At 39.8% G+C, this 144,179-nt stretch overlaps 1 protein-coding gene across 1 annotated transcript; it reads right to left on the bottom strand.

The window, feature by feature from the left end:
• Positions 1-6,825: 6,825 nt before the first annotated feature.
• Positions 6,826-75,693, bottom strand: Gprin3 (GPRIN family member 3). The gene is made up of 2 exons (XM_004665393.2): positions 75,550-75,693; positions 6,826-10,104 (listed from the first exon to the last, which is right to left on the bottom strand). Exon 2 carries the CDS (start codon positions 9,991-9,993, stop codon positions 7,768-7,770), a length of 2,226 nt encoding a protein of 741 aa, XP_004665450.2. The 5' UTR covers positions 9,994-10,104; positions 75,550-75,693; the 3' UTR covers positions 6,826-7,767.
• Between the last annotated feature and the right edge of the window lie 68,486 nt (positions 75,694-144,179).

A 144,179-nucleotide genomic window follows, 5' to 3' on the forward strand; every position in this document is an offset into this window, starting at 1 on the left:
GGAATCAGGGCCAAATTGTAGCAGGTGTTAGGAAGTAGGTCAGACATTTTTTGATCTTTTAGTAGAACATTTCCTATGAGAAGAAATGAGAGAAATTGGAATGATTCTGTGATAACAGCTGTGGTAGGCTGAGAAATCCGTCCAGTGTTGCCATGTATGGGCGAAATTGGAATGATTCTGTGATTACAGTTCTGCTAAGTTGAAAAACTTTTCCAGTGTTTGCACTTATTGGTTAGTAACATTGACATTGGTATTGATTCCACACACAATCACTTGTTATCAATAATAGTAATTTATTCTATGAATCCCAATTGCACAAACTGTGTTCTATAAACATCATCTGTAATTTATTTTTCATTTCAATTTTTGACTTCTGTTTGGGGGTAAAAATTGTTTGGCTGATATCAGGAGAAGGTCTGCAGCTGTTGTCTACATTGAGTGATCAGGGACATTTTGGAAACTACAAATCCTTCTCAAGGAAAAAAAAAATAGCTTTGTATCAGAGTGCAAATAAACATTGGCAAATGTTATGTTTGGTCTCTAAAATGTAAGTGGTAATCCCCAGTATGTGGGTGATGTGTATTAGTTCCAGATTAAAAAATGGGGGCTTGTAAATAGCATTAATACTTTGAAGCTGTCCAGGTATCAGACTGAGTAAGATGCTAAGTAGATTTTTGTAGCAGAGTGGGGCTGAACTTTCGTAAACATAAAATCTGCTACCAGCATGTAGTAACACTTAAGATGAAGCATTGAACCCAATACCAATAGATGCAAACTGCCAAAGTCCCAGAAAGTTGTAGCTATAAATTTGTTTTATTTTTCAGTTTTTTCAAATATATCAATCTGAATATGATGCATTTATGTGTGCACATTTATATGTATAAGGTACTTAAGTAGGTTATGTATACATTTTTATGTGTAGAAAGTGAAAATATTGATTAGCTCTTTTGAGGCTTTTGAGTAGTTGTTTCTTCTTCTTTCCATTTTCCTGCAAGTGCTTTGAGTATTTAGATAATTCATACAAGGTATGTACATGATCACACCCATAGTATGTACACCCTATTCACACATGTAACACAGAGAAGATGTGTGAGGAATGTGAGTCAACCCAGTGGTCAAAGAACTGACCTTACCTGTGACTATGGTGTGTATATTAGCCCTGGCAATCTCAGTAACATGCCAGTGCACTGATTACTGTATTCAGTCAGCATTTATGGTAACTATGTTATCTATACTCATAGATGATAATGAAACAAAAGAGGAACCATCCTTTCAAAAATGATAAGTTCCATTACTGAATAAATATGCACATTTTTGTTGGTTTTATTCACTTCCATACATGTACATGTACCTACCTGATGATAAGAATTAGCCTCTGAATGAGATACAGTATGTTATTTTCTACACATAACAGTAACAAACTAATCATTCACAAACTGTACACACTTACAGAACGTACTGACATGTCACAACCAGTTACGCTGTTATGAACAACATATTTTTCACACATTAGTACAGTATAGATAAATGCATGTGGAAATTTATCAATTGCTATTATAAATTTTTTCTTGAGATTCCAGTTGTCTTTTCTCAACTTCAATAACAGGTGTATCTAGATACCTTTAAAGTAAGAATTAGTTTCTCCTCTCCTATATGGATAGGGGAGTAGGATTATAATACTGCAAACTCCCAATTTTACCACCGTCATTTTAAGAAATTATAGAAAATGATTTTTCAATTGCTAATTAATCTATAAACAAGGATGCCAAATAACAGGTGGAAGCCCCTTTTATGAATCCAGTGTTCTTTGATCTACAAATCACCTTTGTGAAATGTTGTAAAAAACAATATGAGTCAGAAACTGTTTCATGATTAAAAGGTTTCCTAAAGAAAACACAAATTAATTGTAAAAGTAACAAAGGGTAATGCTAGCAGCAATGGAAAAAAAAAAAGGCAAGCTATATTTACCTCCACAGAAATAAACTGATGGCATTTTTACAGTGAAGAGATCTAGAAAGAAGTCTGTATTTCTTTCCTGATTACTTCTTCCTCACACACTTAAGTCATGATCCTATCTCATGAGAATAATCACCTTCTGGCTGATCATGCATGTCATTGCCTGAAGTATAATATATGTGATTCTCATTCCTACTACTTTTCAGCCAATTAATTTTGAGCTCAAACCCAGAAAGATGTTTGATGAAAAACTGGCATTTAGTTATGATGGTCTGGAACATCATTCTCTGTAAGGCATTACTTAAAGTCCCTTTTGATATAAGTACTCATGTTTAAGCAATTTTATACCTGGGAGCCTACTTTCCATACATAGACCAGCAATCTGGTACACAGAGTTAACTGAATTGCTTTTTGACATGCTAGTGTCTGGGAAGAGTAATTATTAATTCCTTTATTTGGCGAAGTTTCTGGTTGGAGCAGACATGAGTTTGAAGCCAGTAAGCCTTTGGCGGCTCTTCTTCTGTCTCCGTGAGCATAGACATGGTTCACATCTGAAGCTTTGCTCATGCTCATTAGTGCCAGGCCTACTTATGGTGCTCCTAACCAGTTTTCCCAAGAAGAAAGCAGAAATTGTACCTTCACTTATGTTGTCCTTTGGGTTACAGTCAGTCATCACAGAGTAAACCATAATTATATAATGGTGTGCCCATTATCGATACATTTGCTGGTATAACTGCCTCCTTTTGGCACATTATTGCTTGGCTTTAATTTCATATTCAGCTGTCTTTATTCTCTTATTGGTCTCTGAGAAATCTGGGTCTTGGGGAAAAAACTTGTAAATAGTATCTTGTTGCACTGTTCTGGCTGCACAGTCATCTCACCAAACCCTGTAGTTGATTGCATGTCCTTTATAATTAACATTTCCTTGATTTTCCTAACAGCACAAAGTGATTTCAGAATTGTCTGTTGTTTCACACACACAGTTACAGATGTCTTGAATTTACTTTGAGAGAGGTTATTTGGTTGTGGAAAGTGAGTAGTTTAGCTGGTGAGTGTTCACAGTTAAAAGTAGCCAATTTGAGACAGAATTTTTCCACCCCAATTCATCTTCTTTATGTTTTTGGTTATTGAAAACCAAGCTTACTTGACTTCTGTGGTCAAGGAAAACTTTTTGTTCCAAGAGTAAGACAAAGTTGATAGAAATCTGTTTCAGTATTTACATGACTATTTTGCAAAACTTTTCAAAATTGTGTAGTTATTCTTAGACCCATGTGTCTGCACAGAAGACATTTAAAATTACTCATCTAATTGTAGAGTTTCATTATGGAGAATGCAGTTACAAGGAAGGGCAGGAGGTTCACAAATCACCTGAATGCATTTGGAGAGGGGGAACCCAAGGGACCATACATCATCAAAGAACATTGCTCACAGTAAACAAAATGCTCAGATATAAACATAAAACAGCAAACTCTTGAGTAGACAGAGATAAAACTTCCAGCTTATCATGTAGACAGAGCAATGGTCATGACAATGTGGTCAGCTCACTGATGCAAGACGCTGCTGAGTTCACTATGCTATTATCACAGAAGTTCACAAGCTCTGATTCTCAAATACCACAAAGGAGGGAGGGGGAAAAGAGGGGGGGGAGGGAGGGAGGGAGGGAGGGAGAATAGCCTGTCTCCTTGGCAGTACTATAGACAATTAGTAAATCAGTCAGGTAGAGGTCTATACAGGCTATAATTGGCCAATTTTCAGTAAACACACACACACACACACACACACACACACACACATATATATATATGCAAACCTTATCCTAATGTATAGGATATATCTTTATACTGATTCTGGAAAAGTTGACAAGGGAATTATGTGGTACTAGAAGTGGACTTTTGTAGAAAAAAGAAAACACTTTCAATGAAGGAGGAAAAGAAAACAATGACTTCTCACATTCTGGCAGCAAACAGTAATACCGTGAATACAATAAGGCCAGACAATTTACCTTAACAGCATACTCTTATATAACTGTGTAAATAAAATTTAAAGATACATGGTATTCTATTCTTGGTGTGGTATATACAGCTATTCCCAGGATGACTAGGGTTCACCAAAATGAGTAGAATAACATTGTTCCAAACTACAAACAGTAAAAACCTCAATTTTCTCAGATATAATCAAATGATGTTGTCCTCTTCTGCTATTTTAAGATAGCAAGCTCACATTACTGAATTGATTTTAAAATCCAGCCTGTAGGGTACACGCAGTCCACAATATCCAGTTTTCGTGTCTAATTTATAATAGGGAATAATCATATCCAAAATAATGAGCATCAGATGGTTCTCAAGATTAAAAAAATTATCTAAGATCAAATTACATTCAGTATAGCTACAGCTTATTAAAGAAGGAAAACGTATTAATGTATTTTATAACTATTTCCCTTTAGATATTTATACAGACATGACTTAACAAAATATTGAACTCATGCTGCTGGTCTAAAACACAAAGACAATTCAGGATTTTACTGTATGCAATGTAGTGCATCTGTGCCATGAAAACCCAGTAATTAAAAAAAAAACATAAATAAAACAGCATTCAAAGTAAATAAATAAGAGCTGAAAGTCTGAGTCTGATGTTGTTCATATTATGGTCATAAGAATAAAACAATTAATATTTAAATTAAAAATTGGTATTCACTTGGCGAGATGTTCACATTGTAAATGCTGAATGATCATCCAGACATTGAGTTCTAACTCACTTCTTGTATTATTGGTGAAAGAATTTCTTTTTTATTTCTTGAGATAATAAAACATTTCCGGGCTGGAGAAATGGCTTAGTGGTTAAGGTATTTGCCTGTGAAGCCAAAGGACTCAGGTTTGACTTCCCAGGACCCACGTAACCCAGATGCACAAGAGGGCACATGCATCTGGAGTTCGTTGGCAGTGGCTAGGGGCCCTGGCATGCCCATTCTATTTCTGTCTGTCTGTCTCTCTTCTCTCTCTCTCTGCTTGCAAATAAATAAATTAATTAATTAAAATAAAAACATTTTCTACCTATAGTTTAAAAGCTAAGATGTACTAGAAAGGTTAAAATCACATGTGAAAGAAATCAAGGACAGACAAAAACCCCTCTCAAATCAATATGTCATATAGGGTACTATGGAATAGCTGAGCAAATTCAATCCATCTATTTATTACCTTGCAAGTTCCCTGCTGAATGAACTTAAGGAGTGCCAAGTGATGCCATGGAATGATGTGAAGGAATAAGTTTTATCATGATAGTAATTTAGGACAAGTATTATTATGTAAAAATATCACCTTAAATAGGCTTCTAGCAAAATTTCCCCATCTCATGATGTATTTCTTAATTTAAGAAATCAATAATCAACATAGCAAAAAAAAGACTGCTCTATTTCTGATAGTTTTTAGTGATGTAGATGAATTTAGTTCTAGCATCAAACTCTAGCCCAGGCTGACCTGGAATTCACTATGTAGTCTCAGGGTGGCCTTGAACTCATAGAGATCCTCCTACCTCTGCCTCCCAAGTGCTGGGATTAAAGGCGTGCACCACCACACCTGGCTCTTTCTTAAGATTTTGATTTTGAGAGCACAGCTACCATACCAAATTGAACAATTTTAATTTCCTGAATGTGGGACAAATACATACAACTCAGACCTAAACCTAATTTATCTACCTGTAAATCACTTTCCTCTCTCCTAAGTTAATACAGAAACACCATTTTGTCACTTCCTAGCAGAGGATTATTGGAACCCACCATCTGGAGTGTACCCTATGGACAGCTGCTCCTGTGTATACATTGATATATCTGTGTATACACATCATGTTGCTGATATGTGATGGAGACCCTAGTGTATGTGAGATAGGAGACAGATTTCATCATGGCAAAGGCATCTGAGACAAATGGGTACTTGTGCCAAAAGAGAAAAATTTTGATTTTTAATTGTTAATGGCAATTTGATTGTTAATTTGACAGTAATTTTTACTTTACAAAGCATTATTACTAGAGGCCAATTAGTAGGAAACTGAAAAAAAGTGCCTTATTAAAAATCATTATAAGTTCTAAGTATAACAACTGTAATTACCATTCTCAGAGCCTGTCACTGTGGTCTACTTATGCAGGCTGCATATATAGTTAAATTGCTTTCACAGAAATCAAGTGCTTTTTAGTAACTTATACTGTTCTCAGGTAGGGTTCTTTTTCCTTTGTTTAGAATCTGCAAAGTAAAGATAAATGGAAAAAAGCAAAGATAGATATATATTGTGTGTACCAATGATATTTGAGTCACTGAAGAAAGAATACATGGTCTGATACTGTTTTCTGGGTCATCAGAGGAATGAGTGAAGGCAACTGATGCTCTTCCAGATCTAAGTTTGATTTTCTCAGTGCAAGATGGACACAGCTCATTTCCAACAACCACCGTACAGGAAAGAGAGCCTCTCCACGATCTGAGCTTGTTCACCATTTCCACATTACCCAACATGTAAGCTGCTGCTGGCCACTCAGGTGCCTTGGAGGATGCTCCAGTGTGTCACGAGCAGCCTTCTCTAGGGATGAATGGAGGCTGAGCTCTACTGGTGTGGACGTTCTCAAGGGATCTGGCCCACCTTGGGCTCAAAGCACAATTTCATGAAAGCCTCTTGGGCTGGGTCTGAAATCTGAGATATGATGTTATATATCTTACAACTAATTAACCTACAGAAATTACCTTTTTACTCCAGACCATAGACTTAAGCAATTAGAGGGAGTCTTCAGGTGAAAAAGCTTATGTCCCAAGTGACACTGACTGCACTTGCTGTTAAAAGCTACTAAACCAAACTAAAAAAAAAAAAAAAAAAAAAAAAACCCACAAATTTCATGCTGCTAACCAGAGTCCAGACTAAACATACTATTGTTACTCATGAGGCCTTTCTTTCATCAACACAGAACAAAAGCAATGTTTGGCAGTATGCTATTTTTAATTCCTTACCCAAACCTAAATATCTTCAGAATGTTACTGGAGAACACCTCCGCAATATAAAATTTTCTAGCATCGCTAATTTGATGACTCCAGTTCCAAGTACTTCCTCCAGGGTATGAAAATATGAATATGGTTAGGATCACAGAAATGTACTTTGTCTTTAGTGATAAAATGTATATTTATATAAAAAAAGTATTCATATTTGGAGGCTTAGCTAATTTTCCTCATGTAATCTTCTCATATTATAAAAAAGGGTTACCTGAAATGTTTATAAATACTAACTCATATTTGGAATTATTTACTTTTGATTATTTTCATTTAATGTTATCTGTCCAAAGAACGGGTAAAGTTTATTTCAATTTTTACATTAAAGTTCTTTTCAACTACTTAACATTTTGTGATAATACCATTCTTATTTCCAAAGGAATGGAAATTATGTGTTTTTGCTATTTTTAATACAGAGAAGAGACTATAGTAGGAATACTATAATGTTATGGACTGAGGTGATAATACAAACCGACTCATGTATAATGATAAAGTTATTATATGTATAGTAAACATATTTAAACATCAAGTGATTATTTCCTCTTAATTGACGTTGCAAATTTCCAATGAACCTTGGTTTTCTTCCCTGTTGTTCTTTCTTTCAAATTGAAATAGCCTTTTACTTACGAAGCTCTTACAATAACCCAACAACTTTTAACACTCGTTTCCCATAGTTAATCCTTGCTTGTTCTTCCTGGTCTCTCAGATAAAAGCTAAGTAAGTTTTGATATAGTTGGATATATAGGAATATAAAACAGATACACGGAACCCCCATCCACATTTGTCCTTTTCAATCTAAAACAGAAGAAGGCGCAGGCCGGACACAGCAAGTGGGGCGTCGAAAGTTCTGGAGCATCGACTGGAGCAAGCTGTGCTGCCTTCCTTTGAGCTTCTTATTTGAGGAAGTGTCTGAGGAAATGGATTGTCGGCTCTGGCCACTTTGTGTTTTTACTAATTTCTCATGCTCCCTAATTTGTCTTTGTAAATGGTTCTGGATTGCAATCCCCAGAGACTCTGGGTCCAAGGAAGCCCCATACACTTCCCAGGTCATGCCCTGCTCATCCCACACCACGTCCCGGACCCGCTTGGACTGCTTCAGCTGCAGCTTGGAGTCTGCACCCAGCTGCTTCTTCTTCTCCCCGGGTGTGAGTCCCACCTGGGCCACGGCCGTAACGTTGAGCTCCTTGAGGAACTCGCTGACCCGGCTGGCCCGGCGCGGGCTGGCCTTGACCGAGCGCGAAGGGGTCCTCTTGCCCGAGCCTGGGCTGGAGTCACCCATGGCATCGGATGGCAGGCTCAGGCTTGTGGCTGTCTTGGACTGTCTGTTTTCTTCCAAGGTGCTCTCCTGGTTCTTTCTCATGGCGGGGCTGGCCTCTGGCCCTGGGCCTCCATTTTCCTGGGATTCAGGCTTGATCACCAGAGGCTTGGCATCCAGCACATCGGTGCCAGAAGACTCTTGCTCTTTGAAGCTCTGAGATTTGGGCTTCACTTCCTTGGCACCTCCTTTGTCAATGAGGTTTGAGCTCCCTGGTTGGTCACTTGTGCTGAGAGGGCCACAGGTATTGGGCAGAGTGCTGTCTGGCTTTGTTCTGTGGTCCTTTGTGGTTTGCACTATACATTCCAGTGAGTCTGGACTTTCTTTGGCTCCACTTCCTGCTTTCTGGGAGCCAGCATTAGTACCTGCAGGCTGTCTAGAGGTTGGCTCTTTCCTGGTTGGAGTTACACCTGCTGACCCCCCATCTTTGCAGGTATACTGGTTATGACTGCAGGCCATGCTGACTGATGGGCCTGGCAGGCTAGCTGTTTTGCATTCCCCTTTGGGAGCTGTAGAAACAGCAGCAGCTCCTTGAATGTGCACCTGAGGCACAATGCTCAGGCACCACTTTGACTCCTGAGGGTCCAGCATGTTGTCAGAGAGCTCCAACATGTGGCTCCCATTGCCACCACTGTGGCAAATGACACAAAGCTTCTCTTGTTCTGAATGCTTAGGGACAGTGATTTCCTTCAGGAATGCAGTGAGGATGCTTGGGCTGGTGGAAACTGACCTGCTTTCCATGCTGGCCACTGCCTGTACCTCAGCATCTTGCAGAGCTCTGCCAGGGACTTCATTTACCTCACTTTCAGCTCGGGTGGTCATCGTGCTGACTTCCTTGAACCTTGATACCTCATGTTCTGGAAGCACCTTCTCTGAAACCCGAGGGTATGTGCAACCTCTGCTAGGTAGGTGGGACAGTGGAGGTGTCTCAGATATCATACCTTCCATGTCCAAGACAGTGGTTGAGGGTGGCTTGTTATCTGAACATCCTCTTGCTGTAGTCTCACAGGACCTCATCTTGGGGTCACAGATGGCTTGCTGCCCTTCCCCATCAGGTTCATCAGCAGAAGATGAATGACTGAACACCTCAGCTGCTAAGTTTGGAGACTGTACCAGTCCCTGGGGATTTTCTTGAGAGGGAAAATTCAAGGTCACTTGATCACTGCAGCTGCCACTGGTGACCCCTGCAGGACAACCTCCCTTCTCTGGCTGTTTGCTATCAGAGGGCCTTTGTGATTTCACTGAGGAATCTTCATGTACTGGAAAGGTACTAGGATGAGGCTGGCTACCTGGGGCAGCCTGGTCAGTGTGCTGACTGGCTGGCATTACAAGTGGTTCATGTGCAAGTTCCTTTCCTGCAGTAGGACTTGGGGTTGGTGTTGCGGACTGCTTGCTTCCTGGAAGCTGGGGGTCACCAGAAGTGTTGTGTGTGGGTGACACTCTCTCCACTGCACTGAGGACACCAGAAGATGACATGTCTGGCTGGGTGGTCTCATGCTCAAAAGTTTGCATCAGGGCCTCAACAGCTGCCCTGGGCCTGAGGCTTGGTTCTGCAGGGTTGCCTGCAAGGCCATTGGCATTCTTACTTGGATGAGATGGCTGGTGCAGAGGTGACACAGCCTGCAGCTCTCCTTGAGCCTCGTCTTTCCCAGAACCTAGGGAAGTTTTTGTCACTCTCAGAGGGGCAGGTACAGTCCCCATGGGGTTTTTCTCCAAGAACACACCAGAGCTGTCCCTCTGTGGTTCCCACTGGGAAGCAGTCAGAGCTCGGTGAGAAGACACAGTTAGAGATGAGTCCTTTGAAGAACCAGCCTGAGGAACCAAGGAAACAGTACCATTAATACAGCATGTCATTTCTGAAAGATAGTCCTCAAGAAACAGGTCTTAGTGAAAACAGTCTAAGACAAAAGAACTATTTCAATTTAGTGGCAAAAAAGGGTTATTAAACAAAAAAAGTTAAAAACTAGAAGAAAATAAAGCTGGATTTTTTTTTCTTTTGGTTTTTCGAGGTAGGCTCTCACACTATTCAAGGCTGACCTGGAATTCATTCTGTCCTCTCAGGGTGGCCTTGAACTCACAGTGACCCTCCTACCTTTGCCTCCCGAGTGCTGAGATTAAAGGCATGCGCCACCACGCCCGGGTAAAGCTAGATTTTTATCTTATACTAATTTTAAAAATAAGTTCCAGCCAGGTGTGCTGGTGCATGCCTTTAATCCCAGCACCTGGGAGGCAGAGCTAGGAGGTTCACTGTGAGTTCAAGGCCACCCTGAGAATACAGAGGGAATTCCAGATCAGCCTGAGCTAGAGTGAGATCCTACCTCAAAAAAAAAAAAAAAAGAAAAAAAAAAGTTCCAGATGGAATAAAGAGTTAAAACGTAAAGTAAATAAATAAATAAAAATGAAGTAAGGAAAGAAAATCCAGGAACCATCTGTATTAAATCATCTAGAGGCAGAAGTAATCAGCTTTTATTATTTTGACAAGGCACAAATTTAATTTACTTTTTGGCTTATTTTTATTTATTTATTTGAAAGTGACAGAGAAAGAGGCAGATAGATAGATAGATAGAGAATGGGTGTGCCAGGGCCTCCAGCCACTGCAAACGAACTCCAGACATGTGCGACCCCTTGTGCATCTGGCTAACGTGGGTCCTGGGGAATCCAGCTGTGAACCAGGGTTCGTAGGCTTCACAGGCAAATGCTTAACCACTAAGCCATCTCTCCAGCCCACAGATTTAAAAATGTAAGAAAGATACCCATATAAAATTTAAAACTTACGTGACAAAAGATACCAGAGAATATATGATTACAGATTTGACAAAAAATGTTTGCAAAATTGGAAGACAGGTCAAATTATCTATAAGGTACCAGCAGCTCTAAAACATTAAAGGGGAATCAATTCATCTATTGGAAAAAAAATTGGGTAAAAGAATATGAAAGAACAGCATATAAGAAATCAAAATAACCAGTAAGTTTAAGAAATGATTATCTAATTAATTTGTAGTAACAAATGCAAATAAATTGACAATGAGATTTTACTGTCTACCAACTGGACTTGCAAAGGCTTATAAAGAAAGACTTAAAACACTATGGCCTTGGGAAATCTAGCAATAGAAAGTAAATTATTAACTGTAAGTGCAAATGTATATAGCTATAGCTTTCTTAGGGAAGCGGTTTAGTTCTTAAAGCTACACACATTCTTGATCCAATGACACCAACTACACGAGTAGAAACAAAAGCACCAACATGTATAGAGATACGGCATATTCACTGAAATATTATTTGTGGAAACAAGATGATTTCCATGAATAAAGGGAAGGAAGAGTAGGGACATATCACAGTATAGCTCTACTATACTATGGTTCTCCATCCTCCCTCCAGGAGGGATATTTCAGTTCAGAGGGAAGAGCTGTAAAACAGAAATTTTTAAATCATAAGAGAAGAGAGGGCTTGAGAGATGGCTTGGTGGTCAAGGTGCTTGCCTCCAAAACCTAAGGACCCACATAAGTCAGACGCACAAGGGGAAGTATGCATCTGGAGTTCATTTGCAGTGGCCGAGGCCACTAAATAATAAAGCAGCCATTCAAGAAAAGGAGTAAGTAAGCTCCAGCTTCTCACTTGACAAGGATTTCCTATGACTGAATGGGAAAAAGGGTACATACATTTTCATTTTTTTAAAAAAGAATAGCTACATATGCAGGTTTGCATGGGATATACAAATTCAAAAATATTCACAATGAGAAATATTAATTTAAAAGAGGAGAGTCCTGTGTAATTGTGATGTTCATGGACCACTTTGTACGACTTTTCTTTGTAGAAATGTCTCATTTTCTCACAAATATTGAAAGTCCCAGGGAGACAGGGAGAAACTGATTTGTTTTCTGTTCACTCCACAGGACACAAGGTAGGGACTTTTGAATAAAAGAAGTTGTCAATTTATCCTGTTTCCCTTCAAAATGGACACTATTAAAGCCTTGTGGAACTCCAAACCAAAGAAAACTTTAATCCATGACATGAGATATTTATGACAACATAAACAGTGTTGTTTGGGGAAGTAATAAAATCAAAGTGCATTATTTATTAAACTTTGTGTATATATAGTCCCCATTTAGACAATTAAAGCCAAGAACACTGGACATATGATATGGAAAGCTGGTAGGTTTCATAAAGCCAGGAGAACAGCTTGTCTCCTGTGGTATATGGTTTGAAGTCAAGAAATCCAGTTTGGAAAACAGAACTGTAAAGCAAAAGCAGCTAAAAATTTAGCAACTAAAGTTCAAAAAATGAAGATGATTTTATATAATTCTCAAAAGTCAGTGTGTTTACTTCCATTTCCTACACACAGCTGAGTGTGTTAGTTTAACTGTGAAGGGGGATTTTTCCTTCATTTACTTTGTTAATAGAAGTTAAGTCAATGTAAGAACCAAGAATAGTCCAGTTTGTTTGGCTAACACCTGTTTGCTTGAAACCTCTTGATTTAGTAGTAGACAAGAAAACACTGGTCTCAAACATATCTGCTAATGGGATCATTGAAGCATCTTCGTGGGTCCAGGGTAGACTCCCCAAGCTCTGAAATAGCTGTCCCTCTTCTTCCTTCTCCCCCACCAAATGGTGGAAATCCAATCTTGATTGGGTCAGAAAAATATAATGGTTTAAAAGTGCAAATACTTGGTGGTTTAGAGTGAGGAGGATATGTCTTTATTATCAACTAGAGCCTGTGGTGATAAGATTTAGCAACTTCTAAAACTGAGGTTGCAAACCTGTAGGAGGTAGAAGGATTGTGAGTTTGAGGCCAGTCTTAAGTTTCAGGACAGAACAAGACAATGACATATACCCCTCCCCACCAAAAGAGATAGCTCACAGACCAATCTCTTCTGAAAGGTGTGTATGTATTCTGTGGCTTTCCGTTCCCTCTTCTCATCTCTTTCTGTGATAGTTTGGATATGGAATGTCCCCTATGGATTCATATGTGTGAATATTTGATCCCTAGTTAGTAACATTGTTTGGGAAGTTTGTGGAGCCTTTAGGAGGTGAAGCATTGCTGGAGGAAGTCTGTTACTGGGGGCCAAATTTAGCTACCTAGCCTTTTCTACTTCCTCCCTGCCTTGATGAAGTGACACCCGCTGTCTGATCCTGCTCGACTTTTTCCACCATGACAGAAACTTCCCTTCAAAACTGTTAGCTAAAATATACTCTTTCTTTTCCATAAGCTGCTTTTGGTCAGATGTTTTGTCCCAGCAATTAGAAAAGTAACTGTTACACTTCCTCTCCCTGTCCATCATTTTCTTTCTTTCTTTTTTTTTTTTTAACTATTTATTTATTTATTTGAGAGCGACAGACACAGAGAGAAAGACAGATAGAGGGAGAGAGAGAGAGAGAATGGGCGCGCCAGGGCTTCCAGCCTCTGCAAACGAACTCCAGACGCGTGCGCCCCCTTGTGCATCTGGCTAACGTGGGACCTGGGGAACCGAGCCTCGAACCGGGGTCCTTAGGCTTCACAGGCAAGCGCTTAACCGCTAAGCCATCTCTCCAGCCCCATCATTTTCTTTCTTATAATGTTTCTCTTTGCTTAAAATTTTTTATTTTATTTTATTTATCTGAAAGAGAGAGAGAGAGAGAGAATGAGCACATGTGCCAGGGCCTTGGCCACTGCAAATGAACTCCAGATGCATACGTCCCCTTGTGCGTCTGACTTATGTGGGTCCTTAGGCTTTGGAGGCAAGCACCTTGACCGCCAAGCCATCTCTCAAGCCCTCTCTTCTCTTATGATTTAAAAATTTCTGTTTTACAGCTCTTCCCTCTGAACTGAAATATCCCTCCTGGAGGGAGGGTGGAGAACCATAGGAAACTAAATGAAATGTTGAAGTCTCAGGAAAGTTCAGTAAATGTTGAAGATTCAGGAAACTCAGAAGGTTATAAGATTCATAAAGCTCCCCCCCCTCCCCCCCCCCCCCCCGCCGAGGTTATATAAGCAGGGGACAATTGCTAGAGAGGAGATGCTCCAGCGGAACTGTCTGCAAGGTGGGCAGGAACTCCAGGGACACAGCTTTTGCCATTTGTCACCTGCACTGAAGTAGGCTTTTTGGTGACATAGCTGCCTTTAAGTCACAATGATTTCCATAAGTAACACTTTACCCATGCGCCTATCAGTACCCAAACAAAGTATTTCTCCAAACTAGATGAGTGAAATTGTTTCTTTAATCTGTGCTAGGTGTCCTATCTAGAATGAGTAGACTTTTGTTCATGTCTCCTCAGGAAAACATGTCATAAAAATCCAAGTTTCTACCTTGCTTTTACTCAAAATCAGAAGTTTCTATTTCCAAGTGACAATTACTAGGTGGCATTAAGGACTGTCCCTCTTCGTAGCTTAGGCCTCAGTGCCATGCCTGATTTGATACTAGGAGGGACCTGTTGAGTAGTGGAATCTAACAGCCTTGCTCTGAGTACTGACAAAATGTTACCTAATTTCTAGTCTTCTGAGGGTACTTTGTCTTTGCGTTCAAGAACATGGATCTGGGCCATCCTCTCTCGAACAGAAAACCACCAGTTCCACTACTCAGTTCTTTGTGTGCGCTTGGGCAGGCAGCAAGCACTCAGGACTCTCATTACAGCATTTAGAGCAAACAGTAGCTTGGTATATACTAACTACTATCTAAGTACCATTTTCTAAAGTATTAAAACTTTGATAAGTACTTATTATGGCAACTGTTACAATACTAAGAAAGAGTAGATTCATGACTTTTGTGATAGGTGTCAAAATTGGGAGAAAATGGGTACAAGTTGTTATGTTCTTAGGAATATGTAGCAATTTACAGCCAAAGAACAGGTTGAGGAGGGTCATTAGATGGAAAATCACTATCAAGAGGCTTCAGGGTATGGGGTATTTTGACTAAGCCATATCATGAGATTACTGTTGTAGGCAGGCCTGGTGGGTCAGATATCAAGAGTGGGGATTTCTCTCTATTCTGGTTTAGGGTTGGCCTGAAGCTCAAAGCCAAGGCTTAATTAAGAATAGGCCCAGAGGAACATGATTAAATTTTGTGGAGTTTTTGTCACCTGTAACTGCAAATAAAAGACCTTCTTGTAAAACTGTGTAGCTGTATGAATTCTCTCTGAATTGGGCATATGTCATTAACTCAAAGGCATCTCTAAGTGAGTCTGTCTCTGAGAATCATGGGCACAGACCTCTGGCAGCATAACCTTACTCCTCCTGTACTTACAATCATGAAAGCCCGTGGCAGTGCAACATGATTACAGGGAAAGAAACTGAGGCCCAGAGATTAAAGAGCTATCTCACTGCTGAGTTCCTATAATTCTCTGTGAACCCAGAAAGAAGCTACCCCTGGGTTAACATTCAGGGCTGACTAGAACATCAGTGATTGTGGTGTGCTAGGCTATGGTTATTCATAGTTGGCTCCAGAATGAACTATGTCTTATTCCCTTAGAGGTGAGGTGTGTGTGTGTATGTGTGTGTGTGTGTGTGTGGTGGGGGGGTGTTAATTGTTTATTTTTTGCATTATCATCTTGCTTAACTGAGTTCTAAAGAATACTCATAATTGGGCCCTTTCTTTTTTTCTAAATCTCTAGCTAAAAAAGATGGGAAGAAAGAAAATACAATAACAACGTGCCTAGGAGGAAACTTTCCCTTTGCAAAAGTGGTTCACGATACCAATGTAGTCTAGATGGCATTATCATTGACTATAATCTCACTCATAACTGATCACTTTATGAAAACATGGCTCTCAAACACCTATGTATGCATCTGTTCATTCTGAAAACAGTAGGTTCCACAACTATAACACACTCCCTTCTTTCAAAACAGACACCCACACCAATAAGACAAACAGCATGGAATCAGCCTTTGGTGATTTTTTTTCCAATGGCTGCAATGGTGGTAAGAACAAAGAGAGTCTGGGTGCATTTACTCTCAGCATGCTCTGGACTGCAGTGCAGGGCCATGAGATTGTGGGCAACAATTACTGTTTTTCATCTCACAACTGCTACATTGCTAGATGGGAATTTAGTACGGTTTCATGTCTCTTTAGTGATATTAGGTCAGTGTTTCAGTGACCTCATGAAGCACCTTTGCCTCCATTCCTAAGGAATAAGTGCTAAGGAATAAGGCAAGAAGTGAGGGACCAGAAACCTTAAGAGAAAAGTCAAGAAATTCAGTTGGAATCCTGCTCCTTTTAACTCAGAACCATTGTCTCCATTGTTTGCATCAGGAGCCCAGTAGATTGTGCCTATGCATAGCCATTGGCTGGGAAAAGAAATTCCCTGTGTCTTTTTATAAGGCACCGACAGCTCCCAAAATGTACTCTACAAAGACCTCAGCCCAAAAGTGAAGTCTTTCCTTCAACATGCAGCTAAAGCAAATGGGAAGGGCTGAAGAGGCAAGGTCTGGTTGAGAGCCACGAACAGTGTCGATGTGCTTTCAATTAAAACACTGCTTGTAAAGGCTCACAGGAGAGATCTCTGTTCTTTCTATCCAGATCTTTTGTTAGATGCTTTCTAGGAAAAAAAAAAAAATCAAATAATGGGCTCATGTCTCACTGAATTCCACTGTAAGCAGAACTTACAGGCTTGAAAAGACAGAAGGTTAAAACAGGACTTTAAGTAGTACAAAGAGCCCAAATATCCTTTCTTCTGTCAAGCATAATTTGAACAGATAAATTCTAAACCCCCAACACAGAATCATTTGGTGCGGTGCAGCAAGTATTTATTTGTCGCTTGCTCTACTATAAACACTAACTTTAGTCCCCAGAAAACAGGCCATATCTACATTGAGGAGTCTACAAGGTTGACTCTCTGATCATAATTTTGTGATTGCAGGGTATGGGAATGTCACCAATCCAGAGCCAAAATGATCTTGAGCAATTTTTAATTCTCCTTAATAGATATTCATTGCCCATCTCTGTATCTGACCTAACATCCTTTGACTGTCAGGTCAAACCTTTAGAATACATTCTTAGCAAAAAGGTAGTTGCTACCCATTCCCAAACTAGGAATGTTATGTGATAGCATCTAAAATATGTAGCTGAGATTTCCTTACTTCACTGTCATCTGCCTACCTACTGTCCCCACCAATGCATTTCAAGAGGTAGTTGGCTAAGGGACTCCTCAACCTCACCTCAAAAGTTTCCACTTTCATTAAAAGAGAATGCTAAAGCTACAAAGATCCTCTCCCCAGTGGGGAGATCCTGACTGGAAGAAGGTATAGCTCCTCTAAGCAGTGGTTAATCAGTCTCTCCCTTTCAAGTCATGGCAGGAATTATGGTGATTAACAAATGAGAAGAAAACTGGACCAAGACCCCTCACTACTCACCACTGGAGGAAGGCAGCCCAGGGAGGGTTTTCCACATTCCTCCTTGATCTGTTGGTGGTGCCACCCCCTGCTCCCCACAAAAAGTTCTGAAACTCCCACAAGAGTGCAAACTTAAGCCTTAAAAGATCCTCTTGGCAATGGAGTTGGCCTTGAACCTGACTGGTTGGCTTTCTTGGGACTGGATGCCTGGTGTGATTCTGATAACCTTTGGGTTTTGGGCTTTCTTGGGTTTGGCAGCAGGTTTCACCTGCCTTTTTGACTGGGGTGGCTTTGAGTTTCTTGCTTGGGGCTTGGGAAGCTACCTGCTTGGCCTAGCCTTTGACCTCCTTCTTGGTTTTCTTAAAAAAAAACATTAGCTCCTCACCCTTGGCTCACTGGAAAGACTTTGAAGCACCCACCCCTTTGGTTTACTTAAGGACATCAGTGGTCACTGGACTCTTGATGTACATCTTGATCTGGGCGTCGGTGTTCTGGGTGGTTGTCAGGCACTGCCACGCACAGGCTGGAGCCTTCAGGAGAGGGGTCTGAGCAGCCAGGTGGCTAAGGATCCCCAGGCTACAGGAGGCCACACCCTCTCCAAGCCCAGCACACCTGAACTTAGCCTTCGCCCATAGCCCTGTAACCTTTGGCCAGTTGCCTAAGAAACTCCTTATCAGCCTTCACACAGCCCATCCCCCTGTGACCCTAGATCACCTGATCCCCCTCCCCCATTGCCTATGTGCTAGAATGAATGTCCCCATATGCTAATTGGGCATCAGGCATTGGTATGCCCAATCCCCTCAGGGTCTTCCCCTCCACCCTCAGATGCTTATAAATCCATTTTCCCTGACAATAAACTGAGAGAGCTGTTCACGAGACTCCTCCCTAAAGTCTTTTATTTTTGCATGTGCTCACCCACCCCAGTTGCCTAGGTGCCTTTGGTGGGGTGGGAGACCATGGCCCACACTGGGAGCAAGAACCCAGGAACCCACAGGTAGTTTGGCATGAGGGGCCAGCACAATTCTTCTTGTCTGTACGGCAGCCATGATCATGCTTGAATACTTGGGGTGGTTTGGGGACTTCTTGGAGGTTTTGGCCTGCTTGGGTTTTCCAACAGGATTGGATGTGGAATTCTTAAGTCAAGATGATCTGTCGGAGGCTGCTATTGAAGGAGAATTCCTATGTACCAGCTCTTGTTGGAGGCTGAGTAGAACCTGACTCTGGAGCTGCTCTCTCACCAACTTCCAGACCAGGCTGGAGTGCAGCTGTCTGAGATGTGAGAAATCATAGCCTCTACTCCCTGCAGAGGGTAGTGGGAGAATTTTCAGGGCAGGTCTGCATGACCCCAGCCCCCACTTGCCTGTTGCTCTGCTGGCTCTGTCTTGGGCACCTGGCCCTGCCACCCCCTCCTTGTCCTCCTCTTTCCTAGGTCCACATCTTAGGTGCAATATTTTAAAAGTGTATTATATGTTCTCTCAAGCTCCAGCCTCAAGATTATCACTTCAACAAGTAACATTCAGCTACCTTGAAAATTAACACAACAAGGAAATTTATCATTTTTTGGATGAGGTGCAAATGTAAACATTTGGGACTTTTCCAGCAAAATCAAAGACTCTGATTTTGAGGGAGAAATAGTCAGGTGAAAGGATAAAAGTTGCCATATTTCTGCTGCTCTGTTTTCTAGCTGCTTTGCTAACTTGCCTTTTTAAGCTTCTGTAATATGGCTTGCTTGCTACTGCACTGAATCACAGAACTGCCATTTTGCAACTGCCTCCATTTTGTAAAAAGTATGCAACTACCTCCATTTTGTAAAAAGTATACCATAAGGACCTGGCCCTTTGTACGCCCTACCCAATCAGAGGGACCCTCACGAGCCCGCCTCGTGGGCCCCACCCAATCAGGGGAACCCACAGCTGAAAAGCCCCTATGACTCTGCATACCTATAGTTTTCAGCCTTTATAAGCTGACCAAACACGTGGCTAGGGGCTCTTCACCTTTCCTCCTGCGAGAGGAATCTGTGTTGAGCCCCGATGCATCGGAATCAATAAACCTCGTGCGGTTTGCATTGAGAGCGTCCTGCGTGAGTGTTCTTGGGGTCCCGTAGACAGCCCTGAGCGGGGACCCCTCCGGGGAACCCCACATTTGGGGCTACTCCTGTGTCCCTAAAGTCTCTTTGGAGAGCCATTAATGACCTCCAAAATTAATCCTTAATTAACTTTTGGCTATCTACAAGGTCTTAAACACTCAGAGAGAAATGTATAACCAAAGATTAAAAAAAAAATAGCTCTTTATTATTAAGATTAAATGTTATGTATATGTTTGTGATAACTCTGCTAGCATCTCATCTGTTTTACAAGCCATGTTAAATACTACTGTGCCATTTAATGAACAGTTCTGAAAGAAGATCTCAGCCAGCTCATCCTCAGATGGTCCTGAGATGATCCAAGCCTGTCTACCTGGATTCCCTCGACCTGCAAAAAGACCAGTTTGCTGTGTGTTCACTTCTCAGTAACTCCTTACTTTTATTCTTTCCAAAGTTATCTTTCAAGATTATCTTCCTACACTCTGGGGTACATTAAAATAGTTCCCCTCTCTAGGAGAGATTCTCTAACTGCAACAAGTCTCCACTTCGTGTCCCGTTCAGCAGGAAGTAGTAAATGATCTGATGTCTTCGACCCAGTCCCCTAAAGCAGTTAGAGTGTCTTCTCATGAGAGGGAGAAATAAAAGGGAAATAGACTGTCTATACCATACGTTCCTGTTGTCATAGATAAAGTTTACTTAAAATAAGTTTATTTAAAGTTCCTCAAATAAAATTATAGAGCTTGGTTGAAATGCCATACAGATTAGGACCTCCCTTTTATGAGGGAATTGCCATCCTTACATCTCCTATGTCTACTAACAGTGCAGAGGGATTATTCTGGCACTCTGCCCCAGAGGGGGGTATTACTCTTGCATCCATTTCCGGCCTCGGACTGTGTCTATTAGGCCCTGATATGCTCCCTCCTCTGACTCTTGAACCGGTATGCAACCAAACTGCTATTATCAATGACTCCTTTATATATACTAAAGCCCCTAGTAACTCCTATCTTGCTTGTTCCATGGGGCTGACTCCCTTTATTGTCAACAAGGACTTTTTACAGACTAAGGACTATTGTGTTGTAGTTATAGTTTTGCCACGATTTTTCATTCATGATTCTGAAAGTTTTACATCTACTATAGATTAAGGCATTGCCATTAAACCAAATAGAGAGCCTTTAACTGCCCTCACCCTGACTGTGCTCCTGGGACTTGGTGTTATGGGAGCAAGAACAGGCATTGCCTCGCTGGTAACCTCCCAACAGCATTTTTCACAACTCAGTGCCTTAGTGGACAGAGATCTTAACCTCATACATGAGGGGATACAAGATCTCAAAGATTCTTTGGCCTCGCTCTCTGAGGTTGTACTTCAAAACCGGAGAGGGCTAGATTTGGTATTCTTAAAGGAAGGGGGACTCTGTGTAGCCCTCAAAGAAGAATGTTGTTTTACTTAGATAAGACTGGGCTAATACAAAATAGCCTTGATAAAGTTAAAAAAAAAAAATCTAGAGGAAAAATTGGTTTTCCACATCTCCCTGGCTAACTACTTTGCTTCCCAGTCTTTTATGCCCTTTTGTTGGATTCCTTTTGCTTATCTCCTTTGGCCCCTGGGACTTCAGATGACTAACCAGTTTCATTAAGAGTCAGGTAGATTCTGCAATCAAGCTGGTTACTACCATCGCCTCGCACAGAAGAAACATCTGCCACTGACCTGCCAAAAGAACAAGACAACCCCCCATCTCGACCCTTAATGATGGGGTTGGGTGTTGCAGGAGCAGGCACTGGCATAGCTTCCCTTGTCACCTCCAACCACTCAGCTTAGCAATAGACAAGGATCTACAAGAGTTACAGTCAGGAGTGCAGAACCTAAAGGACTCGGTTTCTTCACTTTCAGAGGTTGTGTTACAGAATAGAAGAGGCCTAGATTTATTATTTTTACAACAGGGGGGACTCTGTGCAGCTCTAAAAGAAGAGTGCTGCTTCTATGCAGACAAGACTGGATTAGTAGAAAACAGCTTGCAGAAAGTACGAGGAAGCCTAGAACAACGCAAACGGGAGAGACAACAGAACCAGTCTTGGTATGAATCTTGGTTCACCAGGTCCCCCTGGATGACTACTTTGATCTCCACCTTGCTAGGGCCACTTATCATCTTAATTCTCCTCTTCACCTTTGGTCCATGAATAATAAATAGATTAGTTACCTTTATTAGAGAAAGGATCAGCACTGTCCAAGCCATGATACTTAAACAACAGTACCAGTCTCTTGCAGAAACTGAAATTCCATGATTGGAATTATGACAAAGAAAAGGGGGAAATGAAAGGATAAAAGTTGCCATATTTCTGCTGCTCTGTTTTCTAGCTGCTTTGCTAACTTGCCTTTTTAAGCTTCTGTAATATGGCTTGCTTGCTACTGCACTGAATCACAGAACTGCCATTTTGCAACTGCCTCCATTTTGTAAAAAGTATGCAACTACCTCCATTTTGTAAAAAGTATACCATAAGGACCTGGCCCTTTGTACGCCCTACCCAATCAGAGGGACCCTCACGAGCCCGCCTCGTGGGCCCCACCCAATCAGGGGAACCCACGGCTGAAAAGCCCCTATGACTCTGCATACCTATAGTTTTCAGCCTTTATAAGCTGATCAAACACGTGGCTAGGGGCTCTTCACCTTTCCTCCTGCGAGAGGAATCTGTGTTGAGCCCCGATGCATCGGAATCAATAAACCTCGTGCGGTTTGCATTGAGAGCGTCCTGCGTGAGTGTTCTTGGGGTCCCGTAGACAGCCCTGAGCGGGGACCCCTCCGGGGAACCCCACATTAAGATGAGAACTCTGCCACACACAAATAATTACTGCCCCTCTGATATGGGATTGGAATTCCATAATGGTGTGGGAGAGTGACTGTGTTCTGTGTGAGCTTAGGGCTTCCAGACCAATGACTTTCAAGTCTCAAGTTCTTGTTTATCAAAGAACTAAAAAAATGCAGACATAGAGAAGGGTAAATTATGAACGATTTATTTTAGGGAGAGTTGATAATAAGAGAGAAAAAAGTAGGAACGCTCCTAAGACAAAAGGACTTCCTTTTGCCTTCCAAGCCAGGCTAAACAGGAAAGAAAAACCAAGAAATCTCACATGGAATCTTGGATCAAGTCCTTTTATAAACTAGGTATCCAAATAGGATGAGCCTCATTGCCTAGTTCAAATGTATATGATGGACTTGGATTGGTTGCTGGGCCCAGGAGCATTGATTAAGGAAGGCCCCACCACAGGTGCCAACCCAGGTAAAGTTCAAGAAGAGTCAGGAAACTGTTCTTTATCTCCATCTTGGATCAGCCTAGAGCTCTAGTTTCACCAGGGCAAGCAGCATCCATGTTCCTTGGGGCCTGTGTCCCTAGCCAACTACCTGTAGAACAAAAGCTATCTTGCTCCTAGTCGGTACCACTTTGATCATTGTCATTACATCTTACAAAACTAGGATTTCCCCAATATAATCTGTGTGCTGAATAAAATGAGGAGTCCACTTCAGTGGTTACACTAAGGGATTTTTCCTTTTCTTTTGTAGAACCTCAATTCTTTTTAATAATTTAGAGGACTCATAAGCCCCCCAAACATTAATATGTCTACCTTATATGTAGATTTGTGTCATAATTCTGTGGCACAAAGAAGTCCCTTGGCTTAATAACTGAATGAATGAAGTAACAGTATTGCCTTATGGTCTTTGTGTGACTTGCAAGATAACTTTCCTTTAAACAAAGACCATTCCTTTTTTATTTTTTATTTTTTCACCCGTACTTGCTTCTGTTTTCTCACAGTTTCCAATGTCCATTTTTCTTTAAAATTATACAGGCAATTATTTCCTAGGCCACAAAATAGTTGTACCAAGAGCTGCCAATTGAATTAGAAATACTGGCCTTTTCCTTGATTTGAACATTTATAAAGTGTAGTTTATACTACAACACCAGTATACTTAATTACATACTATTGTGCTCACTCCTTTTAGCTCCTGATTGAATTGTCTTACCTCCTCGAGTGAATTAAGAGCTCATTAATAGGCAAAAAAAGGAAACCTCTTATGCACTTCTAATGCCCAACTATAAAGCAGGAGACAGACATGTTCTAGGAGACAGACATTCTATAGATCTCTCTTCCCTCTCCCTTCTCTCTCATCACAATTCACAGACCAAACTCCAAAGATCCTAACTCTAGCAAAGTAACTTACTCCCAGAAGCACAGCACGCACCCCAGATTCTCTCAGCCATGAACAGCAATGGACAGGAGAGCAGCAGAATAAGCTGAAGGCTCAAGTGGACACCGTAGAATCTTGGTTTACTCTGGTCCCGTCTCTCCCAGCAGAAGAGCCCCAATGCAGCAGCTCCATACAGAGCTCCATTTCACATATTTCACATAGATTTCTGTCACCATAAATATTGCCAGTGGACACTTTCCAGTCATTCGGTGTTATTAAAGACCCAAGTATGGGAGCCAGGGGAGACACCCCTCCCTGTCGCTTGGCATGATCTCAGAGCAGAAAGCATCAGTAAGCTTTTGGTGAGGCTGTGGGCAGTGAGGGCAGTTCTGTGCCAAGCTCACCTTTGGACTTGGAAGAAGCTTTCACCAGATGGAAGGCAGGTGGGGTTGGAGACTTGGTTTTAAGTAAAACTTGGATAGTTGGTGATGCGGGTCCTAGGATGGCCTGGGTGGCAGGATCAGCAAGGTTAGGATGGAACAAAACCAGGATAAAACTCTTTGTTCATAAGCCAGAGCCGTGTGGGACTGGTGCTAAATATATCTTGCAGAAAGTGGATGCAGAGCTGTTTGCTTATACCTAAAGCTTGATTTTAAGATGCAAATGTAAAAATATGCAAATACAGAAGTGCTAAGTTGACTTCTATTAGCTTACTTAACCATCATTTAGCCCTGAGATTCTGTTGCATGGTCCTTGCAATTTAAATAATCTTGCAATTAAAGTACTCCAGAGCCTAGTTGCAAAAGAAAAGAAAAACATTCAGATATGAGTGTCTGCCAGACAAATCAAGTACATGAGAAGAGCCAGTTTGATTATATTAGGTAAAAATAACAAAGCCTCAATGTTTTAACTATCTCTTCTCAAAATTAATTTCAAATTAAACACACATACACTTGGAGGCCTTTAAAAAAAAGATTGATTTTTATATTTAAACATGGATTATCTCCACAAGTGGGAAATTGAAGGGTTAATTTTTAAAGTTACTCAAATTGAAATGGGGCTTTGGAGGTCAGGAAAAGGTTACAAACCCCACTTTTGGGTTTCTGCATATTAGAAGAAAGGAAGGAAGGAAGAGGAGAGAAGGAAGGAAGGAAAGAAAGAGAGAGAGAGAGAGAAAGAGACTTAGAGGGATAGATTATAAATCATTACATTTATTTAAAAGAATGAATCCACAGCCAGAATGGGGATATACACTCATGTGGAATCAGGATCTGGGAACTGGTGTGGGAAGCTGAGAATAGGAATGGAGGAAAAATGTTAAGGGGGTTTTCCAGGGAGATTAAAAAATGTGCAAGGACTTAAAAATAATGCTAATTAAAGAGTAACAAAGAAAAAAGAAAATAACCTTCCCCTCCCTGAAATGGGGGTTGGGAATTTTTGCTAATATAGTGACTCCCAAGGTTCAAGCAAGGTGAAATAAGCAGCCAAAAATGAGGGCTTACCCACATGCAGAGCGCCTCTTATAGCTTCTTGGATTGGGCTGTACCCTCAAGCTCAGGTGAGATTGAGAGAGAAAGGGAAAGAGCTGATTGGTTTGGTCTCAGGAGGCTGACCCTAAAAGAGACCAACATACCTGAGTAGAAGGCTCTGTTTCAGAGGGATAAGACTGGATTATACTGGATGCTGAGTTTTCTTTGGGTCTTCCACTAGCTCACTACCTAAAAATAAAACTACCTGTAAAAGGATAAAAGTTGCCATATTTCTGCTGCTCTGTTTTCTAGCTGCTTTGCTAACTTGCCTTTTTAAGCTTCTGTAATATGGCTTGCTTGCTACTGCACTGAATCACAGAACTGCCATTTTGCAACTGCCTCCATTTTGTAAAAAGTATGCAACTACCTCCATTTTGTAAAAAGTATACCATAAGGACCTGGCCCTTTGTACGCCCTACCCAATCAGAGGGACCCTCATGAGCCCGCCTCGTGGGCCCCACCCAATCAGGGGAACCCACGGCTGAAAAGCCCCTATGACTCTGCATACCTATAGTTTTCAGCCTTTATAAGCTGACCAAACACGTGGCTAGGGGCTCTTCACCTTTCCTCCTGCGAGAGGAATCTGTGTTGAGCCCCGATGCATCGGAATCAATAAACCTCGTGCGGTTTGCATTGAGAGCGTCCTGCGTGAGTGTTCTTGGGGTCCCGTAGACAGCCCTGAGCGGGGACCCCTCCGGGGAACCCCACATTTGGCGAGCCAGGCAGGAGTCTCTACAGGACCCCAGACCTCATCTAGGACCCCTCAGAGGTAAGAGGTGCCTCCCGTCTTGTCTGTGTATGTCTGTACTTTTATATCTGTCCTCTGGAAAAATTCTCGATTTCAACCGGTTTCAGTATCTGGATGCCTTCCCTTTGGGTGCTCTGAGTTGGGGCTGACGGGCCTGAGAACCACCACCCAGCAATCTGGAGGACGCTCCTGATTGCCCCCAGGAGACAGGTTTTTCTGTCTCCTATCTGAAGAACTCGGATCGAGTTCGCCTCTGTCGGGAAGCATCATCTGGGTCCCGCTCGCCGCCATCTGCTTCAGTTTCGTTTTTACTCGAGCAGCGATCGGGCCGCCTTTGTCTCTTTGTTCTCGGTGTTCTCCAGATCCTTTTGTTCTCCTATCTCTTTTATTCCCCTTCCAACATGGGACAGACTATCTCAACCCCTTTGGACTTGACTTTAGCTCACTGGACTGACGTTAAGAGCTGAGCTCATAATTTATCTGTTGAAATAAAGAAAGGAAAATGGCAAACTCTATGTGAGGGAGAAGGGACTATGTTTAATGTTGGATGGCCCCGAGGAGGGACCTTTAACCCAGATCTTACCAGGGGATGATCCAACTCAGAGACCTCTGCCACCCCTACAATATTGGCCTTTCTCCTCCGCAGACCTTTATAATTGGAAGGCCAACCACCCTCCCTTCTCGGAGGACCCCTCAAAATTAACTGCACTCATGGAATCCCTAGTTTTCTCCCACCAGCCCACATGGGACGATTGCCAGCAGTTACTCCAGACCCTCTTCACGACCGAGGAGAGGGAACGTATCCTGTTGGAAGCCAGAAAGAACGTCCCTGGTGACGACGGGCGCCCAACGTGGCGGCTCGAGGCATGGACCCCTGCTGGACGGAAAGCCCCCAGCACATGAGCTCCGGGGTCACCGCTTCTCCGCCCAAGAAGACGGCAAGACCTGGTAAGTTTTCCCTCTTCATTCCGTCCCATCAAGATGGGCCATTCATTGTCTAAAGAGGCTTCTTTCATAAAGCATTTAAAAGCCTCTCTCAGAGAGCGAGGAATACGGGTAAAGAAAAAGGATCTTATACAGTTTTTTATTTTTGTTGATAAGACATGTCCATGGTTTATGATTGATGGACCTAACATTCATCCCAAGAAATGACAAAGGGTTAGTAAAGAATTAAATCAAAAACTTACTACTGAAAAAAATGGCAAAGAGTCAACACCTCTGTCTCCTGTGTGAGATATGTGTCGACCCCAGAGCTCTGGTTTCCTGAATAAAGCCTCATGCTTTTGCAGCAAGTTGGGTCTCCTGTGTGTCTTTGGGTGCATGCTATCTCGAGACTTGAGTGAAGGTCTCCCTCTGGGGGTCTTTCAATTGAGGACTCGTCCAGGGATTTGCACGTCCACCCAGGACTCCGGAGACCCCCTTGGAGGTAAACAATGTAAATGTCTGCAGCGCTGCTTGTCTGAGTGTTTGTCTGAGTGTTCTTGGGGTCCCGTAGACAGCCCTGAGCGGGGACCCCTCCGGGGAACCCCACATTAGCACTACAGACATTCTACAGCAGCTGATTCTTTGTGGGGAGAAAAGAGGGCACCGTCCTATGACTTAGGAGGCTGAGTATCCCAGCCTCTACTCATGAGCCTATGGATGTGATCTACATGGAGACATTGACAAATATGTCTTGGGGGCAAAGGTCAGAACACTCACCTTTGCGGAAGGAAGTATCTTCAGACTGAATACCTGCAAAATGGTATAAGAGATTTGCCCTCAAGTTACTCTTGATACTCTACCTATGGGAAGGCAAATTAGAACAGCCCCTGTGGAAAGTGATGCGGCAACCTGTATAAAAATATCAAGCCAGGTATACTTTAGGTCAGCAATTCCACTTTAGGTACTAACTTTATAGAAATTTGCTAATGGATAAATGCACTACACTATTCAGTGCATGTAATAACAAAAAAATAGAAGCAATCTAAATTTCCACAAATTGGAGATTCATTATATAAATTATTAACTTCTTATCAGTGGAATACTAAGTAGCCTTTTTAATAAGAATCTTTATGAATTAATATGGAATAATATTTGAAGTAAATTTTTAAGTAAAATGATAACTAAAACAGAAAAAAAAAAAAACCTAACAAAAGGGGTTGGAGAGATGGTTAAGTGGTTAAGATGCTTGCCTGCAAAGCCCAACAACCCAAGTTTGTCTCCCCAGTACCTGCAAAGTTAAGATTTACAAAGTGGCACATGTTCATTTGTAGTGGCTAGAGGCCCTGAAGTGCCCATATTTTTTTTTTTTCTCTCTCCCCCTTGCCCTTTACAGAGCATGGTGGCACATACCTTTAATCCCAGAACTCAGGAGGCCTAGGCAGGAAGATTGCTATGAGACTAAGTCTAGACTGAGGTGCTAGAATGAGACCCTATCTCGAAAAACCCTAATAATAAAAATAAAACAGAGTATTTTATAATGCAACCATTTGTATTCCAAGTGAAAAATGAAAAATGAGTGTTTTTGCTTGTATAGGCATACAACATTTTTTGCAAGGATAAATAAGAAATTGCAATGAGAGAAGGGAATAGATATTATGAAATAGGATGGGGAAAGACTATATTTTATTCCACAAATTTTGAATTTTAAACTATTTAGATAGATATATTCCTCATTTAAAAACAACAAGAAATTTCAAAGCTGGTGTGGCTTACTTATGCAAAACTGAATATACATGTACCAGGAAGCTTTTCTATCAGTGATGATGAATTTGGGCTGCTCTAATATTCAACACACTTTCCATTTTCTTCTTGCTGTGTAAGAAGGTCAGCCTGACCATGCAACCACTTAAAAGAAGCCATAATTTCTTTATCCATTTTGGTTACCTACAAGCTCCATGCAGGGCAATGTAAGTAATTTTCAAAGTAAGAAAAAAAATGCTGTTTAAAGTGATGTCCTCTGAGGCTACAAAACAAAGGCTTACTTCAGTTACTTTTCCCAGACTGTCTGACTCTTGTTTATAGTTAATTCCCCATTCCTGTTAGTTCTAGCAGTTGATTTCACACCATAAATTCCTCATGCAGTAATTGCAAAGATGACCTAAAATTAAACTCTATGATAAACAGTAATGGAAGTGATTAAGAATAATGCATTTATTTTGTATTCTTCTTTCCATGTTTTGAGGATTAATTAGATGTGTAATGATAAAAGGTTAAGAAAATATATTTTAATTGGTAGTTATTGAATATAGCTGGTATTCCATTACCTGTCATCAGCATCACACTAGTACATCTCACTTGGTTGATTCTGAAAACTTATCCTGCTTTCTTCGTATTCTTCAATATTAATTTTCTAAAATGAGCATACAAACAATGCCATTTTTGTGTAAAAAGATTCAAGGTTCCCTATAAAATAAGATACATAGCTCTGTTTATTAGGACATCATGTGTTAGTATATGAAATAACTTACTCACTCTGAGCCCATTTCCTTGTCTCAAGGCTAACTGCAAGTGCCCCATGTCATTTCTGAAGCCAGGTTGTGCTTCCTCTGTGTTTTAGTCTGCATCACATTACATGCTAAAATACCAAAACTGTTATCTACTGGGGATGAGTCTTTTAGGTCGACTGTTTTTTCCTGCTGTAATGCAGGCTCCACGTAACATTTTTGTTTTGTGTTCATTAATCTACCCCATATGCCTTTTTCTTGCCTTCACATGTCTGTAATTTTCACTTGACTGAGGGGGCCTGTGACTCCAGGAGCCTGTCAGCTACCGGACCATCTTTGAAATACTTGCCCAGTTCTGCATATATCACTAAGGTTGTATGAAGACCATGAGCCAACTTTGTTATGCCAACTCATTCTAGTTACTATATAATTTGGCTATGATTATTTTGTATTCAAAGATGGGCCATGAATACAAAAAAAATTTTAATTATTGAAACGTTTGGAAAAACTTGGCAAAGGTAGGTTGCTAAAGTTGGCAAAGGTAGGTTGCTAAAGTGGTTGCTGTCAAATTAATGGTGCAAGTGATAGTTACAGAGATGGGAAAATAACTGTAAATAATGAACATTCCTCTATTTTAAAATTTTAAAAAATATTTTATTTTTGTTTATTTTTGAGAGGGAGAGAATGAACTGGCACACCAGGGCCTCCAGCCACAAACTCTAGATGCATGTGTTACAATGGGCATCTGGCTTACATGGGTACTAAGGGAATCAAACCTGGGTCCTTAGGCTCTGTAGACAAGTGCCTTAATCACTAAGCCACTTTCTTATGTTTTATTAGGATGCACTGCTTCACTGTATCAAAGACAGAATTAAAAATACTGAGGTCCCCTATGAATTTATGTAAGAAAATTGTTATAAAGCACAAAGCAGTAGGTCCATTCTCAAAGAAAACATGAGATCCTGTTCCAAAAGTTAGTGAATAATACAAAGTCAAATTTTTAAGCTGAAAGAACAATTTTAGAAATCTATGCATTACATTTAAGATTCTTAATTTTGTGATACATTGTATCAATGAAGTTGTGATGGTATGGGATGCAAGAAACATATATCTCACATAATACACACAGAACATACAAATGTAGTAGAGACATGAGAAGGGGATATACTAAAATATTCATGATGTGCCTATGGGGGACTTCATAAAACTTTATTCTTTTGTATTTAAATCTTTGAAAATACAGTTTTATGTTAATTCTGTGAGAAGTAGCAAAAATGTAAGAGAATAAGAATGGAAAACCAAGTTTCCTACCAAATCAAACCCCATCACCCGAAGTTTCCCATCATATAACCTTTGTGAACTCTGTGTTCTCATTGCTCATTCATGTTAACTTCTCTGAACTGTACTCTGACATCTTGTTTAGTCTCAGTGCACCTTCTAGGTTTTCTGATGCTACAGTAGCTCTTTGCTTTGCTAAACCAATTCTGCACATGCCTGTCAAATATATGAGACTCTGCTAGATAAATGGGAAGGATCTGGGTCAAACCTGCCCAGCAGAGGCAGTCTAATCCACTGCTGCTTCACAGGGTGCAGCCTGTCTCGGCAGATGTCCTGATCCTCTGCCATGGAGATACATGATGGCCTTGAGTTGACAGCATCTAGATCTGTTTTGCAGGACCACTTGTCACTGTCCCTCACTGCTCATTGCCATTCCTCACCACTTTCCACAACTGGTCCCTGGTATCTTATCTTTTTAATAAGTAGAAACTTTGTATGGACAAATCATGTGTTGGTACCACAATTTCTCTCCTCCATGCCCCATTACATGGAGGGCCCTCCTCAGTAGGATTGCTGGTATTCGCCATGGGGTCATGGGTTATGAGTTGTGAGAACAGCAGTCTGTAATTGTTGGGGGAGCAATGCATCTGAATAGTCCACTCTGTGGCTCTTCCAATCTTTCTGCCCCCTCTTCCACAAAATTCCCTGAGCCATAGTAGTGAATTTGAAGTCTAGTTTAGTGGAAGGGTATGTGTAATGGGAAGGTTGGAGGAGATATACACAAAACTAAACCAAGAATGAATGGGTACCACATAAATCTTCCTCCTGCATAGTGGACTAAAAATGCAACACTTACTAGGAATACGGGAAGGTGAGGAATCAACCGGTAAGAAGGGCCCTCGAGAGGGTGGGATGAAGCCTAAACCTAAAACATTTGGGTCTGGCTTTTTACTCCCAGTATCAGAAGTCAGTTACAATTCACATTGTAGGTCCCCTGGCATCTGTTCTAATCTGGTCCCCAATCAGTATTTGGCTTCTGGCTTAAGCCACAAAATTGTCATAGGTGCTTCTCTTTTACTTACTGTTGCTGTTACCTTCCCTTGCTGGGACAAAGCACTTGACCAAAAGCAGCTGACTGGAGGAAAAATTTTATTCTGGCATAGAGTCTTAATGGGAAGCTCAGTGACAGCAGGGGAAAGCACAGCATGAGCAGAGGCTGAACATCATCTCTGCCACAGCAGCTGGAAGACAGCAGCAGGAGAGTGTGCTAAACTCTACCAAAGGAGAGCTGGCTATATCACCCCCAAGCCAAGCCTGCCCCTAACAACACACCCTTCTGGCAAGGCTCTACTTCCCACAGTATCATAATCTGGAGACCTAGAATTCAAAACACATAAGTTGATGGGGGACATCTGACTTAAGCCACCACACTTCTGTTTTCAGAAAATACCTCTTATTTCTGTTGTTTACTCTTTTTAGGTGTTTACATGCATTTGAGCTGGACCTTGAATTATAGGAAAGATGCCACCAGTAGAGGTGGAGGACCTCAAAGGAACCAGTATAGAGAAAGCTAAAGATGTGGAGAGATATACCATTTATTCTTGGAATGGTGGGTTGTCTTATAAGTAAGGTATCATTAAAAGTATTTATCACCTAGAACATGCCTGGATGTGCCAGACTTACCATACTGTATGCTATTTGTAAAATCAGACATTGGTTTGAGGTTAGACTGAGAGAGATGGAAAAGCTTTACTGCTTTGTCCACAGATTTGGACTTAGTGGTTCATTTCCTGTCTACTCCACTGTCAGTGACATCAGGAAAGTAGATTAAAATTGGCTATAGTGGGGATATTTACACCACAGAAACAGGCAGACTCTCTAAGATACAGTCAGGTATTTTTCCCCAGAGAACCACTTGCTAAGTAGTCACATCTTAGTAGGTCAATTGGCTATGAAAGCAAGAAAAATGGTGAGGTTTTACAGATACCTTCGAATGACTATAAAGTTTGGGATGATCAGTTAGGAGAAAGGGAGCAGCCGATAGGTTTTCAGGTTTGTTAGATATACCTGCTTGTCAAGGCTCACAGAAAGTGGGATTCATTTCACCCAGAAGAGTTGTAGGCTCTCTGGTTTTGGAGGTAATTCATTTTATTTTTTAAAATAACGTTTAATATTCTAGTACAAATAATGTTTTGCAATGTTGACATTGAACATAGTTCTTACTTAATATTCTCCCTGTTGGAATGGTCCTGCTGGATTTTCTTTATAAATTAGATGAATACATCATTCTAACAATAATGTATTTTTTAAAGGCTAACAGTACATCACTAAGCTCATTTAGAGTGCCTGGATGGAACAAGTCTGTGTTCCTGCATCCACCCATCTCCATCCCATCAGTTCTGGTTTTCTCTTGCCTCCTCAAAAAGGCAGATGGATTTTATCTTCACTGTTTTCACAAACATTTCTTTCTATTTTTTCATGTGCAACTATATGTATGAGTGGGATGTATAGACTCACACATAATGTCTTGTACATGAAAAGATACATGCATTCTGTGTGCATGTATGTGGAGGCCAGAAGAGAATATCAGATATCCTCTTCTATTGCTGATCTCTGTATTTCCGTGAGATGGAGTCTTTCTGAACTAGGAGCTGCTTTTCACAAGCCTTAGTCATTCTCAGGTCTCCACTCCACAAAGGACTGGGTTACAAGCAAGTATAGTCATGCCCAACCATTTACATAGGTGCTAGGGAATCAACCTCAGGGTGAATCTGGCCCTTTTAGGCCTTCATGCCTATGCTATAGGAGTTTGAGAGTGTGTCAGGATCTCTTGGCCCAATGGGCTGGACTTGAGTGGCTAAGTCGTTCAAGTTCATGTCACAAGCCAAAGAAGAAATAAGGAAAGTGGACAAGTTGGTGAAGAGGGTGAAAATTAAGGATAGGGGGCTGGAGAGATGGCTTAGTGGTTAAGCGCTTGCCTGAGAAGCCTAAGGACCCTGGTTCGAGGCTCAATTCCCCAGGACCCATGTTAGTCAGATGCACAAGGGGGCACACGTGTCTGGAGTTTGTTTGCAGTGGCTGGAGGCCCTGGTGCGCCCATTCTCTCTATCTATCTGCTTCTTTCTATCTCTGTCTGTTGCTCTCAAATAAATAAATAAATAAAAGAAAATTAAGGATAGTATAGAAAAAGACTTCTGGGACTGAGAGTATTTACCATAAGAAAGAATAGGGGGATCAGAGGCTTGCAGCTGGGAACAGAAAGGTGGCACAGTAATGTTATGGATATAACCTGTCAATAGAAAGTGAACTGAGGAGTACACACCCTATCCCACATGCTTACCTGAATTGTGACATGGAGACATCTTATTGAGTACATACCATGCTACAACTACCCTTATATTCTAAAGATTTCATATGCTTATCTTATTAAAGGATTAAACCTTGGCTGAATTAAGTGATACCACAGGACTCTGAACACCTTCAATATTTTTTCAGAGTTGATTGATGCATCGAATTTACAATTGTCAATGCTGATAATACCACTTCACATAAATACACAGGACAAATTGGCAGAAGCAGGGTTATGGTTATTTCAGAAATTGCTGGAAATTCTGTCTCAATCCCAAGCCAAGACACATTGAATCCTCTTTTATAAAACTCTAGTCAGTAACTCAAATAGCAACTTTTAAAATCAAACATTCTAACATAATGCAATCCAAAGATATACTAATTTTATACTTAGATTCTAAGGAATGACAGGACATAATGTCTTTGTTTTCTATAATTAAACTATTATGTTTCTACAGAAGCAGAAAAACTTTCTATTTGCAATGAAATCACTTCAATTCATAACATACAATGGTCTGAAATCTGAACTGCAGTGCTTCAGGTAGCATCCGCTGGTACTGTGTGGCACAACAGCAGTCACCGTGCTAAGTGCACATGTTGTTTAGAGTCAAGGCCACAGTGCAATGGATGGGATACAGAAAACCCTGCCAGAATTATCTTGGAGTCATTATGCAACATGATTTTGAATTAATTTTTGATTGTTTTGCATACAGAAACCCATTACTGTAACCAAATTTTCTTGACCCCCCACATTCAGTTCTGTGCCTCAGGATGGGTTATACCCGAAGTATAAGCTGAGCTGTACTAAGCTACACATTTCTTCTGACCCCATAAAAATTTACTCTTGACATTTCATGGTCAGTCATACCAATGTGTCAGTCACGATTATCACAGTACTTCTTGGCTTAGAATTTATAAACATAGCATTTCCTTTTTACATTCTCAATTGCTCTTGAGTGCTCAACTCAAACTTCCATTTTCCTAGTTTTGTTTTGTACTTTTCTGATTGCATGTTTCTAATTGCTTAAATTACTATAGTTTAATGAAACTTCAGCTTCAATAGAATATTTGTCATCTTTGTGACACAAACTAGTTTCAAAAAATTATGTCACAATCAAGTATACACATTTATATTCAACTACTTATCTGCTTCACCAAAATCCAATGTTGATGTATGCAATACTCTTCTTCTATTTTCTATTAAATTATTTTTAAATTTGTTGCCTAAGATTCACCAAACTGATACCCATAGTGACTTGAAGCTTAACTTCACATGACAGGTGAGTTGGTGTCATGTATTCAGCTTGCACGCCAGCACCTAGAGAAGAATCTAGTATATGGAGAGCTTTAGAACAAACAAAACAAGTGAATGAGTCATTTCTTTTAGGCAGACCATCTGTTCTTCTTAAGATTGAATGAATTTATTACATGGCAATTTCACCTAGTTTGTGCCACATGAAAATCTAGTTACCATGTTCCCAAGTCTAAAATTAAAGTTAACTGATACTCTTAGTTGTAGTAATAATTAAATGATCACTAAACACTGAGAGTTAAATCTCTTAAAGGTCATATTGTGTTAAAATCTGAATATACCTTGATTGTGAGACGTTTAAGAAGCTGGAAGAAACACAGAAAATTTACTATAAAATTAAAGTAGAGTAACAGAGCCTCATCACTAGACCCTATTTTTTTTAAGTTTTCTTTAAAAAAATATTTAGTTATGAGATAAAGAGAGACTGAGAAAGAGAATGGGCAAAGCAGGGCCTCTAGCCACTGCAAACAAACTCCAGACACATGCAACACCATGTGTGTCTAGTTTAAATGAGTTCTGAGGAGTTGAACCTGGGTCCTTAGGCTTCATAGGCAAGCACCTTAACTGCTAAGCCATCTCTTCAGCCCACTAGACCCTATTTTTAATTGCTAGAACCTACACTGACTTTGAAAATTTTGTCCATTGATTATGAAAATACCTTTTTACAGACTAATTCTAGCAGGCAAATTTATATTCATTTGACTTGTGTATTCCACATCCAGGACTTTGTATCCTCCTCCTTGCTATTCCTGGTTTCAATGTCTAATGAAATGCCCATCATTTACTGAGGTCAGTGTAGAGGACACATAGTGAATAAGCAAGGCCTCTGGAGATGTCTAAACACATGGTAATTACAGAATGGCAAGAGTAGACAATGCAGGGAATTCTCAGTTATTTATGTATTTATTTTATTTTCAAGTGAGAGGATGAGACAAATAGGAGCAGGGGAAGGTCTGAGGAGGACAGAGAAAGACCCTGCCTACGAAGCAGTGCTGCTTTCCTCTCATCATAAAGAATCTAGAATACACAGCATGAACAGATGGTGAGAAAGCAGCAAAGTGCTCTTTAAATATTTATTTTTTAAAAGATATTTTATTTGTTTATTTGAGAGAGAGAAAGAGGGAGAGAATTGAACATTTGGAGCCTCTGTATCTTTATCTGGGAAACAAATGGGTAGGTCTGAAGGAATGGGTTTTAATACAGGTGTTCAGTTTGAAACCAAAGGGAAAGACCAGGTGCCTGTTTTCCTACCCTGGAAATGGGGTTTACTGCCAGCTATGGAATTTTTTGGGTCTGGTGGAGGAAGGAGGGGGTTGCTTTTGCCTGGCTAGCAGATCATTCCTCCTATCAGAAGGATGTCCCATGTGCAGAGCAGACCCCTCTGAAAATCACTTTGGCTCCATATGTTGTAAGTTATGTAATTCAGGGCTGCAACAGTATAATCTTGAGAAGCAATTTAATCAGGTATTACCACTTCCTAAAGACACAATCTCAGTAAAGCACACAGGAAGCCTAGAGCTTGAAGTACTGTGGCCATCTGGTGAATGAACACAGTGCATATAACTTAGTGAGTTGGTTTCCTGTGTCAGTCTTCTCAGGAGCATATTCACTAGGCTTGTTCTTCCTCCTATGGCCTAGCGGTGCCTGGGAACTTTCTTAACCCCCAGCTGCTCACTCTAGTCTCTTACCACTGGGCAGTTGGCAGTGGGTGAGTGTAAGGGACTGGGGTGGACAGAATATTGTGAGGAATCAAGGTCAGGAACTTATGGGACCTTGTAGAGACTGCATCCTAGGATAATGCTGTGGGTGGAGAACCAAGAAAGAGCCACACATGTCACTATCACTTCCTTCCTAGTCCTTGTCTTCACAGTGCTTTCTACTTTCCAGATCAGCTTTCCGAGTTAATTAGATCAGCATGAGATTGGCAGGAAAGACCAGGTGGCTGCTGTCCTAGCCTGGAAATAGTCAATAATGACAAGATAAACATGTGAATGGCTGATGTTTGATACAGAATATGAATATTGAGGTAGGTCAAGCACAGGCGTTACCAATGGAGCTCCAGACATTTCAACAGCTACCAATGTAGCTACAGAAACTTCAACCTCTTTGGATGATACCCTTTCCTAGTGAGGAAAATATTCTCTCCCCCTCCTTCTCCCTCTTCCCTCCTCCTCTTTTCCTCTGTACTTTCACCTCTCTTTGTGTCTGTCTTTTTTCCATTTCTTTCTCTCTCATGTATATGAGTATGTTGTGTGGTTTTTTGCTCATGTGGAGGGGAGGGGTGGGAAGATGTTAGCCTAAGAACAAAATAATACTTGCCTTGGAGAAGACAGTTACATTGCAAGACAACTTAGGTTCTATGATTTGAGTAACACTACAAGTACTGGGTATGTAATTTTGAGTTTTTGATGGTGATGTCTATATTTTGTCTGTCATGATATTTAGCAAATATTAAAATAACTGTAACCCTGCCTAGACCAAGCAGGCACTGGATGGAGTTAACACATTCTTTGACCTTGGATTGTGTATATCTTGTAATCAGAAGAAAAATGGAATAAAAATAAATACAAGGCAGAAGGACAGCTTTGCTCTTGCTTCTTGAGGACAATGCCAGGACAGGTGGGTAAGATTTGCTCTGGTGGTTCTGTGCCCTGCTAACACAACACCAGCTGTACCTACTCTAGGAAGTGATGCACAATGCAGCCCTCCTTCCACTCCATTGACTCTTAGCCTTGCAAAGAGCTCCACTCCTCTCCTCAATTATTTCTTCCTTCCCTTAATGAAGCAATCCTTTTGTCCATGTCACCAGAAATGGTGAACTGTGATGCTGTCACTAAAATGCAGTCAGGAATCTTGATCAGATGGGTTCATATTTGTTGACACACTTTATAAAGAAAATGAAAACTAAACCCTCTATCTACCTACCTGATTTTAATGGGGGAGCAGTTTTTGATGTCGCTCTCAGATCTATAATAATAATGATTACAATCTAAAGGTAAGCCAGGATCTTAATTGCAATTTCAAAGATTCTGTGAGCATTAGTTATCTGCCTCAAGGGAATTGGAGCCCAGGAAATTCTTGGTTTAATTAGTAGATCATGGATAAACAGTAAGATGATTCAGGTCATTGCTTCTGACACACAGCAAATACACTGTATTTTTTGATACTAACAATGAATATCTGAAATAATCCTTTAAAATCACTTATTGATGGACTGGGGAGATGGCACAGTAGATAAACTTCTTGCCCTCACATGCAGGAACTTATGAGATGGATTCAAAGAACCCAAGCTAAAAAGAAAGAAGGCTGGGTATGGTGACACATGCTTGTAATCCCAGTGTTGAGGAGGCAGAGATAGGTGGATACTTGTGCTTGAATAAAACTTAGACTTCTAGCCACTTGGCTGGAAGAGGTGTCACTGGAGGCAGATCTTGGAGTCCAACCCTAAGGTATGTTTGAGGGAAGATTTGATTCCAGGCCAAAGGTATGCAGAGCAGTCTGATATCTGCCAAGGACCCTGTTGTTTTGCTGTCCATCTGTGCTCACATGTGGTGCTGGGTGTATGATGGTGCCTCTCTTCTTGGATCTGTGAAAAGGAGCCAGTTTCTTTCACTATTATGGAACTTGCTCTGGATCTGTAAACTTGAAATAAATCCTGTTCCTCCCATAAAATTTCTGTTTGGAAGTTCATCCCAGCAATGTGGAGCTGACTACAGAAAACGTCTACCCTAAAGAGGTGAGTTCCAGGACAGTGAGAGATGCTGTCCCACGAACAGGTGAAGAATGACACCCAAGGCTGTCCTCTGGCCTCCACTTGCACATGTATGTACACAAGCAGGCACATGCACACGCACACATACATTACTTATTGAGCTGTACTATATACTATCATGTGTGAATTTATTCCATACATTTATTTCATATATTCTAGACTGTGTACTAATCTTTAATTCTTTTAGAAAATTTTAATGATTATTATAGCATTTCCTGATGATATCCTAATTCACTTTAGAGTAATATTTCTTAATTATAGATCCCTTTCATTAACTACTATTGCAGTAATTACTTATATTACTACCTACAATTTTGATTTTTGCATCTGTTATTTATATGTATAACAGAGTACCAATTAGTTTCCTTTGAAAAATTAGATCTGTCTCATTTGCTTCTCTACAGAAAGAATGGGTTATCTATTTCATGTGAAGTATAGTGTTGTATTTACCTTCATGTTCCTGGGATAAAACATCCAAAAGCAGATGATGAGAGGAAAAGGTTTATTTTGGTTTATAGTCTTGAGGAAAAACTTCATGTTGGGAGGGGAAAGTATGGCACGAGAAGAGAAATGGCTTGACATCACAGTCTTGTCACAGCAGGTGGAAAACAGAGAGAGTGAGCTGATCTCTGGCAAGGGGGAGCTGGTTAAAACAGTCCAAAGTCTGCTCCAGGCCATATACCTCCTCCAGCAAGGCTCAACCTCCAAGTCTTTGCAAGTATTTTTAACTGCTTTAAAAATATCTACTTATTATTATTTACTCGAGATCAACAGAGTGAGAATGACAACAGCCTCCTGCAGTTGTAAAAGAACTCCAGACACATTCACTACTCTATGCATCTGGCTCTATGTGAATACTTGGGAATCAAATCCAAGTTGTCAGCTTTGAAAGCAAGTGCTTTTTACCACTAAGCCTTCTCCCAGCCTTTACTTTTTCACAATGTCAGACTACCTTTAAAGGTTTTGTGTTTATGCCCATAGGTTACTGCTTTGGTTAGCTTCAGTAGAGCAAGACATGACTAGCAATGGGAGGGGTACTACAGAAACCAATGCTCAACCAAGCTCCTGAGGCAAAGCAACCAATACTAAGTCATAGCTAGATGAAGATGAGATAATGTCTATATCAGCCCCTCTGAGGCTCAGGGACCATTGTGAAGGAGGAAGCAGAAAGAATGTAGGAGCATGAGGAAGGGGTGCGGTGTTGTGTGAGGTTACGCCCCGAATAAACACTGTTTTGATCAGAAGTAGCTGTGACTACTCTGGAGACACACTCAAGATTGGGCCTGTTGGTCTGGTGCTCCTCTAAGCAGTTATGGGGGTATGCTGTCATTATCCATGCTGAAAATGAGATGTTTCAATGCTAGTGCTGCTTTGGGATATCCACATTTGCTGTATTTACCTTCTTGGTTGCCGGGATAAAGTACCTGACATAAAAAGCTGATGAGCGAAAAGTTTATATTTTGGCTTACAGTCTTGAAGTCAAGCTACGTAATGGCAGTGGAAAGCATGGCATGAGAAGAGGTGGGACATGACTTTTGTCACAGCAGGTGGAAAACAGCAGCAAGAGAATGGGCTGTTCTCTGACAAGGGGAGCTGACTATAACACCCCTAAGTCTGCCCCCAACAACACACCTCCAGCAAGGCTCCATCTCCCAAATTAACAAAACCTGGGAACCAAGCATTCAGAATATGAATTTATGGGGCCATCTGATTCAAACCACCACAGAATTCTTACAAGTGTCCCTTAACCATGCTTTGTACAGAACTCCAATAAGTGTGTTGGTTTGCCAGGTTGAGCAGGCCTTTGGTCTGTTGGAGGTGCTTTGCCTGGGGAAGAAAGGGCTTGTTGACTTCTTCCTAGAAGCGTTCATGTTACACTAGATAATTTAAATAGTCCTGCTGTACTTCTATCATGATGTGACATAAGGTGTCCTTTTTCAGAGCTGATACTGTGCTGTTTAGCTTCTCAGCCTCTGTGAGCTAAATAGACCTCTTAAAAAATAATAACAAAGTGCTAGCTTCAGGTACTTGGCTATAACAATGGAAAATGGACTAACACAAGAAGACACACTGATGCATTAGAAGGTATTTGAGGTGGCTGGGAACCATTAAAGTTGGGATGTGTTGTTAACTTCAGGAAAAAGTCATGCTCCATTGCAGTAGATTCTGGGGTCATGGCTAGGTTTTCAAAACCATCTAGGCATTTTACATTCAGGACTTAATTGTGATCAGTGTGGCCAGCAGTACTTTTCTGGGGAGATAAAAGCACAGGAGAAGTGGGTAAACTGTGCCTAGGTGGGAGGCAAAACCATCCCAGGGGAAGGCATGAGCAGTGTGTAGGAGCAGAATTCATTTCCAAGGGGCACTCTGCACTTCACAGACCGGGCATGCACAGAGGGACCTGGCTCTGTCAGGAGCACAGGCTGAGTCGTTTCTGCTTCAGAACTGCTTAAGCTGTCTGTGCTGACCCAGAGGCCAGCTGACCACCCACCTCACCAGATCTTTATCTTGGTTTTGCTCCCTCTGTCTCAGGACATGGGAGTCAGACAATGCTGACCTTGAGATTAGTTCTCTGCAACAAGGCAATGACCAATCTGCCTTGTCCACTGACTGGATACTGGCTGGGTCACTCCTTTCCCCTTCAGGTATTTGGTAGCTGAGAAATCTGAACCCATGATCTTACCACAGTTGCCCACTAAATGAACTCTAAAGCCATTCTTGAGCATAGGTTCTACCCAATGCCCCACTACATACCTTGATTTGTATAGATTCAAAATATTTTGTTGCCTTGTCTCAGTTAACCTCTTAGCAACATGTACATTGTTCCTCTTTAAGATATGTAGGTTTCTTACCCTCTCTAACCCACAATTCAGTAATTTTCTTCTGTATTTCTGCCCAATATTTCTTAGTTAGCTCATTCTCAGCTCTAAAGACCAGAATTTGTCACACTTATTCCTTGGCCTTTTCCACTAGCCCTTTAAATCTCCGAGTAATCTTTTCAAATCCCATAATTAAAAAAAAAATAGTTTAATTTATTTATTGTGGGGGGGAGAGCATGTGTCACCTTGCGCATCTAGCTTTATGTGGGTCCTAGGTAATTCAACTTGGGTCCTTTGGTTTTGCAGGCAAGCACTTAACTGCTAAGTCATCCCTCTAGTTCCCCAAACCCATAATTTTAAAAGTCACTGTTATGACCTACTTTCTGTTGCTCTAACAAAATGGCCAGACCTGGGAACTTTACAAAGAAGAGATTAATTTTGGTAACAGTGTTCGAGGCTATATGTTCAAGATTACAGGGCTTCATCTGTTTGGTCTCTGGTAAAGGCTTCATGGTAAATAATATAACAATGGCCAAACACAATGCAGGAAAGATCTCAGGTGTGACTGGCAGCCAGAGAGATTCAAGGGGCAGGTTTGCTCCTTCTATAATCTCCTGTTCTCACAGCAATTTACCAGGGTCCTTACAGATTACATCAAGCCCTTCTAACTGCCTTTCCCTGGGCCCCACCTTTCAAAGGTTCTGCTGCCTCCCCAAACCATCATACTTGGGACCATACTTCCAACACAGGAACATTAAGGGACACAAACAGTACCCAAACCATAGCATGCTGGTGCAGTCCTGTTGGGAAACTACTCTGAAACTGAGTATCAGATGTCAATGAGCAATTTTCAAGTGGGGAAACTGAGGATTACTGGGAAATATTAATTTCTAAATGACACAAGTAACTTGAATCTACAAATCTGATTCCTGGGCCACTAAATTTTCCAGTGTATTACCAACTTATAAAAGAAGGATTGTCATATCTGTCTCATTTCTATCAACAGCCAATATGAAAATACTACATTTCTAAATAACTTTTAAAATTATTTTTGTTGGCATATATACATTGTACATAATGATGAACTTTATAGACACTTTCTTTCAAATGTATCGCTCCTCAAAATAATTTTTAAAACTCTAGAATATTTTTGTTCCCTACAATTCTACATATTTACATCTTAAATGAGAGCTTTCATGCATTTGCTATAACTACAATGGAATATTCAACTTCTCCTCTTCCCAAACTGTCCTAAATAATCTCTATGAAATTAATTTTGTCTATATTTGTGAACTGAGGACAATTTTGTACTATGGAATAAAGGAGGTGTCCATTATGATTCTTTGCAGGAACACAGCAGCAAAGGGTCCTTCCTATCTTGTAGGGAAGAGGAAATATTGGAATGACAAGAACAAACTCTTATAGCCCTCACTTTGATTAGGCACTATTCTAACTATTAGATTCATTAATTCCTAGAACACATAATGTGGTAGATTCTATTTTAGTACTATGTCACAGATGAGAAAACAAAGCATAAAAAATTAAAAAAAAAAAACAAAAACTTTTTTCAAGTTGCTTAGTTGAGTCCAGACCTGGATTTGAACCTATACTATCTGGTTCTGGAGCTTTAGATACCACACCCTTCCTAAGTATTCAGAAGAAACATAGTATTGAAAGGACATCTAAAAGGATAGTAGCCAGGGTATAATAGAGAACCATCACTGGGATAAACTCTAATGACAGCACTACCCAATTCCTTGTATCAGTTTAAAGGCTCTAGATTCAGAGTTCTAGGTGTTCATGAGGCCCAACTGGCCCTTGAAAGGAGGGACCAGGGCACCCTGACTGATAGCTCCATTAATTGCTGAACACAGAGCAGAACAATTGATTCCCTCAAAGGCTACAGGGGTGCTATAGAGGAAAAGAAGAGATTTGGAAAGGTTGAGTAAAATCAATGCTCATTATATGGAACAAGAAGGAAAGGTTTTTATTTGCTACAGATGGAGGCCTTCATGATCCCACAACAAACACTAATAACCTCACTGAGGAGAGCCCTCAGGGAGATGGGAGTAGAGAAGAGAGGATAAATTGTATAATATTTTATCAAAATAAAAAAAGTTCACGGTGAAGCCTGACATATTGATGCACGCCTTTAATCCCAGCATTTAGGAGGCAGAGGTAGGAGGATAGCTGTGAGTTTGAGGCAAGCCTGTGACTAGTGAGTGAGTTCTAGGTTAGCCTGGGCTACAATGAGACCCTACCTTGAACAAAACAAAACAAACAAAAAACAAAAGTTCACAATGATAGTGCAGCAGAATTTTTCCCCCTGGGAAGATGCAAACACATGTCTCTTCCTGCAGATAGGGCATAGACAACACAACTACACAACTTCATCAGAACCAGTGTGGTGAACCAGTGAGTCTAATGGAGTTTTTACAGAGCAGGGTAAGGGGTTTCTGACTCAAATTAACAGCATGGCTGCAAATCTCACCCCAACATAAGTGAGGACTTATGGAAGCTACATTTCTGGAGCATACTGCACAGCCTGCAGGCAGCTCTCCTGGTCAGAGTCTCCTGCACAACACCTGACCCGCAGGCAGCTCAATTAAAAAGCCTCATGTCCAAGCAGTTGTATGCCCTTCATAGAGACTTCGAGGGTCATGTAACTTTTTCTTCCAGATTTTTTGACCTCTTGACTCCCTGCTCCCTTAAGGAGGGAATGCTTCCATTCAAAGAGAATTGCTACACAACACTGGTTAAAATCTTCCCCTCAACAGTTGTTTACTACTCCTATTGCCCTGGTGAGTGGTCTTGTGACCTTTTAAGTTTCAGTTCTCCCAGACAGGCTGACTTCTTGACTCCCTTCAGGAGGTAATATTTCAATTTAGAGGAAGTTGCTATCCACCCTAGCTGTCTGGATAATATGTCCCCACTGGATTCTTTCATTTAGAACAAATTACTCTTTACTGCCCCCACCTGCAAGGCTACTCTACAGAGTACCCATTTCAACATCTGAGTGGATCATATCATACTCAGATCTTAAACAGTAGGGACCCATGTAGTTAAATGTTTCCTATGAAGCTCTGTTTTCATCACAATTTGACTTCTAAAAGAGTCTACAACCCCTTCACACCATTCCTGTCTTCCTTGATCATTCCTAGTTCCATTGAAACTGCCCCTGCTAAAGTCACCAATGACTAGCCTTCACCACAACAAATGCACTCTTTTATTTCCTTATCTTTCCCACTTCCCTGGAACTCTGCTACTTTGACCACTCTGCTCTGGAAGCTCCTGTAGCTGTGGTATACTCTTCCTTTTTCTTCTCTTCTCTATGGAAGATTCCTTACTGTCATTCTTTAGCTCCTTTTTTCCCAGTTCATCTCCTAAATATTAGTATTTCTCAAACCTTCTGTTCTTCTCATTCTACCCGGTCAACTTGACCTCCCAACTACTTTATGGTCATAAAGCTCTAATCTATCCCCATTCCATTTAGAAGTCTTATTTCTATTTCAAATTAAAGATCGAAATACATCCATTTATATTGTAAACATATTCTTCCTTTTAAAAAATAAACTTTAAAAATTTATATATTTGCATGTGTGTGTGTGTCTGGGGGGGGGGGGGTCATGACAAGGCTCCTTGCTGCTGGCTTATGTGGGTGACTTGGGAATTGAGCCTGGTCCAGCAGGCTTTTGTAAGCAAGCACCTTTATCTACTAAGCCATCTTTCCAGCTTAGCATTTATACTGGATACACATTCTCTCTTCCTTTCTTTCTTTTTTTTTTTTTGTATTTTTTGTTCTGTTTATTTATTTGAGAGTGGCAGACAGAGAGACATGGATAGATAGAGAATGGGCATGCCAGGGCCTCCAGCCACTGCAAACAAACTCCAGATGCATGCACTACCACCTTGTGCATCTGGCTTACGTGGGTCCTGGAGGACTCAAGCCTTGAACCGGGGTCCTTAGTATTCACAGGCAAGCACTTAACCACTAAGCCATATCTCTGGCCCACACATTCTTCCTTTTAAAAAAATATTTATTATTATTATTATTTATTTGAGAGAGAGAGAGAGAGAATGGGTGTGCCAGGGCCTCTAGCCATTGCAAACAAACTCCAGACGCAGGCACCACCTTGTGTATCTGGCTAATGTGGATCCTAGGAATCGAACATAGGTCCTTTGGCTGTGCAGGCAAACACCTTAACCACTAAGCTCTCTCTCCAGCCCCACACTCTTCCTTTTTTAATGATCTCAATGAATGACACCTTTATCTCCTTATTCCGGCCAGAAACTTTAAATTCATTCTTACCTTGCTCTTACTATTCTGTACATCTAACCACCAAGTCTCATGTATTCTTTCTTCATAATACTTCCTGTATCTATCTGCCTCCTTTCTAGTCTCTCTCCTGATATAATATTGACTTTTATCTTTCTTGCCAGAATTATTTAAAGAACTTCCTAAATAATCTCTGTGCTTCCAATCTGTACCTTCTTCAATTCTCTATACTGCTGCCAGAGAGGTTTTTCTAAAATTCAAATTTGATCATGTAACTCCAGAATTTAAATCTCCCAGTGATGGAATCCAAATTCCTAAGTTTAGCATACAAATCTGCAATGAGACTTCTTTTATCCCCAAGACTCATGTCTCTTATTAGGGCCCCCAAAGTCTTTCAACACAGCCATTTGAGAAAGATCACAAACTGCCCAAGTATAGAAAGGATTTTCTCCTTTACCCATGCTGCTTTCTGTTTCTTAAATGCCATCTGTGCTGGTTAAATATTGTCCCTGTGACTTCAAGTTGGCCTGGAACCTGTGAATTTGATCTTATTTGGAAATAAGTTCTTCATATATATAAAATTAAATTTGGGTAAGAACATTCTGGTTTGGAATAAGTTTTCAATTCAATATGTCCTCATAAGAGGAGGAAAATCTGGCCTTAGACACAAACACGGGGGTAAAAGTCTTGTCAAGAATGAGACAGATAGGAGAATTTGCCTATGATCCAAAGAAAGCCAAGGACCATTGGCAAGCACTGGAAGCTATCACAGTGTGTGAAGCAGATTCCCCCAACCCCCACATGATTATGGCAGAAGAGATCCTGGCTGTTTGAAACTGCCCAGGTGTGTCATTTTGTCAGAGCATCTCTAAGAAACCAAACTATTTGGCCTACACTAGAGTCCACTTCTAATCTCAAGTTAACTCACATGCCCTATTCTGGAAAAACTTTTCCTCCCAAGCCTGTCTCAACCCCAAATTTAGATATCTTTGTTCTTCACTGAATCTATGCATAGCTTTCTTAGGATGCACTGCCATGCCAGCACCTGTTTTGGTCTTTTAATGATAAGATTCAGGACAGTAGAGAGTGACTTGCCAAGGATCCTCCAGCATCTTGCCCAGCATTGGCAAGGAATAAAAACAAAGAAGTCCAGTTGATGTTTGTGAATGTCAGTATGCCTCAAAAGAGTATGATTTTATTTTCTTCAAATGAAGTATTAAAAATCATTAAGTAGAGTGGATGTAATGGGAAAAATAAGAGCTCACATAAGGCCAACAATGTGTAATGCTCCAGCAACAAAATTAGTTTCATATACAATAATAGCTGTGTCTATTACTGGTGTTCATTTTATTCACTAGTATTGATGAGAATTATGTTGACAATATCTCAAAGTATAATTGGAAGTTTTTTCTGCCTTGAATAGTAGTTTGTAACAAAACTGAACAAACTATGAGTATTTAAATAATAGACATATTCTTCACAAACAATTAAGATAAATAAAAAAAAATCAGTAATGTTTACAACATGCATTATTACCCTTACAACATGCCTTATTGAGAAGTTCCCAACTTCTCATTTGCGCTAGGGTTGTGCCTCTTTTATTGGGATAAGCCTTCAGGTTTATAAGAGCTTTTTTTTTTTTTTTTTTTTTTTTTTTCATGGAGTGACCCAAAGTAGCTTGAGAAATTGCTTATCAGAAGTATAGGTAAGCCGAGCGTGGTGGCGCACGCCTTTAATCCCAGCACTTGGGAGGCAGAGGTAGGAGGATCACAGAGAGTTCGAGGGCACCCTGAGACTACATAGTTAATTCCAGGTCAGCCTGGACCAGAATGAGACCCTACCTCGAAAAATAAAAAAAATCAAAAATAAAAAATTTAAAAAAAAGAAGTATAGGTACTTTGCTAAAAATTACCTCTTTGTGGACACAGTGAGCTTTCTTGACTGCGCTATTATGGAACTTACGAATCTCAGTCTTAGAATTTATACTGCAGATCTCACCAATTTGGAGAAATTCTGATTAAGACAGAAATTTATTTATTTTCAGAATTAATTAATTTTAATATTTGCCATGAATGGAATTACACTGCCCTCAAATGGTAATGGAGAGCATTATTTTCTAAAAGAAATAAAAATATTGTTATCCATGTATGCTTGGGCCAAAGATGACCAGTTATAGTGAAGAGATTGATACAAGGGCTTTAGTATTCTGCTTATAAAATCTCTTGATTAAATGAAGGTTAACACAGGAACAGAGTAAGGGGCACATTCTGGCTTTTATAGTCAGAGAAGGCTATCTGGGGAGCCAGTGGAGATCACCGGCAAAGCCTTCAGAGCTAAGTACCAGTGGCATCATAGTATTCAACAGGGCACAGTACACAAAAGTGGCCTAAAATCACTAGGTCTCCCCTCCAGAATCACTGGAGGAAAATGCTAGGAGCCCTGGAAAGGGTCAGCCGAGCATTCTGTTGTTACTAAGTCGAGGACAGGGGCCAGCCTGAGTGCAGCTGACAGCGAGGCTGCCTTAAACCTGGAGCCCGAGTTTTCCCCAGAGAGGAGAGGGCATTTCAGGTGCACATGAACAACACGTGAATAGATATACAGAAGGCCAGCTGGCTGGGAGGTGTGGGTGAGGCTGGGGTGGAGCTGGAACAAAGAGTAGTTGGTTGTTGCTTGAACTCCAGATGCTCAGAAGCCATCTGTTAAGGGCTGGGGCCAAAGGGAGCAAGAAGACAAGGCAGCAGTTGACCCAGATCACAGAGGTCCCCTCCCACAGGGTGAGGCATGCAGGCACTTGGAGACTGGAAGCCCTTTCCGAAGGCAACTACAGAGGTTCTGTAAGTGCTAGTGACAGGATTTGGGAGGAAGGAATGGATTTACAATTCCCATGAAGGAGGTCAGTTCAGCTGTGCCCCGAAATGTGAGAAGAGGCAGGAAATCCAAGGTTGTAAGATGAGCAGAAATGTAACAAAGGGGGTAAATGCAGGGACATATGATTCCCACACACTTCCCACCTTACCTCTGTAAGGCAAGGGACCCAGCCAACCCCAAGGAGGGTCCTGGGGAAAGGTTTTCCAATGAAATCTGATCTGAAGGTGAGGTATTGGGTGAGGAAAAGGTGGGAGGGAAGGTGGCCACCAAGGTCCAGGAAGCAGCATGAGCAGAGGCGTGAGGTGAAATGTCATGTGGCTGACACATGGGGAAACTGCTGGCTGTGCAGACTTCCTGTGGCTCCCCGGGAGAAGCCGTATTAGCTGCTTCTGGGAGTGGGTGTGCAGGACTGGTCTACTTAGCTTTACACTAGCTTGCCCTTTCCTAGCTGCATGGCCTTAGGTGCTCGGTTCACAGGAAATGAAAACACTCACTTCATACAGTTTTGTCAGCTCTTAGAAGAGAGCTTAACAGATATCAGTGAGGCTGTGGGGGCCACCATAGCATTCATGATAACACTAGTACAATTACCTGGTCTCGCTTACAAATACAAAAATAGATCAGCTTCTGCTTTCCACTGCCCATTCCCAACCTCTTTTTTCTCACCCCATCTATTCCATTCTTGGAGTAACCAAAAGATCACAGTCTAGGACTTGGCATTTTAATTGTAAAAATGTACTGGAAACTTCATGTGGTACTGTATAAATCTCAATTCCTGGTTCTGTCATCTAATGCACAATTTACTTCTCTCAAATGAGTACATGTATCTCCTTTCTCCATAATCATTCCTAAAGGAAATCACTTAATATTTGCCAGAATACAACAGAAATGGACAATGATCAGAAAAGGGCAATAAAGAAAATCACTCTGCCCCAAAACCACTGAAATTGAGATGAATCCAACATATTGATCATGAGGCTTACCTATGTAAAAGGCATTATGCTAATTTCTGTGTGTACTATATGAAGATAGATATATAAAATATGATGCTGCCCTTCAACACTGGAAAATTTATCTATAAAACAAGACTTTCACTAGATAGACATAGTTAAGAAAGTGTTATGGTAGTACAGGAAGCAACTGCTCTAATTAACAGTAGGGTGAGCATAAAAACCTTTGAAAGGTACTCATAAAGATATTTAAACATCTATACTAATAGAAGCTGGGGATGTACTCAGAGGTAAAACACTTGCCTAGCATGCAGGAGGTTCTAAGTTTGCTACTCAGCACTGTAAAAAAAATCATCTATCTATATATATATATAGAGAGATATCTATATCTATATCTATATCTATATCTATATCTATATCTATCTATATCTATATCTATATCTATATCTATATCTATATCTATATATCTATATATATACACATATATACATATATACAGATATATCTATATAGATATCTCTATAGATATATATGCATATCACTACTTTTAGATCCTTAAGCCATTGAGTGATTAAGGTTTCATAATGTAGAAGTTAGCTTCCTGTGGTTAATATGCCTAATTTTTCAAATTGGATTGTGTTGGGTTTTAAAAGCTAAGCTTGTGTGCAGAGAGACAGACAAGCAAAGATTGAAGATAAAGCTATAGATTTACTGTGTTTTTGGCCTACAATTGACAGAGCATATAAAGGAACAGAGTTGGGTGAAGAATAAATAGGGTGTGGTTCAGATATAGACTTTTAAATCTTGCTCTTGGCCTAGATCTATTATGGTTAGATTTCAATACCAGGCTAAAAACAGGACTTCATTCCAGATAGTTCAAAGCTCTACTCTTTGAATTGAGTGGAAAATGAATGGCTCCCTAAATAAAAGATGGAAGGAAACAGACAAAAAGGAATGCCGGAAGTATTAAGAAGTGTTCTAACATATCAGAAAAGCCATAATAAGTCCCAAGGATAAGATGCTGACAGGCTGATTCCAGCAGATTTTCACTGATTTCTGCAAATACAGCAGAAAATTTGCTTTGGTCTCAGTGTCAGGCAAAGTTGTATACATCAATATTCTTGGGCGTGCCCATCATTTTCTGATGACTCACTTCACATTACATGTTTGAATGTTCCACCAAAGATGAGTCCTTAAAGACCAGAGTACCCTATTTCTTGAACTAGTCTGTTTCCCTGGTAACTGCAGATGACCCCTAGCTTTCTGTTTTCTTTTCTGCTTTCTCACTGTGACTTCTCAGTTGCTACATTTTTCAAGTGGCCAATTTGGGAAAGGCAGAATAAGTGATCATGAAAAGAGGTGTTTTCTAAATTTTTTCTTTGCAAAGCAAATTGGCTTTGGTTTGCAACAAAGCAGAGGTGACCAGGCATTGTAGATCAAAATTAAGGAATAATGAAAATGATGCAAATAGACTGAAGATGGTCACTCATGCATCATTCGGTGTTCTGTTGAATGTTTTCCTCTTCATCAACAATTCTGAGACAATTCTGTTTTTCTAACTGCATCTCACTGCTACCTATATAAGTGAGCTTTAGTATCTGCCACATGAGGGCAGAGGGGGACTGCTGAGCAGGCTGTTCCTCTCCTGTGTACCTTTATGGGATTCAGCTTCTGCCTAAATGAGGGAAATTTGTTTTTCTACACAGGACAATCTCATGAGAGCTGGAAAAAAAAAAAAAGTGCTCTTGTCAGAACAGTCCACAGCTCTTCTAAACTGGGGATGAACTACATTTTACCCTTTAAAGGTCAGGAGATGTTATTATGCAGCAAATTTAGCCATGATTTATTTTTTTAAGGCAACATCACATATAACCCTCACAAGGTCGGGTTACATTTTTTTTTAATCCCCAAAGGATGGTAAAATGAGAATTCATTTTCAATAACAATACTAATAATAGCCTACTTTTATGCCTACTGTTTCTTATTTCTCTCCACAGCTATGTAATTCCCCATATCAGTTGGTAGGATAGCATCCCGCGGTTGCTCAGCACTGCCACCTCTCCCCGAGCTTTACCTTTGTCAACCAGGAGCAGCCAGACAGCTGAGCTCCAGGTAATCAGAGTCCGAAATGCAGCACCCACTGCTGGATTTGCCATCATTCTGCCAAGATAAATTTTCCCTCTTGGCATCTCTTTCTCTTAATGACACCGATGTTCCTGCCATCAAATTTTCTATCATTTGACACCCATGGAGCCCTTGTCCCCTCTAGTCAGAGTCAGCAGTTCCTGTCACACCTCTGCTGGAAATATTTACATTTCTTTCCACGAGCTGAGGCTCAAGAATACCTGTTATAGTTATGTAGCCCTTTAAAATATACAAAGCTTTCACAGATACTATTTATTATAATTTCCTTACTAACTTCATAGACACCAAAAGCAAAATCCTCAGACACTTCTAAGATTTGCAGCACAATTTAAAAGCCAAGTTATGAGCTTCATCCCAGCTCTTCCAAGCGACTCTTGCTCATGCTTGAGGTAGTTGCCTCAGAAGTGCTTTCTACTTTGCTCCAATGCAACTTATATAATCATTCATAGTCATAGACTAATAATTATTGTCAAATGATAGTTTTAAAACAGATCTGACTACCATGATTTTGGATCAAAATGCTTCAGTGGCTCCTAATAGAAAAAAAATAAATAGCTTCAAGTTAAGTACCTGGTACTCTCTAGTTTGTTTCCAACACAACTTTGGAACTTTACTTACTATAAGTTCTCTATATTCACTCAAAATAAACAACTTCCAGTTTTTTAAATTTTATATTTATATCTTTATGAAAGAGAGAGAGTGGGAAGAAGAAAGGGAGAGAGATAATGGATATACCAGGGTGTCTAGCAACTCCAAATGCATGTGCCACCATGTGCAAATGGCTTACATAGGTACTAGGGAATCGAACCTGGGTCCTTAGGCTTCACAGGCAACTGCCCTAACCACTACAACCCAACTGCTAGTTTTTTAAATGTAGTTGAAATTTAACCTGTACTCCTGGGCTTAGATATCTCAAATGTGTTCACCTTTGAACAAGTTGTTTATCTTCCCTTTCACCCTCTTTCCTTAAGCACTGATGTATCAATAGTATAAAACTAGTGAATATGACAGAAAGAATCTGCCCCTCAGGGCTTTGAATCTAATGGAATATATAAAGGAATCACTATGAAATAGTCCCCTTGTGATAAAACTGACTGGAAATAATGACTTCCCTCTCTAAATAGTCTTAGTAAAGTGAGAAAACCTCAACTATAGGAATTTTTCAACAATCTTCTTGAATTATAAAAAAATAGAGACAAATGTCTTTTTCTCACATTACTTGCCTCCAGTGCACCTCAGGTACACTACTTTGATTTCGTTGGGGTCGAACTTAGGTGGCATGGAAGAGGCAGCTGGTGTTGGATGAACCCGCATTCGGGCAACCTTAGCTTCCTCTGAGCCAAAAGACAGGAGGCTCCCACTTTTTATAGGGGCCCTAAGCAGCTCAATATTTAGCCTTCACAGCATGTAGTTCATTACTTCCCATACATAAAAATGTCAATAAGCAATATGGGAATAAATACTTCTCAGGAGTCTGTGAGGTTAAGTGTGTTGACAAGTGACATGCCCCAACCACACACAAACAGTAGAGGACACCCGCATATGCTACTCATACATGTGCAAACCATCTACTTCCTCCGATACTATCATAGGCAACAAAGCAATTAGCTAACAGCAAAGCCCTGTAACATTTGTCTCCATCTATTTATACATGAAACATGATAAGCATTTCTTCATCAGAGCTTACATTTCTAATCTTAGAACAAAGAAGGTACTACATTCTGACTATAATTCTAAGCTGTAATTTGTTTTTAATACTTTAAACAAGGACTATAAAGGTGGCTGAGTAGTTAAAGCACTTGCCTGAGAAGTCTAAGGACCCATGTTGGACTGCCCAAGTCTCATGTAAACCAGATGCACAAAGTGATACAAGTGCAAGGTTTCACATGCACACAAGGTGGCATGCATGTCTTGATTTCTATTGCAGTGGCTGGAGGCCCTGGTTTTCCAATTCTCTCTCTCTCTTACTCCCTGTCTCTCCCTCCCTCTCTCTCTCTCTGTCTCATAAAAAGGAATTTAAACAATTCACATACAGCTATATTTACTCTTTTTAGAGTGGTACAGCTCTATGAATTTTGATGGATAGTTGAAGCATAACCATCACCACAGTCAAGATATAGAATACAGGTAAGTCCTTAATTTAATTTTGTTTTTACTTGGTTGATGGTCTGAAAGCAACACAAATTCAGTAGAAATCACGTTTGAAACTCTGGATTTGGATCTTTTCCCAGGCTAATGTTATGTAATGCTGAGTTGTCTCAAGATGGGGGTCAGCAGTGGGGAGCCACAGCCTCATTTAGTTATGCAGTCATGAGGGTGAATGAATGGTGTGGTTCACTGTGTTGCTAAGCTGAAACCAGTGGTATAATAGGTACACTAACTGCATTTCAACCAGATGAAATCTCAGGTTACAATGGGTCTGTGAGCACATAACCCATGCAAGTTTAGATGCATCCTTAGCTCTCTACTTTTATAGCTCCACTGGCAGCAGAGGAGACTCCCTGTTATTTCACACCCTTCTTACACTTGGCGTTCATATTGACTACTATCTTGTTGCTGGGACAAAACACCTAACCAGAAGCAGCTTAAGGAAGAAAAGGGTTGATTTCAGCATACAATTTCAAGGGAAAGGAAGGCAGAAGCAAGAAACTGACAGCATATTATCACATCTGCAGGAAGGAAGTAATGACAGGAAGCAGGCTGGGCTATATTAATGTGACACTTCAAGGCCTGCCAACAGTAACACACTTTCCCCAGCAACGTTCTACCTCTTAAAGCTTCCACAATCTTCCCAAACAGTGCAACAATTGAGAATTAAGTATTCAAACACATGAGGCTATGTGGGACATTTCATAGTCAAACTACAACACTGTTGTTAGTTTTTTGGGTTTTTTTTTATTTTTTCATTTTGTCTGTACCAGTCTAAGCATTTAGTGTAGGATTAAATTTTAAAAATTCACCTTTTTAGAACCATAATATTTCTATTTCCATATTAAACCCACACAGTACTCCCTCTTCCCCCAATACTTCACTATTTGTATTCTCTCCTACTATACTACATATTCTTTTGTGGGTAAGTAATAAGTCTTAGTCATCATTGTATACTTAATTCTATGCATCCCTACCCTACTTGCAGGGATTTTCAACAACAGGCAAATAACACAGGATACTTCAATGCTTCTCTATGATCAAATTAGACCCAAACATGCACAAAACAAAATTAAGGATGCTGCCAGGCGTGGTGGTGCATGCTTTGAATCCCAGCAATCGGGAGGCAGAGGTAGGAGGATCACCATGAGTTCAAGGCCACCCTGAGACTATGTAGTGAATTCCAGGTCAGCCTGGGCTAGAGTGAGACCCTACCTCGAAAAACCAAAAATAAATAAAATTAATTAAAAAAATAATAAGTTAAAGACTAGTATTACCTAATTTTTCTGAATTTTGGAATATCAAAGGCATTTTAATGAAACTATGTACTTTCTTTTCCATAGATTTTTCTATTTTAAATAGCTTTCATAGGTGTCCATTTATATAACAGATTTTTGTTTTCTTTTTTAGCAAAGGGTGAATAGAATAAAATAATTGGGCTCTTGAAATATTTGACTGATGAATTTACTGTGCTTATTAAAATATACCTTTTTAAACTTATCTATTCTATACATTAAGTTATTTGCATTCCAATGTGCTTCTTAGGTGAGAGAGAAAACAAAATTTTAGAATTACAGAGGCATTTGCCATATAAACATCTTTTATTAGGTGCCTTGGGCAAAAAAATGTTGAGAATCATGGATGAAAACTCCAAAAATCTTGAAAATGCAAGGATTCTGGAAGACCCACAGGCCAGCCTTCCTTCAGCTTCATGAATCCTGACTATGCATCTGGTTGAATACTTCTATCCGTAGTAAGCACTGTCTCTTTATATAGCAGTAGTACATTCATCCTGAAAAGCAAACATCTCAAAACCAAACAAAAAATAAAGTAAATCCTTGTAAGATGCTTCTAAATAAGAATTTTGGTATGAGCCTTATATATAACTTATTGAAATCTAAAACTGATCTTTGGAGTCCATTGTGGCAGAAAATATGTTCCTTTCTACATCTCTCAACAAGTTGCTGAGTTAACCTCATACATAGTGCAGGGTGATACATAGTCTAAAGAGATCATTAATCTTGGAGCACCACTGTAGCTGCTCCTTCTGAAACAAGTCTTTGAATGGAAGTAAACCAACATTGTGTAGTTGTACATAGAGAAAGGTGGTACGAGTCTGTACAAGTCTATAGAAGAAAGCTTAAACCCAAGTAGAATGGATCATGAATCTGAAGGTTGGGGTAGTGCAAAGGTTGCCCATTCACTGACCTCCCAGTTCACTGTGTCAATGTACGGCTGTGGTCAGGCTGCTGGACATTTTGGTCCTGACAGATTTCTTTTGCAGGCCAGGTGTATGAACAGGTAAGAAGTGAAGAGTACCAGACACGACATTTCTCTGGGTCCCTGAGGTTGGCATGAGTTAAACAGAGTCTGGTTTGTCTGTATGTGTTCCAGTTTGCCCTGGTTTGGCTCCAATTCAAATCCAGCTCTGTCTGCAGGCTCTTCTAACCTATGATGCCACTGGGCTCAACACTACAGGCAAAGCAAACAGAGAGCCCCCACCTTGGGTAAGCTGTAAAATGTACAATAAATTCATTATAGCGTGTCATCATAGTTGTTCTGTTTCTCTAATTGCTAATGGCTTCCATTAGGTCTTTCTTTTTATTCAGATTATGTAGTTGTTTACAACTACATTAAAATTACTAATTTATTGAATTTAAGTACATAATTTCATTTCACCTTGTTTTTAAGAAAAGGCTTGGAAAATGCTCTTTTTGCCCAATTTTTACATGGGCTGTGGAAGTGGGAATATGGTCCATGCTTAGAGAACAGAGGAAAATTACCAATGTAATTTGAAATTTGGCACAATAACTAAACTTAGAAACTAACTGTGGCAAGATGTAGTGATGCAGGCCTATAAATCCAGCGCTTATGAGCCTGAGGCAGGTGGAACATATTAAGTTCAGGACCAGACTAGCTGCATGATGTGTTCAAGACCGTCCTGGGTTACACAGTGAGACCCTGCCTCAAAAAAGCCACTAACAACTGGCTAACCATATAACCAACCAAACAAAACCTACCTGAACTCTTCTTTAAAATATGCCTTAGTGTTATGATCCTTATGAAAGTCATGTCTATCTGTGATAAAATACAATATGAGAAATTTGAAAACAATTCTAGGTTATCAACTTTTATTACCATGTATATGAACCTAAGGTATATAAATACTGCCATGAGAGTTTCAATAGCTTTGTTTATAGTCTTATTATTTTGCTTCATTTGTTAAGATTTTTATGGTCTTTAAAGGCAGGGATTTTCTTTTCATCTTATACTCTCCTATACTGGGACACAGATAAGTCCTTATTGAAAATCACTTGAACTAAGAAACAAAAAAATTTGACTTCCTGTTTTTCACAAATGTGAAAAAAACAAGTGTGTGAGCAAACAGCCACAATCAACTGCATCCTTTCATGATTTTCTCACTATTATATAGAAACTGCAGCAGGAAACCACAAATATGTCCTTGTCATCAATGCAAATCTCACAAATTACACTCAAGCTAAAAACAGCTATATTGACATAACATAGACAACATTGAAAATTTAATGCTTACTGCACTTAAGTGCTTTAAAACTGTTATCAATTCTTATGGAAAAAGTCATAATAGCAGTTACATTATAACTAATTTTAGGGAAATGAATTGTGTGAAAAAAGCAGTTCCTTACTATTGAGACCTGAGTGCTCTCTCAATGTAACTGATTTTTAAAAATCTAATCCAAAGAGCTACATACTATTGGAGTTTGTTTGCAGTGGCTAGAGGCCCTGGTGCACCCATTCTCATTCTCTCTCTCTCTCTCTCTGCTAATCTCTCTCTACTTATGAATAAATTAATTTAAAATATCCCAATAACTAACAAGTGTTAAAAATTAACTCACACTTATCAAAAGTTTTGAAGTGACCAACAAAGTATTGTTCTGTACCTGCAAATCAGTGCTAATTCCCTCCTTTTGTATTCAAAATGGCCTCTGAATTAGATGATTCTAGCTATGAAAAATGGAAACCCCTTTGTCCATTTTCAATTTGTTAACATGAGCCTTTATACTGTATTTTTCAGTGAAAGAACTTTCTGCTGAAAATCTCAGCATCCAAGAAGGACAAAGAAAAGACTGTCATAGAGGGCCAGGCATTCAAGGGCTTGGGTGCAATGTGACATACCAGGAGAGTATGGGCATCTTCGACATGGAAGATGAAAGTGTCTCCTTAGACATGAGGTCTCCAGAGTGCATTTGCTTAACAAATTCACCCATAAATGAATGAAAGCATGCATGCTTAGTGGTGATGGGAGGGAGTATTGATAAGAAAGGTCTAAGATGGAAAGAAGGATGAAGAGACTCAAATTCATAAAACAGGCTCAAGACTAAAGAAAAACAATGCAAAACTGAATAAAATGGGGATGAGTTATTGGAGATAAAATTACTTTTAGGAATTTTTGGGTACTATCTTACTTGGACATGGAACCTAAGGTGGGCAGTAACATGATGGGTGCCACTTTCACAGAATATGACATGTCTATACAATTTTCATAAGTTTCTCTCTATATATGTCTTATCTAAATTATTTTTATTATTATCCATTTGTGTGTGTGCACGCGTGCTCACGTACATGCATGTGGGAGCACATGGAAGTGCATTCATGTCAGTGCAAGTATGCTCACGCCACAATGTGCCTATGGAGATCAGAGAACAACTTTCGGGTTGGTCCTTGCCTGTCCACCTCATTTGAAGTAGGGTTTCTTGTCCTACATTTTTTGCTGTACTCACCATGAGTTTCCAGAAAATTCTGTCTCTGTTTCCCATCTCACTGTCACTACCAGCATGCTGGGACTATATAAACCCACAATAGCTTCTGGCTTTTTATGTGGGATCTAGTACTCAGGTACTCCAGCTTCAGCATGTAGTGCTTATCCATTGAGTCATCTCCCCAACCCTTCTAAATTATTTTTTATTGAATGTTTCTTTTTATTTTTTTAACTAAATATGTTTTAGCTGGTGCACTACTTAAACATATTAGCCTCCCACTAAGATATAATAACTATGAATCACAAATTTGAGATGCCAGCGAGAGAGAGAGAGAGAGAGAGGAGGAAAGAAGGAAGGGAGGGAAGAAGGGGAGAGGGAGGGAGGGAAAGAATGAGTGTACCATGGCCTCTAACCACTGCAAGTGAACTCCAGACACATGTACTACTTTGCACATCTTGCTAACATGGGACCTGGGGAATCAAACTTGGGTCCTTTGGCCTTGCAGGCAAGTGCCTTAGCCACTAAGCAATCTCTCCAGCCCAGAAAATTTTTTAAATGTACTTTTAGATTTACTCTGAGCATATTTCCATAGTAAAACAAATCATTAAAACAGCAAGTAAATCTGTACTGTCATTGCCAGATATCTCCTGCTATGTCACTAAGTGGAACAAAAAGTTTTAAAATACTTATTTATGAGAGAGAATATGAATGCTGTAGTCAGCTTCTTGTTGCTGAGATAAACATTCAACCAGACATAGTTAATGGGAGGAGGGGGCTTTGTTTTAGGTTTACTAAGTCTGGGGGAGCACCATCAATTGCAGAATAAGCTGGCTCGCTTTTATAGATCCAAGCAGAGTGAAACAGCAGCAGCAGGCAAACACTAATGCAGCCAGCACCAACCACCCAACTCCCACTGCTCTCGGTACACCGCCGAGGGCTGAACTGAAGATCCACCCCAAACACAGCTGGGAGCTTAACTTCAGGATCTGCTCCCAGTGTCATACCCCCTGTAGTAGGGATCTGCCTGCTAGAGGTTCACATTTCAAGCTCAATTTTAATTAAACACCTGAGACTATGGGGCCATATATTTAAACTACCTCAATGAATATGGGCCTACCGGGGACACTTGTGACTGCAACCCATATGCATCACCTTGTGCATCTGGCTTTATGGGGATACTGAGGAATGAAACCCAGGCCAGCAGGCTTTGCAAGCAAGTGATTTTAACCACTTATCCACCTCCCTATCTTCAAAGAGGATTCTGGAATGATGCAGGGTGGTAAAGACATTCCAAAATGGTAATGAAGGACTTAGTAGTAGGACTAATGCCTTCAGAGAATTCCATCAAACTTCTCTTTTCTTTTTTAAAATTTATTTTTATTTATGTGCAAGGAAATGGAGAGCGAGAGAATATAAATGAACGAAAATGTGTGTGTCAGGGCCTCTTGCCGCTCCACGCTCTGGACACATGCACCATCTTATGCATCTGGCTTTATGTGGGGTGGGTACTAGGGAATCAAATCCAGGCCATCAGGCTTTTCAAGCAAGTGCCTTATTTGCTGAACTATATCTCCAGCCACAACCAGCAAGTATTTTAACAAGAAAAAAAAGTAATGTCTTTTAAAATGTGAATTTTTGTCCTCAAAATTGACATAGATAGCAATATTTATGATCTAATCAGGTACCAGTAATATATTAGATCTATAGTTTAGAGCTGTGGTATAGCTCAGTGATAGAGTTCTTGCCTAGCATGGGAGAGACCCTGAGTTTGATAGAGAGCTGCAAAAGAACAATAATTAAAGAACTTTAATGCTTACCTCAAACTGTAGTTTCAAGATAGAATTGACCTCAAGCATAGATTACCTTTTTTTCTATCTACAGCTTTCACCAGGAACACTCAGCCATAAGCTACTATAAGAATTGTTTAATGTTTCTGAGTAAATGAATGTCTATGATAAAAGCATCAATCATGGAAAAATGGTTCTATACATAGTATCTAAGTACAAAGTCCATGGAGAGAGTTAGACAAAGACTCATGCTTGGTTTTTTTTTTTTTTCCTTGCTGTGCATGTGAGTGTGTGCACGTGTTTATGCACATGTGTGCTCGATTGTGACCCCTCCCTAAGGTTGTAAAGGGTAAACTGCTTGGAGAGGAGACTCTCTCACCTACCCTGCCTCAGCCTACAAGTCATATAGTGTGCTGGAGACTCTCTAACCAGATGAGCTGCCTGCAAATTGTCATCTATACTGAGGTGGGATTTTCAATGATGTCACTGTCTCTCAGTAGGCAACCCCTCACCTTGCTCTGTAAAGCCAACCCTAATAAACTCATTGGTTCATCAAAACTGTTTCTGTCTGAACCCTTTCTGGGTGTGTACATACCTCTCCTGAAAAAGAAAAAAAGAAACTTTCCAAGATACCTTTGATGTATCCTTTACACATTTTTAAAAGAATGTAACAGAACCCCTTTATATCGTAGAGCGAACAGGACAAAGTGACTGTGTGGTTTCTTTTAGTTGCCTACTCCATCTCCTTCTTCACTTCATTTTACACCTTAGTCCCTGCCCTGTGGTGGTTTGATTCAGGTGTCCCCATAACTTAGATATTCTAAATGCTAGGTTCCCGGCAGATGGAGTTTTGGGAATTAACTCCTCCTGGACGCAGAGTATTGTTGGGGCCAGGCTTATGGATGTTATAGCCAGTTTTCCCTTGCCAATGCTTGGCACACCCTCCTATTGTTATTGTCCATCTAATGTGAGCCAGGAAGCGATGTCCACCCTCTGCTCAGGCATTGTTTTCCCCTGCCATCATGGAGCTTCCCCTCAAATCTGTAGGTCAAAATAAACCCTTTTCCCACATGCTGCTCTTGGTCGGGTGATTTCTTCCAGTAATGCAAAACCTGTCTGCAACAGTCCCCATGGGTTTGGGTGGTCTTTCATTACCACTGGGGTGCTCTGCCCTGACCTTTTTTCTCCTAAGCTCCTGCCTTTTGGAAGACAAGGCAAAAAGGACCTCTTCCCAGTTGCGGTAAAACCACAAGGATGGAATCACTTGTAGAACCTTCCAGTATCATGCATCATCATTTGAACTTCCAGGGTTGTGGCTCTGGAGAGGAGGCCACAGAAGAGCAATGAACAGCACTTGAGTATGAGGAAAAAAGATACAAGAGGGTCTGGGATATTTCATGGAGCTGTTATGGAAACAGTTGGGCATTTTCAGCCTCTTAGAATGACCATATGCCCTAGTAATAAGGACCCAAGAGTGGAGGTAGTCCCCAACAGACAGAGTAATTACCTAAATCACTGGCTACAAAACAATCTGAAAATACAGTGGGCAATTATGGACCAAAACACTTATTAAGAGAATAATGAGTTTTCTCTCAGGTCAGTTATAGTAATCCTGGTAACAAAATTATTTCTGCAATAATGTCACTTTTGCTATCTCATTTGTTGATATTTTCTTGAATTGGGAAAAAGTTGAGGGGGATGAAGTTTCACTAAGGTTGTAAATACTTATGGGGAAGAAATTTTCTGTTTGTGGATTAGCTGCCAATATAAACTTACTTTTAAGAAAATAATCTTATATCTGCTTCATCTCTGTCACTTTGTTTAATCTGTTTTGTAGTTGTTTTCAACAGCACACATTTGAACATACAAGGGTCGGTGTTTTTACTTCCTGTAGTATTAAGACTAGTCTGGGAATGACTAGTCTTCCTGTTGGTCTGGTGGGAAAGAAAAGAGCCCAGATGTAGCAAGCAAGTGGTGGGGTTGTGAGAGAAACAGTAGCATGAATTACTTGTGCCTGTGGGGAGGAAGCGTGTAGGGAGCGCTTGGCGGGGACAGAGCAGGAAGGCTTGTTATAGGCTACAGGAGTAATTGACCTGAGAAACAGCCCATTCTAACTTTGTAGAGTCATAATTACTAATGACTCTTCCAGTACTCTAGGAGATGTTTAGACTATTTCATTCAATTTTGAATCCCTAGCACCTAACACCAGGTTTAACATACATGCCAAGCACTCTAATAGAGATGGACTAATGATCCAACAAATCCACTGTAGTTAAATTAAGTCCTTCTACTAGCCACATGTCACATTTTATACCTCATATCCTGAGCAGATTATTTACAGCTTAAAGGAATGTTTTTCTTCAATTTGTAAGGCAGAAGGAATAAACACCCTCAATTCAGTCGGGCTCACGTTATTAACTTCTCCAAAACTTCTTAGCATTCTCCACTTATAGACCACAACCCATAAGGTATGATAGTCTTTTTCATTACAGTTTCAAACAGCAAAAGAAATAAATCACCAGGGGAACTGGAGATTAGTTTCTTCATAAAAGTATACATGTTTCAGTGTTACTAAATTGTATTATTTAAAATCTCTATAAAAAATGATTTTATCCCTAAAGAATTTTAACACCCATGGATATCAAATATTGCCAGTACATCTCAGGGGACATGACACCTTAAAGTTAGACCCTTCGTATCTTATAAGGAAATGTCACTCTCCAGAGAAAGCCTGGAGTTGATGTAGCACCATGTCCTCTGTTCGCTCCAGTTGATACTATTCTCAGCACTGTCTTCTTGGTGAGAAGCTGCTGAGCACCAGAACTTTAGGATTAATAATTAGCTGAGACAGTGTTTTTAGAAGTGAGGTGGGAGGCATGATGTGGGGGTGGCATGCAGCGAAGTGTGCAGAGGAAGGAAAGTTGAGAAAGAATGAGACACTTCAGAGAGCTGTCAAGACAGCTTTTTCTACTGAAGATTGACCTGAGTTTTTCATTTTGTCTCAAAGGAGTATTTGTCCTTGTTTGTAACACAGTCACCTCAGTTTTATCCATTGTCACTGTTCTGCAATCAAGCGGCCAGACTGTGTTAGTAGGGCCTGGCTTTTCAGAAGGGCTGTACACACAACCAATCATGATCATTAGATGAACATTTCTCAAGTGCTGAGAAACATTCACAGATGGGGACACAAATTCATACTACTCCTAGTGATTTACTTCAAGTACCACTGCTTGAAAAACTGAGATTGCTCTGAGCTTCTAGCACGCTATGCAGATTTGGTATAGATTAATAAATTGTATGTAAAGTTATGATGCATTTAAAATTAGGTAAGCAATTCATCATCAATTTTGGCCACGGATTTTTCAGCTTAAGAAAAAAATAAATTGCTGTTAATTACAATTTCTGAGCTGGAACTTATACTCCCAAACTCAAGGCCCAGATAGTGAAGGTCTCTTAGATGCTTGCTGCAAAAACCTTTTGTTCTGAGAGTCTTTGACTGTAGATAAGAAATCACCCCTATGTAATGATTTTAATCTTAGAACAGTTTAAAGCAAACAAGAAAACAAACCAATGATAAAAATTCCACTCTTGTGACTAACAAACCAGGTCAACTCAATTTGCTTTCATCAAACTTTAAAATTTATATATATATATATATATATATATATATATATATATATATATATATATTTTTTTTTTTTTTTTTTTTTTTTTTTTTCCTGAGGTAGGATCTTGCTCTAGTCCAGGCTTACCTGTAATTCACTATGTAATCTCAGGTAGGCTGGCCTTGAACTCACAGTGATCCTTGTACCTCTACCTCCTAACTGCTGGGATTAAAGGCATGCACCACCATGTCTAGCAAATCTACATATTTTAATGATTGAAACTTTTTTGGCTCAGTAAAGATTTTAGGAGTTAGCTATATTCAGCACAATTCTCTTTCTGATTTATAGGGACACAACAATTTCAAGAATTTAGTCAACAGAATTGTAGAACTCTATGGTACTTAAGAGTATGCCTAGTGCAGGTGTTACAAACTCAGTACTTAAAGGGTAATAAGTAAGTAACACTTACTAAGCAGGGAAAGATAGGGACCACAGTGAAGCTACAGTATGTAGTAATACACTGCTGTCTAGCTCTAGCCAAAAATGTAGGCCAGGGCTTCATTTTTTATAACAGACTTTTAAATTTTTAAATATTTGCTTAATAAAAACAAAAACTTGCAGGCCAAAGTGTTGTCACTGGCCCAATGACTGCTGGTTTTCAGTCTCTTGGCTGCATCTGCATATTCAAATCCAAGGCCTAGTCAATGAAGGTATCTCAGCTGCTTGTGGCAAAGCTCTCTTCTGTTCTAAGAATCTTTGTACATAGGCAAGATATCATCCGTATGTGAATGGGGATTGCAGAGACACTTTGTACGTTTGATCAGAGCTCAGACTTCAACCCCCAACATGGGCAGATTTCTGATTTTCAGAACATGTTCAACATGAAAACAGGTACATCTTCCACACACATTTTTCAAGGAGAAATAATCTATATAAGAAGTTAAAAGAAAGGCATGATAAAGCCTGAGGAGATATTTTAGTGGGTAAAGTGCTTGTTCTATAAGCATGAAGACATGACATAAAAGCTGGACATATCATATGCCTATAATCCCAGTACTGTAGAGTTGGAGACAGGAAGATCTTGGGGCTTGCTGGCCACTCCTCTAGCTTCTAGGTTCAGTGAGAGGTTCAAAAACTAAGGTGGAAAGCAGCTGAAGAAGATACTTGGAGCCACCCTCTGCTTTCCAAATGTACACAAACACACATACAAACATGTAAACACATATGCACATGTACCATGTATATATGTAAAAAAAAGTCATGCTTTAAAAAAATATACTTGGTTATCTAGCTGAGGTAAAAGGAAAGGCCTTATTGCTGAAGACACCACATGTTGCTAACACAGAACACCAAGAGATCCAGCTGGTATGTGGAAGAAAGCCAGTTCCCAGATAGCCTGTCCATATAGTGCTGGAAAGTGGTACATGAGCTGCTGGGGGAAAATGGCCTACAATGTTGTGTACTAGCAGGGAACACTGCTAGACAAAAGCAACCAGCCTGACAAGATGTACACACCTGTGCAACAGTGGCATATAGCCTAGGTAAGTAGCCAGTGACTCTCTGATTGGCTAAGAGATCTGCTCAGTGGAAAGGAACCCATAGCTACAAGTAGGAACCACTTCAGAATCCTATGGAGACTAAGATCATGGACTCCAATGAGAAACTCCCAGTAGTCTTTGGCCAAAAGAGAGGCTACACCCACCAAAATTTTCTCTTAATTAACAATGTTTATCCCATGTACTATGCTGACTTCATTCTCCATTACAGAATCTGCTTTTCTTTTTCAGAAGACAGTGATAACCAAGAGGATAAACTACCTCTCACACATCAGCCAGGGCCCAGGTGAAACCACAGAGGAGGTGGTGAGATAAGCAAGAATGTTGCTTCATTGGCGAGCCTGACAATGAGTGCCTGGGTGATGGATACAGCCACTGAGGATACTCAAACGTACCAAAGCAGAAATCCAGAAACAGCTGAGAGCAAAACACTAACGTAGACTTAAAACATACTCACAATGGCTCAGGGAATTTTGAAAAAGAGATGGTGGAAATGTAAGAGCCACAGAGTGGAAAAGAATGTCCAAAGGCATTGCTCCCCTCCCCCAAAATGACTGACTATTGCTCTCACATCTCATAACCCACAACCCCACGGTGGATACCAGCAGCCCCACTGAGGAAGGCCCTCAGCAAAATGGGGGCAGGGAGGATAGAAATGATGGTAATAATACATGATGTGTTATTACAAAGTTTCTACTTAATAAAAATAACAATAATACCCTAAGCATATATAAAAAAAAACCCATGCTATGTATTAAGAACACAGGGTTTACTCAAATGATGGAGTTTTAAGTCTTGTTTCCAGTGGATAAAGAAACTAATTTAGGAGCTATAGGGATGGCTTGGAGCTTAAGGTGCTTGCCTGCAAAGCCAATGGACCCAGGTTTGGTAAGCCAGATGCACAAGGTGGCACATGCATCTGGAATTCACTTGCAGTGGTTGGAGGCCCTGGCACACCCATTATCTCTGTCTCTCTCATAAATAAATAAATATTTTTTTAAAAGAAACTGATTTAGAAGGAACTGACATTTCAAAATGACAGCATGGCAAAAGCAAACACCAGACTTGAACAACGAACCATATATCTTAAGCATTTTTAAACAGTTATAGAAAGACTAACATGGAAAACACATTTACATCATAGACTAAAATGCAAGAAAAATAACTAAAAACTATCCCATGTATTTTATTTACTGATCCTCTCCTACAAAGCCATGATTCAGAATAAGTAAGGAAGCAATTCAAAATTCTGGACCAATGTAGTATATTGTACTTACTAAGGCGAACAGAAGTTCACACCTATTACTTTTTCGAAAAAAGATTGTCAACAAGAATCAAAACAAACAAAAATCTTTTGATTAGTCAGAAAATGTAATTAATGTAAACACTTTACACCCTCTAATATTACATTTAACAAAAGTTGTACTGACACAATAATCTATTTTTTTTAATTTTTAGACTATTTAGAAATAAATATCCTTGAAAAATAATCAAGAACCCATCAACATTAAGCACTTGGTTATCCTCTATGAATGAGATCTCTTACTTTCATACTTTTTTGTAGTTCTTGCTTAAAAATTCTCTGGGGCTAGAGAGACTGCTCAGTGGTTACGGTTCTTGCTGCAAAGCTTAACAACCTGGGTTCAATTTCCCAGTATCCAAGGAAAGGCAGATGTACAAAGTGGTGCATGCATCTGGAGTTCCTCTGCAGCAGCTGGAGGCCCTGGTGTGCCCATTCTTTCTGTGTGTCTCTCTTCTATCTCTTTCTGCTTACAAATAATAAAAATATCCTCTGCAACTTTTTCCTTCAGAAAATTGCTATATGCAAATATAATTTATTTTAAGGAGTCTTGAAAACCTCTGTCCAGCTGCCCATTTCTTTATCACCAGCAGTAGTGCAGTAGTCCCCTGAGATGTCCAGAGTTGGTAGGATTTTATTCTTGGCAGGTTTTTATTTTATTGTCCTCCAGGGTTTTCTTCTTCCTCTTCTCTCTTTTTGGAAGGGTTTTCATAGTTCTGCAAATGTTACAGGCTATAAATTCTGACTAAACCAGCCTTCCTAGCAGTAGCTTAGGTATGCACTGTGTTTAAGCTCCAAGAATTAAAAGTTTTAAATGGAACTTGGTGTGTGAATCTAATAATGATAATAACAGCAATAACAATAATAACAATGGTCTTGCTTCACATCACCCAGCTGGTCCTCACATTTTTTTCTGCCACTCTGAACCTTTGGGAGAGAGATGGAGATCATTCTATTATCATTTGGAAGAGGGTTACTCCACTGAGTAGCTATTTTGCATGAAAAAGTACATAAGTAACTGGAGTCTTCTCTTCCTCCATGGATCTGACTATAACAGTGTCTTGTAGCTCTGTCTTCCCTTCCTCGTGGGAGAATAAGAGAATCAGCATGAGAAGTGCTTGATTTTGGCCTTGCTGTAAATATGACTCAGGATAAGTTCTTAATTTTCAAGATCTCATCTATAACCATTTGATTTCCTTGTACATAAAGGCATGAACTACATAATGCTATTAATTCTGGCTATCAGAATCCTTTGAAGACCTTGAAAAAGTAAAGATTTCTAATCTCTACCTCCAAATTTACGACTGGGATTCAAGAGGTGATGGGTCAGTTATTACTGCCTGATAATAATAATTTGGGCCTCAAATTATGTTGCTGACTTCAAAATAAAGCAAACAATGTGAAAACTGACATACTCACAGGCATTTAAGATATAGTAATTAAACAATATATGTATACATATGTATAATTTATTGAATGTCTTAGGAATATATGTATATATAATATGCATCAATAAATATCTTTTCAACTCTTAAGGTTTTAATTTCTAAAAATGCATACAAACATATTTGAGCATGTAACTGAGATGACAGATAAGTCATACAACACTGAAAGAGCCCAGGTAGTTATAGCCACCTGATATTCGATAAAAATGCCAAAAATACTCATTGGAGAAAAGACAGCTTCTTCAGCAAATGGTGTTTTGAAAACTGGATATATATCTGCAGAAGGACGAAAATAGATTCTTGTCTCTCGCCATGCACAAGACTTTAAGTCCAAATGGATTAAAGACCTTAACATCAGACCTGAAACTCTGAAACTGCTAGAGGAAAAAGTAGGGGAATCCCTTCAACATATTGGTCTTGGCAAAGACTTTCTCAATACAACCCCAGTTGCTCAGGCAATAAAACCACAGATTAATCACTGGGACCTCATGAAATTACAAAGATTTTGCACTGCAAAGGACACAGTAAAAAAGCAAAGAGGCAACCTACAGAATGGGAAAAAGTCTTCGCCAGCTATATATCTGATAGAGGATTAATATCTAGGATATACAAAGAACTCAAAAAGTTAAATAATAAGGAATCAAACAAGCCAATCAAAAAATGGGCTATGGAGCTAAATAGAGAGTTCTCAAAGGAAGAAATATGAATGGCATATAAGCATCTTAAAAAATGTTCTACGTCACTAGTCATCAGGGAAATGCAGATTAAAACTACATTGAGATTCCATCTCACTCCTGTCAGATTGGCCACCATCATGAAAACAAATGATCATAAATGTTGGCGGGGATGTGGAAAAAAAGGAACCCTTCTATACTGCTGGTGGGAATGCAATCTGGTCCAGCCATTGTGGAAAACAGTGTGGAGGTTCCTAAAGCAGCTAGAGATTGATCTACCATATGACCCAGCTATAGCACTCCTCGGCATATATCCAAAGGACTCATCTCATTTCCTTAGAAGTACATGCTCAACCATGTTTATTGCTGCTCAATTTATATCTGGCAAATGGAACCAGCCTAGATGTCCTTCAACTGATGAGTGGATAATGAAAATATGACACATTTATGCAATGGAGTTCTACTCAGCAGTAAAGAAAAATGAAGTTATGAAATTTGCAGAAAAATGGATGGATCTGGAAAGGATTATACTAAGTGAGGTAACCCAGGCCCAGAAAGCCAAGCGCCACATGTTCTCTCTCATATGTGGATCCTAGTTACAGATGACTGGGCTTCTGCGTGAGAATGAAAATACTTAGTAGCAGAGGCCAGTAAGGTAAAAAGGAGACATAAAGGGTAGAGAAAGGAAGGGAGGAGGATACTTAATAGGTTGATATTTTATATATGTAATTACAATGATTGTAATGGAGAGGTAATATGATGGAGAATGGAATTTCAAAGGGGAAAGTGTGGGGGGTAAGGAGGGAGGGAATTACCATGGGATATATTTTATAATCATGGAAAATGTTAATAAAAAGTTTTAAAAATTAAAAATAAAAAGAAAAATGCATACAAACGTATTTGAGCATGTAACTCAGATGACAGATAAGTCATACAACACTGAACGAGGAAAATATGGCAGACATGCTGTGTCCTGCTGGGAATCATGGTTGCCAAATGTTGTGTTTCATTTCCAGGGCATGGTTGGTGCCTCACCTGGGATTATTTTCAGAGAGGTTCTCTTGTTAAAGTAAACAGGTTTTGTTGAATTTATGACAGTCACCTGATCAACCTGACCCATTTGTGCCACTGATTGTCATCAGGTTTTGAAAAGTGGGATAGTTGCACTACATTTTGATGTTGCTTATCAATAGTTAATATTTAATCATCATATTCAACAGAATCAGGGCTCAACTAGGAAATAATTTCAAAGAAAAAAATGGCAGGAAATGACATATTTATGATGCTATGACAATTATGGCTAACTTTTCTTAAAGTACCAATATGAAAATAAATCAGATAAAAATAATTAACAACTTAAAATAAGGCTACATATGCAGAAATACAGAATAAAGCAGGATTTTAGGGGAATGAGGAGGAAAAGGGAAGATATAACTCACCGGATATAAATAAGAGATGTGTGAATGAGCAAGTCTAAACATCTAGTGCACAGCATGAGGACCATGTTAGTATCCAGAGATTTGCTGAACAAGCAACACTGCTGGTGCAGAAGGAGGGCAGCATGGGGACAGAGCCCGAGGGGTGAGACGGATGTGTTGGCTTTTTTTTTTTTTTTTGTAAACATATGTATCAGGTTATAAGCCTATTGTGATTTGAATGTGAAAAGTAAAATATTGCCCATAAACTCATGTATTTGAGAACTTGTTTCCCAGCAGATGGTGCTGATTGGGAAGGTCTTGGAACCTTTAGGAGGTGGAGGCTCAGTGAAGGAAGTGCTTCAGTGCATGTGAGTCTTGAGATTTTACAGCATGGCCCACTTTCTATTTCCTCTCTGCTTTCTGACTGTAATATGCATTGTGCCAAGCCACATGCCCACTTCTGCTGCCATGTCTTCCTCTCTATAATGGATTGCACACCTTGAACCTATAAGCTGAAATTGATCGATGTCTTGTCAGGTACTTGGGCATAGCAAGTGAAGTAACTAATACAATGCCTAAAATATACAGAGTCTAAGTGGAAATTTTGCTAAAAAAGTTTCCCTAACTAACATATTTTTTTTCTTTTATAAATGATTCTTAAAATATGCCCATTACCTAATTCATTCTTTGCTTCATTTTATCTCACATCCACCCAAATCCAGTTATCATTCATAAACTAGCTCAAGCTCCAACTTCTTCCTGAAGTTTTCCAGATAAGTTTGGTCCTTAAATGTCTTACTCTATGACTTCATTGCCATGCATTTGTAAATCACAGGCTTATCTTTCCCTGTGAGGTAATTATACCACTCAGAATACTGCATAAATGCTTGTGTATGAGAATGCTTAATTCAACTGCTGGCATCATGTGAACTTGCAGCCCCCCTTATTTGTATCACGAGTACCATTGGGACATTTTCAATGTGATTCCTATAGTAGAAGGTGCATTTGACATCATAGTGCATTTTATACCTACATATAAATGCATAATTTAAAAGTTCCAGGAACAGCATTTATCCTATGTTAAACCTACTCCATTGTTAGTTGGGACCTGGGGTTCGAAAACTCCAGTTCTGGATGGGTACTAATTGATCTCTGTGGGACTGATGTATTTCTCTCACTTAAAAAATTATCTCAAAATTGTGTGGGTCCTTTAGGCTCTTCTTTGGTCCATATTTCAGAGTTGTTTGTTCAGGTTTTCATATGATCATGCATTTGTCTTTTGAAGTCATCTGGGACATTTAAATGCATGGTATATTCACTATTATTCTATTATTTTTATCCCTAAGCATTTTCATAAGCTAGGTTTGGTGGTACATTCCTATAATATCAGCACTTGAATGGTTGAGGCAGGAAGATCACAAGTTTGAGGCCAGCTTGCCGTACAGAGTGAACCCTTCTTTCAAGATAAAAATTCTTAGATGATTTATATTACAAGATGATTTGGGGGATAGGCCAGTGGGTAAAGTGCTTGCTATGAAAACATAAGGACCTTGAGTTAAGATCCCCAGCACCTGAACAAATGTCAGGTGTAGTGTTATGTACTTGTAATTCCAGTGACGAGGAGGCACAAGTCAGTAACCTCCAGATTCACTAAGAGACTGACTCTGTATCAAAATAAGCTGGACAGCAATTCAGGAAGACAAGTGACATTGACCTCGGCCTTCAAATGCACACAGACACATGTGCACCCACATGCATACATAAACTTGATACAAAATAAATAAATAAGTAAAGAAAAATGAAAAAGAAAATGACTCCTTGCATTTCTATAACTTATTTCTATAAAACTCAAGTTTCCCCACTATCATTCTTTCTTTCCCTTTTACAACATGAAGAGTACTGGTCATAGACCTCTAGTAAGTGAAGTAATTGAGGGTGAGAATTATGACTTACATCAAGATTTCACTCCTCTGAGAAGACAATTTAAAATTAAACTAAAGAGAGTTTGTACATATCTGATGAATATGAATTTTGGACAGCATAATCAACAGCCTTCCTATAATCATAGTCACCTTACTTCACCAAAACAAGTGGTTTCCTGACAGATGAGGCAGCATCCTCTGGACTTTAGATTGTGGCTGTATTCTGCTTCCCTTTCTATCCTCATCTTCTTACCTTGGGAATCCACCGGATTATTCTCCTGGATTTCTGCATATTTAAGAACCTTTCCTCTCCTCTTCACCAGGTCAGTTCTCTCATCGTTCAGGTCCCTGGGAAATTTGCCTGGCTCTTTTCACCACCTTCAACCTGGGTTCAAAAGGGACCTTCCCACAGAACTCTGGCTGTTACTGTTGATCTCTTTGTTAAGTGTTGTAGGCTCAGACTGTGTCTCTTTCATTCTTTTATCCCACATTTGAGGACCATGTCTCATTCAAAAAAAATACACGTTGGCTGCATGAATGAGCAAGCGACTGGTGGCCTGAGTGGATGAGTGCACAAGGGCACACAAGCCGGGACCCAAGCTGCATGCTCCCTGTCTGAGGCAGGCAGTGTTCTATTATTTTGTGCTTCTACCACTGATATTTTAGTGCTCCCAGTAGGCTGCAGGTTTTGTGACTAGAAATTCAAGTAGTGAAGGATGTATGTAGCTAAATACATCCTTTCAAGTAAATTTAAGGCACAAACAACAAAATATGGTAGAAACATAATAGAAGTGTGTTGGGCAAGTCTTTTAAAAAGGTAATTAAAACACTCAAATTTTGGTACAGCTTACTGGAATTCCCCTCCTCTCCAGATGAGACTGATGTGATTCATGTAGAGTTGCCATCCTCCACCCTAGCGTGAAGGTGGTGTGCTGGGGATTTTTGTCCTTGTCATTCTGAAGCAGTCTAGTTAGTGATTAGGTGAAGGAAGCCTCACCACACCACAACACACTACATGGTTCTCTTTGAGTTTCTCTGCTGTTTCCAAAATACATTTCAATGATACAACATCTAGACTTGTGATGGCAATGACTACTTTTTTATTTAAATACCAACATAGTCCTTCACTCAACACATACAAAAGCAAACTTGAAAAAATTATATATATAATTTGTGATTCTATTTCCAAAGAGCAGTCTCTAATGCATTTGGGAAGAGCAATGAGAAGATTTTCTTCTTTGTGCTGTGACTCATGTATCTTTATTACCACAACTGCTACTCAGGGCAGGCCAATGATGAACACAATGGAAAAGAAAGAATGGCTTATAACTGGAAAATAAGCACATTGGGGAGAAGTACACTCAAAGCATTATCAAAGTGGAATATGCAGCAGCACCGACCAGCACAAACAAAAGCCCACGCAGGAGATGTGTAAATATTTCATGAAGCTCAGCCTTAATCAACTCTCTCTCCAAATCTTTCGTAAACACTTCAGTTTCCTCCAGTCCTGTCATGACCCAGATTTCTTGAGAGAATAAAACAAAACATAGATCTATGGATTTTGAATAAATGTGTTGTGAAAAATATTTAAATGGGGTGTATCGAAGCAAGGACTTAAGTAGAGGAAGAAAACACCTTAATGAAAGGTGGTTGCTACCCTGATGGATCTCCAAAGCTGGCTTTCTTCCCATCCTCCTCCAAGCCTCTGCTTTTGCCCCATCTCCTGTGCTGCTTTTTGGACATTCACATCATCTTAACGTTGAACTGCCTGTTAGCAAACAGTGATGTGATGTCTCCCAAACCAGCCCCAGAGGTCTTGAAACCTGGTCTACATTTGTAGCCTTCCTTCCTTCCACCCCAGACACTTTCTAGTGTCTAAGTAAACCCTTCCCTCCCTTTCATGTCCATTGTTGCGTCTGAAATTTTGCCCACATCCTTCCCATCTGTCAGGAGAGCATGAAGATCTGCTGTGTGCTGGATGGCTATCCTTTTCCGACCTTGTCTAATGCCTGCCTCAAGAACGGTGCTTTACTTCAAGTCTCTATCTTGATTTAATGTGGTTCCAAAGTTCACCTCCAGATACTGAACAGGGCTCTGTGATGATTTCCCTTGATTCAACCTCTGCCCGCCCTTCCTCTTCTCACCCCGCCTACCTCAAGTAGAAATAAATAAATAAATGCAAATGTACATACATACACACACAGAAAAGCCTGTACATTATGTATGAGTAGGGTTTTGACCTTAAAAAAAATAAGCATAAGAAAATAAGAAAAATGGCAAATACACACGCGTGCGCGTGTACACACACGCCCCTTTCGCTTATTCGCTATGTGCAAATCCTACCGGTAACCTCGAAGCTCAAGAGCAGCAAGCTGCTTCTCCCATTTACCTTCCACGGCAGAGCTTAGGAAGCAATGACCTTGCAGAGAAATTCATCACCTGGTGGCCCACGGCCCTCCGGGAGTGCAGGGTGGGCCGGGTCGTGAGCAACAGGCAGAGGACCTGGGGGCAAGAGGGGAACCGAATTCCCCCGGGCGGCGCGTTGCTCTCCGCAGGCTCACGTGCCCGGGACTGGCCGCTGGGCGGAGGTGGCGCGCGGGGCGGCTCCCCGGGCCGCAGGTCGCCTACCTGCAGTCTCCCGACTCTCCCGGGCGCCGCGGGGCGGCTGTCTGCGCGTTGGCGGCTTCCCGTAGCATATCCCCGGCGAGCGAGCCAGACGCCTCCCGGAGGGCTCCCGCGACCCGCGGGCTGCGGCCCCTTCCAGTCCTTCCCGGAGCCGGAGCCAACGCGGCGCGACCAGGAACCGAAATTACTATGCGAAGCGGCGAGGCGGCGCGCTGGAGAGGGGCGGGGACCGGGGAGGCGGCGCTCACGTGCGGGGCTCGGCGTGCGTCTGGCCCGCGCGCGCCCCTCGCGGGCCGGGCTGCAGGCCGGGGCCGCGGCGTCCTCCGCCCGGCTCCCGCTCTCCGCGGCCGCCGCGCAGGGGCACAGCCGCGCTGCGCGCTGGCCCGCAGGTGAAGGGTCTGCAGGAGGCCGACGGGGCAAATGGAAAGTTAAGGAGATTAAGGAGGGGGACTGGCGACCCAGAGCCACTGGGCATGAATTCTGGCCCTTGCTCCCTCGTCCAGATCACCTTGCTCCATGGCCCAGGCTAGACTAGCAGCCGGTGTCTAATGAAGTCCCGTGCAGTGGTGCTCTGAAAGCGAGTAGACCACCCGGCGTACAGTCACCGACGTCTGTGGAGTTGGTTTTGCTGGCTGCTTCTTCTCTCCCTCTTGTGCCCCCTTCCTGGGGCACGGATGGCTGTGCAAACCAGTCCTGCTCAGTGGTCCAGCTATGCTGAGTGGATGTGTCCTCCGGATAGCAGCTGTGGGTGACGTTGAGTAACACGATAATGAGCACTATTAGAACGGAGCATTTTGGCAGCTATTGTGCAAAATGCCTTCCGTGTAGCTCATTCTCACAACGACTTGTCAACGTGGGTATTATTCCTTTTAGTGTACAATGCTTTAGACACTTTGCTGGAGATTAGGGCAGTGAGCAGACCAGCTGCGGTCCAAACGTTTCCAAGAAATATCCTTTCACTTAGTACCTAGGATTTACTCTGGAGTCTTGTTGGAATGCTAACAGCAGATTAGTGGATCTGGATTGCAGCCCTAGGGTGTGTGCTTCCGACACTCTCAGGAGATGTGCGTTCTCCGGCCAGGACTCCAACCCAGCCCTAAAGATCAGGGATTTAAAATCAGTTTCTGCTTTCATGCTAGCTCTGGTGATTGATAGATAGTTTCTGAAGGTAAAGTAAGAAACATTTTAAAGGCCTTGAACAGAGAACGCTGCAAATGAACTCTCCTGACTCTTGGTTTACGGAAGGAAGGCGGTGACAAAGCCGCTGGGTTGATTTCCATGCTCCAGGCCACTTCTAAAACAAAGAGTGCTCATGGTGTAATATTTACACCATTAGAGGGCAAAGCACAGGTGCCTTTACATAAAACTTCGAGGAAATGATTTAGACCCAATATTTGTACAGCATGAAAAAAGTATTTGCCTTCATATTCACACTATAAAGGCAGATATAATTTTACTTTATACAAAAGGAAATTAATGTGCTAATTTTCCTGAAATTACTGAATTAATATACATGGAGTGGGCGGGGCTAGATGGTGACAGATTCTAGTTCCTGGCTGTTTTTACTAATATCAGTGTACTAGTTTTCTATTGGTGCCATAACAAATCATCACAAACTTAAGGCGACGCAAATGTATTAGCTTACAATTCTAGAGGACAGACATCTAAGTTGGGTTCCTTAGGGATAAGATACAGGGCACTGTGTGGCTTCTGAAGGCTTTCAGGGGACAAGCTATTCTCTCCTGGTCTGCTCTAGCCTCTTCACACTGCGTGAGTTCTTTGTCTTGTGACCACATCCCTAAACCCTCTTCTACTGTCTCCTATCTTTGGACTTTGACTCTGCTGCATTGGATTAGAAGGACCCTGGTGATGACTGGAGGTCCACTGAGAAAATTTAGAATAGTGTTCTTAACCACATCAGGAGGGTTTCTTCTGCCACATAAAGCAGGATATTCACAGGCCCAAAAATGAGGGCATACATATCAGTGTAAGTTCATATATTCTGCTTATTACAACTATAATTAGCTTGTATCCTATAGTTTCTGCTATATTTATCCTTTTATGCTTAAAATAATTTTATTGGGAACTTTAATATAAGAACATACTGCAAAATAGTTGTATTCCTATCAGGTTTTTTTATCCTCCTTTGTCCCCTTTTGCCAACTACATTCTACTGAAGGCCTTCCTCAATGTGGGTATCAGTAACGGCTATTGGGTCATACAGTGCTTCACAGTATGCTTTATAACTCTGTGGTTCTTACATTCTTTCTGCCTCCCTCTTCCTCAGTGTTCCCTGAGACTTGGAAGGTATGTTAGAAGTCTCCTTTAGTAATGGGCTCTCTGACGCCTCTTAGTTTTCAGCTTTGATGAGTTTTGAGTCTCCTCAGTGTCTACTGCCATCTCTGTGGAGAAGGTTCTTTGACTAGGAGTGATAGTAGCCCAAATATTTAATCTGCCACTTCATCTACAATGTTTCCTGGACCCTAGGAGGGTGTGATAGAAATGATTTATGTGGTGTTAGGCATTAAGCTTTCCCTTTTTGATGGGTCTTGCGTCTCCCTGGTATGCACCACCATCTGTAAAAAGCAGGTTCTCTAACCAAGAGTGCAAGTGTTAGAGACAACTGTCTTGCCTAAACATGCTGACAGCATGAATAGTATGCAAAAGCACCTTGAGTCAGGAATGTTTATGTTGGAAAAGCCAAATAAACATCTGTGCTGGGGTAGAGAGATGGCTCAGTGGCTAAAGGTTCTAGCTTACAAAGTCTAATGGTCTGGGTCCCATTCCCTAGTACCCACGTAAACACAAGTTGAGGAATACACCTGCTCCTACCTCAAATTGGATAAAATAAGTTAAATGCTAACCATAGCTCCCCATGCTCTGCTTACCATAGCCAGATACCTTCCTAGCAAACAAACCCATTTTTTTCAAACCACATGCTACAAAATCAAGAAAGTTCTCTCAAGATAGCCTGCATTATGTCAAGGTCACTATTTGTGATGAATATCTAAACTGTTTGTGATACATGCTTAAGCCTAGAAATATAAACATGGTGGGCCACAATTCCATGCCTCTGATCCCAGTGAGGACAGAGATCCCCCTGATTCCTCTTTCAAAAGTAAGCGAATTCCATAGCTCCTGGTCACATCCTTGTAACCACCATGGTGGGTGGTCTCTTCTCACAGCAGCCATGGTCAGCCCCCTGTTTCTCCGCACCTTCTCACTGCCTTAGGTAGCTCACTTTCTTTCCAAGTGGCGGCAAGGTTAAAGCCCTCAGCCTTCCTGATGGGGTGGGTAGTGCCCTCGGTGCCGCTCTCAGAAAGAATTGGCGCTCACCCACGCTGGGCTCGGCTGGCCTCCGTGCTGCATGGAGGCAGCCTGTCCATCCCATCTTAAGTTACAAGTAATTATTCTACTCTTCTTTTTACATACAGAAATGTTTATTTAAATATATTAAATGGGATTTTCTTTCACAGATACGGATTATTCTTTCTAATTCTTAAATAAAACTACTATGAAAAAAAAATTAGGCAAATTGTCTTTTTTTTTCCTCCAAGCCTGTGCTATCCTGCCTAGGATCTTCGGACCTTGCTGTGTGTGAACACAACATGAAAGCACCACAGATTCAAGGGGATAAACATATGTTTAGAAGATTTTTTTTGATGGGCATAACCTTTCCATTTAGTCAGAGAACAGTAGAAGCTTCCCTCTAGTGCCATTACCTTCCAAGCCACAGGCTTTCATCTTATCTTATTTTTTAATTTCATTTTATTATTTTTTTGGGGTTTTTTTTTGAGATAGGGTCTCTCTGTAGCTCAGGCTGCTCTTGAATTCACTATGGATTCTCAGGGTGGCCTCGAATTCATGGAGATCCTCCTACTTCTACCTCCCGAGTGCTGGGATTAAAGGCGTGTGCCACCATGTCCGGCTTTTATCTTGATTCTCAATACCAAGCATGAATTCCCTCTCTATCAGAGAGCAGTTCATTACCCCATAACATATATGACACTATTGCACTGATGGGTACATTTTGCTTGCTTGAATGGTTGATTTTGTATGTTGCAGGATTCAATATTTGTTAATACTGTTGGTGACTTTTCTCCACCAGCAGCTGATGTATAGCACTTTCCAGAACTATGACCACTAGCCAGCGGAAAGCTGACTTCCATCTCAGTTCCTACTTGATTCCTCAATGTCCTGAACCTATATTTTGTGATGTTTTTAGCAGTAGGGTCTTGTCTAGTGCTGGTGGCTAAGCAAGTGCTTTGGGCAATGGGCCCCATTGTTTTGGGGCCACATGATGTTTGCTGACCAACAGCTCACAGTGAGAGGTGAACAAATTATGGCACTGAGATTGACCAGCAGCAGCTTATGAATTTAGGATAAAGATTTCTCCACCTCAGCAGGGTTTTAAACTAAAATTATCTCTTTCTTTGAGAGAATTATATCTTTTAATTAGCTAATAAGTTTCTGTTTTCCAAATTCATACTATCTTTACTTTTGTGCATTCCTCTTCCCTCCATGCCTTTTCTCTGTCGCCAGTAAACTCTTCTTTCCTCTATATTCTGTCCCTCCACTCATCTATTATCCCTTCCTCTTATCCAGCCATGCTTCTCCTCTCTCTAGTCCTCATTCTAGCTTCTTGACCAGTAATACTGATGCTTACCACAACTTAAAAACAAGTCAAATTATTCCAAGTTAGGATCCACATATGAGAGAGAACATGTGGCTTTTGTATTTCTAAGCCTGTGTTACTGATGGTTAGTATAATTGTTTCCAGGTCCATCGATTTTCTTGTAGATTTCATAATTGCATTTTTCATTACCACTGAATAGAACTCCATCATGTCTATGAACCACATCTTCATTATCCATTAATTCATTAGTTGATGGACATTTGGGCTGATTCCAGTTCCTAGCTATTGTGAATAGAGCAGCCACAAACATTGCTGAGCCAGTATCCCTGTAATAAAGAGTTGAGTCTTTAGGGCATATTCCCAGGAGTGGTACAGCTAGATCAAATGGTAGATCTATTTTTAGGTTTTTGAGAACCCTCAGTTCTGCTTTCCATAGTAGCTATACCAGGATACAATCCTACCAACAGTGAATGAATGCTTCTTTTCCCCATACCTTTGACAGAATTTGTTGTCATTTTATTTTTCTGATGATAACTATTATGACTGAAAGCAGATGGAATCCCAAAATGATTTTAATTTGCATTTCCCTGATGGCTAAAGATACTGAACATGCTTTTAGATGTTTACTGGCCATTTGTGTTTCTCCCTTTGGTAAGTACCTGTTTAGTTCTCTGCCATACTTTTGGACTGGGTTGATTGATTTATTACTTAGTGATATTTTAGGTATTAAATGTCTGTCAGATAACAAAGAGGTTCTCACATTCTCTAAGTTGTCTATTTACTCTCTTGATGGTTTGCTTAGCTGTATGATAGCTTTTTAGTTTCATGAGATTGTTGAAGCTTCTGAGGGCTTATTCCGAAAGTCTTTCCATTGCCTCTCTCTTAAAGGGTTTTCCCTGCTTTTTCTCTAGTTGTTTCTGTGTCAGGTCTTATATTTGAGGTCCTTAATCCATTTGGAGTTAATTTTTGCATTCTTCTACATGCAGTCATCCCATTTCTTCAGTACCATTTGTTGAAAATGCTTTCTTTCCTCCACTATTTTTGTCCTCTTTGTCAAAGATTGGGTAACTGTAGTAACTTGAACTTATGCCTGGATCATCTACTTTATTCCATTGATCTATGTGTCTGTTTTTGTGCCAGTGCCATGATGTTTTTGTAATGAGGCTTTGTAGTTTATCTTGAACTCAGGTATGACATAACAACAGGAGCATTCTTTTTGTTGAGAATATCTTTGGCTATCTGAGGCCTTTTGTGCTTCTATATGATTTTTAAGATATTTTTCTGTTTCTGTGAAAAAATATGCAAGAATTTTGATTGGCATTGCACCAAACCTATATGTTGATTTTAGTAGGATGATATTTTCTTGGTATTATTTCTTCTGATCCAAAAGCATAGGAGATATTTCTATCTTCTTCACTTTATTTCTTCAGTGTTGTAATGTTATTACAGTAAAGGTCTTTCACGACCTTGGTTAGGGATATTCCAAGATTTTTACATTTTTGTGGCTATTGTATATCGGACTATTTTCCTGATTTCTTTCTCAGTATGTTTGTCCTTGGTATATACATGAAGGCTACCACTTTTTTTGTGTGGTTCATTTTGTATCCTGACACTTCACTGAAGTATTTATCAGCTATATGAGTTTTTAAGTGAAGTCTTTAGGATCTCTTAAGTACATAATTATATTATCCTCCAATAAGTCTATTCTGATTTTTTTTTTATTTGCAAGGGGAGAGATAGAGAGGTAAAGAGCAAGTGCCAGGGTCTTGTGCCACTGCAGATCTACTCCAGTCACATGTGCCACTTTTGTGCAGCTGGCTTTGTATGAATTCTAGGGAATCAAACCTGGGCTGACAAGCTTCAAAAGCAAGCACCTTTAACCACTAAGCCATCTCTCAAGCTCCTGACTTCCTACTTCCCAATTTGTATCCTCTTCATTTCTTTCCTTTCCCTTATTGCTTTAGCTAAAACACCAAGTACTATGTTAAATAGCAGTGAGGAACATGCATACTGTTATCCTTTTCCAGAACTTAGCGCCAATGCTTCTTTTCCTTAATTTAGCATGATGTGGGCTTTAGGTTTGTTATATATAGCCTTTATTAAGTTGAGATATAATCCTTCCATCCCTAGGCTCTCCAGTGTTTTCATCATAAAGGGGTGTTGTATTTTGGTTCAGGCCTTTTCTGCAGCTATTGAGGTAATCATGTGGTTTTTCTGCTTTTATATCTACTTGTAATATGTATTACACTTTCAATTTTTGCATTCCTGGGAGGATACTTACTTGATCAAGGTGAATGGTATTTTTGATGTGTACCTGGAATGGATTTGCAAAAGGCTTATTGAGAATTTTTGAATCCAACTTCATCAGGAATATAGGTCTATCAATTTCTTTTCTTGTGTTATTGTCTGCTTTTAGTATTTCTTCAAGTTTATGAAATAATTTGAGAAGAAGTGGATTGAGTTTTTCTATAAAGGTTTGTCAGTATATACAGTTTGACTTGGACTCTTTCAATTGGTAGAATTTAATAATTGTCATAATTTTGTTAGACATTCTAGTGCTATATAGATTATTTATCTTTTCTGGATTAAACTTCGGCAGATCATATATGTCAAGAAATTAATTAATTTCTTCCAGATTTTCCAATTTGATAGAATGTTACCTTTTTCAAAACATGTCCTTTTGATTCTAATTTCATTGGTATTTGTTGTAATATCTCCATTTTCACCTCTAATCTTATTGTTTAAGGTCTTCTCTTTCTTTTGGTTAATTTAGCCATGGCTTTATCATTCTTGCTTACTTTTTAGTAACCCTTTTGTTTCATCAATTTTAAATTATTTTCTTATTTTCATTCATTAATTTCTCCCCTGATCTGAATTATTTGTTTCCATCTTGTACCTTTGGGTTTGGACTTTTCTTGCTGGTCTATTGCTTTCAAATGGCTTGTTATTTATTTGAGATCTTACTATTTTTGTAATGTAGGTATTTGGCATTAAAAACTTCCATTTTAGGACTGCCTTCATTTTATCCCATAAGTTTTGGTATGCTGTGTTCTAGGCATTATTTGATTTCCTCTTGATTTCTTCAGTGACCCATCACATCTTCAAAAGTGTATTATTGTTCTGTGCTGCAGAGATGGCTTAGCAGTTGAGGTACTTGTCTGCAAAGCCTAAGGACCCAAGTTCAATTCCCCAGTACCCACGTAAGCCAGCTGCACAAGGTAGTACATACTCTGGAGTTCGTTTGCAGTGGCTCGAGGCCCTAGTGCACCATTCTTTATCTTCTTCTGTCACTCTCTCTCTCCAATAAATAAATAAAATATTTTTTAAAAGTGTATTGTTCAAACTCTAAGAGGTTGTGTGTCTGTGTGTGTTGGGATGTTTCCCTTGTTAATTTCTAGCTTTATTGGTTTTGATCAAATATAGTACAAAGATTTACATCAAATTTTCTAAATTTGTGGAGACTTGCTTTGTATTATATTATCTATTTTAGAGAAGGTTGCATGAGCTGTTGAGAAGTATGCACATTTTATAGTATTTGGATGGAATGTTCTATAGATGTCTATGAAAAAATTAGTTGAAGTTTATGGTGTCATTTAGCTCCATTGTTTATTTTTTGTTTAGATGGTTTCTCTATTGAGAATAGTGAGGTGTCAAAGTCACCCACTATTATTGTGTTGGGATTTATGTATAATTAATGTCTAGTAGATTTCACTTTATAAAACTCAGTGTTTAGTGCTTATATACATCCTCTTGTGGAATTGGTCCTTTGATGACTATAAAGTGGCCTTCTTCATTTCTTTTGATTAGTTTTGGCTTAAAGTTTATTTTCTCAGATCATTATAGCAACACCTGATTGTTTCCCCTTTCCATTTGCTTGGAATATCTTTTTCATCCTTCACCACAAGGTAGTGTCTATCTTTAATGGTAAGATGAGTTTCCTGAAAACAGCCAACGGATGGATTCTATTTTCTGACCTGGCCTATTAACCTGTGTCTGTTGACTGGGGAGTTGAGTCAATTGATGAGCAGAGTTATCATTGAGAGGTGTGAGTTAATACCTGTCATGTTGAAGACTTGGTGGATTTGGGTGTTTAATTGATCTTCATATGCTTTAACAACTGTCCTAGTGTTAATTATAGCTTTTCTTTTTCCTCCTGAGTATTGTTATTCTTCTTTTCTATGCCAAGTATTACATTCAAAAATCTAAGTAGGGCTGTTTTAATGCTAATATATTAATATAACCAGCTTTTGCCATGCAAATATTTTTTTTTTCTCTTTCTATTTTGGAAGATAATTTTTTCTTTGTATAGTAGTTTGTGTTGGCAGCCATAGTGTTTCATTATTTGAGATGCTTCATTCTAAACCCTCTGGCTTTGATAGTTTCCACTGACAAATTGGATGCTATTATGATGGGTTTACCTTTGCAAGTGACAAAGTAAGCTGTTTCTCTCTTGAAACTTTGTTTACTTGAAAAAGAGAGAGAGAGAGAGAAACACAGAGACAAAGACAGAGAGAATGGGCTTGCCAGGGCCTCCAGACACTGCAAATGAGCTCCAGATGTATGCACCACTGTATGCATCTGGTTTACATGGGTTATGGGGTATCGAACCTGGGTCTTTTGGCTTTGCAGGCAAGCATCTTAACCACTAAACCATCTCTCCAGCCCTTTCTCTTGAAACTTTTATTTCCCCCCCCCCATTTATTTATTTATTTATTTATTTATTTATTTATTTATTTTGGTTTTTCAAGGTAGGGTCTTACTCTGGCCCAGGCTAGCCTGGAATTCACTATGTAGTCTCAGGATGGCCTCGAACTCATGGTGATCCTCCTACCTCTGCCTTCCAAATGATAGGATTAAAGGCATGACCATGCCTGGCTTCCTTTTTAGTGTTATATATATATAATGTGATGTGGAAAATTTCTTCCCTTTTCCTGTCTGTTTGGCATTTTATATGCCTCTTGTATATGAATGGGCCTCTCGTTCAAAAGAATTGGAAACATTTTTCTTCTGTAATTTTATTGTTATTTTATATGCCCTTGACCTATAGCTTTCCTATCTTATATGCTCATGATTCAAGTGTTTGGTCTTTTTAAGGTATCCCACTTGTCTCTCATGTTCTATTTGTATTTTTTTAACATTAATTTTAGTTTTTTGATCTGTTTTATTTTTTTTCTGCCTTGTCCTCAAATCTTGGCATTTTGTCCTCCTCATGATCTACTGTGTTGGTATGGGCTTCTTGAGGGTCTTTTAACTGTGTTATCTTAATTTTTTTCATCATGTTTTTATTTTCATCATGTTTTTCTTTTATAAAAATATATTATTTGTTATTTACTTATTAGAAATTTACTTATTAGAGATAGAAAAAGAGAGAGAGAGACAGAGAGAGGGAGAAGATGCAGGAGAGAGAGAGAGAGGAAAAAGGGCATTCCAGGGCCTCTAACCTCTGCAAATGAACTACAGACACGTGTGCTACCTTGTGCCTCTGGCTTATGTGGGTCCCGGGGAATTGAACCTGGGTCCTTTAGATGTACAGACAAGGGCCTTGACTGCTAAGCCATCTCTCCAGCCCCATTCTGTTTTTCTTCAACATCTTTGTTTATTGTATTCCATTTGCCTTTCTTGGTTTGACATCCTCATTGCATTTAGTTTATTGTCTGTGCTCTCGGAATTTGTTCAAGCCTTTGCTCATGTTCCTTTTAAATTCATTGAGGTGTCTACTGAGTTTTTTTAGTTGGCTGCTTGCATTTGATTCAGCCATTTGCTCATTTCCTCTTTAAGTGTGTTGTATATGTTTATCACAATTGCAGTTTGTAATACTTTGTATGGAATTTCCTGTAAATAGGTCTCCATTGGAGTTTTCATGTGTGGGACAAGGCATTCTTGGTGGGGATATCTGGCTTTGGTTTCTTGTGGTTTTGGTTCTGCATTGGAGTTTGCCCATATGGAAATTATTTCTATGTCTTGCTGAGAATGCAGCAATAGCAGCTCTTCTTGTACCTCTGTTGAGTGACCTGGAAATCCTTGTTCCATGCAGTTGTGGGTGGATAGCCTACATATGGGTCTGACCTGGGCATAGGGGTCATCTTATGTTGTGGTTCACTGAAGATCTGTGCATGAAGGCCTAGCACTAATATGTGGGTGTGGACAGTAGGTCTGCACATGTATCTGGGCTGGGTGTAATATGCAGAGATGGGGCTGGACCAATGCCAAGTGACCTAGTCTTCTTTACTCCAGGTAGGCTTGGGCAGGTGATCTATACAAGGGTCTGAGCTGGGCAAAGGAATGAGTCTTTGGTGCTGCTAGACAGGGGCCTGTGGAAGGCAGCTTCATCCTCCTTAATCATATGGGCATTTGGTCAACACATAGGTCTGGGCTGGGAACAGGGGTGAGCCTCTGGTGCTGCTTGCAAGGGACCTGTGAGATGCAATCTGGTTCTTGTAACTCTGAGTGGGCATGGGTGGGTGGTCTACCTCTTAACTTGTTGGGTACTTCTTTGAATTGAAATATTTACATGAAAGTCATTCCAGAAATGACATTAACAAATATTGGCAAGAAATACTCTAAAGGAAATGAAAAGGACAGACACATAGATTTCAGTCCTTAAAAATGACACATAGGTTAGGATCTAGTTTTGTCTGATTCACATAAGGATGCTCCCTTTTTTGTAATTCAAATATTTTCAAAATCCTGCCCCTCCTCAGTACTCAGGTAGATACATAATAAATGAAGCAACTAAGAACTCATACAAATAGAGTATGGTACCCAATTCTAATCTGATTAATAGTTTTCAGAATGACAACAAACCAGTATGTCAAACAGCACTAATAATACTCACTGAATTCCTTTTATAAAGAACACATTTGTAGATAGAAGTTCATGTTTTCATTGAGGGCAGAGTTTATGATAATGAAACCTGAAAGGAATTAGAAGCAGTAGAAGTGGCATGAGATGAAAAATCAAAATACCTTTGATGCAAAAAAAAAAAAAAAAAACACCCTGTTCATTTGTAAGTTAGGGTCCTACAGGTGAGTGGAAGTACCTCTGGAAAAGTAGATTGGACGGTTATGTTGTGTGGATGTTTCATGCCAAGCTAAGGAGTTTAAACTTGGTAATCCACAATAACAAGGATGATAAAACATTGTGTTCTCACAGTGCTGAGTAATTTATCAAGTGATTTTCCTCACACTCAGTCACTTGACTTCTTCCCCCGACAAGTGAGCTAGTGCATGCTTACACGTGGGCACCTGTAGGACTCACACGCATGCAAGCAGGCACATATCCACCACACACACACACACACACACACACACACACACACTATATACAAGCACATATCCACCACACATAGATACACAAGCACATAAACACACATATACACATACCATACCACATACCACATATAAGTTAACCTCTTTGCCGTACTTATCTGCTATACTCTCTATTCTTCTTACCCTGCTTTGTGTTTGTTTTTGGTCAATCTTAGTATGCTGTGGTAGTTTGAATGTAAATGGCCCCATAGCTCCATATCCCCAATTTACAAATTAGGAAATCAAAGTCCTAAATGCTTAAGTGACCTTTATGATATCCCAGTACTGTTAACTGGTTTATCAAGATTAAAAATCCAATACTTTTAAAAATTACGCATTTATGTATTCTTAAAATGTTTAATTGTGTGGGGCTATGTGTAGGTTCATGTGTGTGAGTGAAGGCAGATGTGAGCCACAGAGTACATGTGAAGGCCAGAGGACACGTTTCAGATTGGTTCTTGTCTGTCCACCTTATTTGAGATGGGGTTTCTCTCACTACATTCTGCTATTTGCTATCCTTCCATGAGCTTCTGGGAAATTCTCCTGTCTCTGCCTCTCATCTTGCCATCAGCATGTTGGGATTTCCAAAGCCAGCCATGGTTTGTAGCTTTTTATATGGGGTTTGTGGATTGAACTCAGGTACTATGTATTGAGAAGTGAGCACTTTTATCCACTGAACCATCTCTCCAGCCCAAAAATGCTTTTTTAATATTGTTTGATATCCAGTGAAAGTCAGTGGGGAACAGAGGTAGCAACATATTTAAAATATATAAGAATTGAACAAATAGGGGCTGGAGAGATGGCTTAGCAGTTAAGCGCTTGCCTGTGAAGCCTAAGGACCCCGGTTCGAGGCTCGGTTCCCCAGGTCCCACATTAGCCAGATGCACAAGGGGGCGCACGTGTCTGGAGTTCGTTTGCAGAGCCTGGAAGCCCTGGCGCGCCCATTCTCTCTCTCTTCCTCTATCTGTCTTTCTCTCTGTGTCTGTCGCTCTCAAATAAATAAATAAAAAAAAATTAAAAAAAAAAAAGAATTGAACAAATAGGATCTTCCCTAAATGCCATCTTAATGTTTCTTAAAACTTTTTCTTCTTACCCAGATTGGCCAGAAGCATTAGCAGGACAGAATGACCAACCCTGGATTCTGAAGGTCTACCATTGCACCTACTTTACATGGTATTGAGTAGTACTTTGCAATTATTCTCAAGTTAATTCCTGTGTATGTTTTCCCATTCTGTATTTTAGGCTCTTTGGCTCACAGATCATAATGTCTGTATCTTTTATATCCCTGTATTTTGCACAGTATTGGGCTCTAAATAGAATTGTCATGACATATTTACAAAATGGCTGCTATATCTCAAATTTCTATTTTTTACATGTCACAGGTGCAGCAAGAAGAAAAGAATCTCAGTGGATGATTGAATTTCTGTTTTCTTTTCTCTTCCTTTCTCTTATTTTCTTTATTCTGCTTTTCTTTTCTTATTCTTTTATTTTTCCTTTCTCTTTTTTTCTCTCATAAAGGGAAAAACTCTGCTCTCTGCAGCTAGAGGCCAGGAAATCTAGTGGTGAAATTGCAATGCAAACCCAAAGGACTGTGAACCAGAAGTGCTAACATGCAAGGGCAGGAGGGAATGGACAGCTCTAATCAAGCTCAAAGCAAATTTGTTCTTCCACTACATTTTTTGCTCTATTCAGGATATCGACTGATGAATGAATATAGGAAATGTGCTATGCCCACATAGCATATTATTAGTTGGCAACAATGGAGTGAAATACAGATTCATGGTCTAATTTTTAAAAATGTACACAAATGTAAAATAATTGCCATTTCTCTAGTGAAAATGCAAGTGTCACAAATATATTTGGAAAACTGTTCATCATAATAATCCATCAGAGAAATGTAAATTAAAACCATAATGAAATACTGTCTGCACTCATTGGCATGCCTAGCTTTAATAAATAGAAAGTATAGCAATTGCTAGTGAGTATGTGGAAACATTGAAATATACATATAGAGCTAATAGACATGGAAAACTGTACCAAAAATCTGTCTTGGAAGTTTCCAAAAGGTTAAACCTTAAGTCAGTAAATCAACCAACAATTCATTCCATTAGGTACACATGACAGATTAAGGCATATTTTTGCAAAAACTTACATGAATAGTCAGTCATAGCAGCATTATTGGCAATTGACAAACATTACATACAACTTGAATATTCATCAGTCACTCAGTGGATGAACAGATAAATAAAATGAGCTTATCCACAAAATGGAATTTTATCTAGAAATAAAAGGAGCAAAACATTGATGGATGACCCCAAAATCACTATGCTAAATAAAAAATTCATTAAAGGCCATATAGTAGATTTCTACTGATATAAAACGTCCAGTATAAGCCAATATTTACTGATGGAAAGTAAATGAGTGCTTGCGTAGAGCTGTAGGAGGAGAGAGGAGGAAATGGGGCACGACTTTATAGTGTATAAAATTTCTTTTTGACATGATAAAAATATTCTAAAATTAGTTGACAGTAATGGTCATACAACCCAGTATGTAAACTAAAATTACTGAGTAGTATACTTTAAAAGACTGAATTGTGTGACTTGTGAATTATATCTCAATTTATCTGTTTGCTAATATTACTTGGACAAGCAGTTTAACCTAAAGAAATACTTCCAAGAATCATCACTCCCATTCATCATTATGCTGTACCCATTGACCAGCTTCCTAACATCTGCATTGTCTGACCATTGGCTCTTATCTTGGCAGATGAGTTAACCTTTGGGAATAAGCTGACATTCTGGTCTTTGCAGCCATGTCTTGTAAGTTTTCAAACTGAAATGATTTCCTCAGAGCTTGATTGTAATTAACGTGAACTCACATAACTAATTTTAGCAACCACAAGGCTAAACACAGGTCTAACACAAGTATTATATGCCCAAGGGGAAAATCTTTAAATAGGCAGCCAACCAGATAGCTGGTTTTTTCCTTCTAACAGGTATAATATACTGCATGGATTATTATTGTTATCAGGGCAGCAACTATAAAGATTTCTGGTTGACATGTCTATCATATCCCAAAAGAAAAAAAAAAAAAAACTAAACCAGATTAAATTTAAGGTAAGATATTTTTCTAGATTTTGTTTTCTGTAATGAATGTGAAAACATTGCAATAATAAAAAGTAAATGTGGGGTGCTGCAGAAATGGCCCAGCAGTTAAAGGTGCTTACTTGAAAAACCTGCTGAGCCAGGTTCAATTCCATAGCATCCCCATAAAGCCAGATGCACAAAGTGCTGCATGCATCTGAAGTGTGTTTGCAGCTGCATGAGGCCTTTTGTGCCTACTTTTCTTTTCTTGCTTTAAGTTAAAAAAAAAAGTATTTTTGAAAAGTGATTTGGATTTTAGTATCTATGTCAGTTTAAATAAAAATGGAATTAATGAATGAACTCATATCATAAGTGTAATGTTTATGGATTGATGAAGATGTTTAGTCTGCCTCAGGTGGATTAACCTTAGGTAGTTGATAATGAAATAGTACAACACAGGATGCAACTTAAATTGTGTTCTGTAAAGATAGTGCCTACTAGATTATGTACAACGGAAAGTCTGATTTCTTACTAGCTTTCCTAGAATGAGAGGATTCTAGAATATCAGAGAAAAGATTCTTTGTGTTCTACCATTCCTATTGCCTATTTAATATATTCATAGGAATCTATGGTGTCTGAATAAAATTTTAAAGTTTTATTAGGTGAAGGTTTCCATGATAAGATTACGTTTGTATAAATATTTCCAGATTTTATGCTTGCATATTTAAAGTACTTATTAAGAAACAACATTCACTTAATGGCCTTACTGCCTAGTACCCTGTGTGAACTGGAGTTTAATTATGCACCCGGCAATGTTCTCAGTGCGCAAATGTGCTAACTAAGGAAGCAGACTAGAGCTCCCATCTTTGAGAACATGTATTCTAGTGCAGCAAACAAATTAGATAAACAAATAAATGCATACTTTGATGTTGGAAACTGATACACACGCTGAAGGAAAAAAGACAGGGTGGTGGCAGAGCACTAATTTTAGATGGGGCATAGGAGTTGGGGAATTCCTCTCTGCAAAGGCACTATTGAGAAGAGACATGAAAGAGGATAGGGGCAAGCCCTCGGGATTTCTAATGAGGAACAACATTGCAGACACTAGGAACATTTTGTAGATCTGGCAGGACCCTGACCTGTACCAAAATACCCAACAGTGGATATTTTATAAGGCTCAGAGTTTTGGAGAAAGAGTCTAGAATCTGTTGTCAACACCTGTTATGTATCTTCTGATATCTTCTGGCTGAATAATTACATGGTAGGAATATGTAAGATATGAATCAGGAGACTGGGGTGGGGTTGAGATTTCTCTCTTATAACAACCCACTCTTGCAGGAATGAAACAGGCCATCTGAGAACTATATTAATCCTTTCTGAGTGAGAAAGATGCCCCTCTGTGAGCTGTTCACTTTCCAGTCAGCTCCACATTTCAGAAATCTAGAACCTCTTAACACCTTCTGCTTTGGAGACTAAGCCTCCCATACATGAACTATGATGGTTAATCCTGACTGTCAACTTGATTAGACTGAGAAGCCAATGGATTAATGAATTACACCTCTGAGTGTGTCTTTGAGTGCCTTTCTGAGAGAATTAATTAAGCAGGCAGGCAGGAGCCCCTGCATATAGGAGCACCATCATAGGCTGGGGCCTGGATAAAATAAAAGGGAGAAAAGGAAAAAGCCAGAGTACTGACATCTCTCTTTTCTCCCCACCACTGTAAATTGCTCTGCTATCCCCACATCATGCAATTGGAACCCCTAAAAGCCTAAGCCAAAATAAATTCTCTCCCTTAAGCTTAACACACACACACACACACACACACACACACATATATACATGATATATATGATATACATATATGTATATGTATATATATATATATACACACACATATACATACCCACACACACATACATACACACACATATATGTGTGTGTAATTAAACCTATCTTTAAAAATAATTAAGGAGGAAAAATGTCTGGATCAAACTACATAGAAAAAATAATAGAATTGAGAATGATAGGAAATGAGATAGAAAGAATGGGTGCACCAGGGCCTCAGCCACTACAAATGAACTCCAGATACATGCACCACTTTATCCATCTAGCTTTATGTAGGTATTGGGGAATTGAACCCGGGTTGCTAGGCTTTGCAGGCACATGCACACATGCCTTAACCATTGAGCCATCTCTCCAGTCCTTAAAGTTTTCATTGAAGAGATCACTTCCTTGGTTTGAATATTCTAAGGTATTTTATTTATTTTTTATTGAGGCAGTTGTGACTGAGAATTTTCCCATGGATGTCATTGTTAGCATGTTTGCTACTGGTATGTAGGTTGGCTACCATTTTCTGTGTAACAGTTTTGTATCCTGTTAATTTGATGAAAGTATTTATTAGCTTTGGCATTTTTCTGGTAGATTCTTCATAATATGTTATGTATAGAATCATATGGTGTGCAAAATAAAGAGAATTTGACTTCTTCCTTGCATGTTTGTGTCCCTTTTATGTGTTTCTTATCTTACTGCTGAAGCTAAGACTTCCTGTACTATGTTAAGTAAGACTGGAGAAAGTGAACACCTTTGGATGGTTTCTGATTTTGGTGGAAATGTGCAATTTTCCCTCTTTAGTATAATGTTGCCTGTAGGTTTGTCATATATAACTTTTATTATGTTGAGATATATTCCTTCTATTCCAAATGTCTTTAATAATTTATCATGAAGCAATTTTGTATTTTTTTCAAATGTCTTTTTTGTACCTAATGAGATGATCATGTGATTTTTGTCCTTGATTCCAATTATACAGTATCACATTGATTTATTCATGTATATTGAATTATCCTTGAATCTCTGAAATAAAAACCACTTGATGATGGTGAATGATCTCTTTGATGTGTTCCTGTATTCTTATTTATTTATTTATTTTTATTAATTAGGAACTTCGTATGAACAACATTATATGCTGGTACCATTTTATTAAACAAGATGTTTCATATGAATGCATCATGTGTTGGTACCCTCTTTTCCCTCGTCTCTGACCTCATTCCATTGGAGACACTCCTCAGTAGGGCTGCAGGTATTCCCTGTGGGGTTGTTGTTTATGCAGTGTGGTAGCAGTATTCAGTTATTTTTTGGAGGGGAGGGAATGCCTCTGGGCATGATGTCTCAACCTGTGGCTCTTACAATCTATTTCTTCCCTCTTCCACAAAATTCCATGAGCTGTGTTGGGTGAGTTTTTAAAAATATTTCTTTCTTTATTTATTTAAGAGAGAGAGAGAGAGGAAGAGGCAGAGAAAGAGAGAATGGGGGCACCAGGGCTTCCAGCCACTGCAAACGAACTCTAGACGAATGTGCCCCCTTATGCATCTGGCTTATGTGGGTCCTGGGGAATCGAACAGAGGTCGACTTCACAGGCTAAGTCTACTTCAGTGATGAGCTCTTAGGAGCCTCTGGATCTCTACTTAGGTTAATGTTGAGCATACTCAGGGTCTGTTTCCTATACCCTGGCACTGATTATCAGGAACAAATATTTGCATCTATGTTCATGAGGGTGATTAATTTGTAATTTTTGTTGCTGTGTCTTCATCTGGTTTTGGTATGAGGGTAATATTGGTTTCATCAAAGGAGGTTTGTATTGTTCCTAACTTTTCTACTTTCTAGAGCCATTTAAAAAGCATTGTTGGGCACACTCTCTTGTCGCTATGGTCCACCTTGTGTTGGCCAGGGGATGATGTCCACCCTCTGCTAATGCCATCATTTTCCCTGCCATCATGGAGCTTCTCCCTCAAGTCTGTAAGCCAAAATAAGTCTCTTTGTTTTTCCCCATAAGCTTCTCTTGGTTAGGTGATTTCTACCAGCAATGCAAACCTGACTGCAACAGTAAAGTCATATCAAAGAGTGCGATTGCTGCTAGACACCTGACTGTGTGTCTTTGGCCTTTTGGAGCTGATTTTCAAGAGCAATGTGGAAGGATTTAAGACCTTGGCCTAAGAGACACCTTGCAGTGCTGTAAGTACAGCTAGGTGGACTATTCTGGTTAGAGTTGAAAGATCAGAATGCAGTAAGAACTATAGACTGTGACGTTTGACTTATGAGGGTAAGAGCTTTGCTTGGATGGGGCTAGCCATTTGTGTGAAAAGCTTGCTGTTATGCCCATGTCCTGAGAAGTTGTGCAGGGTTGCTTTGGGTTGAAATGAACTGGTATGAGCAGAGGGATATGGTACAGAAAGAAAAACCTCTGGGTGAACTGCTGCCCATTCCACTGAAATTGAGAGATTATAAACTTTGAGATTGGGCCAGCTGATTTGCAGTGGGGCAACAGGAAGAATGCAGACTCTTTTGATGGGGCCTGAGTGCTAAAAGAGTGTCCTGTGCAAAGTCTGCTTTATTTCCCTTCTGGATTAACAAATTGGCACCCTACCTGGTATTGTGGAATGTAAGAAATGCAGGAAAGAGAGAGTCATTGAATTTGCAACATGGTCTTGTGTTTTGGAAATGGCCATGGGCAGTGTGAAGCAGACCCAATGTGGCCATGAGGATGAACCATGGATTGCAGTGGAGATGCCAGGACCACGACATGACTGCTAAGGAAAGCTGCCAGCCCTAATATAAGTTTTCCAGGACTGTAAGTAGCCTAGGTGGAGGGGTGGAATTGGAATACCAGAGACTTGTTGCTGGTTAGGATTATTGGACTTGGAGATTTGTCATTGACTAGCATTGTTGGACTTGGAACTACAGAGTTTGATGTTTGTCCTGGCTGTTTTAAATCTTGTATTGGTTGAATGTTTCTTTGCTATGCCCAATGCCATCTATTGCAGTGTGAATGTTTATTCTTTGCCATTATGGGTTTGGGGGGAATTTTTTTGGTATGATGGATCAGTTAGAAGATCTTGGGCTATGGGGATATATGAACATCATGGGAACTGATAAAAATGATGGGGATTTTTAAAGTTGAAAAAAAAAATAAAAAGCATTGTTGTTAGTCCTTCGAAAGTCTGGTAACGTTTACCAGAGACTCCATCTGGGCCTGGCCTTTTTTTTAGTTGGGAGATTTTTAAAAAATAATTTCTTTGATCTTAATGCATGTTGTAGGTGTCCCAAATGGTTTATCTTATCTTGATTTATTTTGGTAGGTAATTTATACCTAAATTCATCCATTTTATTTTATTTTTTTAGATTTTTCCAACATCGTGTAAGTATATGTTTCTAAGGTAGGTTCTTTTCAAAATTTTATTGCTACCTGTTAAATGTTTTCCTTCTCATCTCTAATTTTATTAATTTGGGTTTTTGCTCTCTTTTGGTTGGTTTTAGTGCTGGTTTCATTGATCCTTTGTACTATTATACTTTTTGCTTTAATCTTAATTTTTTCTTTCTGTGTATTAAGTTTCGGTTTGGCTTATTCTTTTTCCAAGGTCTTAAGGTGCATCATTAAGTTCTTTTTTTTAGTTACCACTCTAATTTCTTATCACAGGCACTTAAACTATAGATTTCTCTCTCAGGACTGCCTTCATTGTACCCCATGTTTCTTTCTTTTTGTAATTGGAATTTTCTTTTAATTTTTTAAAGACATTTATCTATCTATCTATCTATCATCTGTCTATCTATCTATCTACCTATTTATTTACTTATTTATGATAGAGAAAGAGAGAGAGAGAGAGTAAGAATGAATGTGCCAGGGCCTCTAGCCACTGCAAATGAACTTCAGGTGCATATGCCACCATGTGCATGTGTCTTATGTGGGACCTGGAGAAGTGAACCTGGGTCCTTTTATTTTGCAGGCAAGTGTCTTAACCACTGAGCCATCTCCCCAGCCCCCATAAGATTTTTTATGTTATTATTATTATTTGATTCTAGAAAATTTTTATTTCTTTCATGATCCATTATCATTCATTTCCCTGAGTTTGTATTTGTTCTATTGTCTCTCTTGCTGTTGATTAGTAGTTTCATCGCATTAGAATCAGGTAGAATACAAGAAATTATTTCAGTTTTCCTGTGCTTGTTAAGATTTTCGTTATATCCTAAGATATGATCTGTTTCAAAGAAAGTTCCATGAGCTGTTTAAAAGAATGTATATTCTGCAGAATGGGTGGAATATTCTGTAGATTTCTGTAAGGTCTGAAATTATATCTTCAGGGTAGGAGTTCAAGGTGACAGGTATGTCTTCTGTACTACTTTCACAGGAGAGTATTAACACCAAGAGTGACCCAGGCTGGTGAGTATGCCTGCTATTCAAATGTCTTAGTATCAAACTAGCAATGGTCATTTCTACTTCTGTAATTGCTGGAGGGTAAAGGATCAAGGCTTTTCAGGTGAGTTTCTATCTCATCAAAGATGATCTTATGAAACCTATTTCCTCTTTGCTGCCCCCCCCCCAGGGTTTTTCAGCTGTCTGGGTTGGTCAGTTTTTTGGGTCAGCTGGTTTGGGTACTACATGGGGCAGGGGCAAATGGGTTCTCTTGGCTTCCTGCAGTCTGAGGTGGTATTCCTGGTGCTGACACAAGAGGGAAGGGAGTATGAAATACTGTCTGGGGCTGGAGAGATGGCTTAGCGGTTAAGCGCTTGTCTGTGAAGCCTAAGGACCCCAGTTCGAGGCTCGGTTCCCCAGGTCCCACGTTAGCCAGATGCACAAGGGGGCGCTCGCGTCTGGAGTTCGTTTGCAGAGGCTGGAAGCCCTGGCGCGCCCTTTCTCTCTCTCTCCCTCTGTCTGACTTTCTCTCTGTGTCTGTCGCTCTCAAATAAATAAATTTAAAAAAAAAAAAAGAAAAAAGAAATACTGTCTGGGGGGTAGTATGCTGAAGCTGCTCAGCTGGTACCTGTTGTCTTTGATTTTAAGTCATTACCTTTTTTAATTGAGTATATACTCTGTTTTGGCATTTTAAGTGCTGGGGTTTCAAAACTTAGTGCTGTCATGAAGTGAAAACATGAAATTGACTTTACTATGCCTTAGCTTGGTTTTGTTCTTTAGACTAGGTCAGGGTTGCCACAGTAAGAAATTGATTCTCTAAAGTTCACAAGTCTGAAATGAGACTTATGGGACTAATACAGGGTCTGCTCCTGTCCCCTGCCGGCTTGTAGAGGCTGGTATTCTTTGTCTTATAGTTATATCACTCTAACTCTGTTTCTATTTTTAGATTCCCCATTCCCTTTGTCCTTCTTATGCCCCAACTTGAAGATTTTATAAAGCTCACTAGGTGGTGCAAAATGATCTTGTCACAAGAGCATTAGCATCATCATATCTGCCAAGCCTCTTTTGCCTTTAAGGATAAATTGTTCACAGGTCCTAGGGATTTGAACCTAGGTATCTGGAGGTGGGGACACACTTTCCAGTCTATTTATGTATCAAAGATCTTTCAGATCAAAGTATTCAATTTCTTTGGGGGATGCTTCCTATGAGGATTTGTAGAAGTCTGATGGAATGACATCCTTCTTTTCCCCTCACATTTCCTGTGTGAGTCCCATCTACTAGTGAGCAGGGTGTTCAGAGACTGAACTCCACTACCAAACCTTCTGGTATTTACCATCTTCCTTCATCTTGATGATATTTTTAGTCATAGTCTTATTTTGGATTGCTTATTGGTGATAAATAGCACCTCTGTCATTTTCTGTCTGTTCTCTGAGGAACCAACTGAGATGACTATGAAAAGAATATGGATGCTATGGGGAGGGGGGTCTATCAACTTCTCATACAGGAACTTGGAGGGAATACAAAAGCATATTTCTTTTTAATATTTTTTTCTTTTCTTTTCCTTTGGAGAAGCAGGTTTCAATGAGCCTTTGATTTCTGGATTTGTGTGCAACTCTTGTTTGTATATATTTTAATGGATGGATAAGATATATTTTCATTGCATTTTCTAAGGATATAAAAATTTGCAAATACTAAAACTTATTCTAGAATATCATATTTATGTTTCCCTTACTCTTTCAGTGTCTCCAAGAGTGGTAGTGATATATTGCTTTTCTTCATCTATATTGCTTTTCTTCACCCAGGCCACAAAATAGACATGAAGGCAACTCTTCTACTTAATAAACACATGATAATAGTGGCACAATTGTTCTCTCTTTATTATGGTAATTTTTAGATCACAGAACCCATTCTGTCTAGTATAGACTATCCACTTACCTCCTGATATTTTTAGCATTTAAAAGTTTCATGCCCAATTTCAACATTGCTGTTTACCAAACTGGAATAAGAATTACTTCAACAGCTGGTAAACATTTATAACAATTCAAATCACATTTTCTAACTCATAACACCCTCCAAACCCTCACCAATATTCATTCATAGTTTCCAGCCTTCTCGTCTCAATTCAACTCACAAAACACAAGATTAAAATGATATGAATGTTGACAGTTTAATGATTTTCTTTCTTATTCCGAACTATCACATTTCTGTGAAACTGTGGCTCCATGCCATGATCTTGTTACTTTGTGAAAAGATCATATAATTCCTTGAGAGTAGAGCTCAAATTTTTATCCATTTCCTTATCTCTAACATTGAACATTACACATAAAAATGCTAGGGAACCAACTGGTGCTGGCTCCTGGACTGAATTCAATGAGAAGCTGGCTGGCTGAGTCTGAGCTTTACTCTTGGCTTCCTGAATGTACTTCCTCTGCTTCATGCTCCTCTGCTGTTTGGCCTGACATGGTGGACTGCATCCCATGGAATTTGAAGCTGAAATAAACCCTTCTTTCCTTAAATTGCTTCTTGTTGGCTTTTGGCCACAGCAATAAGAAAAGTAACTAATACGCCCTTTATCAGACATTTGGCTTGCAAATTTCCCCTCCTGTACCATGGGACACTAATTCAGTGTATTGGATGTTTCCTTTACTGTGTAGAATCTTTAATTTTATGTTATCAAACATGTTCACATTTGCTTTGGGTGCCAATGATTTTGGTGACATAGTTAAAAAAAAATTATTGCTATGACAAACATCATTGAATTTTATCCATGTTTCCTTATAGCAAGTTTTGTTTTTGTATCTTCATATTTATGACTTCAAAGTCTGTTTTGAGTTATTTTGCATATGATATACAAGAGCCCGGTTTTCATTTACTTACCTATTTATATTTGTTTGTGGATATCCCATTTTCCCAGCAACATTTTCATACGACTACCTTTTCTCTAACTTGTATTCTTGGTGCTTTGATGACAAATTTGTTGACCATATTTAGATTGAGGTTTAACTTTGGGTTTTCTCTTCCATTCTATTGGTCTGTGCATCTGCTTTTATATCACTACCTTATGTTGTTTCATTAATTATAACATTGTAATATAATTTGAAATAAAAATGCTTGGGAAATATTTGTCATAGTCAATCAATATTTATGAATATCAAGTGTAGTTTTAGTCATGAAACTTAATTATCTTTACTTTCTTCTCCATTAATTGTATGATCCTCTAACATATATCTAGATTTGAAACTGTGGTCTCTGAGACAACTCCAGCTGCTGCCTGCTTTTTTTAAATGAAGAATGTCATGCGATAGAGCTGGACAGTTGTGAGACTGCAATGACTAAAATATTTACTGTCTCACCCTCTGAAGAAATGCTTATCAACTAATTACCAGTGCTACACAGCCCAGAAAAGTTATTTCTGGACATGGAAAGGGCTCCTATCTGTGATGCTTTTTAAAATATGGTATGGTGGTTTGAATAGATACCCTCACATAGATTCAGAAGTTTCTTAGATTTCTAGCTATCTGACTGGAAAAGGGGTCACTGGACAGATCCTTGGGTTTAGTTTAAGGTGTGCTGGTGGATTTTGAATTCCAGTCTAAAAATATGCAAAGTGCCCAAGTTCCAAATGAAGTTACTGAAGTGTGCTTCGTGGCTTTTGGGTTTTGGTTTATGGCTTCTCTCTCTCTGCTTGGACCTATGAAAGCAGCATAGCTTTTTCTGCCATTATGGAACTTCCCCTCTTTCTTCAATAAATATCCCTTCCTCCATAACTATGCCTGGTTTGGAAGTTCATCTCAGTAACCTGAAGCTGTCTGTCACATATGGACTATCTTCCTATTTCTTCCTTACCTCACCCTTAATCTCCACTTAAAACAGATACTGAATCATTGTTCAACTCTTCATAAAACAGAAAGAATGAATATGAGCTTCAGAGAGCAGGAGTGGAGTCTGGTTTATAATGAACTCAACAGCTATTGTTTGTATGAAGTGCAATGTTCAAATGTCTGATCAAATGTTATATAATCTGTGGTCACATCTAGGCTTTCATGAAGGTAGATCACATTGCATGTAAAATCCTTTATAGGATGTTTTTCTAATTCTTACTACAGCCATAGCCCAAGTAAATACTTCAGAGCAATGAAAGGAGAGTCTTTGAATGGGCACTATGGAAACACCATTAGAAAGTGATGTAAAAAGGTAAGTATCAAATATACACAGATTTTCAATAGCACTTTTGATGGCTTTAGACAATACTAACAAAAAAAGCAATCAATAATAAAGGAAAGTAATGTATGTAGCATGGAGTGACTATTTCTCAGCACTTATCAAAAAGGAAAAATAAATGATATATACAATGCTAATATAAAAATTAGTTTAAGCTGGGCATGGTGGCACACACTTTTAATCCCAGCACTTGAGGTAGGAGGAGTGCCAAGAGTTTAAAGCCAGCCTGAGATTACATAGTGACTTCTAGGTCAGCCTGAGCAAGAGTGAGAAAAACAAACAAACAAACAAACAAACAAACAAAAAAGAGTTTGCAACAAGCAATAATGTTAATAAAGACATTTTATTCTGAACTAACTTAATGACATTCAGAGGTTTTAAAATATTTCTCGGGCTGGAGAGACGGCTTAGAAGTTAAGCATTTGCCTGTGAAGCCTAAGGACCCTGGTTCGAGGTTCAGTTCCCCAGAACCCACAAAGCCAGATGCACAAGGGGGCGCACATGTCTGGAGTTCGTTTGCAGTGGCTAGAGGCCCTGGCGCGCCCATTCTCTCCCTTTCTCTCTCTCTTTCTGCCTTTTTCTCTCTCTGTCTGTCACTCTCAAATAAATAAAGAAAAGTAACAAAAAATTTTTTATATAAAAAAAATTTCTCTTTCAGGACTTCTCCATATTATAATCCTGGGAAAGATAGATTTTCTTAACAGTGTTTTGTCTGTAGACAAGGTCATAAGCTGGTGAACCTTTCTCGTTGCTAACTCTTTCTCATTAAGGAACAATGTTAGCTGCCCTAGGGCTTTCTAAGGTATAGGAGACCTCTTCAGTGGTAATGTTTGGAACTTTATGTACACATGCGTAAAGCTATGGGATACATGGCACACATTTCTGCCATTCGATGGCCACAAAATGGCATGACAGCTCAGGTGCACTAAGTTAAAAGGCTGCATCCCAACCTGGAGCTGCTCTGTAAAGAGACGGGAAGACAATGAAAATTCCTCAGGGTAGGGATGGCTGGTGGAATAAACAAGACTACAGGAATAGAGGGACAAGGACACAAGAATGTGATGTTTTGTTTATGTTTTTTACTTTACTTTGTATGTTGCCTTCCTGATTATGACAATGTGGATGGGTTTTGCGATTTCTGTGACTACTTAATGATATATAAAGACATACAGCCAGATATGAGCCTATTGTTGTGTATTTAAAATTACAAATGTAGAAGTTTCACTTAGATCAAAATAATAAAAAGTATGTACATATCACACAGACTACTTATGCAGGTACTTAAATATACCATGCAGATATTTGCTTATGTTTGTCTCTAGCTATTGCTATCCAAAAACAAAATTTTCGGGCTTTTAAAACTGTATATACAAACATATAAAAATATGCTAGTATGGCTTGTAAAATTCCAGGCAAATAGTGAAAATCATTTCCCTTCCTCTCTCTCCTTTTATTTCTTTCTCTTTTCTCACTCTCTTTCTTTTCCTTCCTTTCTTTTTCTTTCTCATAGGAACTTGTGTGTGTTAGGTTGATACTACCACTGAGCTATATTCCCAGACCTACAATATGCCTCTGACCTGCTGCTTCATCGTTGAGGCCTAGAACACAGAAGTGGTACTTTTTCCCACTCATTGGTGAAATTTCAGGATGGCTTACCTTGTATTCCATTCTGTCCATTCTGGCCTTTGAGAATAAAACTAGGTTCTCTTCTAATAGGAGAAAGAGGGTAGTTTAATTCATCACTAGATCAGAGGAATGTACTAAATGCACAAATACTATTTTCATACCATTTGATATATGAACTAACTCAATTATTAATCTCACACAGCAAAACAAAAAGCCTAAATTTTCTTGGGTTATATTTCAACATTACAAGATTGTTGAGTAACACTGGACAAGATTAACATCCATGCTGTTATGAAGGGCAGGTCAATTTTTATTGCTGGGGGAGTCAACATAATTATGAAATATTTTACAGAGTTAAGATAAGAGAGTAATAAATCTTGATCCTTTGAGTCTCTGCATATGCCTTATTCTAATTTGGAAGCTACTCTTCTAGCAGCTCACGTTTAAATCTTATTAAATATACACCTAAAATTATACCAAAACTCCACCTTGACAACCACACTATCACCCTCATTACCTCCTACATTCTTTCTATCTTACTTAGTATTTCTAAAACCTTTTTAATCTTATTGTTTCCTTCTCCCACTCTATCCCAAAGTTAGTACTTATTTTTGCTTCACTTTTTTGGATTTGAATATTTTTCTGATTAAGAAGTGTCAAGCTTCAATCTCTAAGTCTTCCTTTGCTCAAATATCTCCTTTAACCCACTCAAAAGCTTATCTCACCAGAGTCCCCATATGACCTAATAAGCTTGAGAGCCTAATAATACATGCCTTTTACTGATTTTTCTACTCTAAATCTAGAACATATGTTAAGTGTAAAAGCAAAGACAAACACCTGTCTCATTTTGGCCTTGTTCAGTTGTTCTTTGTTGAGACCTAAATCATGAACATTCCATTCTCTCTGAGGCTACAGATCATTGTAACATTCTAAACTTTCAATTTAGGCATAACTGAGAAAGGATTTTGATCATAAGCTCAAATCTAATATGGAATGCTTGAGTCATTTGGGCAGAGAATGGGTAACCCTTGTCCTAGACTTCCCTGTGTCAGTCTAGGGAATCCCTATGTCAGGTTCATCATCTAAGGTGAGCATCATGAGCCTTACTGCACATGTCAAGAGACTGGCATGTCTATAGTGCAGGCCCTGGCACACTGGGGCCATCACCTGACAGAAGTTACTGTAATTCTTCATGTCAGAAGGACAGGGTCTTGCAAATGAGTTGAGAAAGAATTAAATTTTACAGAGGCATCCTGTCAAAAAAATACTTTTCTTAGAGTATCAAGTAAATATAGGAAGGAGTCAAAACAGCTTGGCTATGACAAGAATATTAGTACTGAACCAGAAAGCCATCCACATGCTCTTCTTCCCTTCAAAAACCCTTCCAAGTTTGAAAGTCTAGTAACGTGGGTGTCATTATCTTTACTTTTGAAAAGTTAGACTACAGGTTAAATAAAAATCACAAGGAAAAGCAAAAGTCCAGGGCTAGAGAAATGGCTTAGCATTTTAAGATGTTTGCAAAGCCTGCTGAACTTGGTTCAATTCCCTAGTACCTATATAAAGCCAGAGGCACAGAGGAGACCCTGGTATGCCCATTCATTCATACTCTTTCTCAAATAAATAAATAAATTTCTTTTTTTCAAAAGGCAAGAGTCCCTCTCTCATTCCTTTAAATATCAACTCTTAACTAGAATAGTTATCTTTTAGCTAAAAAGTGACAGAATGGTGTTATGCTCCAACAGGACTCCATACATTCAATTTTCTATTACAGTAAGTTACACAGTTTTGATGCTTGACTCCAAGTTAGGACAGAAGATGGTTTCATATCCTGAAATACAATAGGGAGGGAGAAGGGGGAGCAAGTTTGGGAGTTTCCATCCAAAGGAAATTGTCATTAACTCAAAAAATTTAGCAATATGTTTAAAATATTCATTATTCATACATTTGAAATTGTTTTACTAAATCCACTGGTAGAAAGTCATCTACACAGAACTCATCTGTGATGAATAAAGAAAGAGATGAAAGAGTCAATGAAGTTCCGGAGCTGGTCTCACACTTTCAGGTCCCACTATGGAAAGTATGTTCATTAATGCTGGTGGAGTTTGGTGCCACGTATCTGGGATCTGTTTTGCTTTTGCCCCCGTGTCTGGTCTCTGATAAATTACAATCTATCCAAGTCTCATAATGTTCAGTCATAAATATAGGAGTTGGACTAGATGACTACATTCCTCCCAGTCTTAGTATCATATAACATTCTTATGTGGATTATTGTTCTGACCCTTTGTATCCCCCAGAGATCATGGTCATAGGAAGTGAAAATTGGACAGGAAGTTAAGAGTTTGGTCTCTTAATGGCCAGTGGAGTGGGAATAGTCACCTCACAGACCTGTCTCAGCCTCCTCTCCTAAAAACAGAGTTCCCTGTCTTTGCCCAGAGGGAAGGACTATGGCCTGTGGGAGAACAGGGAACAGATGAGGTCAAGGTTCTTCCCATCTCTTAAATTTTCTAAATCATCTGAGGACACTTTGTCTACCAATATTCAAGCCAAGCTGAAGTGAGAGGATTTCATGGAATCTTAATTCCTGGATTTTGTTCTGCTATTTTTATTTACTGGGTAGCTTTACAGAGGTAGCAACAGATATAAAAAAAAGACTAGACTTCTCATATAAGGGCTTCATGTAATCCCAAGAATCAAAGCAAAAACAGAAATTAGCCACAAATCTTTTCTGAGTGTGCCTCATATTTAATGAGTAATGCATGCTTGATGTTCCTTTAACCTCTTGCCCTAATTTGTTAAGAGAAGCAAACAGCAGTAAAATTCGCATAGTGTTACTGCATATTATTGACTTTACTGATTTCTATTTCTTTTTTTTTTAATTTTTTTTAATTTATTTATTTGAGAGAGACAGACACAGAGAGAAAGACAGATAGAGGGAGAGAGAGAGAATGGGTGCGCCAGGGCTTCCAGCCTCTGCAAACGAACTCCAGATGTGCATCTGGCTAACGTGGGACCTGGGGAACCGAGCCTCGAACCGTGGTCCTTAGGCTTCACAGGCAAGCGCTTAACTGCTAAGCCATCTCTCCAGCCCTGATTTCTATTTCTTGGAATTATAAAGAGCAATTAATTTTAATGATTAAACAAGGGCAGTCACTGTCATTTGCCATTGGATAATTTATATGAATGTAACTCACAATCCTTCCCAGCTCAGAGAATGCTGGGGGTAAGAAAGGATATGGCACTGATTTCTGTTTAGTAGTTCCAAATTTATAAACAAGAAATTAGATGATCTTAGGTTCACATTCCAATTAAGCAGCAAGGAAGATAAACAAATAAAACTAAATATAGTTTCATAGAAAAAAAAACTTCAATTTTCTTCTGAAAAATTTTCCCAAGCTCAAACTCCCATAAGAAATTATGAACTAGAATAATTTCTTTCAAGTTGTGTACATTGACAGGCTAAAAGCCCTATTTTCAAAGCAAGCTGTTATCAGCTCAATGGAGTCATAAATGATAAAGGCATTATGGCTATGTATTTACACAAACAATATGTTCAGAAAACTGGTAGACTATGACATTTTAAAACATAGTATTTGGGACTAGAGAGATAGCTTAGTGATTAAGGCACTTGCCTGCAAACCCAAAGGACCCAGGTTTGATTTCCCAGTACCCACATAAAGCTACATGTACAAGGTAGCACAAACATCTGGAGTTTGTTTGCAGTGACTAGAGACCCTAGCATGCCCATTCTTCCCCCACCTCTCTCTGTGTGTCTCCTCTCTAAAATAAGTAAATAAAAATAAAATATAGTATTTATACTTTATGAATTCCTTATGTGTTCATAGCACAAAATAAATACAAGCTGTAGTAAATTCTTTTCGTTGCTAATAGTATTAATAATTTCTCTGTGGCTTGTATTTTGGCTGATACAATGCCAAAGTTGAAGTAGTTAGAGGTATATTTAAATAAAGTACTGATCTTTTAAAATCTTTAAATGGATAATTTAAATATTCTTGGGATTTTCAAATATAGAGTAACCTTTCAGATGATATAACCTTTCATTTTAAGACTATAAAGATAACCTATTGTAGCAAAGGAAGAAAAGGAACAGGAGAGCAGGCTGGTTTGGGTGATTTTGTAATAAGAAGAGGGTATGTTTCTCAACTGTCGGCTTCATGAACTTTATCTCTTTATCTCTAATACTTTCTTCAGCGATGTAGAAACATCACTGACAAATTCTCTTCAGGGCGCATGCAATGGACATGTACCTACCAGGAGAACTTATGTCTTTCCTTCAACATAACAAATTCACATGAGGTATTTGCACACTTGAAACTTTGCTGTTTTGCTGTGTTCACAGCACAGAATCGTCACTGTGAGACTCGGGAGCCTGAGTAATGGATGTAGAGGGCCTCCAAGGCATCATACTGAAGGCAGTGAAGCTTGAAGAAGCAGAACAAGCTCATTCTGGAAATATACACTGGAGTAAATCTGCCCTCTTATTGCCAAGCTGCAGGACCCCAGGAACACTTAAGACTTGTCTAGTTATTATTGTGCAATTATAATTGCAGTGGCATTTCTTGCTTTTCGTACCTCTTCCCCAGAATCCTCACTGAAGTCCTGGCATTCTCCTCTGTTTCCTCTCTCACTGAAAGGGTTCTGGAGACTTCTGCCATGGTCCGTACAGAGTGAAGGGAGGTATATCCACACTGATGAATGCTTTCTGGACAGCCCAGGCACATATTTTATGCTTTGTATTCACTAACACTGCCTTAGAACAGTTGAATACACTTATCAATGTAAGACACAACAAAGCTGACACACTCCTCCCTTGCCGGGCTCCTTCCCGGGCAGGTAGGTAGTGCTGAGGGAAGGACCAGGCCTGCTGGTTCCTCCCTAGGGGTTGAGAGGATGATGAGCCTCGGACGACCCAGACCTTTCCTGGCCACCAGAGAAAAACCACACTGAATCAGGAGTCTTTTTGATGCAGGAACTCACAGAAACAACTTGCTTTATTGCTATGAGCAGTTGCCTGTATCATGTTGGGGACAAAGGCAGGGATTTTAGGATGGGGGAAAAGGTAAGGGCCAATAGTAAACTTTAACTATTGAAATGGTAATTACAATTGCCACACGGAGTTGGCAGGCCAGAAGCCACTAGGTGTCTTGCTGAGTCCTAGCTGGCCAGAGACAGGTAGCCAAACTTTAACTAGGCTCAGGAAGTTCCACTAGGCCTCACACCTGGGCCTTTCAGAGCCCAACACTCCCTGTGACTGCCCAGTTACCTAAGTTATGGAACATGCCTTCCTGCTGCACCTCCTCAAGTCCCTGCCTTCTCTAATTATTCTTCCATGGCTTCTCCTCTGGTCTCTCTTTTTGCTTGGATATGCTCACATAGCCAGCTTAAACTTTAGGCTTAATATTTTCTTCTCAAGATCCCAAGGAACTTTTCTGAAGGAACTTTGCATGGGTTGGTCTGATTACTTAGCTTCTCCAAGGCAGATATAGTGGTGACAATTCACATTAGTTTTCTTTAGCTATGCAGCACATGACCACACTAATGCATTTGGTACCCAAGTTAGAGTATGCTGTGGGCCTTGATTGATGTGGGGGCTTTGGAGAAAATTATGTTCTTGGCAGGTCCTTGTGCTTAAAAGACTCAGATTGTCATTTTCTTGCTCCCTGCTCAAGGTGTTCCTAGATTTAGAGGATAAATTTCTCAAGTAAACACTTTATGTCAGGTTTAGAATCTTTTCTGATTTTCCTGTCTCCTCCCCTCTCCTTCCCTTCCCACATCTCCAGTCTCACTTTATGGCTGAACTCTCTTGCCTCAGCCTCCTTGGCCTTGTAGGTATGAGCCAACATGCTTGACCATCCCATTTCTCCTTCTGGCCTCTGTTCTCTGGCTACAGTGAGAGTCCAGCCCTATCAGTGCCATAGGGAGCAGCGAGCGCAACACACCCAGCACACACAGACTTCTCCCAAGGTCAGAAGTAAGCATGTAGGTCAACAATTGCTCAGTCCCTGCTCAGCTTTGATGTTTCTCATTTTAAAAGCCTTGTGACAACCATGACCCTATCTCTCTCTTTTCTGTTTTGAATGACTCATATGATTAAATTGAGCCTTTGAATCACAAGGCCCTTACCGTTAATCATGTTCAAAAGGAAATTTCCTTCAATGTTAGATAGTGTATTCATGGGTTCTGGTGATTTGGATCTGGACATCTTTGGGTGCAAATTGTTCTACTTCAGTGTCCTATCTGATACATGCTGATTTCTTAGTGTTTCCAAAAAACATATGAATGATATCAAATAGGAAGTAACAGATATGGAAATCTGGGCATGGTGGTCCTATGATCTTGGACTCAGGATGAGGCAGGAGAATCAGGAACTCAAAGTCAGACTGTGCTACTATCACCTGTAGGTTCCAAACCAGTGCCACACAGAGGTGCCTATATGGAGAAAACAAAAGTTACAAAGGGTAATTATGAGATTAAGCTGTGTATTAAAAGTCTTTTGATTAATAAAAGGAAGATATTTGATGAGTCAATGGAGATGACCAGATAGCTTCAGGTGGAGGAAGATCAAGGGATTCAAACATCTTTAGGAAGTGTTTTCCTTCTCTTGATTTTCTTCTAACTACAACTGGAGTTATTTGTCTCTAGGCTTTTTCTATATCATTTTAGTAGCTCCAACTGAAAGCAAGGTCAAGTCTCCTTTCTCTCTCTCTTTCTCTCTGGAGCTTCAATAAAAGTTTGAAAAACAGTTCTCACTTAACCTGTTGGGTCATATAACAATAATCTTGTTTCAAAATCTCAATGAAAATGCCCAGATTTGAGTATTGGGATATAGCACAGTGTAGAGCACTTACCTAGCATAACTGAGGCCCTAGGTTCATTTCCCAGCACAGTTCTCAAAAGGGGAAGTACAAATGGATGACAAATGGGGAAAAAAATGTTCCACTTCCATACTAATCACAGAAATTGTAGATCAAACCTACACTGAGATTCCCTCTTCCATGCCAGTCAGAATGGCAATCAACAAGAAAGCAAACGGTGATAATGACAAATACTGATGATGGCATGTACAAAATGTAAGCCATATACACTGAAATCTAAACTAGTCCAACTACTATAAAAATCAGGATAGAGGGTCTCAAAAAACCTAAAATTAGAGTTGCCCTATGGAGAAGGGAGTACAAATAAACCTTTAAAATATCCATGAACTCATGGTCTTTTCAGGGCATAAAAGGCAACTTACACTGTACCCAGACATAAGTTAGGGATTTATGAATTTACTAAGCCTCTTATAGCAAAGCATCACATAATAGGTTTAAAACATAAAGTTACCTTCTCATAATTCTGGGAAGTAGAAGTCTGAAATCAAGGTGCCAGCAGGGTTAAATTCTTTTGAGACATTTCTTTTGGCCTTCTCTTTTTCTACATTTGATGTGATCTTCCCTCTGAGCATGCCTGTACTCTAATCTTGTTTTAAATGCAGTAGTGATTTTGATTAAGGGTTACCCATATGTCCTTGCTTTAACCTAAATCACCTCTTTAAAAATGTTGCCTCCAAGAACAACTTTATTATGAGGATTAGTGATTCAGCATATGAATCAAGAGAAGGAGAAACAAGTTACCCCATAGCAGGGTGTTGCAGTTAGCACTTCTTTATTGACAGAAAACACCTGACCAACAGCAGCCTGTGGGAGGAGAGGGTTCAGTTTGGATTATAGTTTCAAGGGCAACTCTATGATGGCAAGAAAAATGATAGAAGTTATGCAAAGTAGAACTTTAGCATTTCTATGTTTGTAGACATCAGGGACATCTCTATGTGAAGTCATGGTTTATGCTTAAGAAAGTTAATTCATTGTCCTAGAGGAAAACTATAATGATCTTTTTATTCAGACCATAGAAAATATTATAAAAATAAGTATCATCTAAAGAGCTTATCAACAGTATGCAACCAAGATTTTAGGGAAAATGCATTACTAAACAATTGGCAATTAATAAAAATATTGATGTGGGATTTGGGGCTCAGGAAGGTTTCTCCAAGCCTGTGAGCCCCAACTTTTAGGTTCTTGTCCATTTTAACGAAGAATTGAAAGAGTAGACTCTGGGAGGGGCTAAATTATGAATTTTGAGTTTTATTTTAGGGAGAATTGTTATCCAGGGGAAAGTCTAGAAAGGCTCAGGCTACACAGGAATTCCCCTTCTTATCCTCTTTGACCTTGATGGGGCAGGTTGGGGAGAGATGGAGAAAAATTTCCTTAATGGAAAAGATCTCCCAGAAAAGGACCTCTGGAACTAGAAGTGTACCCATGCGCGTGTGAGCACGCACACACACACACACACACACACACACACACACACACACACTCAAGGGAAGTAGAGCAAGAGAGTAAAAGTTCTTCACCTTTACATAGAAGAAAGCTACTAAATTAGATGGTAAAGGGCCCAGAGCTTAGATGACAATCGTGCCTGTAACAAAGAGAGAAAGCATCTGGAAACAAAATACATGTAAGAAGCAAGTAGGAAATACTGGGGCAAGTAAGAGCCAGCTTGGGAAGGTGAGAGACACTTATACACTGGTGTTCAGGTGCAAAACCACAGGATGGAGCAGGCAAAGATGGGAGAGAGAATTGTACACATACAGCAATCCCTTTTATGGCTCAGATATCAAATTAGGATGAGCCGTGTAACCAGACTCAGGTGCCTGAGGGAGAGATCTGATAGGTTGGTGGATACAGGGGCTCACTCAGCAGGGGCCAGCCCACCCACATGTGTTGACATGAGAAAGAAATAGGAAATGCTGTTGACTGGTATTGGTTGCAGCCATCTTGGGTGAGACTGGATCAGACATGGGTTCTAGTTCTTCCAGGGCAGGCATCTCTGTGGGCCTTGGCCTTGTCTGACTGCCTATACAAAAAAATCCTATCTCCTATTTTAATGTTACCTAGATTTCATGATAATCATGTTTGTAATTCTATTAAATTTATTTTCCCCAATTAAAAAAATCACATTTGTTCTTAGAATTATATTGATCATTTTATATCATTTTTTTCCTCAAGGGGGCTTCTAAGAGTTGACAAGGTACAGACCTGTGCGCCAGCTGTCTTTATGCCCTGGAGCTGAGAATGTTGTGTGCTGCCAGATGGGGCCAGACTCTCCAAAGGCAACCTCTGCAATTTTCTCATTGAAACTCCACGAATCTGCCTGAACATGTTCCCTGTGTAGAGAATTTCAGCCTCCTTCTCCTTACCTCTGAACACCAGGCACATCCAGGATGGCTTGTACACAGGGCATATGGGATGTAAGGAGCAGGGACAGCCTACCCCTGGTCCACTCTGAATATATATTAGGCCAGTCTGTCCACCAATCTAGTGTTGGGTGTGGGGGAATGTCTTTTTGTGTGTGTACTTATGACAGAATGAAAGTGGTGTCTGTGGAATCTCTCAGAAGCCATTTTTGGTGGTAGTTGCTAAAACATACTGGATTATAGTTAGTGATTGTCTTACTTTTCTGTTGATATGGCAAAATGCCTGACAAAAGCAACTTAGGGAAGGAAAGACTTATACTGGCTTAAAGTTGCAGGGGATGTAGTCCCTCCTGGCAGGGAAGGCACAGAGGCAGAGATAGCTGGTCACATTGTATCTATATCCAGGAAGCAGAGAGCAATGAATGCTGGTGCTCAGATCACTTTTTCCTTTGTATTCAGATGGGATTTCAGACTACAGAAGTCACCGCAGTTAAGGTAGTAAGTCTTTCCACCTCAACCTAATTTATATAATCCCTCACACACATAACCAGAGATTTGTTTCCATGGTGATTCTAAATCCTTTCCAATTGACAATCAAGATTAACTATCACAAATCCACCCCCAAATCCCATGTTTACTAAAAAGATGAAGCATTCCTCAAGGGACTTTTTCATCTATTTGGGGTGGGGGGAGAGTAGCCCATTTCTTATAACATGGAAAAGAAGTTGTAACACATTAGGTGGAATTATAACCTTGTTATTGTCTTTATTTGGAAACTAAAGATGGCCTGAGGAGATGTGGTCGGTTGTCAAGTTGGCAAAAGAAAAACCTGCAATGGTTAATCACATTTTTAATTTAGTTGTATCAGAATCTAGTAAGAGATATGCCTCTAAATTAGATCTGTGAGGACATTTGGGCAGGCCTTCCAGCACTAGCCCCAATAGAAAAGGGTTCAAAAAGAGAAGTAGGGTTTCACCTGCCTTTCTTTATCCTTCACAGATGTATGCATCTATTCTGTTGCTGCCATTCTTTACTGACGTCATGCCGGAGCTTCTTCAGCTTTTCAACATGAACTGAAGACCAGTAGCTCTCTATAAATCCTCCAGGCCTCAGTGACAGATTGGGACTGTTATGGCATTGAGCCTTGTGAACTGGATAGCTAATGGATTCTCAACTTCTCCAGCATACAGACAGCCATTGTTGAACTCTTCACCTCATCTAATAAATTTCTTTTGTATATATGTATATATATATATGTATATATGTATATACGTATATATTATCCGTTCATTCTATTTGTACTGTTCTCCTAGAAGGCCTGAACAGTGATAAAAGGAAGAAACAATGAGATGGGACTCCCAGGACCTGAAATTTGTTGGCTTGCATTAAAATAATTAACCATGTGTGACAAGTCTTATTAAAGAGAGGAGTCTGGGCTATGAGAGGTGTTCAGGACTGAAATCCAGGGCTAAGAGGACAGCTTGGTATTGAAGGCAGTGGAAGGCATAGCTGTGGTATGAAACTCTCTGGATGAGACTCAGAACCACTTACTCCATAAGACAAATCCATCACAACACTATGACTAACAGAGCCTTCCTATGAGGGAAGCATTTCACCAGTTGCGGTAACCTGCACCCGGTTTCCTTTGATTCTGAATTTCTAGACATGCCTGGCCTGATGACTTGTTCTATGTAGCTTGGATCTCAGATGGTGGACAAGTCTTATTCTCTTCAACATTCTCAAGTACTTTCCCCTAATCATAGGACCAGTACTTCTATTAGTGTGGTATAATCCTTAAGATCAGCTGAAAAGACTAGATAACATAGCTCCAATGCCATAGCCATTCATTACAAGCAATGTGATTTTAGATTAGTAACCTCTATGACCTTCAACCTCCTTATATGTACAAAAAATTTGCTGTGAATATGAATGTGTAAATTACTTGGAATACAAAGTGCATGTGTTTTGACTACTGTAGCTTCCTTTGTAGACTAACAGCACTGTGTTCTGACTTCTAAGATTTGTTTCTTGATAGTTCAAGAGAAATTTTTGGGATTTTGAATGTCGGGGTTTTTTACCCCTAATTCCTAGTAGCTGGCATTGAAAGCTAGAATTTCTGGATTATTGTTCCTTGGATGAGTTTCAAATGCCCATTTTGTAAATCAAGAAATGAACGTTAACTTTTTTGTAACTTTGCTATGAAGCTAATAAACTTCTCTGAGGTGAGGTCATGAGTGGGTGGGGGTAGCAGGGTGATTGCCCCTGTGCAGTGAGGCAAGCAGAACAATGCTGGCCTGGGTCCCCTTTCCTAGAGTAAGTGCAGGGGTATCCTGAGGCTGGTAATATGGCTAGGCAACTGCTTGGGGGATTGGGGACTGGTGGGCTACCCGCAAGAGAGGGAATCAGAAATTCCTTTTTTTTCCCCTCTCTGTGCCCTCCCTCTGGCAATCTATTAGAGTTTTCTCTCCCCTAAAAGACCCAGTGAACCCTGAATGCCTTGCCTTTCTTTCCCAGGGAGGTGCAGCGCAGTTAGGCGGTAGCCATCTTGATGGGAAGTCCTCAGTGAAATTTGAAGAAAAATGGTTGAACCTGGAACAGATCATTCTCAGTGAACTTACCCAGTCACAGAAAGATAATTGCCATATAGTCTCACTCATCTACAGCACCTAACCTGGATCTGTCCAAGATGATGACATACCCAGGAAGCAGCTTGAGGACTAGACAGTAGGTGGGTGGGGAGGGAAGGAAGGACAAGGGAGGGGGTGGAAACACAAATCTGGACCCAAATGGCAATGGTACCATAAAATTCTACATCCTAAAAAGCAAACCAAATGGTTGAACCTTCACCAGGCCACTAGAGGGAACACCTGAATCCCAAGGCATTGGAGAGGGTATGATGAAGACTGACCTTAATCTTCTATAGCCTCTCTCTCTCTTTCTGCCCCCCCCAACTCTTTTATATTACTTATCTTTTTATTCCTTCTCTTGGTAGGCACTGACCTGTAACTCCCAGTACCAGCAGGTGGCTATCATCCACAATGAGCTTTTGATCAGAGAGACCTACAAGTTTTCCTAAAAGAATGACAGATTTCTGTCAGAATACTTGATGACCCACCAAAGGTTAGTGGTAAGACCCTACTGCTGAAGACACCATATGCAGTTGACATGTAAATTGGAATGGCATGGCTGGAAGCTAGAAGAGAGTCAGTCCCCAGACAGTATGTCTAGTGCCAGAAGGTGCTACATGGGTGACTGGGGGAAAATGACCAATATCTGTCCAAGCAACTCCTGGTCTAAGCTACTCAGAAGCAAATAAACTGTTGTGATGCTCACACAAGTGCAATAGTGGTGTACAGCCATGGTGGGAAACCAACTGCTCTTGATTTGGCTAACTGATCCAGTCAGTGGAACAGAACCCATAGCTGGATCTGGGAAAAAAGTCAGAACCATACCCCCAAAATGAGCCTGCTCTCCATTATCAAGCTACCACCAATCATGGACTACAAGATTAAATTCTCTCAAGAAATAAAAAACATAATAATAAGAGTTATCCCATTTATCTGGTGCTAACTTTACTTTCCGCTGGAGAATCTGCTTCTCTTTTTCAGATAGACGCAGATACTAAGGAGAAAACCACCCCATCATACCTCAAAAAGGGCCCCAGCTGAAACTAAGAATAATTGGTGAAACAAGCAAGGTTGTTGTTTTCTTGGTGAACCTGGTACCAGAACAAGGGTGAAGGAGATAGACACAGAGAACAGTCAACTCCTACAAAATCAGATATCCAGAGACACAAGATCCCAATACCTCATCACTGAAGCAGACCTAAAATGAACCCAGCATGGCTCAGGGAAATTTTGCAGAAGAGGAGGCATAAAGAATTTCAAAGCCACATGTTGGGTCATGATGCGCAGAGTCATTTCCTCCTACCCATAACTGAGGGTTAACTCCACAATGCATGACCCATATACCTCAACAAGGAGGCTAACAATGATACCAACTTGACTGTACTCACTGAGTAAAAACTAATAAAAGTAAATAAATATAATATTTTTAAAAATTAACACTGTTGACCTGGAGAGATGGAACAGCAGCTAAAGGTGCTTGCTTGCAAAAGCTGAAAGCCCAGGTTTGATCCCTCAGTACCTACTTAATGGCAATTCCATAAATTGGCACTGGTGTCTCAAGTTTGGTTGCAGTGGTAGGATGCCCTGGCATGACCATACTCACTCCATGTATACCTCATTATCTCCCTCTCCTCTCTAATAAATAAATAAAAATATATTTTAAAAACTGTCAGAAATGTGTCAAGTGTTTTTTTTTCTGCAAAACTAAATGTACCAAACCAATTAAACTTATTGCTGATAAAACTTAACAGTATCTTTAAAGTTTTAAGTACAAAGCCTAGAAAAAATTAAGATTGACTAGGATTTAAATAATTCAGTGTGTTTAAAAATAATAATTATTATTAATAACATATTTCATATGGCTTCATCATGTGTTGGTCCCCTCCTTTCCCTTCTTCCTGGTCCTATTCTGCTGGGGACCCTCCTCAGTGGGGTTGCAGGTATTCCCTATGGGGTTGTGGGTTATGCATTGTGGGAGCAGCAGACAGTTATTTTTGTGGGGGAGGAAATGCCTCTGGGCATCATGTCTCAACCTGTGGTTCTTAAAATTTATCTGGTCCTCTTCTGCAAAATTCCCTGAGCCATGGTGGGTGAGTTTTAAGTCTACTTCATGGATAAGCTCTTAGGAGCCTCTAGATCTCTGTTTTGGTAAATGTTGAGTATCCTCAGAGTCTATCTCCTTCACCCTGGTACTGATTATCAGGTTTACCATGGAAACAGCAGTCTTGCTCATCTCTGAAGTTCCTCTGTGGATTCAGCTGTGGCTTGACTGAAGTGTGAGGGGTTGTTTATCTCCTCTGGTCTCACCACCTTCCAAAAAATAAGAGCAGATTCTCCAATGGAGAATGAAGTTAGCATAGTTTAAATGTTACTTTAGAGATAATTTGATGTAGGTAACCCATCTTTTAGCCAATGAATAATGAGAGCTTGACAGAGGAGAGTATAATCTTTGTCTCTATTGGATTATGTTCCCAATTCCAGATGTGAATTATTGAGCAGATCTTTTAGCCAATCAGAAAGCTACTGGTTACCCACCAAGGCTGTGTGCCACTATTTCACTGGCATGTACATCCTGTCAGGGTGTTTGCTTCTGAATAATTTAGATCTCTGGTTGCTCAAACCATTGTTGGCCATTTTCTTCCAGTAGCTTATGTAGCACTTTCTAGTACTACACAGGCTAACTGTCTGGGGTGTGGCTCTCTTCTGGAATCCAGCCAGGTCTCTCCATGCTCTGTCAGTAGCATATGGTGTTGTGGTAGCTTCATTTAGGTTTTCCCCATAAACTTAGGTGAGCTGAAATATAATTTCCCAGCTGATGGCAATGTGGGAGTTAAATCATCAGAGAGGCAACATATAGTTGGGGGTAGGCTTATGAGTATTATAGTCAGCTTCTTTTTGCCAGTGCTTGACACACTCTCCTGTTGCTGCTGTTCACATGATGTTAGTGAGGAGATGATATTCACCCTCGGCTCATGCCATCATTTTCCCCTATAGTCATGGAGCTTCCCCTCGAGTCTATAAGTGACAATAACCCCTTTGTCCCACAAGCTGCTCTTGGTTGAGTGTTTTATGCCAGCTAACCTGTCTACAACAGTAAAATTGGTATTGAGATATGGGGCCATTGCTGCTAGAAACCTGACTATGTGGCTTTTGGCCTTTTGGAGCTGAGTTTTGAAAAGAATGTGGAATAATTTAAAATCTTTGCCTAGGAGATGTCTTACAGTGCTGTAAGTACAATTTGGTGGACTATTGTGGTCAGAATTGAAAGATCTGACTGCAGTAAGAACTATGGACTGTGAGATTTGCCTTATGAGGGCAAGAAAGAGGTTTGCCTGGACTGGGCTAGAAGAAGTTTGAGAGGCTTGCTATTTATGACCATGTCCTGACAATTTGTGCAGGGTTGCATTGCATAGAAATGGACTGGGGTTAGCAGAGGGATATGGCATAGAAATAAAATCTTTGGGTCAAAACGTCTGCCCATACAGCTCCACTTGCATGAGAGATTACAACCATTGAGATTGGCCTGTCTGCATTGGAACAACAGGAAGAATGCAGCACCTTTTGAAGGGGCCTAAATACTTAAGGAGTGCACTATTCTTCAAAGTATGCTTTATTTTTCAGCCTGGATTAACAAAGTGGTAGCCTACTTGGTATTATGGGGCATAATAAATGCAGGAAAGAGAAGGTCATTGAATGTGCAACATGGTTTTGTATTTTGAAAATGGCCATGGGCAGTGTGAAGCAGGATTGTTGGATTACCTATGTGGACACCCAACAGAGCCATGAGGATGAACTGTGGGTTGCAGCAGAGAGCCACTAGAGATTCCAGGATTATGGGATGGCTGCCAAGGAATGCTGCTGGCACAAGTTGAAGTTTTCTGGGACTGTGAGTAGTGTAGTGGTGTAATTGGAACTCCAGAAACTTGTCACTGACTAGAGTTGTTGGACTTGGAGCTACAGAGTTGGATGTTTTCCCTGTTTAAATCTCATATTGGTTAAATATTTATTTGCTATGCCCAAGGCAATCTTTTGCAGTGTGAATGTTTATTCTGTGCCATTATGGGTTTTCTAGATTTTTTTATTTCTAGTATTAGGGCTTACTTAGAAGACCTTGGACTATCAGGATGTTTGAACATCATTAGGATTGATAAAATCTATGGGGACTTTTAAAGTTGGGTGAATGCATTCTATTTTACATCATGTATGGTTATCAGTTTATGGTGACCAGAAGCAGAATGTGGTACTTTGGTTCAGGTGTCCCCCATAAATCTAGGTGTGCTGAATGCTAAGTCCGCAGCTGATGGAACTTTGGGAATTAAATCTTCCTAGAGGCACTGTATTGTTGGGGGCGGGCTTATTGGTGTTCTAGCCAGACACTCTCCTGTTGCTGTTGTCCACCTGATGTTGGTGAGGATGTGATGTCTACCCTCTGCTCATGTCATCATTTTTCCTTCCATTATGGAGCTTTCCCTTGAGTCTGTAAGCCAAGATAAACCATTTTTCCCACCAGATGTTCTTGGTCAGGTGTTTTTCTGCCAGCAATGCAAAACTGACTACAATAGGTGTCTTCACCAAGAGGGTCTTACCTTTTGCCTCAGGTGGGTAATCAAGTGCTTTGACAGAAACCTGTGCTGATTTGGGGACCTTGTGGGTCTCACTCATCAATAGCACATTGTAGGTAGCAACAAATTTCTGATACTGGGAGTTACAGGCCAGAGACAAAAAAATATATATGTATTTTTTAAAAGCTTATGCTTCATCCCACTCTTTCCAGGGCCCTTTACTTCAGCTGTACATAACCCTTTACTCCTTTTAGTCTATCTCCAAGAATAAAGGTTTCTAAAGTACCAGTTCCTTTTGGATTTAGTTTTGCGTTTGTTTCTCCCTCCCCTCCCCTCCCCCTTCTCCCAAACCCTTTCATCCCTAATGTCTGGGTCATGAGTTGCCTCTCAGGTTAGTCAGGAACTCGGACTTGTTCAACTTAGAAACTGAAGATAAGTGACACCATCCAGCATTTGTCTTTTTATGATTATGTGTTTGTTGAGTATGATCCATTCCAAGTATGTCCATTTTCTATGACTTTTATTGCATGATTAATGTTTAAGGTTATAACTATGAGGCTTGATTTAATCCCTGCCATGATGGGGTACTTTATGGAGTTTGGTGTTTTCTTGTGTTTTGTACTTTTTTGAGCCTGAGCTGGTTTTGATTATTGTGATTGTCTTCTTGTAGGCTCTAGAGATTGGTTGTTTGACTCTTCTGTATGGAGTATTCCCTGAAAGTTTCCCTCTGAAAGTTTGGCTTTGTGTTCAGATAATCATAGAGTTTACCTTTTTTTCATGAAAAGTTTTCCTTTCACATTTACTATGAGGGATACTTTTGATGGGTACAATAGCTTGGGTTGGAAACTATAGATTTTTAGACTTTGAAGTGTTTGATTCCAGGCACTATTGGCTTTCAGGGTTTCCATTGAGAAATTTGAGGTAATTCTGATGGAATTGCTTTTGTGTTTTTCTCTCTTTCACTGCTTTTAGTATTCTCTCTTTGTTTTTATTGTTAAGAACTTTAACTAAGATGTTCCTTGGGGAGTTCCTTCTTTGGTCCTGTCTGTTTGTAGTCCTGTGAGCTTCTTTATCTCGATGGGCCTCTTTTTTTTTGAGAAATTGGGAAAATTTTCTTCAATAATTTTGTTGACTATGTTTTCTATGCATGTTGCCTGGATTTCCTCTCCTTCTGGTATACCCATGATCCAGATGTTTGGTCATTTTAGGGAATCACATAGTTCCCTCGTGTTCTGTTTGCATGATTTGTTGAACTTTGCAAGGTTTTTGGCCTCTTCAACAATTTCTTCTGTCTTATCTTCTAGCTCAGAGGTTCTTTCACATGAGTAACTGTTGGTAAGGGGTTCTAGAGAGCATTTTTGAAGCTCTATTTGATTTTTGTTTTCTCTTGTGTCATATTGCATCTTGTCTATCTCTTTTTTTGAGATATGATTTCAATTTGAGGTCTGATTTTCTTGATGCTGGCTGGAATTCATGCTTACATTTCATCAATTGGTGGAGATCTCTGCTGCTGAAGTTCTGTAAGAGCCCCAGCATAGCTTCTGTAAGTCTGTGGGCTGCCAAAGTCCTTCAGTGGTCAATGGCAAGGCTGGGGCTAAGCGTGCACCTGGGCCAGAGCAGTAAAGTGTGTGTGCCAAAAGCCACTTTAGATGCCTTTCTGTCATGTACAGAGCTCTGGACCCCTCTTACCATCTTTGTCTTAGCCATCCCTATCGCCCCCACCAGTCGTAGTATTTTCTTCTCTTATAACTCCATTCTAAATTTGCCCTCAGATGAAAGCCCTTTGCTAGTCAAATTACAGAAATGAGCTAGACCATAGGCCATCAGATAGATCCCAAACCCAAACCAGTGCAGTGTATTACTGTATTATAAGTCAAAAGTTAGTAGTAACTAATTAAAGCATTTGAGAGCCAGATAAGCAACATAGTTAAAACTTCATAATTTCTGTCCCTAGGCAATTCATTACTTAGTAATTATATCTGAGAAGACATCCAAATGTATTTCCAAAACATAAACTGGACAAAGGAACATATGCACAATTTTTTCTTCACCTCCCATCAGTTCATAGTTGAAACATTAACCAATCCTACATCAGGAAAGTAACTCTCTGGAGAGCAGCTTTCTTAAAGCAGGGGTGAAATGATGTTGTAGACAGCCACAATTGCTGGGGTGGACCTCCAAACCAGGTACAGTTTATGGGAGGAATGGCATTTATTTGAAGCTTACAGATCCAGGAGAAGTTCCATAATGGCAAAAAAGAGAAATTCCACCACCCAAACCAAGAGCCAAACTATAGGGAACCTAGGCAGAACTCGGGCACTTTGCATATCTTTACATTGGAATTCTGGGTCTACCCCCAATACTTTAGGGCTGGAGCCTAGGTTCTGCCCACAGTGACACTATGTAACAAACTTTAATATGACTCCTGGATGTATTGGGGGGACATCCATTCAAACTACCACAGATGCGTTGCTTAAATGTTATTTAAACCAAAAGCTATGAATCTTAGAATAGTGGCAAGCAAAGGAAGTAAGGAAATCCAGGCTTTCAAAAGCAAGGAAATGTGGTGAGGTAAATTTATGGAGGAAGTCTGCTCACATATCCCTTTCACTTCTCTCTGCTGGTCTCTGGGATGGTAAGTGCCTGTCTTCCCTGATGGGCATTCACACTAACATTAGCAAACTGACAAGCTATGGGAAGTCCTTCTGTATTTTGTTATTCTCCAGTTCTGAAATCCTTAATATTTTAAGGGATATTATCTTATCCTCAGTTAGTCAATGTTATCTCCTAAAATTCCTTATTATATTTTAAAATGTTTTTAAAATAAATTATTATAATATTTGAATACTTTAATGACCAGTACTATATTATCAATTCCATTTGACAATTGACATCAAACTTACATATACTGACATTTTCTTAGGTTACTTATGCATAAAAATTTTAATGTTTCACTGAAAATATTCACAATCCTTGAAACATTAAGTTAAAATATTCACATGATTCAAAGTATGGTTTACTGTACCTGAAAAAAATGATTGGCTGTACATGTTGTCTTACCTGCATAAGGTTTCTAATGTGCAAGGAGACATGACTTCCATTTTCCTATACGAGTTTTCAAATATGAAATGGTGGTACTTTATGTTAGAAACTTTCCTGTGTTCTTCACATTCACAGGGTTTCTCTCCTTCCTATGTACTTTGGTGTCAAACAACACTGACTTTTTAACTCCATTAGTGATAGAGGAAAGTCTTTTCAAAGACTTTAGTAATTCATAAATGATGGTGATGAAAGTGGCAATGATTCCATGATGATAATAGAAGTACAGTGGGAAGGTAATTGTTATCAGTTAACTATGTTAATTGACTTTCTAAGTCACATGTGCCTCACACCATAACAATCATATCAACTTTTAATGTAAATTTAAATATTAAAGTTGAAACAGTAACAGCTTTTCTTTTTTCTTTTTCTTTTATTTTATTTCTTTTTGGTTTTTTGAAGAAGGGTCTCACTCTCACCCAGGATGATTTGGAATTCACTATGGAATCTCAGGGTGGCCGTGCACTCACGACAATCCTCCTACCTCTGCCTCCCGAGTGCTGGGATTAAAGGTGTGCACCACCAAGCCTGACTGAAACAGAAACATCTTTATCACCGTTTATAAACCTTTCTTTTTTTAAAAATTTATTTATTTGAGAGCGACAGACACAGAGAGAAAGACAGATAGAGGGAGAGAGAGAGAATGGGCGCGCCAGGGCTTCCAGCCTCTGCAAACGAACTCCAGACTCGTGCGCCCCCTTCTGCATCTGGCTAACGTGGGACCTGGGGAACCGAGCCTCGAACCAGGGTCCTTAGGCTTCACAGGCAAGCGCTTAAGCGCTAAGCCATCTCTCCAGCCCTATAAACCTTTCTTGAAGCCATAAGCTCAAGGTAACACACTTTTAGACTTCTTCTGGGAGTGTTTGGAATTCTTAAAGGAGACCTGTGCTAGCACTCTATTTTCTTGAATTTCTGTCATCACAACTGAAGAATAAAGTGGATAAAATTGTAAAGGAAAGTGACCGTTGATGTTATTATTTGATCTCCTATCAAATAGATGCTAGATTAGAAAACTCAGCTGGAGGCCTATGAAGGGGAAGTGGGGGAAGTCTGTTGACTGTGGTCCATAGTTGCTTTTGTTTGTGCTTCTGATAGGTGCAAGGCAAGAATCAGAGGTAGAGTAGGTGGTGACATATCTCAGCATGGAACTTCAACTCTTGATTTGCCCCATGCCACTTGCTAGTGTGTGCTCTACCTATCACCTGCCAGCCTTCTGCTCCACTTAAAATTGACTTTCTGCCATTTACCACTTTCAGAAATCAGTTATTCAATTATAGCCTTTTAAAATCCATTTTTACCTTTTACTTAAACTTGTCTCTCTCCCTGTCTTCCAAACTCAACAAATTCAAGTGGATGAAGAATAGTTATTTGTTATGGAGATGACTGATACATTTCTAGTGACATACACTGCTTAGCACAAGTGAGAGTATGAAAATTATTTATAAACTATTGAATTAGAGACATCGAAGGTCAAAATATTGAATAACTCTGAAGTGTCTGAATGAATCCTTCAAACCCCACTGCCCAATCTTTCCATTATATACCGGCTCCTTCTTCTAGTGGGGGACAACATTGCAGTCTTGTGACACATTTTTCTGACCATATCTGATGGCAGAGGAATGGTGAAATCATAGACAATGTAGCATACAAATCTGAAAAGGGGACCCTACTCTTTAGCATGGAGGCCAATAGCAAATCATTTCAATTTCACTCCTTATATACAGGGTAAACAGATATTTGAAGTCTTTATTATTATTATTATTATTATTTTAATTATTTATTTATTTATTTGAGAGCGACAGACACAGAGAGAAAGACGATAGAGGGAGAGAGAGAGAATGGGCGCGCCAGGGCTTCCAGCCTCTGCAAACGAACTCCAGACGCGGGCGCCCCCTTGTGCATCTGGCTAACGTGGGACCTGGGGAACCGAGCCTCGAACCGGGGTCCTTAGGCTTCACAGGCAAGTGCTTAACCGCTAAGCCATCTCTCCAGCCCTGAAGTCTTTATTATTAAGCAACTCTGTGCCAGGCCTATCCTAGTCTAGATTCTTAGAATATATGACAGAAAAAAAACAGTCTGAACAACCTAATATCCCTGTCCTCAAGGAGCTTACTCAATGTCTTACCTATTAATTAGACAATTCAGTTTAATCATAAGTCTTTTCAAGCTGTAGAAAATGTGTCCTACATCTTAAATTATCCTCCTTTTTATGTGTAAATAACAGAGTTGCTTGCTTAAAAATCTCAATTATCATTGAATATGCAAATAAACTGGTATAAAAGGAACATTTCTAATTATCTCTAAAATATCATGTACTATAAATTGACTATATAATAATATCATTCCTGTGTTTGTTAGGGTTTTTTGACTGTGACAAAATACTTTGTCTAAGCAACTTAATAGGAAAAATATTTCTTTTGGCATGAATTTCAGAAGTCACAGTCTATGATTGACTAGTCACATCTTTATGGGGCCTGTGGGAAGGGAGACCATCATGATGGAAGGACTTAGTGTAGCTTAACTGCTCATAGTGTAGTAGACAGCAAGCAGAGATTGCAAAACACAGAGCCATTCAGAACATGAAATCTCTGGTGACATACTTCTTCTAACCACCTCCAAAATGTTTTATCACCTCACAATAATGCCATCAATTTATGAATCTATCCACTAATTAGGCCAGAGCCCTGTGTTACAATAACCCCTCATTGATTAGACCTACCACATAGGTAGTAAGCTTTCCATCCCTGAGCCTTTAATGACATATTTAAACCATATTTATCTCATAACAATTTCCAGCAGGAAAATTTATGCCTTAGCAATAGTTATGGGAGTTAAGTAAGTAGATAAACTTTCAGGGAAGAGTAGATTATTTAGACCATAACAATTTCCAACAGGAAAATTTCTGCCTTAGTAATAGTTATGAGAATTAAGCAAGTAGTTATATTCTCAGGGAAGAGTAATTGTTTAGTTAGAATGTAGGGATGCCACTTAAGTACTAGGTCTTTCTACATTATCTGAAAATATTTACTAGCTCAGGTGGGGAAACTTGGTCAAAACTCAAGATTTACCTTGAATTCAGAAGTATTTGTGTATATACTTTGAAAAGCAACACTGAGACTACATTTAGAGTGCCACTATTCTACAAAAATATGGATTGACATTCTACAAGAATGAATACTTGTCTTTGGAAGGCCAGCATTCTTATGAGTCAACATACGTCAGGTGATTTCTTCATGATATACTCAACATCAGAGTACAGGAGAGCCTTCAAGACTACCTAGATTTTCCCCACTCAGAAAGCCAAATATATTTTTTTGTTAGTTTTGTACTCAGTGTATACAGTCAAGTTGGTACTATCCTTAGCCTCTTCCATGACCTCTCCCCTCTGCAGGGACCCTCCTCGTTGGGGAATATGGACTGTGCATTGTGGGGTTAACCATCAGTTATGAGTAGGAGGAGGCAATGTCTCTGTGTGTCATGACCCAATGTGTGGCTCTGACATTCTTTCCACCTCTCTTCCACAAATTTCCCTGAGCCATGTTCAGTTCATTTTAGGTCTGCTTCAGTGACGAGGTCTTGGGAGCCTCCGGGTCTCTGGATATCTGGTTTGATAGAAGTTGAGTGTTCTCTGTGTCTATCTACTTCACCCTTGTGCTGGTACTGGGTTCAACAAGAAAAAAAGCACTCTTACTCATTTCCACTGAGCAGATCAGTTAGCCAAATAAAGAGCAGTTTGTTTCCTACCATGGCTGTGTGCCACTCTTGCACATACATCTGGAGTTCATTTGCAGTGGCTGGAGGTCCTGGTGCACCCATTCTCTCTCTCTCTTTTTCTATGCCTCTTTCTCTCTCTCTGTTGCTCACAAATAAATGAATAAAAATAAACAAATCTTTTTTAAGTGAGTTTTGGCAGAAGTATCCTATGGAGGTGGATAATGGCATGCTCAGAAACCATAGACTGTTACTAGAAAAAAAAAAAAAATCAGTGCCAGAGGTGGGATCCCTTCCAGTGAGTTGTTAGCCAAGCACACTCCCTAGGACTCCAAAACATTGCATATCATTGCTAAGGCTCTTGGTTGCCCACAAGAACTAGATGTTAAAACCATGCTGCCAAAGATTTCACATGCTTGGAATACAAATCATTACACTATCAAGTTGAAGCTGAGCAGAAAACCTCCACCCTGATGACTAACTGTCAAAATGATGGAAAGAGCTATGTAGCATGTTGTCTTTTGGGAGAAAAAAAGTCACAGACAGTGTTATTTGCAAGCCTTATGGCTGGAAAGCCAGGACAAATGTGTGACTAGTGCAATGCTGGCATGTCTGTGATGGGGGAAACCAGCTGCTCTCTGAATGGACTGGAAACCTGCTCAATGGGAGTGATTACATGTCTGGTATTGAAAACATAGTCTGAAAGCCTATGGCTGGAGGCTGGGGGAGGGGGTTGGTCATAAGCCCTGCAGGAATAAAAACTACTATTGTCTGGATAAATGGACATATGCCCACCAAACTCCCCAATGAACACTTTTTATGTTTATACCTATGTTTTAACACTACACTCACTTATGGTTTAAAAAATTCTCTTTTCAGATGGCAGTGACCACTGGAGTGATTCAAAAGTTACCATAGTGCTTGGAAGTGACAGAGGAGTATTCAGCAATGGATGAGACATCTCTGTAATACTTTCCATGACTCGGGGTCTATTAAGGAAGAGGTGTCAGGAATAATATAAAAGCCAAAGGAAGGATAGGACTGCTTAAAGTGCTTCTTCCAGTCACAAAGTGGTTTTGATATTCATGACCTCATAGTGCCTGGCAATGCCTACACAAAACCTTCATAATAGAAGGAAAGAAATGTTGCCATCAAAATAGAAGAGAGACTAATTGGAAAGAAGAAGGGATTCAATGGAGGGTGGATTTGTGATGGAGAAAATGGGGCTAGTAGGAGGGAATTATCTTGTCTTTTTGTCCATATTTATGGAAGTTGTCAATATTTTTTTAAAGAGTGTTGACTGGGGATGGGATCAACATTGGTGCTCTGTAAAATAAAAAAATAACAACAAGTAGGCAGTGCTCACTAAAATTCTGAATAAAGTATGTCTGCCAGAGTGAGTCAATAAAATGAAAGAATATCAAAATAATAATCATCCGGGTATACATGAAGCCTATTCAGAGAATAATTGTTATTGATTCCACAAGGAAATTAGCACTATCATGCATGACCACTTGATTCTGAATCTTGCTATAGTCTATTAAAAGGTGTAAATTATTTGGACCATTTTAATTTACTCTTGAACAAGCCCAGCTGCTCCAAAGGCAATATACCACAGACAAAAAATTGGTGGGCCTTTGTCCATGGAGCTACTGAGGGAAGGTATTGCAAAACAATCCCGGAACCACACTGCTTGGGGTCAATGCTCAACATTACTTAGTCCTTATAAACTTAGGGTTTTTGCTTATAAAATAGGGAAAAAAGTTAGTACTTATTTCAAGAAATTATTGTGAGTAATGGGTTGTTTGTGTACTATACTTAAAGGAACATAAAAGTGTTTTATAATATTGAGAAACTAACCATTCTTTTCTGGAGAATGTTTATTTGTGTAGATAAAGGAAAGAGAAGCAAAAAGTGAATTCCATAATGGATTCCCAGGTCAAATCAAACTAAACCTCACTGTTTCATTAAAATTACATTTATGACAACTACAATTTTGTTTCTGAGGTTCTAGGTAGCTAATTTCCCTAATCTAAGCATATTGTTGAATTGTGTGTTTAGAACAAAGCTTTGTCTCAGATAATATTTGAACATGTTGCTTTACATTTTGATATGTGTACTGTGCTTTGGGAAAATATGTAAGGTTTCATTGCACTTTTGAATCATAATAATAACAAGCAATTAAAATTTATGGTTGTAAGGAGATGGGAAAGTAGGAGAATTTCCCTTATTACATTTTCCTCCTAAGCATAAATCACTATAATTGCTTTTGAAATAAACACAGACTTGAGTCAGGATGCTTATCAGTTATCGCTCTGACACCAGAGATTTACTGTGAAGCTATGGGAATTGTAAGTACCTAATGAACACATTTAGAAAATGACAACAACATAATAACCTGTGTCCCCATGCCAGGGCCTCCCATGGTCATTACTAGAAAGTGACAGTCACCTCTGCAGACCACAATGCTGCTGTTGTGGTCAGTATACTACCTTAGGCAGAGAGCAGTATTTCTGTGTGATAAATCATTTTTTTAAATTTTTTTTTGTTTATTTTTATTTATTTATTTGAGAGTGACAGAGAAAAGGAGAGAGAGAGAGAGAGAGAGAGAATGGGCATGCTAGGGCTTCCAGCCACTGCAAACAAACTCCAGAGGAGTGCACTTCCTTGTGCATCTGGCTAGCATGGGTCCTGGGGAATCAAGCCTCAAACCAGGGTCCTTAGGCTTCACAGGCAAGCGCTTAACCGCTAAGCCATCTCCCCAGCCCATAAATCATTTTGATGGGATTATTAAGGTTTGATTTTTGTTTGAAATGTGGAATTAGCTAATGGATGCTGTGGCATAGCTGATGTGGGCAGGAGTGGCATCATAATTGTAGCTATTAAAGGCAACATTGAGGGGGTGTCTCTATTAGGAAAGGAATTATTGACAAGACATTTTTTTTAAAAAAGTCAGAATCATAAAACATTTTGTTTAGAGGAAAAAATCTCCAGGCTATAATTTGTGAATCAAATTTGTGACAAGTGTAAACTTTTGAATGATAATTCACCCATTTGTTTATATGACCTTCCTTTGGCAGCCATCTACTTCCTTCTCCCTTGCATACTGTGAAATGTTGCTTTAAACTGCAAGGTGTGATGGTTAATTTCTGTTTTCAACTTGATCAGATAAGAAATCAAATAACAGACACACCTCTTATGCATGTCAGTGAGGGCATTTCCAGGAAGGCTTAACTGAGGCAAGAAGACCTTCCCCTAGATTGGTCATCCCTGCCGGAGGCAGCCTATGATAAATAGATTGCAGGAGAAGTTAGTGCCTTTTTGACGGGATGCCCTTGCTGCTTGCTAGTATATGCATCTATGCTGTTGATGTCATCCTTCACAGACACTGGAAACCAGCTTCTTCAGCCTTAAAATATGGACTGAAGATCAGAGGATCCCCAGGAATCCTCCAGTCCTTCATTGCCAGGTTGGGACTGCTGAGGCATCAGGCCTTGTATGCTGGGTTTTCAGCATTTCTACCATGCAAGTATTCATTGTTGGATTGCTCAGCCTCTATCCCATAAGCCAGTCTAGTAAATCCCTTTCTAATATATATATTTATTGTATCAGTTCTCTTTCTTTAGAGAATACTAACATACACAAAGCATAGCTTACTAAAGAGAATATGAGCCTTTTGTTTAAATTAAAAAGTATCTTAAATATGAAGAGAAAACCCAATGATGTCTTGTGTTTGCAACCAATCTTAAATGTCAAAATTGTCAAGTCACAGTCCACCTGCTTCTATAGTTTTCTCTTCAGCCACACATGTATATCTTATAAGCAGAATTTAATCTGATTTCAGTCTCTGTTGGAGAATCTGCTTCTTTTTTTTAGAGGGAATCAGGACCTGAAGAGAGAAATGACCCATCACACTTCACCCAGAAGAAACCATAGAGGAATTAGGAAAATGAGCAAGAGTGCTGCTTTCTCGATAAACCTGTTGTCAGCACAAGCATGAAGGGAATAAACACTGAGGACACTCAACACCTACTAAACCAGTGCCAGAGGCTCCTTAAGAGGTCATCACTGAAGTAGACTTAAAACGAACCCAACATGGCTCAGGGAATTTCAAAGAAGAGGTGGCAGAAAAACTGTTAGAGCCACAACTTTGGGTATTATGAGACATTGTTTCTTCCCTGTAACTGATGGCTGCCCCCACAATGCATGACCTACAATCCCCAGGGGGAAGAGTGGCATCCCCAACAAGAAGGGTTCCTTTGGTGGTTGGGCAGGGGTGAAGGAAAAGATGGTACCAACATGTGCTGTTTTACATACTGAGTATGCCCAAAACTAATAAAAATAAAAGTACACCTAGCTAAGAATGTGTTCCTAAGTCTCATATTTCTATAATGTACTATTTTTTTTTAATTTATTTGAGAGCGACAGATACAGAGAGAAAGACAGGTAGAGGGAGAGAGAGAATGGGCGCGCCAGGGCTTCCAGCCTCTGCAAACGAACTCCAGACGCCTGCGCCCCCTTGTGCATCTGGCTAACGTGGGACCTGGGGAACCGAGCCTCCAACCGGGGTCCTTAGGCTTCACAGGCAAGCGCTTAACCGCTAAGCCATCTCTCCAGCCCCAATGTACTGTTTTTTTCTCTTTAAGATGATTGAGACATCCATCACTTTCATTCTGTTTTTCTGGTTTGTATGTAAGCACCTTTAACTACTGAGTCATCTCCTTAGTCTTCTGGATTGTATTAAGTAAAATGTCTTCATTCATTTTATTTATTTATTTAGAGAGAGTGAATTGGCAAGCCTGGACCTTCAGCCTGCTGTGAATGAACTCCAGGTGCATGTGCCCCCTTGAAGCACATGTGTGACATAACATGCTTGCATCACTGTGTATCTGGCTGCATGGGACCTGGAGATTCGAGCATGAGTTCTTATGCCTCGCAGGCAAATGACTTAACCACTAATCCATCTTTCCAGCCCCAAAGAACATGTTTATTTTATTTTGCTAATTGACTAGTTAACTTACCAGAATGCCCAGATATGATCTGTTTAAATTGATAACTTAAAATTTTCTGCCATTATTTTCTGAGACTTCATCACTTTGTTAAGCCCTTAAAACTGACAAGTCAGTACACCAAGCTCCCTTCCCTGTAGGCAAAGGAAAATGGCCATACCATCTAGAAAATATTCTCAGGTAGATTTCTGCTCCCAGACCCATTTCACACTTACTATACCATCCTTATGTGATTAAACTACAGTAGGTTTATTTGTTAAATGGATTACTTCCTGACCTCAATGTGTCCTGTCTAAAATAAAGTATTTTGTGCTTTGTAAGTACCTTACAATATGTTCAGCAATAAAGCAGCACTGTGCAAAAGAACTCCATGGACACAAATATTATGTGTAGAAGTGAAAAGTACTAGAACATAGTAATGAGTACTAGAACAGTGGGGTGTTTTAAAGACACTCTAATGTTTTAAAAACAAATGTGATAGAAGCATTTTAAAAATCTGAATTCTAGTACTTTTAAATAGAGTACTTTAAAAGATTATACAACTCTGTAAACTTTATGTCCTTCAATTTTTCTCAGTATCCTCAGAGAATTGGTCCCAGGACTTCTTCAAAAGGATACTAAAGTCTAGTTCACAAAATATTTTAATGTTTCTGTATTACCTACACACCCCCTTCTGGATTTTTGAATCATCTATAGATTTCTTATGAAACCAAATACAATAGAAATGCCATGGAAGCAGTCATTATACTGTATTGAATAAGGAGTAGGGACAAGGAAATATAGTTCCTTCTTGCTGTAAGAAAGTATCTAAATAGTACTTAAAAACACCCTTTCAATGAGTGTGAAAATTCTCTATATGATAGAAAGGCCTTCTGTCATGGTTAGTTGGGAATATTTTTGCATAGTAGTACATAAACTAATTGTACATTTTCAGTAAATGGCATATTATAGTCAAGGAGTTTCATTAACTTATTCCCTCAAGCACAGTGAAATATGAACTATTCAAAATGTAGCGTTATCATTCCCAGCTACATGCAATGGCCTCTCCAAGCCTCCTTGCAGGGAATCCAACCTTGCAATACTTTGTTTGACTAGTTTTCTTGTCATAAGCCCCCAATTTATCATACTTCTTTAATTTTGTATGCCTGCAGAACCAGCACAATGAGGATGATGCTATCGTTTTAGTGCCAGATCCAGATGTAGTCTGTCCTCCTTCTACCACAGCTATTGTGTCTTTGTGTGTACCAGTGACCAAACCTGGAAAAAACACTTCCCTATGTTATTGTTTTCTAGCAGGGAACTCTTTTGGTGGCATTCTTAATTCAAGCCTGTTGTTTTTCAAGTGAATTTATATTTTCATATGTTGGAGCCTTTGATTGGTGGTGCCTTGCTCCTAAGGCATCTTTCCTATTGTCCTAATGAAGAGGATGAATGAACTTCTGACCTTTTAGCCTCCATTCTGCCAAGTACTGGAACTATAGGTATGTACCACCATGACCAGGTATGCATCAAACCCAGGGTTTTGTGTATGTTAGGCAAGACCTGAGCTACATCCTCAGCCATGAGGTATGTCTTTAGTGGCATTAATCTCTAAAAGTCCCAGCTGCTTTCTTCTTACCAGCTTGGTCCGGATCTTTAACTTTGCTCATGTTACTTTCCTGGTTAACTTACACATGTCCATATATTTCTACTTTCTCCAGGTGCACAGATAACTGACAGCAATGAGCAGTAACACTGCCACTGCCATGGCCTGGATCATCTCCTGTCTTGAAATTTCCTCTACTAGGCAGCTTAGGCCATTATTATTGTATTTATCCTTGTTCACATGTTCAGGACAAGGACAGAATGCAGCCTAATTCTCTCTCATATAGTATGATGGCCTCTTATCCACTTCCCAATAGAATCATTATTCCTCTCTGAAACACCATGAGCCAGACCTTCACTGTCTGCATGTTTATTGGCCTTCTGGTCTACTAAACTCTCATCAGAATGGCCTACTAAGTACTGTTTATAGAATTGTAAGGATTCTGTAGCCTGAAGCTCCAAACTGTTCCATAGTCTTACTACAAACGAGTTCCAAACACTTACAAACCACTTGGTCAGATTTACCATAGATAGCAATAGTGCTAGTCAGTTCCAAATTTCTGCATTCGTCTCACTTATGTGACCAATACTCAACAGAAAGCAGCTTAGGAAAGGGTTTATATTGTCTCAAAGTTTAGAGGAATGCAATCCATCATGGCAGGCAAGGCATGGTGGCAAGCTTGGTTTTAGCTGCAAGAACGGGGAGGCTGGTCACATTATATCAATAGTCATCCAACAGAGAGAGATTAATTCTCCTCATATTTCTCCTTTTTTAAAAACTTTTTTGTTTATTTTTATTTATTTGAGAGCAACAGACAGAGAGAGGAAGAGGCAGATAGAGAGAGACAGAGGATGGGCACGCCAGGGACTCCAGCTCCTGCAAACAAACTACAGACACGTGTGCCCCCTTGTGCATCTGGCTAATGTGGATCCTGGGGAATTGAGCTTTGCACCAGGGTCCTTCGGCTTCTCAGGCAAGCACTTAACCCCTAAGCCATCTCTCCAGCCCATATTTCTCCTTTGTAACTAGTAAAAATGCTTGTATTTTCAATGTCAATTAAACACTATATATAACTTTGCTTTCTTATTTATTTTTTTCTCTGGTAATTCTTTTATATTTATATTTAGAGTATTAGCGTTTTCCTGCAGGTTTATACATTTTCATGTTTCTTAGGAAAAAATGCTCTTATCATTGCTATATAGGAAATAAGAGACATTTTCTGTTTGTGTTTTAATTCTGGTCTATTTTGGGTATCAGGAGAAACTAACTGCCTGACAGTGATCTTTGGTGGAAACAGGGCTGTTCGGTGACTGTGGGACTGTGTGATGGTGTTGGGAGGCTAACTGGCCTCCTGGAGCAGCCACTGTGGTAAAGACTCCAGGAAGCACTGGGAATTAGGGCGGCACTTGTCCCTTCTTGATATTCTTTAGTGGTGTGAGCATGGTGGATTAGGACATTTTATTGAATTGAAGATCACCAGAAAACTTTCAACTGAAACAAGCAACCAAGAAAGGCAGTAAGGCATGACAGAACAAGACAGTACTCAGGGCTACAAATGTAGGCAAAAGCTTATTTCATTTTTGTGCCTTTTTAAGTAGATATTGTTCACATGCTTCCGTGAAGGGTAGCTTCACCCAAGCATGTGAACATGAAAAGGGCAGGCTTTGGCTTGCTACTTACTATGTAGACAAGGCTGGCCTTGAAATTATGGCTTCAGACAACTGAGTGCTATAATTACAGATGCATACCATCATCCTACTGTTAACTCTATTTTTTATCCTTAAAAATTAATATTGCTATAATACATCTATTTTAAAAGCAATTTCTCATGAAACATAATTATACCTTACACTGTATCCACTCAGGCTTCTGTGCTATTAAGTGAAGTTTTACTTTGCTTATTATTATTACATATCTATTTTTGTAACACCGTGTTTTACGTATTGTTTCTCTATAGCTCTCTTACCTTTCTTTATGAAGTTTGTCCTTTGCATCTGCTATTCAGTTGCCATTTTGACATTTTGTCATTTAATTGTTAGCAATGTTGAGTTAAAACTTTTTGTTATATGTGAGCTGGGCGTGGTGGCGCACGCCTTTAATCCCAGCACTCAGGAGGCAGAGGTAGGTGGATCGCTGTGAGTTCGAGGCCACCCTGAGACTCCATAGTGAATTCCAGGTCAGCCTGGGCTAGAGTGAGACCCTACCTCGAAAAACAAAAAATAAATAAATAAATAAAACTTTTTGTTATATGTGAAGTTTCTTTGCATTATGTTCTTATTTTATTCATCTCATGTTTTTCATTTTCTTCCTCTTAACCTTCTTCCTCTCTATATAGACCTTCTTTGCATAAGAGTCCCTGCCTTTTCATAACCCCTCGTATGCAGTAGATATGTTTTCTAGAAACTACAGTATCTCATAGCACATTTAGCTCTGTTAGTGTGAATAATTGTGTCAAAGAGAACATCACACCTGTGCTAAAGACAGTCCATGCTTCTGTTCATGGGAACGTGCAAGCATTAGTGGAAGCTTGTTCATTTCTATGTCTGATAAGTTTCTCTGGGAATTAGGTGCCAAGATGGGAGAGCTTTATTACAGGTGGTGCCTGTGAAATATAAGCAAGAGAAAGGGAATAGGGAGAAACTTCAGAGGCAATTCAGGCGAGAATTCTATGAAAGGCAGCAGTTGACGGAGAAATGGGCAAAGGAGAGCCAGAGGTGCGTGACTGAGATAGTTCTAGTCAGCATGCCAAGGGGCTCATAAGGAGAGTGTGTCATGTTGGGCAGAAATTTCTTATTCCTACTGATCCCATGGTATATGCAAATGGCTGTAGGTTCCCTGGGGAAAGAGTCTATTCTGCAGTGAGTCCTGGAGGCTCTAAGGAATGAGAGAAAGCTGCAGCAAACTCTGTTGAAGAAAGATTCATGTAAATCCTGCTGTGGTTGCTACAGAGGGTAACAACAGTCTATACATTTCATGACAAGTATTTTGATCTCTGACCTTAAGATGTCATACTTAACAATGATGCTTTTTCTATCTATTCCTGAGGTGTGATTTCTTTTTACATAAGGTGGAATATTGACAATAGTAACCTGGACAGATAGGACACAAGGGAGCTATTACAAAGACTCTTTCAGATGAGGTATGCCAAAATCTACCTTATCAAGTGAATGCTATCATCCACATCATCTCCTACTTGGAAATTCAGACCAGCCATTTTGTCACAATATCCATCCAATCAGTATGCAACAAAGGCTGGTATAGATTTACAACATGGATCCCCTTAGCCTCTGTACCCGTATTTCTCCTGTGAACTTCCCTCACAGCCTCAGCCCATTTCAGTCCACTCTTCTTTTCCACCTTCACTCTCTGACCACTAGAGAAAGGAGTTTTCCCATTTGTTGGGACTTTATTCTATTGTCTGTCTTTATTCTACTATCCTAAGTGATGTTATCAGCTAGATATAAATCATACTGTAGCATGTATTTTGATAAACTATGCACATTTTAATTCAAAATTAGCTTTTGTGGGATATCATTTTTAATGTTTTACTGGAAACTTCAAAATAAACAGAATCCAAATAATGTTTATGTTGAACAATTTTTTTCTTAGCACCCCGATCTCACATTTATTCCTTTCATGTTTTATTTACATGGTATCATCAGCACCTTCAGACCTTCTATTTCCCTCAAACATTATGGTCTTGTTGAGAAGATGTGCCATTTCCTTTCATCATGTTAAATAAATTTGAACAGAAACATGTGGTTCATCCCTAATTACTATAAGAAGACATCCTATGCATATGTTTGATTTATTTCTTAGAAATCACATACTTGGGAGGCAGGTTGATAGCTTAGTGGGTAAAATGCTTTTGATGCAAGTATGAGGACTTGAGAGTGGATCCATAGCACCCACCAATGAGCTGGATATGGTGGTGAGCACCTGCAATCCCACGCTCGCAAGGAGACAGGGGAATCCCTACAGCTTGCTGTGGCTAGCTAGTCTAGCTGAATCTGTGAGCTCTCGGTTCAGTGAGAGACTCTGTCTCAAAAATAAGGTGGACAGTTATTGAGGAAGACAGTCAACATTAACCTCTGGCCTTCACATACATGTTCACACTTGTGTACATATGTACCCACACACATATGGACATGCATGTGAACTATGCACACATACACATGTGAAAAGGAAGTTACATGTTTCAAAACTATTTCAAGAATTTGAAAAGCCTGGAGTCAACAGATGAAGCAGTATCTGCTGTTCTTTCAAACCATTATTGCTGTAGCAAATGATGCAGAAAGCACACTTGCAGGTCTGCAGCAGTCTGTGTGGCACTGCTCACTTTAGATACAGAAATCTTTAAATCCATTTCAACCACTAAACCATCTTTCTAACTCCCCAATAATCTTATGACTGGTATCCTAATGCAGGGCTTTTTGCCTAAAAATACAACCCCAGGATTATAGGTATATAAAATGGGATGTACAAATAAAACACTTACTGATAATCAGTCATAAAGCAGCCCTGGGTTTGCTTGTTAGCCAGGTGTGGTTTTGCAGGCCTGTAATCTCAGCACTAGGGCAATAAAGGCAAGAACATCAGGAGTTCAAGGTCACCCTTGGGTACATAAGGATTTGAAGGCCAGCTTAAGCCACATGAGACCAATCTCCAAAACAAAAAATCAAAACACCCTAACAAATAAATACTACATACATTTATTTTAAAACAATTCTTTGACATATACATATAATTTTATTATTTATGAACTATAAAAGCAAATTTGCATATTAAGAGACTGATATGCTCATTTATTTCCTTAGATGAATATTTGATACTAAAGGACATAAAGCATCATCAAAATTTATCAGGGGGGCTGGAGAGATGGCTTAGCGGTTAAGCACTTGCCTGTGAAGCATAAGGACCCCGGTTCGAGGCTCGGTTCCCCAGGTCCCACGTTAGCCAGATGCACAGGGGGGCACACGCGTCTGGAGTTCGTATGCAGAGGCTGAAAGCCCTGGCGCGCCCATTCTCTCTCTCTCCCTCTATCTGTCTTTCTCTCTGTGTCTGTCGCTCTCAAATAAATAAATAAAAAATTTAAAAAAAAATTTATCAGGGCTGATCAATATTTCGATTTTATAATTGTCAGTATTGAGAACACTGCTTTACATGTTTATATAGTACTAAATGGCAGAACTATGCTTAAGGCCCTGTCAGAAATTATTCAAATTCTGTCCTAATGCCAGGTCAAATTTACTAAAAGATTTTTAAAAATTTATTTATTTATTTGACAGAGAAATAGGAAGAGACAGCAAGAGAATGGGCATGCCAGTGCCTCCAGCTACTGCAAAGGAACTCCAGACACATGTACTCCCTTGTGTGTTTGGCTAACATGAGTCCTGGGGAATTGAACCTGGGTCCGTTGGCTTTGCAGGCAAATGCCTTAACTGCTAAGCCATCCCTCCAGCCCTACTAAAAGATGTTTTTTTAAATTTTTTTTAAAAATTTATTTATTTGAGAGCGACAGACACAGAGAGAAAGACAGATGGAGGGAGAGAGAGAATGGGCGCGCCAGGGCTTCCAGCCTCTGCAAACGAACTCCAGATGCGTGCGCCCCCTTGTGCATCTGGCTAACGTGGGACCTGGGGAACCGAGCCTTGAACCAGGGTCCTTAGGCTTCACAGGCAAGCGCTTAACCACTAAGCCATCTCTCCAGCCCTAAAAGATTTTTTTAAGTAAAAATTGTTAGCAAAATTCAAGTAGCAAAATTTTAAATCACACTTTGTAACACAACACTAATTTGATATTAACATGCTGAGGACAATATTTTTTAAAAACTTTGTTTTCTACAATTAAACCAGTGTGTTTCTACAGTAGCAGAAAAGTGCGTATACAGGAAAACACTGTAATTCATAACATATGATAGTCTTGAATCTGAGCCAAGGTCTTTCAGGGTGTATCATTTGCCATGGCATCATGAGATGGCATGTACAGTGCAAAGTACCAATTTGTGTTCAGAACTAAGGCCGTAGAGATGTCATTTGATGCTACACAGATGAATCTGCCCAAAACACCTCAGACTCATTACACATTTAATTTTTAATATTTTATTTTTTAATTCTTATTTGAGACAGAGAGAGGGAGAGGGACACATACACACACACACACACAGAGAGAGAGATAAAGAGAGAGAGATTGAGAGAGAATGGGCATACCAGGGCCACTAGCCACTGCAAATGAACTCCAGATGCATGTACCACCTTGTGCATCTGACTTACATGGGACGTGGAGAATAGAACCTGGGTCCTTAGGCTTTGTAGTCAAGCACCTTAACTATGAATCCATCTCTCTAGCCCTACATGTTTAATTTTAATGCTTAGTTGTGTCACAGAAATTTTCTGGAAAGACCACTCCAATGCCAGTATGAGTGAAATTAGAGGAGTTTATTTAGTTTGGGGCCAAAGAGCTTGAGGTAGCTCTCCAAAGAAGCTCTGACCCTGAGCTGAGATTTTATTTTCATGTTATAGTTTCATAGCCAATGGGAGGGGGCAAGTGAACAAACATGACATGGACATTTGCATATCAGCCCTTTCTGTAGTCAGGCCACCCTGACAATGAACTCCATTTTTTTAACCTAAAATGTCTTTTTTTTTTTTCTTTTTTTTAAAATCATCCCTCTGGACCCTTTCTGAACAGTTCTCTCTCTTTATTTTTTTTCTCATCTACTGACAAAGATACGTTTAGCTCCTCAGCAATTAACTTTTACAGTTACTCAGTGAATCAGTTTAACTTTTAGCTTCTTTTCTACCACATTACTTTACCTTTTGTTAATTTTTATTTATTTATTTGACAGCAACAGACAGAGAAGGAGGCAGATAGACAGAGAACGGGCATGCAAGGGCCTCCAGCCACCGTGAACAAATTCTATATGCATGCTTCCCCTTGAGCATCTGGCTAATGTGGGTCCTGGGGAATCGAGCCTCAAACCTGGGTCCTTAGGCTTCACAGGTAAGCCCTTAGCTGCTAAGCCATCTCTCCAGCCCTGGCTCATCATCATCATCATAACACCTTATGATTTTGTATGTAATGGCAGGGACTCCTGATGTACCACCTGTATTTTAATTGTTCTCATCCTAGATTAGATGAACCTGGACAGAGCATTTAGAACATAGAGCTTTAAAATAAGTTTCAGCATAATTATTATGAAAGGCCCAATTAAAGGAGTTACCCAGGGTCCCCATGTAGTCCACATAGGAGGCAGGCCCAATGTCTGGGGTATATCAGCTGTAAACCTTCAGAGTCTAGGGTAAGCATGACCTTGAGGGCCAAGTGTGTATCAGTTATTGTTAGGAATACTGACTCTGTAACTGTTAAAGGTTGTATTTAATTATCAGCAGCAGGAACTGGTTCAACATTATTGCCCTTGAAAATATGGATAGCCATGCAAAAAAATTATTACAATAAAATAAAGCCAAAGAAAGAGAGCCAGGAGGGCCTTCTCCATACAAGATTAGTAATAGGGAGTGATTGTGACTAATCCTATCATAAGAAGGAGAACATAAGACATTCTTGCAGTTAGAGGGAGGGGGCTATACCATATTCCCCCCAGAGAAACAGATATTCCTGAATGCTGACTGGTCCATGCATGACAGAAGCCTGAGGAATTCAACCTGAGTAGTAAAGAACTGTATCTGTTTATGATGAAAGACATAAAAGTTCCTTGGAGCCAAAGTTTCTTTATGGATCCCACGAGGTTATCAAGTGAGCTGATCAGTCAAGCAAATGGAAGAAGTTAGGATCCTTCTCACGTGTCTGGTAATCTCTGACTTCTAGAGTTTAATAGGGCACATGTTGCTATAAGAAGCAGGTAATTTTTTTTAGGCTTCTATATAGTTTATTCTTATCAACTTTAGTGTTTTTTTTTTAATTAGTTTTGTACTCAGTGAATATAGTCAAGTTGGTACCATTGTTAGCCTCCTATCTGAATGCCCCCCTCTGCAGGGACCCTCCATTTTGTGGAAGCAGATAATTTTTAAATAGGCAACCAGGCAGAGCAAACACCAGTAGGACAAGTAGACTTTTTGTCTATTTTTTTTTAAGTTATTTATTTATTTATTTATTTGAGAGCGACAGACACAGAAAGAAAGACAGATAGAGGGAGAGAGAGAGAATGGGCACGCCAGGGCTTCCAGCCTCTGCAAACGAACTCCAGACGCGTGTGCCCCCTTGTGCATCTGGCTAACATGGGACCTGGGGAACTGAGCCTCAAACCGGGGTCCTTAGGCTTCACAGGCAAGCACTTAACCGCTAAGCCATCTCTCCAGCCCTGTCTATTTTTTTTTGATGCAGGGGGAAAGCTCCTCATGTTGAATTCCTCAGGCTTCTGTCAGGCATGGACTAGTCAGCTTTCAGGATTGTAACTGGAGGAGGGCCACAGTCTTTTGAGCAGGGGCAAGTGACCTCCAGAACTTGACCTTGAGGGGAACCTCTGGGTCCCTGGCGACCTGTTAGCTGTGATAACAAGCTGAGAACATTGTCTTTTTGACTCCACTGTAATACGTTTATATCTCTTGGCTGATGGATATGGGCCTAATTTCCCAAGGGCATGTGGGTCCCCTTGTATTACAAATTTCAAGGAAGCATCATCAATAGCAGGAGAATCTGACTTATGTCTATAAATCTAATCAAAGAGACACCATAAAACAACCAGCACCACCAACATCAGCAACACAGGCAGAGCTCTAAATTGTCTTTACATCTCAGGACTAGGTCTTATTTGTCCCAAATGTACCTTAGGGCTGTGCTCTGAGATCTGTCCTTAGTGATATACCTCCTTCAAAAGTACGTCTGGGAGACTTCCGGTTAAGATGGCCGCATAGGTACCAAGCCAAAGCAGCCTGGGGGGAAAAAAAAAGACCAAAAAGACTCAGCAAAATACACACTTTTACTAAAAAGTGAGGTGTATAGGAAATTAAAGCAGCAGTGGAGAAGTAGGAGAGATCCAGAGCATCCAGAGCCCACACAGGCTGGCAAAAGCAGCCCCTCCACCACAGCTCTGCCAACCGCTGCGGTGGTGGCGCTCCAGAAAGCCACAAGGCTCGGCTCCAGCCGCAGGAAAAGCCAGGTGCGGGAGCTTCCCCTCACACTGGTGCTCTCCGCAACTCAGGAAACATGAAGGGAGAGCAGCACTGAGCAATGGAGGAGCAGACCAAGAGGTAGAAAGACACATGGAGCAGCGAGAAATCCAGAGCAGCTGTGGCTCCCTCCCCTTCCCCACTGCCTGAGCCCAGCTCCAGCGAACAGAGCAGCGGTCCAGGACCTGGCCATGCCAACTTGAGCTGACAGTGGGACCCAAGCAGGAACAAAGTCCGGGAGCAACATCAGCAGCTCCGGCATCGGTAACAGTGGCCCCAGCAGCAGCAGACCCAGGAGCAGCAACAACAGGAGACCCAGCAGCAGCAGCTTCAGCAGCAGTGTGGCTCCAGAAGTGGCAGCTACAGCAGCAGCAGCAGCAGCAGAGAAAACAGCAGCAGTGGGCCCAGCAGCAGCAGCTTCAGCTGCTGACAGACCCAGCAGAGGCAGCTTTTGTAGCAACAGTTCCAGCAGTGGGGGTGCTGATCTGCAGGGCCACAATTGCCAGGCTTGGTTTGCCCTGCAGGAAAAGCCAGTGCCCAGCTCCAGAAATCAGAACAGCAGCCCGACCACCCAGGCAGCTACTTGACTGAGACCAAACTCATCCAAGGTAACTGGGTTTGCACCAGGGAAGGGTCTCACTTGGTCACAAGCTGACTTGGATCCCTCAACAGACCAGAAATCTTAACCTCTATGTTGATAGAGGATCTGGTTGTTATAATAACTACTCTGGCATACATACTTGGGGCTGTTTTTAACTGAATGTGTACAGTGTTTAGTTAACTTTTGGAATCTACCTGTATTTTATTCCACTCAGCCTACTTGAATACTCCCATAGCAGGGAAACTCAACCCCTAGGAGCAACTTTGTAGACACTCTCAGAGTCTTAAGAGCCACATCTAACACCTTAAGTTCCTACCCTGAAAATATATAACATCAAATCAATGGATACACCTAAGAATACCCAGCTAGCTAGAAAATACAACCATTAACTTAATCCAAGATGCAAAAATATATACATTATAACACAAGAAACACTAAAAAGCAAGATGATATAAATCCACCTAAAAGTATTAATACATCAGAAATGACCTCCAGTGAGAATGAGTTAGAGGAAATGCCTGAGAAAGATTTCAAAAGAATGATTGTAAATATGTTCAAAGAAGTCAGAGAACAAATCAAAGGAGTCAAAGAGGAACTTAAAAATGAAATCAAAGGAATCAAAGAAGATGCAGGACATCAATTTCATGAAATAAATAAGGCAATACAAGACATAAATAAGGAAATAGAAATAATAAAGAAAAACCAGTCAGAATTACTAGCAATGAAGAACACAGTTAATGAAATAAAAAACTGTAGAAAATCTCACCAGTATAATGGATGAAGGAGAGGACAGAATATCTAAGCTAGAAGACCAGGTGGCAGATCTAATACAGGCCAACAAAGAGAAAGACAAACTTATAGAAAAGTATGAGTGGGAATTTCAAGATATTCAGGACACTATGAAAAGATCAAATATTAGAATTCAGGGCATAGTAGGAGAATTCTACTCCAAAGGCATAGTAGGTGTCTTCAACAAAATCATAGAAGAAAATTTCCCCCAAATTGGGAAAGAGGTGCCAGTACAGATACAGGAAGCCTTTAGAACCCCAGCCAGACAAAACCCGGAAAGAACCTCTCCTCGCCATATTATAATCAAACTTCCAAACACACACACTAAAGAAAAAATATTGAAAGCAGTTAGAGAGAAAAATCAAGTTACCTACAAAAGTAAGCCCATCAGGATTACAGCAGATTATTCAACACAAACTTTTAAAGCCAGAAGGGCTTGGAGTGATATATTCCAAGTTCTGAAAGAAAACAACTGTCAACCAAGGTTACTTTATCCTGCAAAGTTATCCATTCATGTAGACGGAGAAATAAGGACATTCCATGACAAAAGCAGGTAAAGGAGTATTTGAAGACAAAACCAGCTCTACAAAAAATACTTGATAGAATCCTCCATGCTGAACAAAAGGAAAAGCACACATATAAGGAACCTAGAATAAACAAGCAATACTCAAATACTAGTTAAGTGAGCACAGGTAGAAACAGAAACACACACACACACACACACAAAGGCAAACATAAATACACACCTTTCAATAATATCTCTTAATATCAACGGCCTCAATGCCCCAACAAAAAGACATAGGTTTGCAGAGTGGGTTAAAAAGCAGGGTCCTACAATTTGTTGTCTCCAAGAAACTCAACTTTCTACAAAGGATAGACAATATCTTAGGGTGAAAGGTGGGAAGACGGTGTTTCAAGCAAATGGGCCTAGAAAACAAGCAGGGGTTGCTATCCTAATATCTGACAAGGTAGAATTTCATCCAACGATAGTCTAGAAAGATAAGGAAGGTCACTTCATATAGATTAAAGGCACACTCCAACAGGAGGACATTACAATCCTAAACATATATGCACCTAACATGGGGGCTCCCAAATTCATCAAACAAACACTATTAGAACTAAGGTCACAGATAACACCAAACACAGTGGTAGTGGGTGACTTTAACACCCCACTCTCATCAATTGACAGGTCTTCCCGGGAAAAAAATAATA

Source organism: Jaculus jaculus, chromosome 2, assembly GCF_020740685.1.
Source record: "Jaculus jaculus isolate mJacJac1 chromosome 2, mJacJac1.mat.Y.cur, whole genome shotgun sequence".
Classification (NCBI taxonomy): domain Eukaryota; kingdom Metazoa; phylum Chordata; class Mammalia; order Rodentia; family Dipodidae; genus Jaculus; species Jaculus jaculus.

Bases quoted from the DNA above. Each gene is read 5' to 3' on its own strand.
- Gprin3 (XM_004665393.2), bottom strand. From the start codon at position 9,993: ATGGGGACTGTACCTGCCCCTCTGAGAGTGACAAAAACTTCCCTAGGT.